Source organism: Podarcis vaucheri, assembly GCF_965113315.1.
Source record: "Podarcis vaucheri genome assembly, chromosome: Z".
Taxonomy (NCBI): Eukaryota; Metazoa; Chordata; class Lepidosauria; order Squamata; family Lacertidae; genus Podarcis; species Podarcis vaucheri.
In genome coordinates this window covers 48,259,858-48,401,761 of record NC_138758.1, presented here as the reverse complement: position 1 = coordinate 48,401,761, position 141,904 = coordinate 48,259,858, and the positions used below count along the sequence as shown (strand labels likewise).

Here is a 141,904-nt window from a genome sequence, read left to right as displayed (position 1 = left end):
TCTCTTGCTACCTTTAAGCTTAGATTTGGAAGATATTTTCCTAACCTCTCTTTGTTCTTTGGACAAGAAATATAATGCACAGGGCCTGAAACTGTTGGAATTTGTAAAGGAATATATCCTTCATGGGAGTCCTGTAGACATTGCTAAGGGTCCACATTCTTATTTGAACAAATGCAGTAGAAGTGCTATTAATTGCATTATAATCTCTCATTCATTATTCACTTTTGTGAACACTTTTTTAAAAAATAGATTTTATTGGAATTTAGAAAAAATATACAAAAATTATTATTAATTATATTTTTTGTCAAAAGTAAAAAGTTAACCTAGGTAAAAGCACAAACTGCAACAACAAAAAAGTAATAAAAGGAAAATAGAGAAATGAAGAGAAAGAGAGAAAGAAGAGATGATTGGAAAAAGAAGAAAGGAAAATCAGTAACTTCTGAATCCTCATCTATCGATGAGAGGGAGTGCGACCAGGCACCTGGCTCCTCGTTCCCATTATCTGATTCCTCATCTATCGCATTAGTGTCTGTACACTAATGCACAAAGCATGGGAAATAAACAAGATGAGCTTGAGCTCTTGGTACAGCAAACTAAATATGACATAATAGGCATCACTGAAACCTGGTGGGATAAGTCCCATAATTGGAATGTAATAATGGGGGGGATACAATCTATTTCAGAGAAACAGACCAGACAAGAAAGGAGGAGGAGTGGCGTTATATGTCAGGGATGTGTATACCTGTGAAGAGATCCAAGATTTAGAACCTCAAAGCCAAAGTGAGAGCATTTGGGTCAAAATTAAGCGAGAGAAGAATAACAGAGACCGCATTGTGGGAGTTTACTATAGATCCACAAGCCAAACGGAGGACATAGATAATGCCTTCCTGGAACAGATGGCCAAGCATGCAAAAGGGAGGGAGATAGTAGTAATGGGGGACTTCAATTACCCGGATATTTGTTGGATGTCAAACTCAGTCAAGAGCATAAGGTCAAACAGATTCCTCACTGGCCTTGCAGACAACTTCATTGTCCAGAAAGTGGGAGAAGCAACAAGAGGAACAGCCATTTTAGATCTGGTCCTAACCAATGTTGATGACCTGGTTAGTGGGGTAGAAGTGGAAGGATCATTAGGCGCGAGTGATCATGCTCTTCTGAAGTTTACTATACAGCGGAAAGGAGCAGCCAAGCATACTAGGACTCAATTTCTTGACTTTAAGAAAGCCGACTTCATAAAACTTAGGGAAGTGCTGGGTGAGATCCCATGGACAGTAATACTAAAAGGAAAGGGAGTTCATGATGGCTGGGAGTTTGTTAAGAGGGAGATAGTAAAAGCACAACTTCAGGCAATACCAATGAGACGGAAACATGGAAGGTGCCTAAAGAAGCCAGGGTGGCTATCTAAAGAACTTTTATTTATTTTTTTTAATGATATTTATTGAAACAAAAGAATTTTTTTTTAATTACACAAAAAAGACAAAATTACAAAAAAGAAAGAAAAACAAAAACATATGAAGAAAAATAAAAAATAAAACCATCCTTTTCAAATTCTCCATTTTCATTACCTTCTTCCCATGACCTCCTCCTCCTCCCATCTCTTGTATCTTGATTAATAGTTGTCACAGAAAATCCTTTCCATAATTCATAATATTCTGTCATTACGTTACCTTACTCTATTATCATCTTGTCTTATAAAAACAACCTTAAAGCTTAAAACTTAAATCTTATTCCTACTAACTTCTCATAACCATTACCTTTTTGCCTAGTTCTTTAAACATTTTTACAAGAGCCAAATAATTTCATTTCAACATTTTTCCAACGTTCATAAAACATTTCTGGTAATAATAATAAAATAAAAAAAAACGATAGAAAAAAAGCAATCCAATCTTCTTCCAGCGTCCCCTCCCCCCCGGTCCCGGGATTGTCAGTCTTTTTTGTCCCATTAGTCTGGCACATTAACCTGGTGCTCTTATATCTGAGGCCTTCAAATCACTTCCATGTCCCTTTCGCAGCTCTTCTTCATATTTTACTTTCACTCGTGGGAGCTCCAGCTTAGTAGTGTTTTTGACCCTTTTCAACAAATCAGCCCCTTTCTCATAGTCCAGACTAAGCTCCATGTAATGTTTTAAAACGTATTTCAAATTCCCTCCAAAATTGGAAGTCCCAACAGCTCCAAACCTCTGACAGCCCATTACCAGACTCGGAAAGTCCCAACATCCCTGCATAGGGGGGTCAACCCAACCCCCCATTTCCAGATCAATCCAAACTTTATCTTTCCAAGTCTGGTTTTTTCCAAGTTCATTTATCAAATCCAAAAGCTCACTTTCCTGCTGGGCCGAGAGTCCCTCCGTCTCTGGCGTCCCAGATTCAGCAAGGTCCTCTTCTTTCTGTTGTTCTGTCGTGGCACACTCCTGTTTTAGTTCCTGAGTGGGCTCCATATAATTTTCCACTACCTGATCAAAGGCTCTGGCAGCATTAGTCATAAAGTCCATCTTCTGACTTAACTGATCCAATAGGGCACTTATATTACAGAAAGCACCCAACAGTGCTTCTGAAGGCATTGTCCTGCAAGGTCACAAAACTCTTTCCCACAGTTGTAATCAATAACAGCTGCAAGTTCCCAGGATTTAGTTACAATTACACCATTCCCCTCTAGGGGAAAAAACTTCTGATTGTTCTTTTCCTTGAAAACAATAGCAACAGAGTTTTTAAAAGATATTTTGTCCATATTTGTTCTTTTAAAAGACGAAAAGAAACAATGGAGTCACAATATTTCCCTCCTTTTAAGTATCTGTCAAAGCATTTATTTCTGGTCAATGAGCTTCGGTCATCCAATCTGACACCCTGTTCCAGGGTCAGGACGGTGGAAAATTACTTTACTTTAGCTTTATTTCTGCAGGATTAAACGGCTCAATAAAAGTCCCCCTTCTTCTCCTGCTTCCAAAGGGGGGTTCTGCGATTTTGAATGATAAAAGTCAATCCTTTAAAAGTGATTTTTAAGGCTCTAGTTTGCGTTGTCTTTGCTTTGTTATAACTACAAGAGAACGGAAGGGTGACTTCCTGTTTAGTCCTTTCCGTTTCAGTACCAAATTAGGGTAAATTTTAAAGTCCAAATTCCTTTTATTTTGCCAATTCTTGTTTAAAATCCGAATATTTAGCGTTCCAGTACTCACGGTTGGTTATTTTAAATATTTTAAAGTGCTGGGTGAGATCCCATGGACAGTAATACTACAAGGAAAGGGAGTTTATGATGGCTGGGAGTTTGTTAAGAGGGAGATAGTAAAAGCACAACGTCAGGCAATACCAATGAGACGGAAACATGGAAGGTGCCTAAAGAAGCCAGGGTGGCTATCTAAAGAACTTTTAACTGAGTTAAGATTAAAAAAGGATGTGTACAAAAAATGGAAAAGGGGGGAAACCACCAAAGAGGAATTCAAACAAATAGCCAGCACGTGTAGACACAAAGTCAGAAAAGCTAAAGCACAGAATGAACTCAGGCTTGCTAGAGAGGTTAAAAGCAACAAAAAAGGCTTCTATGGGTATGTTCGTAGCAAAAGGAAGAACAAAGAAACAGTGGGGTCACTCAGAGGAGAAGATGGTGAAATGCAAACAGGGGACACAGAAAGGGCTGAACTCCTCAATGCCTTCTATGCCTTAGTCTTCTCCGATAAAGAAAACAATGCCCGACCTGAAGAATTTGGAGCAAATGATTCAGCAGAGGAAACACAGCCCAGAATAACTAAGGAGATAGTACAGGAATACTTGGCTAGTTTAGATGTATTCAAGTCTCCAGGGCCAGATGAACTGCATCCAAGAGTATTAAAAGAACTGGCAGATGTGATCTCAGAACCACTGGCAGTCATCTTTGAGAATTCCTGGAGAACAGGCGAAGTCCCGGCAGACTGGAGGAGGGCAAATGTTGTCCCTATTTTCAAAAAGGGGAAAAGAGAGGACCCAAATAATTACAGCTCAGTCAGTCTGACATCAATACCAGGGAAGATTCTGGAGCAGATCATTAAGCAAACAGTCTGTGAGCACCTAGAAAGGAATGCTGTGATCACCAATAGTCAGCATGGATTTCTGAAAAATAAGTCATGTCAGACTAACCTGATCTCGTTTTTTGACAGAATTACAAGCCTGGTAGATGAAGGGAACGCAGTGGATGTAGCCTACCTTGATTTCAGCAAGGCATTTGACAAGGTGCCCCATGATATTCTTGTAAAGAAGCTGGTAAAATGCGGTCTTGACTATGCTACCACTCAGTGGATTTGTAACTGGCTGACTGACCGAACCCAAAGGGTGCTCCTCAATGGTTCCTCTTCATCCTGGAGAAGAGTGACTAGTGGGGTGCCACAGGGTTCTGTCTTGGCCCGGTCTTATTCAACATCTTTATCAACGACTTAGATGATGGACTCAAGGGCATCCTGACCAAATTTGCAGATGACACCAAACTGGGAGGGGTGGCTAACACCCCAGAGGACAGGATCACACTTCAAAACGACCTTGACATATTAGAGAACTGGGCAAAAACAAACAAGATGAATTTTAACAAGGAGAAATGTAAAGTATTGCACTTGGGCAAAAAAAATGAGAGGCACAAATACAAGATGGGTGACACCTGGCTTGAGAGCAGTACATGTGAAAAGGATCTAGGAGTCTTGGTTGACCACAAACTTGACATGAGCCAACAGTGTGACGCGGCAACTAAAAAAGCCAATGCAATTCTGGGCTGCATCAATAGGAGTATAGCATCTAGATCAAGGGAAGTAATAGTGCCACTGTATTCTGCTCTGGTCAGACCTCACCTGGAGTACTGTGTCCAGTTCTGGGCACCACAATTCAAGAAGGACACTGACAAACTGGAACGTGTCCAGAGGAGGGCAACCAAAATGGTCAAAGGCCTGGAAACGATGCCTTATGAGGAACGGCTAAGGGAGCTGGGCATGTTTAGCCCGGAGAAGAGGAGGTTAAGAGGTGATATGATAGCCATGTTCAAATTCATAAAAGGATGTCACATAGAGGAGGGAGAAAGGCTGTTTTCTGCTGCTCCAGAGAAGCGGACACGGAGCAATGGATCCAAACTACAAGAAAGAAGATTCCACCTAAACATTAGGAAGAACTTCCTGACAGTAAGAGCTGTTCGACAGTGGAATTTGCTGCCAAGGAATGTGGTGGAGTCTCCTACTTTGGAGGTCTTTAAGCAGAGGCTTGACAACCATATGTCAGGAGTGCTCTGAAGGTGTTTCCTGCTTGGCAGGGGGTTGGACTCGATGGCCCTTGTGGTCTATTCCAACTCTATGATTCTATGATTCTATGACTATTTGTAAACATTATTCAATTCACCACTCCAGTATTACACCTAACAAAACCATTTTCTATAACCCAATATTATCTTCAGTCTTCAAACCCACCATTACTTCATTTTCTTTTTCATGCAAGAAGTCTATAAGAAGTTTCCAACCTTTAGTAAACAGCAACTGTGTCTTTGATTAAACATGTCAATTTTGCCATCTCAGCTATGTTGTTGTTGTTTAGTCGTTTAGTCGTGTCTGACTCTTCGTGACCCCATGGACCAGAGCACGCCAGGCCCTCCTGTCTTCCACTGCCTCCTGCAGTTTGGTCAGACTCATGTTTGTGGCTTTGAGAACACTCTCCAACCATCTTGTCCTCTGTCGTCCCCTTCTCCTTGTGCCCTCCATCTTTCCCAGCATCAGGGTCTTTTCCAGGGAGTCTTCTCTTCTCATGAGGTCGTCTCTGCTATATCCAACAATTATTAACAACCATTCTTCCATTGTTGGTAAAGATGAATCTTTCCATCTTTGTGTGTATAAAGTCTCACTGCCATAGTCATGTATTGGAATAAAATTCCGTGGTCACTTTTGTGAACACTTTTGAAGGGTTACAGTGACCAGAAAGTGACCACATTCCAATATCAATGACCCTGTGTGCTCTAATAAAATGCATACATACAACCAAATCTGTGAGCGTAAAAAGACTGAAATGGTCTCACAGTGAATCCATCAAATGTAGATTGGAATAGAAGAGTCTGCTCAAAAACAATTAAGCTGAAAATACAAAAACTAAGTGGCAGGAATTGGAACTAGCAGTAATGGAGCAGAAAGAAAACAAATTCTGGGAACTGGTGTTCTGGGATTTCAATGAAATGAGATCATCACATCTAGTTCTATAGAACTAGATAAATTAATAGGAAGGATTTGAAACCTGCAGGATCAGAGATTCTTAGAACACTGGAGTAAATATATGAATTATCTGAAAGACAAACAAAAAATATATGAATTATCTGAAAGACAAACAAAAAAAGAGAAAAAAGAAAAATGATACATACAACGTATTACCACTTAATTAATTAAAATTAAGTACCATCCATCTTCATAAACATTTGACTTCCTCGAATTTCTTCCATCCGAATTTCTTAGTAATTATATGTAGCAGTTTCCAATATCAGAGTTTCAAAAGACCATATCACAGTCCTGATCATATTGCATAGCTTTCCTTATCGTACATTTTCTTATTTATAAATTTAATTCCATTTTAATCCTAGGCCTAATTGTTTCTTTCAGGTGGTTACATATCTTTAATATTACAATATTTATTCAAATAGTCTTCAAATTTATTCCAGTCTTCTTGGTGTTCCTCTTCTTTCTGGTCGCATTCTCCCGGTGAGGTCAGCCAGCTCCATAAACTCCCATCATCTTCATCTGCCATTCTTCTACCGTTGGTAGTTCTTGTGCTTTCCATTTTTTGGCTAATAAAATCCATGCAGCAGTTGTGGCATACAAAAATACTTTTACATCTTTTGGGGGCAGTTCAGAACCTATTATTCCAAGGAGAAAGGCTTCTGGTTTCTTCATAAATGTATATTTCATCATTTTTTTAAAATTCATTATAAATTTTTCCCCAGAAGCCTTTTACCTTGGAGCTGTTGTTGTTGTTTAGTCGTTTAGTCGTGTCCGACTCTTCGTGACCCCATGGACCAGAGCACGCCAGGCACTTCTGTCCTCCACTGCCTCCCGCAGTTTGATCAAACTCATGCTAGTAGCTTCAAGAACACCATCCAACCATCTCATTCTCTGTCGTCCCCTTCTCCTTGTGCCCTCCATCTTTCCCAACATCAGGGTCTTTTCCAGGGAGTCCTCTCTTCTCATGAGGTGGCCAAAGTATTGGAGCCTCAGCTTCAGGATCTGTCCTTCCAGTGAGCACTCAGGGCTGATTTCCTTCAGAATGGAGAGGTTTGATCTTCTTGCAGTCCATGGGACTCTCAAGAGTCTCCTCCAGCACCATAATTCAAAAGCATCAATTCTTCGGCGATCAGCCTTCTTTATGGTCCAGCTCTCACTTCCATACATCACTACTGGGAAAACCATGGCTTTTACTATACGGACCTTTGTTGGCAAGGTGATGTCTCTGCTTTTTAAGATGTTGTCTAGGTTTGCCATCGCCTTTCTCCCAAGGAGCAGGCGTCTTTTAATTTCGTGACTGCTGTCACCATCTGCAGTGATCATGGAGCCCAAGAAAGTAAAATCTCTCACTGCCTCCATTTCTTCCCCATCTATTTGCCAGGAGGTGATGGGCCCAGTGGCCATGATCTTCGTTTTTTTGATGTTGAGCTTCAGACCATATTTTGCGCTCTCCTCTTTCACCCTCATTAAAAGGTTCTTTAATTCCTCTTCACTTTCTGCCATCAAGGTTGTGTCATCTGCATATCTGAGGTTGTTGATATTTCTTCCGGCAATCTTAATTCCGGCTTGGGATTCATCCAGCCCAGCCTTTCGCATGATGAATTCTGCATATAAGTTAAATAAGCAGGGAGACAATATACAGCCTTGCCGTACTCCTTTCCCAATTTTGAACCAATCAGTTGTTCCATATCCAGTTCTAACTGTAGCTTCTTGTCCCACATAGAGATTTCGCAGGAGACAGATGAGGTGATCAGGCACTCCCATTTCTTTAAGAACTTGCCATAGTTTGCTGTGGTCAACACAGTCAAAGGCTTTTGCATAGTCAATGAAGCAGAAGTAGATGTCTTTCTGGAACTCTCTAGCTTTCTCCATAATCCAGCGCATGTTTGCAATTTGGTCTCTGGTTCCTCTGCCTCTTCTAAATCCAGCTTGCACTTCTGGGAGTTCTCGGTCCACATACTGCTTGAGCCTTCCTTGTAGAATTTTAAGCATAACCTTGCTAGCATGTGAAATGAGTGAAATTGTGCGGTAGTTGGAGCATTCTTTGGCACTGCCTTTCTTTGGGATTGGAATGTAGACTGATCTTCTCCAATCCTCTGGCCACTGCTGAGTTTTCCAAACTTGCTGGCATATTGAGTGTAGCACCTTAACAGCATCATCTTTTAAAATTTTAAACAGTTCAGCTGGAATACCATCACTTCCACTGGCCTTGTTATTTGCAGTGCTTTCTAAGGCCCATTTGACTTCACTCTCCAGGATGTCTGGCTCAAGGTCAGCAACCACACTACCTGGGGTGTACGAGACATCCATATCTTTCTGGTATAATTCCTCTGTGTATTCTTGCCACCTCTTCTTGATGTCTTCTGCTTCAGTTAGATCTTTACCACTTTTGTCCTTTATTATGGTAATCTTTGTACGAAATGTTCCTTTCATATTTCCGATTTTCTTGAACAGATCTCTGGTTCTTCCCATTCTGTTGCTTTCCTCTATTTCTTTGCATTGCTCGTTTAAGAAGGCCTTCTTGTCTCTCCTTGCTGTTCTTTGGAAATCTGCATTCAATTTCCTGTATCTTTCACTATCTCCCTCGCATTTTGCTTGCCTTCTCTCCTCCGCTATTTGTAAGGCCTCGTTGGACAGCCACTTTGCTTTCTTGCATTTCTTTTTCATTGGGATGGTTTTAGTTGCTGCCTCCTGTATAATGTTGCGAGCCTCCATCCATAGTTCTTCAGGCACTCTGTCCAGCAAATCTAAATCCTTAAACCTGTTCCTCACTTCCACTGTGTATTCATAAGGGATTTGGTTTAGATTGTATCTTACCTGTCCAGTGGTTTTTCCTACTTTCTTCAGTTTAAGCTTGAATTTTGCTATAAGGAGCTGATGATCTGAGCCACAGTCAGCTCCAGGTCTTGTTTTTGCTGACTGTATAGAGCTTCTCCATCTTTGGCTGCAGAGAATATAATCAATCTGATTTCGATGTTGCCCATCTGGGGATGTCCATGTGTAGAGTCGTCTCTTGTGTTGTTGGAAAAGCGTGTTTGTGATGACCAGCTTGTTCTCTTGGCAGAACTCTATTAGCCTTTGCCCTGCTTCGTTTTGATCTCCAAGGCCAAACTTGCCAGTTGTTCCTTTTATCTCTTGATTCCCTACTTTAGCATTCCAATCCCCTATAATGAGCAGAACATCCTTCTTTGGTGTCACTTCGATAAGGTTTTGTAAGTCTTCATAGAACTGGTCAATTTCAGTTTCTTCAGCACCAGTAGTTGGTGCATAAACTTGGATTACTGTGATGTTAAAAGGTCTGCCTTGGATTCGTATCGAGATCATTCTATCATTTTTGAGACTGCATCCCAGTACAGCTTTCGCCACTCTTTTGTTGACTATGAGGGCCACTCCATTTCTCTTACGGGTTTCTTGCCCACAGTAGTAGATATGGTAGTCATCCGAACTGAATTCGCCCATTCCCGTCCATTTTAGCTCACTGATGCCCAGGATGTCAATATTTATTCTTGCCATCTCATTTTTGACCACATCCAACTTACCCAGGTTCATGGTTCTTACATTCCAGGTTCCTATGCAATATTTTTCTTTACAGCATTGGACTTTCCTTTCGCTTCCATGCATATCCACAACTGAGCGTCCTTTCGGCTTTGGCCCAGCCGCTTCATCAGCTCTGGATCTACTTGTACTTGTCCTCCGCTCTTCCCCAGTAGCATGTTGGACACCTTCCGACCTGAGGGGCTCATCTTCCAGTGTCATAACTTTTATATGCCTGTTGTCTTTGTCCATGGAGTTTTCTTGGCAGGGATACTGGAGTGGCTTGCCGATTCCTACTCCAGGTGGATCACGTTTGGTCAAAACTCTCCACTATGACCTGTTCATCTTGTGTGCCCTGCTCGGCGTAGTTCATAGCTTCTCTGAGTTCTTCAAGCCCCTTCGCCACGGCAAGGCAGTGATCCATGAAGGGGACCTTGGAGCTAGTCCACCACATGTGATAGAAAGTACCTTCCTTTTCTTTACATTTCCGGCATAAATTATCACAATTGTGGTAGATCTTTGCCAGTTTAACAGGGGTTAAGTACCATCTATACATCATTTTCATAATATTTTCCTTTAACATTGTACATGCAGTAAACTTAACCCCTTTCTTCCAAAGTCTCTCCCAGTCCTCCATCATTATATTATGTCCCACATCTTGTGCCCAATCAATCTTAACCGATTTTACTTGCTCATCTTTTGTATGCTATAACAAACTATACATTTTAGACAGATTTTTAACATTAGTATCTAACAACTCCGTTTCCAGTTTGGTTTTTTCAATTGCAAAACCTTTTTTCTTATATATCTTAAATAAATAACCTGAGACAGGTTTTGAGGATGGCGAATCCGAGGAAGGCGGCTGGACCTGATGGCATCACTGGAAAGGTGTTGAAGGGCTGTGCGGATCAGCTGGCGAGGGTCTTTACTAAGATCTTCAATAAGTCCTTACACCAGTCTATTGTCCCACCCTGCCTGAAGTCGTCAACTATTGTCCCTCTGCCTAAAAAATCCACAATCAGTAGTTTGAATGACTATAGACCAGTTGCACTGACTCCAATCATCATGAAGTGTTTTGAGAAACTGGTGCGCCGTCACATTATCTCCTGTCTTCCATCAACTTTTGACAACTACCAGTTTGCATACAGAGCAAATAGATCCACAGAAGACGCCATCAATACCACTCTCCATGCTGCTCTGTCCCATCTGGAGCAGCCGGGGAGTTATGTGAGGCTGCTGTTTGTGGATTTTAGCTCTGCTTTTAACACTATCCTCCCCCATAGACTGGTGTCCAAGCTAGAGGCGATTGGACTCTCCAACTCCACCTGTCTCTGGGTTTTGGATTTTTTGTCAGAACGTTCCCAGAGGGTTAGAGTAGGGTCACACATGTCCACAGCCCTTAGCCTTAACACCGGCTCACCACAGGGTTGTGTGTTGAGTCCCCTGCTCTACACTATCTATACGTATGACTGTACAGCCATCTATTCCAGCAACAAAATCATCAAGTTTGCTGATGACACTACGGTGGTAGGGCTCATTTCAGGAGGGGATGAGTCCGCCTATCGGGACGAGGTGGAGCGGCTCTGTGTTTGGTGTGGAGAGAACAATCTGGCTCTTAATACGGCTAAGACCAAGGAATTGGTGGTGGATTACAGGGAAAAAAAGGCGGACATTCAGCCCTTGTATATCAACGGGGAACGGGTGGAGAGGGTGGCGAAATTCAGGTTTTTGGGAGTAGCTATCGATCAGGGCATGACTTGGAGCGCACATACCACTGCTCTGGTGAAGAAGGCCCAGCAGAGAATTTATTTCCTCAGACTTTTAAAGAAGAACAATCTGAGTGAGAGACTGCTGGTGTCCTTCTACCGGGGCTCCATAGAGAGCATTCTTACATACTGTATTTGTGCTTGGTTCTCCAGTTGTACAGCTAGGGAGAGGAAGGTGCTCCAGAAGGTCATAACCACAGCCCAAAGGATTATTGGTCATCCTCTCCCATCTTTGGAAGAACTGTACGGTTCCCGTTGTCTTAGGAAAGCAAATAACATCCTGCAGGATTCATCTCACCCGGGACACTGTCTGTTTGCACTACTGCCTTCTGGCAGAAGATATAGAAACATCACGTCAAAGACAAATAGACTGAAAAACAGTTTCTATCCAAGAGCTGTGGCCCTTTTGAATGCTGTAACTCGTTAGTGTGACCTGGGAGTTTGATGGGTGTGGTGTGGGTGTGGCTGGAATGTGGTTTGTTTGGTTGTTGTTGTTGTCTTGCTTTTGTTGTTTTAAGGGATGGCATCCAATTTCGTTGCACTTTGTGCAATGTTGCACTTGTGTAATGACAATAAAGAATCTATCTATCTATCTAATTCATTAATTTGGTAATATTGGAGCCAATTTACTTTATCTTTGATTTGTTCAAATGATTTTAACATAAATCCCTCCCCATCTTCAACCAATAAATCTGAGTATCTCAACCACTTATTTTCCATATTAAGCTTTTTTTGTGCCTGCGCTTCAGTTGGTGAAATCCATTTGGGTGTTTTTCTTATCAAAAGATCCTGATATCTAGACCAAACATTAAAAAGTGCTTTCCTAATTAAACCTGAAACTGTTCTTAACCTGAAGCACCACTTAAGCTAATGGGGACTCCTGCTGCCACCGCGCTGCTGGAGCACGATTTCTGTTCTCATCCTGAAGCAAAGTCCTTACCTGAAGCACTATTTCTGGGTTAGCGGAGTCTGTAACCTGAAGCGTATGTAACCTGAAGTGTATGTAACCCGAGGTACCACTGTATTAGTTAAGGACAATTAATTGTAATAGGAAATTAAGAAATGCAGAATAAGTGATAAAGAACAGAAAATCATTAGAGGTGTTGACAGAAGTAAAAAATACTGTATAAGATGTGAAGATATGTTGTATGACTGTTGGAACTGATATGTTAAAAAATCAATAAAAATGTATATAAAAAAAGAAAAGAAAATCATCACAGGAAACCTCAGTTCCTGCCTCTGATTCGGTTAAATATTTATCCAATATATTTGGTGCTCAGTTTGGGCAACTGCTTGTATCAACAACAGTATATTGATCAACCTACCTGAATGGCAACCAGTCTCCTGTAATGAGTTTATGGCACTTATTTACTATAAGATAAGGCTTCCTCTGGGGACGCGGGTGGCGCTGTTGGTTAAACCACAGAGCCTAGGACTTGCCGATCAGAAGGTTGGAGGTTCGAATCCCCACGACGGGGTGAGCTCCTGTTGCTCGGTCCCTGCTCCTGCCAACCTAGAAGTTCGAAAGCATGTCAAAGTGCAAGTAGATAAATAGGTACCACTCTGGCGGGAAGGTAAACGGCGTTTCCATGTGCTGCTCTGGTTCGCCAGAAGCGGCTTAGTCATGCTGGCCACATGACCCGGAAGCTGTACGCCGGCTCCCTTGGCCAATAAAGCGAGATGGGCGCCGCAACCCCAGAGTCAGCCACAACTGGACCTAATGGTCAGGGGTCCCTTTACCTTTACGGCTTCCTCTGTAAGGAATACATATAATGGTGGATGCCTACCATGGCTGGCTTATATACAACACTGGCAAAAACTATTGGTTGCTTAGCTTGTTAGACATGTCTTCAAAACTATATGCCTGGTATTTCCTTCAAAAGTTATCAGACTGGTGGCAAAATAATGTTATTCATGAAAACAAGCGAGGTTCAGAAAAGGACACAGTAACATTGATCAAATTTGATCAAATTCTGAACTATAGTATAGGGAAATAGACTAAAAACATTAAGAATAACCTTTATGTAGCCTTTTTTTATCTTTCTGTGTTTGCCTCTATTAAGCAAAACAGACTGTTTTGACTGGCAATTGCAGACATTTGCCAATATTGACTGCAGATTTCTGCTATTGATCTAATAACTATACAGCAATACTGAAATGAGGGTCAGCGTATGTTTAAATGTTGGTATGGCTTAGGCCTTTCAAAGGTTGCATTCTGGCTCCCACTCTTTTTAACCTTTATATATTAATGACTTGGTGCCATATTTAGGCAATGCAAGCTCCCCCTCTCCAGTAATTAGGAACAGAGAGATCTCAATCTTGATGCATGCAGATGATGTGTTGCTCTTCTCTCTTTCGCGATTGGACCTCAAAAATCTCTTGGAGGTGTTCAGCACATACGGTAAACAGGAAAGCCTATCTATAAATTACTCTAGGACCAAGATTATGACTTTTGGCAGGCACAGTCCTAAGTATAAATGGTGCTTAGATCAGCAAGCTGCAAAACAAACTCATTCATTTAGATATCTGTGTGTGCTCTTTAGTGAAACCCTCTCTTGGAAAGGTTGTATGGAGGCAGTGAAAGTTACCGTATTTTTCGCTCTATAACACGCACCCGACCATAACACGCACGTAGTTTTTAGAGGAGGAAAATCCGTAGGCATACCACCCGTAGGCATTCCCTCCATAACACGCACAGACATTTCCCCTTACTTTTTAGGAGGAAAAAAGTGAGTGTTATGGTGCAAAAAATATGGTAAAACACAGAGAACAGGAGCATTGATGAAGTTCTATTACAACAAGGGAGGGCAGCTGATTGAAGCTGTCCAAAAGAAATTTGATAGCAAAGTGCTTACTCCAGGTGGCCAACAATTAAGGCAAGAACTGATAGCAGTCATAGTATATTAGAAGAACTGCTGTTATGCCAATTGAGTGTTTTCCTGTGCTGTGCTATAGGGAATTGGGTGAGAACCAGTGCTGAAAAGCAACTTGTCAAGATATTTTAGACTATGATTATTTTCCAGAACTGAACTCTACATTTACCTTGAATACATGTCAGCTAAGGGATTGGATCTTCTGGATTCTATCCTGCAACTTATTAGAAATACTGAATTTCCCCCTTAGTATCCACTCCCAAGAACAGAGCGTTTTTTGGCTAGTTATCTGATCAAGCCCACCAGCTTCCTTAAGAAATGCCTTTACAGAGCTGCATTTCAAAGGGATGACCACCATGGACTTGGACAGCTACTGCAACAAGGTCCCACAAGGTGGTGTTCGTGGTCAACCTCAGGTGGAAGACATTACTCGTTATCTGTTAGCCTGCTCCTCAAATAGAGATCCAAGAGATCACTTTCTGAAAACATTATTCACAAAAGCAAGCAGGTGAAACCCAGCATAAACTGCTTGGTTTCCTTTGAATGACAATAGCTTTCTAATACAGAGTGCAGCACTGGCTGGAAAAAAACAGACAAAAAAAATCAGGGAAAGAGTTAGATAAAATCACTATGAATTACTGTCGTGCTTCACAGGTTTAGTTTTAAATCACCCTCTCTCTTACATCATGGATGTTGGCTTATTTGATTGGTGTATATATGGTCTGTATTGTTTATTAGTACTGTTGCTGCAGGTTTGTCATGACCTTTGGCTAGAACAATAAACTTATATTCAATTGAATTGGTTAGAAAAATTAAGAGATGGGCCCCCAAATGCATGTGTGAGTTAGTCCCCTGTATGAAAATGCTGGAGACTGCTGGAATTGACTGTCTCGTTTCAGAGATGAAGAAATCAGCTCAAGAATCAGCCACTGGGTGAACTTTCCCAGTGGCACAGGTTGCAGCCCCAGTGTGATCCTTCATACAGTATGCTCATTCAGAAGCCAGCCCCATGGTGCTCAGTGGGGCTTAGTCTCAGTGGGGCTTGTGAATGCATTTAAGATTGCAGACTAAGATGGATTAATTTTTAAAACTGGTAACAGAGAAAAGGGAACAAGACAAAGATGTAGCAGTATTTATTTCCATACAAATCATTACAAAACTTCCACCCTTGCTGGTTTGATGTGCAGTTCTTTACTTGGCAGTCAGCACATGCGAGTCAAGATGCTTCTACAAACATTTAACCGGACCTGGCACAATAAATTTTGACCAAACTTAGCCAAAGGAAGAATGACTGAAAGAGTGCTGGCCAGTGTCAGATATCTCAGCCTGCAGAGGTCCAAAGTGGAACTTCAAATCCAAACAAATGCCATCTTCAATGTGCAATGCATTTTAAAGGTCTATGTCCTTTATCACGTCCTGCCTATGGGCTTCCCACAGGCACCCGTTAGATCACTGTGCAAAACAGATGCTTGACCCATCTTGGACTCATCCAGCAGGGCTCTTCTTCAGTCTTTCTACAGGAAGTCTTGTGGAGCCAATTGGCCATAAACTAATAGTGCTGTTCAAGCTTGAGGAAGAAAGACTTGGCCAAATGATTGTCCTGATTGTCCATGCTGATCGTGCTTCTTGTCTGCAAATGTAGTCAAAGCAGCAGGACTCTAAAATTATCCTTGTCTATGATTGTCAGTGAGAAGCCATTAGACACAACAGTCACTTATTTGATCCTAGGGGAAGCTGTGTTTGCATTTTGCAGTTATTTCTTTGCTGCAGGCTTTTGCATTCATTGTATGCAACTCTTCACCAAGCCACGAGATATCTCCTAATGCAAAGCTTTGTGTGAATAGAAAGCCTGAATACTACTTTATCAACCCAAACAGGTGACCAATAGAAAAAAAAGAGAGAAGCACATCTGACTACCCAGGCAGTCTAAAAGAACCACAAGACAAAGAGTAGCTACTCTTTAGGGGAACTTGGGCCCCTAATTCTATGATGGTTCTGTAAGGCTAGGAAACAGTTGTGTATACAACACAGAAGAGGCAGCAGCTTTTTGATAAACCATGGTGATTTGTACGTGCCTTAGATTTTAGAAATACGTGAATACATGGGACAATGGGATTAGCTACCAATCTTCTTGTTCTGTAACACTAAGCAGTGGGGAACCACCAGCCAATGGGCCTAACATAACACACCAGGCCTTCCCATTAAGCCACGCTCACCTGCCCTACAGCAGGCAGGGCCAGCCCACCTGTGAGGCAAAGTGAGATAACCACCTCAGGCGGCAGGATCCACAGGGGCAGATCTGGCCTCCCAGGAATGCATTGTCCGCTGCCACTGTGATGGCTGCAGCACACTCCTTGGCACTCTGCCTCTTTCGCAGCCTCCTTCTCCCTCAAATGCCACCTGCACAACAGCCTCTTGGCAAATAGGTGCTGCTGGTCTCCTCACCCTGAGGAAGGAAATGGTAGGAGTTGCCCTCTGGGGTCTCCTCCCACCAAGTGATTCAAAGTGCCCTCACCCCCCACTCCCCCAGTAATGGCTTTTGATTCCCACTTCAGCTTTCAGGAAAGGAATTTGATTCCTCCCCACTTGTTCCAGATGTAGATCTTCACTCACCCAAAATGGGTAGAACACCCATTTTGTGGTTCGCCTCAGGTGCCAAAATGTCTTGGGCTGGCCCTGACAGCAGGTGTTATACATGAAATCAAGAGGGGAATATGTAAATAGGTGGCTCTGCCAAAAGGGAGGGGGTTCAACAAAGGGACAGGCAAATCTGGTTTCTCACATTTCCCCATTTTTTTATATTCTCATTCCTCAGTTCAGCTCTGCACATTTCCACATCAGATTGCAATTCTGCCCCCCCCCCAATCCTCACAGAAAAATCACCTGCATTTTAGCATGACTTCCTTGCAATATACAAGTTTTTGTACACAGCTTCCCCTAACACAAACATGGTTTGTAAGCAATTTCCCCTAACAGAATGCATTTTTGTATGTTATACTTACTAAGATGCACTGGCGGAGGGGAGCGCACTGCCCCGGCACCACGATTCTGGTGGGGTGCCATTGCAGCTGCCCCCCCCCGTGCTGGGTGCCACACCCCTGCAGGTGGCACGCCACGCCCCCAGGATGCGTGCCACCCCCTGCAGGCAGTGTGCCACACCCCCCAGGACGTGCACCAGCCACGCCCCTGCCTGCTCTCCGCCACTGTTGCCGGAGAATGAAGCTCCACCACTGCTAATATGTGCATTTCATTATAGAGTTTTCCCCAATATGCACATTTTACAAACATGATTTACTTTGAGAACTGCATTTCAAATTTCAGGGAAGCATGACTCAAAGGATGGGTGGCCTAAGAATGGAAGACCATCATTTCGATCTTATCTATCCTTCCAGAATTTGAGATCCAAGGACCTATGCATCAATGTGGCATACAAACACACAAATCAGTGTCGTTTAATTACCCTGTGCGACCTCTCTTGATAGCTACTGCCACTTCCCAGCATTTGTAAATTGGCTTCGAAATGGGCAAAAGACAAAAACAAAGACCAGTGATAGCTTGCCTTCCTTCTCAATACCCTTCAGCTATCAAGTAGCTTATAGTACTGGTACAATCTACAGCTGGGTAAAGATAGATGCTAAATCACACGAGAGCATTATTGCTTAAGGCAGGTTACAGGGTATGATAGTACCCTAAACAGAAACCGGTGAACAAGCCTATCTAGGATTTGCATTCTGCAGTACAGTCGTACCTCGGAAGTCGAATGTGTTGCGACTCGAACGTTTTGGCTCCCAAACGCCAGAAACCTGGAAGTGAGTGTTTCGGTTTGCAAACGTTCTTTGGGTTCCGTGGGTTCCATTGGCTGCAGGAGCTTCCTGCAATCAATCGGAAGTTGCACCTTGGTTCACTAATGTTAAACATCTCTCCAAAATGTATAATTTGTTGTTAGAATGGCATACAAAGGACAAACAAGTTAAATATGTGGTGATTGATTGGGCAAGAGATGTTGGGCACAATATAATGTTGGAAGATTGGGAAAGGCTGTGGAAGAAAGGGGTTAAGTTTACTGCGTGTACTGTATTAAAAGAAAATATTATGAAAATGTTGTATAGATAGTATTTAATCCCGGTGAAATTAGCAAAGATGTATCATACAAATGATAATTTATGCTGGAAATGTAAAGAAAAAGAAGGTACTTTCTATCATATGTGGTGGACGTGTCCTAAAGTGAAAGACTTCTGGGAAAAGATATATAATGAGTTGAAAAAAATGTGTGGAAAAAATACATTTATTAAAAAACCAGAAACCTTTCTACTTGGAATAATAGGACTGGAATTGCCCAAAAAAGATGTTAGACTGTTTTTGTATGCCACTACAGCAGCAAGACTTTTATTAGCCAAAAATTGGAAATCTCAAGAGATTCCAACAATAGAAGAATGGCAGATGAAGATGGTGGACTTTTTGGAGCTGGCTGACCTGACTGGAAGACTCCGCGACCAGAAAGAAGAGGAGACACAAGAGGATTGGAAGAACTTTAAAGAATATTTGGCTAAATATTGGAATATAAGATAAAGAGAAATGTATTGGAAGTAATAATTAGGCTTAGGGGTAGAATATGAATATGTTATTAATACAGTAAATATTAAGGATTAAAATATCAATAAAGGAGTAGAAGTTAGTAAATGAAAGAAGTTTATATTATTAGAAATATGAATTTGGAGAACTGCTAAATAGGTGATATAATGAAATTCAGTTAGAGGGGATTTGAGGAAGTTAGTTATCAATGCAATGAAATTAGGATTTGGAAGTTAAAATTCATTTTTGTGTGTTTTGTGTATTTTTGTGGTACTGTAAAATTTTTCATTTTTTCTTTTTCTTTTTTTAATGTGACAAGTGTGGAAATCAATTTTAAAAAATTGGGGGGGGGGGAGGAAGTTGCGCCTTGGTTTCCGAACATTTTGGAAGTTGAACAGACTTCCGGAATGGATTCCGTTTGACTTCCGAGGTACGAATCCATCTTCCTTTGCTCTCTCTGATCTGCTGTGTCATGTGGAAGAGCAGTATGTTGGAGGACAAGGGTTCCATCCTGAGCTTCTCTATTTAGTTCTGAAACCCTGGAGAGCCATTGCCACTGTGTGTGGACAATACTGAGCTGGACAGAGCAATCGTTGTTTTCCTATGGGTAAGATGACTTTGCTACCCTTCCTCAATTTGTAAAAATATGAGATTGCAACGTTGCCCTCGCTGGGTGCACATGCTGCACGGACACCATGCATGTACAAACAAAAAGATATTGCTGTGTGATAAGGAGGTCATCAAGGTTATTGTTGGCTTTCTGATCAAAAGGTGGCAGCAGAGAAAAGCTGCCCCAGTCCAAACTCTGAGGAAACAACCTCTCTGCATGCCAAATACAAAAGAGACCAGCTGAGTGGGAAAAGTTGCTGCCACAGGACCTGCTTCTACACATGGGTGACTCAGAAGCATCAAATTGTTGCTGTACAGCTTTAAACTAGAATTGGAATCACAACTGTGCTCCTAGGCTTCTGAAACCTAAACCACATCTTGTAGTCAATTGGGCAGTTCCCTTTCCCCCCAGTTCCAATTGTTGTGGAGATTTAAATTGGGAGCATTATGGGGTAGTGAAAGGATTAAATACCTTCAGTCCTCACTGCACCTTAGATCATAACCTTTCTTACCCCAGAGAAATGGGAGGAGAAAAATTGTTATAAAGGCATTGATATTTGAAAAGGGAAAAGTTAAGATGATAGAGTTGATTCCTTGAGAGGAGAGGCATACCATTCAGAAGGGAATGGCTTGTGCAAATTGTATCCAGGTCATAACCAGCCAGGAATGCTACTGAGTACAGTGGTACCTCGGGTTAAGTACTTAATTCATTCCAGAGGTCCGTACTTAACCTGAAACTGTTCTTAACCTGAAGCACCACTTTAGCTAATGGGGCCTCCTGCTGCCGCCGCGCCACCGGAGCCCGATTTTTGTTCTCATCCTGAAGCAAAGTTCTTAACCTGAAGCACTATTTCTGGGTTAGCGGAGTCTGTAACCTGAAGCGTATGTAACCTGAAGCATATGTAACCCGAGGTACCACTGTAGTTGTGCAATGAAATATCTATACCTGGTGCAACTGCACAGCTGTTTCACTTTGATGTGCTTTCGAACTGCTAGGTTGGCAGAAGCAGAGACCGAGCAACAGGAGCTCACCCCGTCGCGGGGATTCGAACTGCCAACCTTCGGATCAGCAAGTCCTAGGTTCTGTGGTTTAACCCACAGTGCCACCCGCGTCCCATATGTGGAGGGATACTATTTTAAAAACTACAGTTGTGCACAATGGCTGGGCTACCACATGAGGGTTGTACCACCAGATGAAAAAATGAGTGTGGGGAGGAGTGTACGGTTTCTGGGATGGGGTAGTTGCAGAGTAAGGATGCGAATGGGAAGGGATGAGGTCAGTGGAGGCTGGTCCATCAGGGTGAAAGGGTAACTGCCCCATCAACCTCATGCCTGTCCTCAGCCAGACCCCATCTCCTTTCCTTCTTATCTACAGCTACCCAGAGGGTGGCTGCTCCATTCAGCTTCTTTCTCTCTAGGCTCTGTGTTGCCCTTGCAGAACTAGAATGAGTTGTCTCTGCCTGTAATTAGCTCTGGTTCTCCCTTCTGTTGGGCTCCCTGACTTTTGCCCACCTGGGTGCCAGGCACCACTGGACTGAGCTGAGCCTACCTTTGCTCTCTCCATTTTACTTTCCTCCCTCTCAAAGGGCTGGGCTCAGGGGTGCCAACTTGAATAAAACAGGGGGCGGGGCCAGGTAAGCTCTGCCCTGCATAATTGACCACAAGATGTAGTGCACACAGACCATTTGAATGGCAATGCCAGCACCATCAAATAGGGAAGGCCAAAGAGACCTCGGCCCCTAGGAGTTGGCTCCCATGGCTGGGCTCATTTTGGCCAGCTGATGCAAGCTTAATAAAATCTAAACAAAACACAAACATGCTTCTTAAGTAAACAGCGGACCAATGACACATGGCTTGCCTCCCTTGAATAAAAACAAAATCTTCGATCTGTTCTACCCCATGCCACTCTTCTTTCCATCCCCTCTTGGGGATAGGAAGGTGCTAGCAGGTTTGTGGGAGTGGGGGAAAGAGGAGCCATAGCAGGTACTTGTGGGTTTGCTAGGGTTGATTTTGGTTTCTCTCAATTTCTCATTATTTCCAGTCTCCAGTTCTCCACATTTCAACATTTGCCTTGCAATTATTTTTTTTTGGTAAAAGTGAAAAGTCCCTATTAAAAAGTTAGCAGCATTTTAGTTCCCCTCCCAACCACCGCGACCACTTCTCCCTCCCACAAGGGAGTGCTGTCCTTGACCCTCTCAAAAAGGTTGCCCATCCCTGTTTCAAAGGGCTAGGTAAAATTCATGGTCTGCCTATAGCTCTTAACCGTGACAGCTGAAAACCGAACCTCCATGCACAAAGGAAGTCTACCTCTGTATCCCCGCTCCAAGCAGGAGGCAAAACAGAGCGGAGGGCTTCCACCTTCACACCCTTCCTTGTAGGCTTCTCGGAAGTACCTGGTTGGCAGATACAAGGTGCTGAGATCTCATCCTGATTCGACAGGGGTCGTTTTATGTGCTGATACAAGCCCTCCGGTGGGCTTCCCTGGCAGCAGCAGGCGGTGAGCTGTCATTAAGGGGGGAGGGGGGGCAGTCATCCAATGCATAATGCCCAAGGGCATTGTGGGAAATTTAAAACAGCAGCTGAGCGGCCTGGCAGCCTGGGACACGGAGGGCCTGGGGCTAGGAGCAACGTTGACCCTTGAGCTATCTTCACACCAAGGGCATCCCTTTCCCTCCTCCTGTTGTGGAGAGGGCCGTGTGCCCCAGAAGCTCCTCCCCACTGCCCCGCAAGTCCATGGGTTTGGCACTTGTGTGGTTTCTCCTCCGCCCCACCCCACGGGGGGCTTCAGTCCCAGTTCGGGTGGGAGAAGGTGATGTTGTAGAGACTCGCCCACTTGGCAAAGACCCGCTTCTCAGTGATGAACCGGTGGTGGTGTCCCTTCCGACTTTGCTCGTTGTGGATGTAGGTGGCACATTCATCCGGACCCTTCGGCTCATAGTAGTGGTAGGGCAACTTGTGGGGCGGAGGCTTCCTGCTGTTGGGAAGAGAACCGGAGATGGGGGGGTGGGTTGGGGTTTGGTGAGCAGGGAGCGGTGCAGAGAAGCAGAGGCAGAGATTGGGGCAGCCCCGGGGCAACCCCCACCCCTTCGAAACTGACAAGGAGCATGCAGAGTGCAGGAACTTACATGCAGTAGTTGGGAGGGACCATCCCATAGACGTGGATCTTGTCACACAGCTCAACGCCAATCACCATGGTGAACCAGCCGGTGCTCAGCCATGACCGTGACGTCACTCTGCAAAAGCGGGGAGACACAAAAGGAGGGGGGTTTTCAAAGGAAAGGAAATCCAAACACAACCTTTGAGTGATTGATATAGATTAGATGCCGACCTGCAACAAAATGTTGCAGTGTGGAATTCTCCACGTTGAGGATTCCAATCACTCTATTCCATTTCACATCAATTTTTCATTCTGCACACCCCATACTCCACAGTCAGCCAGCATTCTTTTATCACTCAGCACACACTCAACCCTAATTTGGCTGGGTTTTTTTGTTTTTTGTGGGAGGTGCCGCTGCGCCGCCAGAGCACGATTTCTGTTCTTATCCTGAGCAAAGTTCTTAACCTGAAGCACTATTTCTGGGTTAGCGGAGTGTGTAACCTGAAGCGTATGTAACCTGAAGTGTATGTAACCTGAGGTACCACTGTACTTGCACTTTGACATGCTTTTGAACTGCTAGGTTGGCAGGAGCAGGGACCGAGCAACGGGAGCTCACCCCGTCACGGGGATTCAAACCACCAACCTTCTGATTGGCAAGTCCTAGGCTCTGTGGTTTAACCCACAGCGCCACCTGCGTCCCACCGCCATACTTTAATTCATATCCCAATTAATCAATATCCTAGCATTTCTTCATTTCTAGGATTTAGCCCCCCCCCACCTATTAACACCATTTTTCTTCTACTTCTGTAAATCTTGGGATTCCCCAGAGAACCTGCAGACACCTCCCTCTTGTAAGTTAAAAGGAAAAGATACAATCAACCTATCTTTCCTCCCTCCCCATAGCAGGGCTTGCCTGGAATAGGAGCTGCAGAAACTATGCTGGAGGGACAATTGCAGATGAATTTACCTGTCCTTCCCTGTCTCCTTTTTGAACAAGTCATCAAACTGTTTCATGCGCCTGGGGGAAGCTACGAAGGCCGTCATGTTGGGGAATGACATGCTGACGCGCTGGATGACCTTCAGCAAGCTCTTCTGCATCCTGACCGGTGGCCCCCAAAAGATTAAGATGGTGTCCGGAGTCTTGTTGACAAACTCCTGTGGTCTCTTCAGGACCCGGAAGATACTTGAATGGGCCACCACCCTGAAGGTCGTCTTATTACCAACATCGGCTTCGTAGGCCGTCGTGGGAGCATCGTTCATGCGAATTGTGCACTCCGACTGGTCGATTGATGCCCCCAGCTTGCTCCCCAGCAGGTGACTGGAACTGGTGATGATCACACATTGGCTGCAGTGATGATCCAAAGTCTGGGGGTGGAGGAATAAGAGTATTATTATTATTAAATTTTATTTATACCCCGCCCTCCCCAGCCAAGACCAAGCTCAGGGCGGCTAACCCCGGTATAAAAACAATGGATTGAAATACAACTTAAAAGCAAGATTAAAATACAACATTAAAATGCTGCCTCATTACAGTAGGAACTCAAATAAAAAACTTTTTTGGGGATGAAAACGTCAAATCTTCACCAAGGCCAACCATCCAGACTGGTCCTATGTGGGCCAGAAAAAAGCCAAGGAAGTCCCCAAATAGGAGTTCCATCACAGAAGGAGAAAGGAAAAAGGAAGAGGGGATCAAGTTGATTCCAAGCCAAAGGCCAGGCAGAACAACTCTGTCTTAAAGGCCCTATGGGAAGAAATCAGATCCTGCAGAGCCCTGGTCTCATGAGGCAGAGCGTTCCACCAGGCCGGAGCCAGTGTTGAAAAGGCCCTGGCTCTGGTTGAGGCTAATCTGACTTCCTTAGGGCCCGGGACCTCTAGGGTATTGCTGTTTATGGATCTTAAGGTCCTCCGTGGGGCATATCAGGAGAGGCAGTCCCGTAAGTACAAGGGTCCTAGGCCGTGAAGGGCTTTAAAGGTCAAAACCAGCAACTTAAATCTGACTCTGTACTCCACCGGGAGCCAGTGCAGCTGGAAAAGCACTGGGTGAATATGCTCCCATGGCAGAGACCCCGTGAGGAGCCTCGCTGCTGCATTCTGCACCCGCTGGAGTTTCTGGCACAGCTTCAAGGGCAGCCCCGTGTAGAGCGAATTACAGTAGTCAAGCCTGGAGGTGCCCGTCGCATGGATCACTGTGGCCAGGTCGGGGCGGGAAGGTTATGGAGAAAGTGGATAGAGAAAGGTTTTCCTCCCTCTCTCATAACACCAGAACTCAAGGACCTCCAATGAAGTTGAATGTTGGAAGATTCAGGACAGATAAAAGGAAGTCTTTCTTCACGCAGCGCATAGTTAAACTATGGAACTCCCTCCCACCAGAAGCACTGATGGCCAACAAATTAGATGGCTATCAAAGAGGATTAAATAAATCCATTGAGGAGAAGGCTTTCAATGGTGACAGGTCATGATGGCGATGCTCTACTTCCACAGTTCAAGGCAGCAGTGCTTTTGAATCCCAGTGGCTGCAAACCACATGAAGGGAGAGAGAGGTCACCTGTGCTCGGATCCTGCTTGCTGCTTTCCCACAGGCATCTATCTATTCAGCTACTGTGAGAACAGGATGCTACACTTACGCTATTACGTCTATGTACGGAAGTGAGAGCTGGACCATAAAGAAGGCTGATTGCCGAAGAATGGATGCTTTTGAACTATGGTCCTGGAGCAGACTCTTGAGAGTCCCATGGACTGCAAGAAGATCAAACCTATCCATTCTTAAGGAAATCAGCCCTGAGTGCTCACTGGAAGGACAGATCCTGAAGCTGAGGCTCCAATAATTTGGCCACCTCATGAGAAGAGAAGACTCCCTGGAAAAGACCCTGATGTTGGGAAAGATGGAGGGCACAGGGAGAAGGGGATGACGGAGGACGAGATGGTGGGACAGTGTTCTCGAAGCTGCAAACATGAGTTTGACCAAACTGCGGGAGGCAGTGGGGGACAGGAGTGCCTGGCGTGCTCTGGTCCAGGGGTCACGAAGTGTCGGACACGACTAAATGACTAAACAACAACCATAACAGCAACCAACTCTGTTGCTTGATTTGTATGTCAGGTGGTACAGTCCTTCGTGCATTGTATAGATGCCATCTGGCACCAAAGATTGTGGGTGCACAATGAAGGGCTTCAACTTTACCCATCGACTTTGTGGGGGGCTCACAAATATATTGTTGGGGATGCCAAAGCACCCACGGCCCCCTGAAGTTGGCTCCAGTAATGCATTGTGTGGCACTTCGCACTGCTAGCAAAGGGGGGTCATGTTTTCAGTGCTCCTCTATGTTTAAAACAACAACAAATTCATTGAACACAGAAAACTAGCATGTCAGGGAAAAGGACCTTTCTCCTTGATACGCTAGGGTTTTCTTATGTGCAGGCCGGCTGTTTTGTATTTTTAGACAGAGTGTTCAAAAACATGCAGTTCTATCATCCAAAGCAAAACTGTTCAGAATTCAGCAGTCATCTATGGACCATGAGACCATGATGCAATCAAGTGTGGAATACTGTATACAAGTTCTGATAAAAAAAAGGTAAAGGACCGCCATGACTAAACCGCACAAGGGAAAATTCTGATATCCTGACCTCAAAAAGGATATTGCAGAACCGTAAGAGAACTATTATGAAAAAAGGGATCGTTGGGGGCAGGATGTGTGTGTTAGCCTTGGGAAATGGTGAGCAAAATGGGTTCTCATATTAGAAATATATGCAATTATGCATGGCATGGAACACACTGATAGAATCTTTTCTTCCTCTCTCTATCGGCAACCTCCAGGATCAAACAAGTTCTGAGAACCGTATACACATAACAACTGAGGATCATACTCCATTGTAGGAAATGGCCCTAGTCCATGAAAGCTTATGCAATAATACAATTTGTCAAGTATCCCAAGGTGCCACAAGCCTTCTTCTTTTTTCAGTTCTACGGTGGCAGGTTTTGAACCATTCTGCATAGCATTCGTGTTCTCCACAGTTTTTTTGACTTTTTGTGTTGTCATTTTTTATTTTCTTACATTTCTTCATTTAATGTCTTCATTTAAAAACATTGCTTCATTTAAAAACATCTTCTCAAAGACTGCTAACAACATCTAAAGCCAATAAAATAATACAATGTTGGTTTTATCAAAGATGAAAATGGCAGATAAAACGTCTAAAACAGCTAACCTCTAAAACTCTATTTAAAAGAAAAAATCATCGAGAACAAATCAGCAGAAGCTGAGAATCAATTTCCCATACAGCTGCTTCAGAATCACTCCTCTGCCATTCTGCGGCTGCTTGTTACCAACAGCTGCCAAGATAATTCTTAAAGGCAAGATTTCTGAAATATACTCAGAGTCGAGAGTGGATTTCATGCTCTTTATTCAGCTCATAGTGGTGAGGAGGAATGAAAGTTTCCCCAAAGTATCTGCTTTATATACATTATTTACACAATGGGCTGCACGTGATTGGCTAATTCCGGAATTCGCCTGTAGTAGGCCAATCAGGTTGCAGATTCACTTCCATCTGGAGCTGGATTGGGTGGCTCCTATAGACCAATCATACTGCTGCATTGTTCTAGGACCAATCTGACTGCTGCATTTTGGATCCTATTCAACTCAGTACATAACAATTTTCTTACCCATCATTCCACCCTTCTGGTTTATAGGACCAGGGTACAGTGGCTGGCGACGTGCCAGAAATTATTTCTCAAGATCCCTCCCCGTCCACTCCCCTTTCCAGGACCACCAATGATTAATCTACTGCCACAAAGCCCACTGGGAGACCTTGGGCCAGTAACTCAGCCTAACTGACCTCACACGGTTGCTTTGGGGATAAAAAGGGGCTGGGGGAGTGTCTATAGCATGCCTTGAGGTGTTTTGGAGAATGTAATTTTTTGTGATGTAAACAGAGGTAGGGAACCTTTTTCAGTCTGAGGGCTACACTCCCTTCTGCCCTTCTGGGCAGCCACTCAACGGACACATGTCAGTGGTGGGCAGGACCAGAGGCAAAAGTGGGAGGGGCGATGAATGTAAATTTTATCTTAGTTGCTTACACAGTCCTTTTTCTCCCAAGAGTTCAAGGATACTTTCTAGTTAGGCAGGAAACGCCTGAGTGTGCAGCAGAGCCAGTGAGGGCGTAAGATCTGGGAAGATCTGAGATTCCCTCTCTATGACCTGCAAAACAATGGCAGCTGATTGTTCACGCGCTTCCCATACCTTGTTTCCAGAGACTGGCAGGTACCCGTTCTTCACCCCCCATTTTTTGAGGCTGGAAGGCAACGGGGGCTTCACTTTCACCGCAGTGTAGTGGAAGACTTCGCTCCTGCCATTGTAGATGATCAGCAGCATGACCAGGCCAAACAGAACCACAAAGACAACTGCGCGCTGGCCCTGCAGACACAAAGAGCGGACGAGGGGGCAAATGGTCAGAAGAGCCAGGTTGCTCTCCAGGGCATCTGTTCACACGGGGCACCTTTCTAGCTTGGCAGTAGCCTGCGTAAAAAAGGATTTGGGGACAGTAGTTGTTTGCAAGCAGAGCAGGAGCCAAGAGTCTGACGTGGCAGCAAAATTTACAGGTTCCAAGTCATGGGAAGCGGGAGATCTGCTTGATCCTGGGTGCAGAGGGTCCAGGATACATCCACTCAGGGGCGGCCTGTCCCACTTCACCACCTGAGGTAAAACAAGAAAGTGCTTCTTCCCCACAAGGCTGCCCCCTGAAGCCTTGTGGATTGGGGTTGAGCAGCAGCGGCGGCGGCAGCAAGGGTAGCTGGTTCAATCTACCTCATGGGTGGGCCATGCCTGAATTCACTGTTAATGCACAATTATTGCGTCTGTGAAGAGCCCTGCTGGATCAGGCCAAAGGGCCCATCTACTCCACCATCCTGCTCTTACAGTGGCCAGTCAGCAGCCCTACAGGACCTGAGCATAAGTGCATCCTCCCATCTGTGATCCCCATCAATTAGTATTCAGTGGAGGGAGAATGTAGCCATCACAGCTAGTGACCAGTGATAGCCTTATCCTCCATAAAATGATCACAGAATTCACCCACCCACCCACCCACCCACCCACCCCCAAAAGACAAGCTGCACACCAGTCTGGAGGGGGCCAGACATTTCCCCCTTCCCTCTCCCATCCTACTAGAGCAACTTTCATCAACCGGTTTTGGACCACAGCTCTCAGCAAGCACAAATTTATGCAAAGCTTGCTTTTGGAAAACAAACAAACTTAAGTGCTTCGTGATTGCCTTTTGTGAGTAAATTATTTAGTGTTGTGATCCTGGGGAAATCTGAATAAGGAACTAATGGAACTGCTGGGCAGGGAGAGAGGGGGGGTGAACAGTGGGTGTGGGGGTGAACAGCCGCAAGAGAATAAACAGATTGAACTGTGCAGCAAACCCAGAGAACCAGAAGTGCTTTATGTGGCTCTTAACATTTAACGTTCATTTACCCTTGCAATGAGAAGCAGCAGCTTTTGCATAGCTGTCTATGCAGCATGCCCATAGGAAGGCACTATGAATTCCTGGCTTGGTGCAGGAAGCATGCCACTCCCAAAGCAATTCCCAAAGTTTGTGCAGAAGCTAAATGTGCCCATCCAGGCCTCTCTATATGGTCCTTGAACCTCTCCCTAGGCCACACACTTTCCCAAGCCATGGCCATCACTGGCCCTGCTACATAGCCCAGGTGCTTTTGCCTGTATGGAATGTGTTCCCTTAACACTAATAAAGCTTTTGCTTATCTGGAGGGAGGGAGACGAGGGGCATGTGAATGTGTATATCATGGGTAGGCAAACCGGATCTGGCCCAATCGCCTTCTAAATCCAGCCCACGGACGGTCCGGGAATCAAGTGTGTTTTTACATGAGTAGAATGTGTGCTTTTATTTAAAATACATCTCTGGGTTATTTGTGGGGCATAGGAATTCATTAATTCCCCCCCCTCCAAAATATAGTCCGGGCCCCCCCACAAGGTATGAGGGGCAGTGGACCAGCCCGCTGCTGAAAACGTTTGCTGACCCCTGGTGTATATGAAAGCCTACAAGAGAAAGGTGTTCTTTATGTTCTTTCCTTTCCTCATTTTTGCCTCTGGTACAGTCCTGGAAACCAAGCCTCATGAACGGTTGAGGGAGCTGGGTATGTTTAACTTGGAAAAGAGGAGACTGAGAGGAAATGATGATGCCCATCTTCCCATATCTCAAGGGCTGTTGCATGGAGGATGGAGCAAGCTTGTTTTCTCCTGCTCTGGAGGGTAGGACTCAAACCAGTGGATTCCAGTTACAAGGAGATTCCAACTGAACATCAGGAAGAACTTTCTGGTGATAAGAGCTGTTTGACAGTGGAACAAACTCCCACAAGAGGTGGTGGACTCTCCTTCCTTGGAGGTTTTGAAGCAGAGGTTTGATGGCCACCTGTCATGTATGATCTGCGTGAGATTCCATCATTGCAGGGGGTTGGACTAATTGGACCAGCTCTACAGTTCTATGATTCTAATTGGCACTTGGAAACTCTTTTTGCAGAAGGGAATGAGGCCGTACAGGCTGAAAAAGATTCCCTGCAGCTGCTGCAGTACAGCAATGCAACATTCATATTCATAGATCAATAGTACAGTGGTGCCCCGCAAGACGAAATTAATTCGTTCCGCAATTTTTGTCGTCTACCGAATTTTTCGTCTTGCGAAGCACGAAATCCCATAGGAATGCATTGAAAATCAATTAATGTGTTCCTATGGTCAAAAAAAGTCCAAACAAAGCCAAATTTGGTACAACAACAGTTTATTAACTGCTCTTTAAAGTCACACATACTGTAAAGAGCAGTTCAAAAATTTAAGGGAAAATAAATTAACTTTATAAACAAAACATGTCTTTGTTTTTAGTCAAAGAAAAAAAGTCGCGAGACGTTTTCGTCTTGCGAAGCAAGCCCATAGGGGAAATTCGTCTTGCGAGGCAAATCGTGAACGGAAAAAACTTTCGTCTAGCGAGTTTTTTGTATTGCGAGGCATTCGTCTTGTGGGACACCACTGTATGAGGAAGAAACAGATTTCTCCCGAGACTGCAGGAGGCAGGAGTGGGGTAGGGGGCTCACCTTGTCGTTTTTCATGTCGCCGTCCTGGCCTTAGGTTGGAGCCTCGATCAGCGTAACTTGGGTGCCTGCAATAAAGTCAAAAGGACAGGGTGACATTTGTGGTTTCTGGATGAAAAAGAAGGGGCTTTTACTAGCATACAAGGTGTTCCACCACCCAGGGGTAGGGGTCACTTCAATGCGAAGGAGAGTGGGACATGGTCTATTTTGCGCCTGGGCTAAGCACTGGAAAATTGCAATGTACTAATAAGGAAGCTGGGATGCGGGTGGCGCTGTGGTCTAAACCTGCCTATAACATTAGCCAGGATTCCGCGCAGGTGGGGTTGGTGGAGGGTCTTTCCCCCAGGTACATCAAATTGTGGGACCTCATCCTCAGGAGCCAAATGTGGCCTTCCATGGGTCTCCACCTGGCCCTTGGAACTCTCCCAAGCCCATACTCCTCCTCAGTTGGGTCTCTTGTGCCCATACTTCATCTCTCACCAGCCCTGTTTTGCACTGTGCCTGGGTGTTTTTGGCAGGCTGAAATGTAGAAGTTTAAAGAATATTTGAAAAATAAATAAATTAATATTTAAATCTTAGAATAGCTTCGGAAGTGGATACAGGCTGTAGGGTTAGAAGTAGAAGATAGTGTATTTTAAAATAGTATTATTTGTAAGTGATAAAATGTGAAGATTATTATGGTAAAAGTAAGTGTGATAGAGGGACGTGGGTGGCGCTGTGGGTTAAACCACAGAGCCTAGGACTTGCCGATCAGAAGGTCAGCGGTTCGAATCCCTGCCACGGGGTGAGCGCCCGTTGCTTGGTCCCTGCTCCTGCCAACCTAGCAGTTCGAAAGCATGTCAAAGTGGAAGTAGATAAATAGGTACCACTCTGGCGGGAAGGTAAACGGCGTTTCTGTGCGCTGCTCTGGTTCTCCAGAAGCGGATTAGTCATGTTGGGCACATGACCCGGAAGCTGTACGCCGGCTCCCTTGGCCAATAAAGCGAGATGAGCGCCAGAACCTCAGAGTCGTCCACGACTGGACCTAATGGTCAGGGGTCCCTTTACCTTTTAAGTGTGATAAAAAAGGGTTAAAAATTATGATATATAAAACTGCTAAAGATGAGGTAAAATGAAAATCATATGGGGGGACTTCGAACAATGTTTAGAAAAAATAAGGATAAGACAAGAATTTGTTTGTATTGTTTCTATTTCTGTTTGTATTGTTTATTTGTGTTATAAAATGAACAAAAAAATGGGGGGGGGAATGAAATGTGTCTCTTGCAAACCTGGAGGAGGGCCGAGAGAGGTATGCAAGTGTGTGCAGAAGCTAACTAGCTGCACCAAGGTAGATCGGTTGTGTTTCAATTCATTTTAATTATTATTATTATTATTTTGGAAAGTACTTAAGATCACCCCACCCCCCTAGATAAACTTTCTCTCTTTCTTGCTTCCCAAGAACAATGTGGCAGCTGGCATCTCTTCTTAAGTGTCACGTGTCCTGGATATTTAAATGCTTTTTTTAAAGCCCTAGTTTTCTCTTGCACTGCACTCAGAGTGATCAGGGAAATGCTCTAATAAATTGACAAGGGAGGGAGGAGCGGGGAGGGGGAGGGGAGGGGGGAGAGGCAGGAAACCAGTTGGGTCTATAAACAACACGCAGGAAAAGCAGCAGTGAATGGAAAATCTAGGCCTGACCTTAACGCACTGGACTGGGTTAGGATTGCTACGCATGATTAACTTGGGTAAACTGATTTCCTCGTGGGTTAGATGTCAGAGAATCAGGCACGTCCGGAATGGAACATAGGAAACTGCCTTTATACTGAATATTATGAATTTTCAACTAAGGGAAGGGCCACAGCTCAGTGATAAGAGCACCTGTTTGGCATGCAGAAGGTTAGGGCTGGGAGAAAAATCCTGCCTGAAACTCTGGAAGGTCACTGCCAGGTCACGTTGCTGAGCAGGGATGACTGACAAATGCTAGTCTAGGTTCAAGCAAAAACTTATCACAGCCGTGGTTTTAAGGTTTTTGGGCATGGTACCAAACCCTCTTCATTTCACTACCATGTAGATCACAACAGATCACTTGGACTATTTCTATTTATTTGTTAATTCTAAGTACTTTTACCTTTTTAGTCCTAAAGGTAAAGGGACCCCTGACTGTTAGGTCCAGTCGTGGCCGACTCTGGGGTTGCGGCGCTCATCTCGCTTTACTGGCCGAGGGAGCTGGCGTACAGCTTCCAGGTCATGTGACCAGCATGACTAAGCCGCTTCTGGCGAACCAGAGCAGCACACGGAAACGCCGTTTACCTTCCCGCCCAAGCGGTACCTATTTATCTACTTGCACTTTGACGTGCTTTCGAACTGCTAGGTTGGCAGGAGCAGGGGCAGAGCAACGGGAGCTCACCCTGTTGCGGGGATTCGAACTGCCAACCTTCTAATCAGCAAGTCCTAGGCTCTGTGGTTTAACCCACAGCGCCACCCGCATCCCTAAGGGGCCCCAAAACAGATAACTTTTTTTTTTTTAAGGCTGTAACATTAAAGAGAGATGGCTAAAACTCTCCCTATAGAAGAACATACAGCCTTATCCCCTAATACCTTGGCACTGCTGCTCACTCCGCCCAAGCACCAGCTATCTCCCTCTGCCTAATGGTAGGGCCGTCCTTTGGGGAAGGATTATGGCTCAGAGAATTTGCCTTACATGCAAAAGGTCCCAAGCACAGTCTCTAGTGTTTCCAGGTAGGGCTGTGGGAAAACCCTTCCTGAAACCCCTGTTTCGCCGTTTTTGAAACATATATGAACCAAAACACAGCCATCCTTCAAAATTCAACATACAAACCCTCCCACTAAAATGCATTATATTAGAGGAAATTTGCTTTGCAAAAATTTGCATGTTCTATAAAACTGCATGCATGCGTGCATGCATACATACATGCATGCATGCATGTGTGTATTAGGAGGAATTCTCCTTTGCATCAAGAAAAATCTGCAAATGTGGATAACTGATGTTAAGACCAGAAAAATGAGAATCTGAAGAATTTGAGTTTTGCCCACCCCAGTCTGTAGAAGGATTTTTTTTCTCCTTTAGGAGCATGCCATTTTAAGCACAATAAAAGGCTTGTTTTCAGTGTTCTTTAGCAATCTGGTTAGAAGAATTTTAACAATGTGTGGGTGTTAAAATGAAATCCCAGCATCCTGTGCTTGGGATGGAACATTCTGGGCTGCACAGCAGTGCTTTAACGCCAACATTTTACATAGAGACTGTCATCCATTGCTCTCTTAAGTGGGAATAAACCCCAGTGATCTCGGTTGGGCTCTGTAAAACATGCATGTAATTGATTCTTAGAGCAGAGCTTCCAGGTGGAGCAGAGCTCCCTTCTCTCAAATGTCCTACTGGGGAGTTTCTCCACCTACCCATCCCGCTGCCAACATCCAGAAAGAGGCTTGAATGAGCAAGGATGATTAGGTTTATGCCTGGGCTGCTTTGAAAATAAAATAAAACCTTAAGTATCCATACTTGCCCTTTGTGAGTTAATTATTTAGTGTATGGATCCTAGGGAAATCTGACTCAGGAACCCATGGAATGGGGGGGGGGAGTAGGAGTAGGAGAAGTACGTTATTAAGTTGGGTGGGAGTGCAACTGAAAAGCCACAAGAGCCCAGGATGTGTGTCAAACCAGAGAACGCTTTGAACATGTGCTTAAGCATCCCGCAATGAGCAGCGGCAACTTTTGCCTAGCTAGGTAGCACTCCCATGGGGGGGCACAGCAGCCAAAACAGTATCCATGAAGAGGGCGGTGGGGGGCGGTGGCGGGTGTCAGCAGACTTGCATATACTGCTTAATAATTTGGAAAATCAATAAAAATAATATATACACTGCTTAATCATTAGAATTTCTAAGCTGTGTACATAAAAATAAACAATACAGAGAATAATACAAAGGGGAGGGCTTATTGGTTTGCCTTGTTTTTATTATGTATTTTGTGTTTTTATTATGTATTTTCATGTTGTGAACAAATTAAATAAATGAATTTTTAAACCCTAGAAAATAAAACAGTTAAAAGCTCATTATAAAACTGAACATAAACACGAAACTATCTTAAAATGTTTGATGGAATAAGAAAGCCATGCACCAGAAGGTCAGTAAAAGTGGGTGGGTTGGTGGGTGCCTGTGTAATCTCAATTGGGAGGGAGTTTCACAGGTTTGCTTTCACAGCACTGAATGCATGTGTTTCAGTGCTTACGAGCTGTGCATCTGAACCAGAGAGTCTTCCAAAAGTCTCAGTGATCAGGCAGGGATATAAGAGGTAGCCCTGAGACTTACTAAAGTAAAGTAAAGTAAAATGGAGGGAGGCTTTAGGCCAAGGGAGCCGGCATTTGTCCACAGACAGCTTTCTGGGTCATGTTGCCAGCATGACTAATCTGCTTCTGGCACTACAAACCCCGTGATGGAAACTAGAGCACACGGAAACAGCATTTACCTTCCCGCCGCAGTGGTGCCTATTCATCTACTTGTACTGGCGTGCTTCCAAACTGCTAGGTTGGCAGGAGCTGGGACAGGAGCTCACCCCGTCCCAGGTATTTAAACAGCAAACCTTCTGATTGGCAAGCCCAAAAGGCTGTGGTTTAAACTACAGCACTCAGTGGTTTAGACCACAGTGGGGAGGGGGATTACATTTTGTGGTTGGCCTCAGGTGCCAGAATGTCTTGGACAGGCCCTGATCATAGGCAACCAAACAGATTATTGATTACCGGAAGAGGCCAGAGACCATCTTGGCTGGGAGCCCCGAAAAACCTGCTCCCCATCCCCCACTTGCTGGCCTTTCCCACCTGTGAGGGTGGGACCCTGACTGACTCCAGCTGCAAAAGCTGAGGCTGATAAACAGACATTTAGAATGGAGAGTATTGTTTGGGGGGGGGTTATTGCTGCTGTTGATATTAATTTTTTCTATCTCTGTTTTAAGATCTAATTATTTATGTGGAAATCAATCAGTTTGGTTGTGTATTTTTGATGTGTTTTATTTCTTGTTTGTGACTACTTTTGGTTTTGTTTGGAATTCTGTAATTTGTTATGTCATAAGCTTCCTTGAGCATGGTTTGAACTCTGAAAAGGTGGTATGCATATAAATTGATGTCTGTAGTATGTATGTGCAAGGCCAATGACAGCCAGAGCCAACTCATTCTTTATCTCCATGTTCCTTCTCCCTGCTGAGTTCTAGAAGGGGCAGCACTGAGACTAAGGAGGAGGAAGATGGCAGGCAGGGCGACCCCCTGGACTGGATTTAGGTAAGAAGGCAGGGGGGCAGGGTCTGGCTGGTGGCAGGCTGAGGTTGGTGGGGGTGTAGATTTACTCTACATCTTTGCCCCACTCCCAGTATTGATTATGCCATTGTCTATTTTAGCAGACATTAAATATATTGCGTGCCGCCTTCAGAACTTCAGCTGGGTACAAATGTTTTAAAACAAGCAGATACAGTGGTCCCTCGCAAGACGAAAAGAATCCGTTCTGTGATTCTCTTCGTCTAGCGGTGTTTTCGTCTTGCGAAGCAAGCCCATTGACGGATTAGCGGATTAGCGCTATTAGCGCTGTTAGCGGCTGTTAGCAGCTTATCATCTTATCGGATCAGCTGATAAGCGGCTTAGCGGCTTGGGGAAAGGGGGGGGAGGAAAAAAACCCCGCAGGAACTCGCAAGACTTTTTCGTCTTGCGAAGCAAGCCCATAGGAAATTCGTTTTGCGAAGCACCTCAAAAATGGAAAACTCTTTCGTCTAGCGGGTTTTCCGTCTTGCGAGGCATTCGTCTTGCGGGGCACCACTGTAAATAAGTGCTGTTTTGGCATTTGGGCCTGTGCCTGATTTAAGCTCTAACAGACCATATTAAAAATCCAGGTCAGTGTCTCCCTCCTTACCAAGGCAAGATGTCTCACATGAACAAAGTAGGGAGCATGGTTGGGGGGGTCTTCTCCTTCGTGGGGAGCCATGAGGTGCTGCCAGCCCCAGTTGCCAGACCATTCTTCCATGATGCAGCCCGTGCACTTGATCCTTTTATTCCAGCATCACAACAAGACGACAGGCACACAGGCCAGCAGCCCTGCTCTCAGAGGCCTGCAAAAGCAAAGGGTGTTTAAAAATAAAATAAAATAAAGCAGATGGGCTGGCTTTTCAAACATGTTTGCTGGTGAGGAATCAAATCGAAAGCAGCCTCAGACCCGCATGGGCCAATCTGCTGGTTGGAGTCAACGGCTTTCTCTCTAGCTAAACTTGAACAAAGCACATGATGCCAGGTGGCGGAAGGCCAAATTTGGAATCATTCCCTGCCCCAAGGCAACAGTTTTTTTCCAAACAGCTGTTTTCATTAGGGCAGGCACCACCAACCTTGGTTGGCAAAGGTTGCATTAGGGATAAAATAAAATAAAGCTGAGTTATGTCAGATCCCACGGCACAAACGCACAAAATGCAAAAGTGGCTCAAAGTGAGGATCCATTGCTGGCTCAGCACATCTTGACCAACCACATTGGAGGGCCGTCTTCACACCATGCATTTAATGCGCAGTTTCCCCCCACTCCCCATTAATCCTTGGGACTGTGGTTTGCTGCTGTGAGAGCTACAATTCCCAGCACCCTTAACAAACCACAGTTTTCATAATTATTTGGGGAGTGGGGGAATGTGCTTTACATGTATGGCGTATATGTAGTTAATGCAACATCTGCCAACCAGAGAGAGATTTTGGATTGTGCAATACAATCACAATCTGACATCTTGTTCCCTGTATATTTTATAACCTGCACTGCCTTGCAAAATTTTGTGTGAAAGTGCAGTGCACAATGATGCAAATAAGTAAAAAATATATTCTTAGGAGTGGCCGGGGGGGGGGGTGTGCAAGGAAGTTAATCAAAGAAAGCTGAGCAGTTATGCTTCACTGACCCAAGTAAATCCTTCCATCCCATACTGGAGAGTGTACAGACAAGAAACTTTACAAGTAAGACATCCCCCCCACCCGCTAAAAAGACACTCCACTCTGCCTTCTGTGCTCCTTTACTTGTATGTCAGGAAGGGCCGTAGCTTAGCGGAAGAGCGTCTGCCTGGCATGTAGATGGTCCCATATTCAATCTCAAGGGTCTCCAGGCAGGGCTCAGTGAGACCCCCGTCCAAATTCCTGGAGAGCCACTACTAGCTGTACTGTAAACAATGCTGAGTGCACTGACTCAGTTTTTGCAGCTTCCTCTTTTCATTTACCCCCTTCCTTCTGCATTGCTATACTCCATATATATATATATATATATATATATATATATATATATATATATATATGGAGTCTTCTTAGCTAGAAATATCACCACTCTGTTATATGAATGCACTTCTCTCATACAGACACACACACACATATATGAGAGAAGTGCAATTCATATTATATATATGTATATGTGTGTGTGTGTGTGTGTGTGTGTGTATACACATGCACACAGTATATGTATATGTGTGTGTGTGTGTATATGAATGATACACACAACCACCCTGCCCCCCAAAACCCACCATCCTTCTCTTTAAACCTACCCTCCTACCCTTATCCTTTGGAGATTTGTCAAATAAATCGTTAGCATGCACATGCATAAAAAGCTTAGCCAAGTGTAACGGACACCTGGGTCCATTTGGAGGAGCCCCAAGACCTTTACCCAAACAAATATTTAACAATGCGTTTCCATGGGAGGCCTGTTTGTTGTCAAACTCAGCAGCCTGCTGTCAGGCAACCAAACCTACGAAGCAGATCTAGGGGCAACCAGAGAGAAACCAGCGTTATATCTTAAGGTTTCTAGACATTGGCAGTTTCTCCACCTCCCCGGCCCCCTCCCCCCGCCTCTACCCCACAAAACAAAACAAAAACCCCCAAAAGCCATGCATGCCACCTTCTTGATGTTCCGGTGCGCCCTCGATCCAATTCTAGATTTCACCAGGAAAGGATCTCTCCTCTGGGCTGGTACCAGCTTCACTTGCACACATCCCACCACCAGAAGCTACTGCTAAACCTCTGGGATCCAGACGAAAAGATGACTCTCTTGGATTTTGCAAGCCTCTGGGTCCTAGCACGTCTCGCTTTCTCCCGTCTGCATTCATGCTCCGAGCAGCAAATCAGGGGCACCCTCCCCCCCCCTCCTCTCCTCTCCTGATCCGATTTCAGCTCGCTCTCTGGCTCTGCCTCTCGCTGTGCGCGCGCGCAGTTAGTGAGGTGTTTGGGAAGAGAGATCTGACACCAAGAAGGGGCCCGAGGAGCAAATCCAAGCTATCTATTTTTATTTTTGGGGGGTGAGATTTACACTATTGCCTTGCGATCAAATAGTTCCCCAAAGTGATCATATAAGTAACAGGTTGCAATGATACAAAAAAGGTAAAACTCTCTGTATCTCTCTTTCCACCAGCAATCATTAGTCCTGATGGATAGGGCCAGAGGGATACCCACAAACTGGTTTTGTTTTGGGCAGGTGTATTCTGCACTCACAAATTTAAAAGACGCCTGCTTCTTGGGAGGAAAACAGTGACAAACCTAGACAGCATCTTAAAAAGCAGAGACATCACCTTGCTGAAAAAGGTCTGTATAGTTAAAGCTATGGTTTTCCCAGTAGTGATGTATATGGAAGTGAGAGCTGGACCATAAAGAAGGCTGATCACCAAAGAATGGATGCTTTTGAATTGTGGTGCTGGAGGAGACTCTTGAGAGTCCCATGGACTGCAAGAAGATCAAACTTCTCCATTCTTAAGGAAATCAGCCCTGAGTGCTCACTGGAAGGACAGATCCTGAAGCTGAGGCTCCAAGACTTTGGCCACCTCATGAGAAGAGAAGACTCCCTGGAAAAGACCCTGATGTTGGGAAAGATGGAGGGCACAAGGAGAAGGGGGCAGCACAGAGGACGAGATGGTGGGACAGTGTTCTCGAAGCTACAAACATGAGTCTGACCAAACTGCGGGAGGCAGTGGAAGACAAGAGTGCCTGGCATGCTCTGGTCCACAGGGTCATGAAGAGTCGGACACGACTAAACCAGTGTTTCCCAACCGGTGTTCCGCGGCACACTACTGTGCCGTGAGACATTGGCTGGTGTGCCGTGGGAGGGAGGCGGGCGAGTCGGGCGGTGAGAGGCGGCGGTGGCGAGGATCCGCGTCGAGCTGTGGGCGGCTCCGCGGTGGTGGTGCCGAGCGGCGGGGCAGCGCGTGCAAAAGGGAGGATCGCGAGACAGTGGAGGAGGAGGAGGCCGGCATGTCTGGGCAGCAGCAGCAACAACAGCAGCAGCAACTCCCGGTGACGGCTCCTCAAGCCCCGCCGCTGCCCCCTCCTCCGCCCGCTATCGCCGCCACCACCACAACAGCCGCCGCCGCCTCAGTTGCCGCCGTCCCTCAGTCCCTCGCTCTGCTGCCTCCTCCCACCCCCAAAGCTTGGAGGTTCCCCGGCAAGGGGGAGGGAAAAAACTTTCACTTTCGTGCGTCCCTCCCGGCGTGACGCTGCGCGCTGACGTCACGGGGCGGGGCTTTAATGGTGGTGTGCCGCGATATTTTTTTCATTAAACAGGTGTGCCGTTGCCCAAAAAAGTTTGGGAAACACTGGACTAAACAACTAAACAACAACATTCTACAGTAACTCAGACCATTGGTCCATCTATACAGCAGGCAGGAGCACTCCGGGGCTTCAGTGAAGCGTCTCTCCCAGCCCTACCTGGGAGATGCTGGGGGGTGGGGTAGAACTGGAACCTTCTGCATGCAAAACAGGTGCTCTACTACTGAAATATGGCCCTTCCCTCAGTTGCTGCCATAATTGTGCATTGGAGTGGATTTATACCAGGCCGTCTGCGTCCCATTCTGCTTTATTAGCAGAGCAGGCAGAATATAAATACAGGTAGGTAGCTTACCAAAGTCTAAATGCTATTTACTTGCATTGTTTCTTAATGAGCTACTGGGAAGAAATATGTCTGTACAGTTGCTGTTATTTCACCACAAGTAAAAGAGACAAGAGACTTGCTTTTTAAAATGATGCCCAAAATTTCTAGGGGAGGGGGGTCCTTGAGTATCGCTGACGGGGGCTGGGTAGAGGCTTCAGGCCACTCTGAAGCTATATCTCTGAAAGGGAAGATAGTAGATTCCAGTTCACATTTTAAGTGTTTAAAGAGCATCCCCGCACAGGTGAAACAGGGAGAGTGATGCAAACGCAATAAGGCACCAAAAGCACATTAACGCTATGGAACAAATGCAACGAGGGCCTGTTGTTTTTTTAAATTGATTTCCTCCTTGGTGCATGGTAGAATATTTATTTATGTATTCACAGCCTGCCTTCTTGCAGAGTTTCAAGACAGTTAACAATCAGATACAAAAAGAAGTGTAACAATAAAAACAGGAGCAGAATCAATGACACAAACCGGAAGTCAATTTTTTAAAAAATTAAAAATGCGGAGGGGGGCAAATATACTAAAAGACAGATCAGATTAGAGCCAGAGTGGTGTAGTAGTTGGAGTGTCAGGTTAGGACCTGGGAGACCCGAGTTCAAATCCTGACTCAGCCATGAATCTCACTGGGTGACCTCAGACCGATGACTGTCTCTCAGCCTGGTCTACCATTGCTATAAGGGAGAAAAGGGAGAAGGGTAGACCATCATGTACACCATCTCAAGCTCTCTGGAGGAAAGGTAGGATTCTGAATGGGATAACAATTAAAATTAAACTTAAAAGTCCAAAAGATTAGGGCAGGCTTTGCAAGACATAATTAAGAGGCAATAACAAAAGGCCCCAGCTGCACAAGTTTATGCTGGGAATTATTTAGCTGCTGCCACCGAAGGCCTTGTCCCCAGAAGGCAGGTTTGCTGAGGAAATCTTAGGCAAATTCCTGGAGGGCAAGGCTGTCCGTGACCACTAGCCATGATGGCTATGCTCTGCCTGTAGCTGGAGGCTGTCTGCTTTCAAGTATCACACGTGGGGAGAGTTCCTGTTGCACTTGGGTTCTGCTTTTTGAATTGTTTGTTTGTGTTTCTTAAATAAAGTTATGTAAATACAATTTGCAGCCAAAACCAATTATGCAGCAAACACCCTATGCTTCTCACACTGGAAAAAAAATGAAATAAAAACGAGGAAAGGCAAGAATAGAAAATGGAATGGAGGGAGGGGGAGGCGGAAGGGACAATGTAACAAAAACTCTACAGTACCACGAATAAATCAAAAGTGAAGAATATTGTTGTTTACGTTGTTGTTCCAGAAATGCAAAAACAAGGCCGGCTTCTCAATAAATTTATTTTCATTCTAATTATGCATTGCATTCCTCTCACATGCAAGTTTTATAACAGAGGACGCCACATTTTCCTTCACCCAGTCCCATTTTTGTGCAGTGTGCAACACACACAGGTCCAAGACACACGGTTCAGGGATTATTCTTTGCAAAAAGGAATGCAAGGTTGGACAAGCAGACTACTGTCTGAGGACTTCCTTTGCAAGTGTTTACGGAAAAAGAACCAGATTAAAAAAAAAATGAAGGTTCCAAGTTTAATTATCTAAAAATATTTACACAGCAAGGTGTTACGTCCCCAAAAGCTCTTGCCATCGGAAAACGCTTCCTGTTTAGCTGAAGTCTCCTTTGAAGCCACTAGTTCAGATCCTACCATCTAGTGCAGCAGCAAGTCTCCGCTGAATTGTGATTCTTCTAACTGTAAACTATTTCCCAATTGGTCTTCTAAGTTCCACTTGGGTCTTCTCTACCACTGGCTTCTCTGCCCCATATTGTCTTTTCTAAATTGGAACTGAGAGGGAACTGTTTTCATAGTCACATCAAGGGCCGGCCCACCCATAAGGCAAAGTGAGGCAACTGCCTTGGGCAGCAGAATCCACAGGGAAGCAGATTCTGATATAGATTTTCACTCACCCCTTCTTCCCTGGTGGGGTGGGAGACACCATTTTGTGGTTCACCTCGGTGCCAAAATGCCTTGGACTGGCCCTGGTTGCATCTCTCAGCAAAAAAGAAAAGTTCTTTCCTATAGAAACCATAATGGCAATTGGCTTATGAAAACAGCATTCTTCTCTGCCAAGATCCTGGTTTGAATTACCTTAATACAGTGGTACCTCAGGTTAAGAACTTAATTCGTTCTGGAGGTCCGTTCTTAACCTGAAACTGTTCTTAACCTGAGGTACCACTTCAGCTAATGGGGCCTCCCGCTGCCATTGCACAATTTCTGTTCTCATCCTGAAGCAAAGCTCTTAACCCGAGGTACTATTTCTGGGTTAGCAGAGTCTGTAACCTGAAGCGCCTGTAACCCGAGGTACCACTGTATTGTTCTCTCATTCATTCACGTGAACTTTTATAAAGCAGCAAAGAGTGCAGATTGCTGACACTTCATATATTGCCAGCTTGCTCATCTGCTAGATGAAATGTGCTTCTTTGCCCTCCTGTAAGCAAAATCCATTCTCTCTCTCTCTCTCTCTCTCTCTCTGTGTGTGTGTGTCACACACACACACACACACGCAACTGTTCAGTTCCGGTTGCTCTGCAGTCACTAAGGCTTGAGTTATTTCTCATCAAAGCTGATACATCCTGCCCTGCAAAGCTCGCAACTCAATATTTCAGTCCAGCTGGGTTAAAACACAGCTTACTTAACTTTCAAAGGGATAGAATAAAGAGGTCTGATACACTTTTAAATATATATATATATATATATATATATATATATATATATATATATATATATATATGCTTTCGTAGATTTTCACGGGTACAGGAATGCAGGTTTTGGTGTCTTCGGGTGTCTTCCCGTGTAAGAGTCGGGGTGTCTGGGCGACGTTTCGACGAGGTCTCACTCGTCATCTTCAGGCTGGTGCTTTCGGCTTCTTGTTACTGGAACAGAGCAGAATCTGGTGTTTGAGTTCCTATAAATACTGTTGAGGGGTGTGGTGTATAGCCTCCAACGTTCTAGGCAGAGAGGAAGTTCCTAGATTAGTGTGCCTTTTCTTCTTTTGTTCCTTAATTACTTGAGGGATATCTTGAGTGATTTCATGAGTGATATTCTGAATACCACTGGGTGGGTCATTAAGTGTAGATTAGTTGCTAAAGCTTTCGTGTCTTGACCTCTTGAGCTTGTGAAGAGTTTTTCTGAGAAGATGGCTGTGCTGCATTTAGTTGTGCTCTGGCTTGGCTTCGTGTATAGGGGCGAGCTGTGATTTTGTGCCTTGTGCCAGCCAGATCTGTGTAGGGATTGCAGGGGGGTGCAGCATCCGGAGGTGCCACTATAGTTTGGCTACTGGATGGAGTCTGTAATATGTCTGTGGAGAGGGTCTGGGTTTGGGTCTGGTGTGGTTGATTGGTGACGGCGTTCTGTGTGCCTCTGGTTCTGGTGTCGGTTTTTGTGGGGAGGGCTAATTTCCAGATGTCTGGCAGGCGGGACGTGTCGTCACGCTTGTTCATGTTGTGAGGGTGTTTCTCTATCTCGATGGCTTCCATGATTATTCTCTTGTGGTGATGTTCCATGTTAAAGAGCAATTTGGAATCTGCAAAATTAATTTCGTGTCCTGTTTCTTTCATGTGTTGGAAAAGAGAGAAAGTTTTTTCTTCTTTTTTGACGGCATTCTTGTGTTCTGCGATACGTGCATTTATTCGTCTGTTTGTTTGTCCAATGTACGTGGCTGGGCAGACTTTGCAGGGTATTTCATAGACCCCTTGGTTTTCCAGCTGGATTTTGTCTTTTGGGTTTCTGAGGATATTGGCTATTTTTTGGTTGGTGCAGAAGGCTGTTTTGATATTGTGTTTATGGAGGATTTTGCTAATTTTGTCTGTAGTGGCCTTGATATAAGGAAGGAGGGCCATGCCATTGTTTTCTTCTGTGTCTTGGTTTTTGGGGGGTGTTTCTTTTTGGATTAGCTTCGTAACCTTGTTTTTCTGGTATCCATTGGCGATTAACACATTTGAGAGATTCTGTAACTCAGTTGTCAAGTGGTCTTTGTCAGCCAGGCGTTTGGTTCTGGAGATGAGAGTCTTGGCTACGGAGTTTATTTGTGCAGGGTGGTGGTGTGATTGTGCATGTAAGTAGCGGTTGGTGTGTGTTTTTTTCCGGTAGATAGTGTGTCCTAGGGAGCCATCAGGTTTTTTGTAGATTAGGACGTCAAGAAAGGGGAGTTGGTTGTTGTCTTCTATTTCCATAGTGAATTGTATTTTGGGGTGTAGGCTGTTGAGATGTGTGAGGAAGCTATCTAGTTTTTCTTTCCCGTGTGGCCAAATTACAAAGGTGTCGTCAACATATCTGAGCCAGAGTTTGGGTTTGTGTTCTGACTTGTCTAAAGCATTGGTTTCAAAGTGTTCCATGTACAAATTTGCGATGACCGGTGAGAGGGGTGATCCCATAGGTGCTCCTTCTATCTGTTTGTATCTTTGTCCATTGTGGATGAAGTACGTGTTGGTTAGGCAGTGGTTGGTCAGGTCCAGGATGTATTTGGGGGGATTGTATTTGTTTTGAATGGCTGTCAAGGCTTCGTTAATGGGCACTTGAGTGAAGAGAGATACAACATCGAAGCTCACAAGTAGGTCATCGGGATGTAGGTATTGCTTCTTTATTGTTTCTATGAACTGGAAGGAGTTAGTAACGTGTGAAGCGATGGATTCTGCATAGGGCTGAAGTTGCTTAGCGAGAAATTTAGCGAGATTTTGTAGAGGTGAGCCTATGGAGCTGGCTATTGGTCTGAGTGGTGTTCCTTCTTTGTGTATCTTGGGGAGACCGTAGAGTTTGGGGCATCTGGATGATTTTTCTCTGGGGATGATTCTTAGCTGGATTTCTTCACTGATAGGAGAGGCTTTTATTTTGGATTTGGTGGTTTTTTCCAGATAGGTGGTGGGATCTGTTTTTATAGGTTGGTAGGTAGGGTCTTGGAGTAGATTTGATAGTTTTGCTTGGTAGTCCGATGTGTTCATCACAACAGTGGCGTTGCCTTTGTCTGCTGGGAGAATGATTATGTTGTTGTCTTTCCTCAGGTTGGTGAGTGCTTTCTGTTCTTCTTTGTGTAAATTGCTTCTGGGTGGTTTGCTGGAGCAGAGGATGTTGGTGACTTCAAGTCTGATTTTATTGGCTTCATCTGGGTCGATTTTGGTCAGGCTAGCTTCGACTCCACATATGATGTTTTCCGTGGGGATGCGTCTCGGGGCGACTGCAAAGTTGAAACCTTTGGAGAGTACTTTGGTTTCAGTTGGGGTGAGGATCCTGTCTGATATGTTATGATATGTTTGTTTCATGGGTTGTTGTGGAGGGTGGCTGGGCCTCTCTTTTCCAACACATGAAAGAAACAGGACACGAAATTAATTTTGCAGATTCCAAATTGCTCTTTAACATGGAACATCACCACAAGAGAATAATCATGGAAGCCATCGAGATAGAGAAACACCCTCACAACATGAACAAGCGTGACGACACGTCCCGCCTGCCAGACATCTGGAAATTAGCCCTCCCCACAAAAACCGACACCAGAACCAGAGGCACACAGAACGCCGTCACCAATCAACCACACCAGACCCAAACCCAGACCCTCTCCACAGACATATTACAGACTCCATCCAGTAGCCAAACTATAGTGGCACCTCCGGATGCTGCACCCCCCTGCAATCCCTACACAGATCTGGCTGGCACAAGGCACAAAATCACAGCTCGCCCCTATACACGAAGCCAAGCCAGAGCACAACTAAATGCAGCACAGCCATCTTCTCAGAAAAACTCTTCACAAGCTCAAGAGGTCAAGACACGAAAGCTTTAGCAACTAATCTACACTTAATGACCCACCCAGTGGTATTCAGAATATCACTCATGAAATCACTCAAGATATCCCTCAAGTAATTAAGGAACAAAAGAAGAAAAGGCACACTAATCTAGGAACTTCCTCTCTGCCTAGAACGTTGGAGGCTATACACCACACCCCTCAACAGTATTTATAGGAACTCAAACACCAGATTCTGCTCTGTTCCAGTAACAAGAAGCCGAAAGCACCAGCCTGAAGATGACGAGTGAGACCTCGTCGAAACGTCGCCCAGACACCCCGACTCTTACACGGGAAGACACCCGAAGACACCAAAACCTGCATTCCTATACCCGTGAAAATCTACGAAAGCATATATATATATATATATATATATATATATATATATATATATATGTATATGTATATGTAAATACTGTATACATGAAGCATAAACGTATCTGATAACATTAAGGTACTCGGTAGCCAACTACACAAGTGCTTCTGTTTATTAGGGTTGCCAACTTACTAAAATCATGCTTAAAGGCACAAGATGCATTTTAATCATGGCCAGGACTTGCATCACAAAGCAGCAAACCTGGTCCTTAAGAGGTGTGCATGACCCCTTCTAGAATGCTTCCCTGGCCTGAAACTGTGTTTATTTGAAACTCCTTGAAAGCAGCTTTGGGTGATATTTGTAAAAGCAGGATATAGTATATAGTCGGGACATGCACTAGACATAAGGGCAAATCCTCAACAGTAGTTGCTGGTGGCCGGGTGCGTCAGACGGTTGTTCCCCATGGTTACCATGCTCTCGAAGTACAGTCGTCATAGCAACTCTGTCTCACAGATTTAGGTTTCTCAACATTTCTGGAGGAGGCTCTTTGCGTGGGGGCAAGGAGAGCCCCCTCCATTTTGAACGCTGCTCAGCCAACATTTAATGCACCTTTGCTTTTAATGCAAACAAGCGTTTGGTTTTTATATGTGGGTGTGGTGGTCCTAGCTTTAATTTTCTTTGTGTGGGGTGGGTGGGTATTTTAAACCCTTTAGTCATCTGGATGATTTGAGGGGGTGCTTATCAAATTTGCAGATGACACCAAACTGGTAGGCATAGCTAATGCCACAGAATACAGAATCAGAATTCAAAATGACCTTATCAGATTGGAGAACTGGGCGCAAGCTAACGAAATGGATTTCAGTAGGGACAAATGTAAGGTTCTGCACTTAGGCAGGAAGAAACAGATACACCAATATAGGATGGGGGACACCTGGCTTACCAGTAGTACATGTGAAAAGGACCTGGGGTTTTGGTGGAACACAAGCTTAACATGAGTCAACAGTATGATGCAGGGTCATCTGGTCCAACCTCTACAATATAGGAATTTCAGCTAAAGCATCCATGACAGATGACCATCCAACCTCTGCTTCCAAACCTTAAAGGAAGGAGAATCTACAACCCCCTGAGGGAGACTGTTCCACTGTTGAACAGCTCTTACTGTCAGAAAGTTATTCCTGATGTTTAGTCAGAATCTCCTTTCTTGTAACTTGAAGCCCTTGGATCAAGGCCTACCCTCCAAAGCAGGAGAATACAAGCTTGCTCCATTTTCAATGTGACAACCCTTGGGATATTTGAAGATGGCTATCATATCTCCTCTCAGTCTCCTCTCTTCCAGGCTAAACTTACCCATCTCCTTAAAGCGCTCCTCATAAGGCTTGGTTTCCAGACCCTTGATTATCTTGGTTGCCCTCCTCTGCACACGTTCCAGTTTGTCAATATCCTTCTTAAATTGTGGTGCCCAGAATTGGACACAGTATTCCAGGCGTGGTCTGATCAAGGCAGCATAGAGTGGGACTATTACTTCCCTTGATCTGGATGCTAGACTTCTGTTGATGCAGCCTAGAATAGCATTAAGGTTTTGTTTTTTTTTTTGCTGTTGCATCACAGTGTGGATTTGTGGTCTGCTCAGACCTCTAGATCTTTTTTGCACCATCCTGCATTTTTCAATGGATTTTCCTATCACTTTCCAAACTGCAAAAAGCCCTGAGGCTTTTTAAAAGTTTATTTGTTGCACTAGGGCAGCAGAGCTCCTAAATATTCACTTTGTGTGTGCAAACCTCAATAAGGAATATGGGGAGCTGTCTCATACTGAGTCAGACCACTAGTTCATCTAGCTCAGTTCTGTACACTGATTGGCAGGAGCTCTCCAGGGTTTCAGGCAGGGAATATTCCAGCACCACCAGGAGATGCTTGGGATTGAATCTGGGACCTTCTGAATGCAAAGCAGATGACGCGGGTGGCGCTGTGGGTAAAACCTCAGTGCCTAGGACTTGCCGATCGTATGGTCAGCGGTTCGAATCCCCGCGGCGGGGTGAGCTCCCGTCTTTCGGTCCCAGCTCCTGCCCACCTAGCAGTTCAAAAGCACCCCTAAGTGCAAGTATATAAATAGGTACCGCTTTATAGCGGGAAGGTAAATGGCGTTTCCGTGTGCTGCGCTGGTGCTGGCTCACCAGTTGCAGCTTCGTCACACTGGCCACGTGACCCGGAAGTGTCTTCGGACGGCGCCGGCTCACGGCTTCTAGAGCGAGATGTGCGCACAACCCTAGAGTCGGACACGACTGGCCCGTACGGGCAGGGGTACCTTTACCTTTACCTATGGGCCTCTCCCTAAATTCCAGTATGCATTTGGATCCCTCCCACAAAATACTGGCTGTCTGGAGGCACCCTGGCTCAGGTCAATTGAGGAGCCTAGTCCCCAATAAATCCAAACTTTCAGTGAGTTATTTGTTTTCCCCCTCTCCTCTCGGAACAAAGAGGGCATTGTTCATGTCATACCGTCATGGGGATGGGGGGAGTGCTGAGTGCAGCAGACACCATGGAGACTCCACATTCCTTTTGTCAGAACTACATGTGGGATTTTGGCTCAAGGGGCATCCATAGATTTGTTCATGCTTTGGCAACTTAAACCAGGGATATGAACTTGGCAAGGAAAATGGACAATGTGACAAGAACACCAGGACACCAATAATGGTTCATCTAGTTTATTGTTGCCGCAGAAGATAATTTTAAAAGTACTTTTCAAAACAGAACAGAGAGAAGATAACTATGCATGGGGGGGGGGGCAGAAGAGAGATGAGCTTTGATAGTTTCTGCTTTGCAGCTTTTCTCTGCCACTGCCCTCGGAGGATGAGCCTGCAAAGCAGGAACAGAGAGCCTGTGGTTCTCAGGATCTTGGGATCACGCAACAGTGCCATTTAACGTGAATAGCAAGCTTCCTGTGCCTCCATTTATTTCCCGTTATCTATATGACATCCTCTAAATCACTGCCTTTCTGCACTTCCTCAATCTATCCAAGATAGTGGCCATCAAATCTTGTGGGAGTGAATTCCATAGTTCAACTCTGTGCTGTGTGAAAAAGTACTTTCTTTGTCTGTAGCTTCAGTGGATTTCCATGAGTTCCAGCATCGTGAGGGGAGAAATACTTTTAGTCACTTGCTTCACTCCATGTGTAATTTTATGTGCCTCTATCATGTTCCCTGCCTCCTCAGTTTATTGACCTTCCTTTCTGAAATAAAAAGCCCCAGTCATGGCAACCTTTCCTCAAAGGGGAGTGGCTCCAGCCCCTCAATTGTTTTAGTTCCACTTTTCTGGAAGTTTCCCCATTCTACAATATCGTTTTCAGGTGTGGTGATCAGAACTGATCACCATATTCTGAGTGTTAGTGCCATAAAGACATTGTGATAGTGGCTGTCTTATTTTCTAGTCTTCTCAGAAAGAGCTGCTATATTTTCATGGGTGGGGGCGTGGAGAGGAATAGGATTGAAATAATTTGCAGTTCAGGACTTTTGTTTCTGACACCAACATTATTTTTATCCTTAATGTACTGCTTGGCAGCAGTGAGATGCTTGGCTGTGAGAAATGCATTTAACAAAATAAACAATAATCTTACCAAATGTTAAAAGGCTGATCTATTCCCCATTCCAGTTCCTCATTTACCATAGCATGATGGGTGTGCTGAATTTTTCAACTTTCAAATTCCCAAAAATGAGGGATGCTAAAAATTTGTTACATGACTTGGCAATTCAAAAGATATTTTGGTTAAATTAATATAATTTAGTTTTGCTTCGTAAATAAAATGTGTGTAAAATTGCATAGGAATAATTAAAAATGATTGCCAAGTACTTTAACTGCATGTTAAATATTAATATTATAATGTATTTATTCATATTACTGTTGTTTAGCATTACCTGACATTTTCAGAAGATAAAATTAAAATTATTTGGTTTTCTGAAAACAGTTTATGTGCTTCGTCAAACGTAAACTTACCCAGCCAAATGTTGTCAAATCACAAAATAGCAGATTTGAAGTCCTCACACCCAAAAAATATCTTTAAGAAGACCTCACCAGAGAGAATGACACGCCCTACTATAACAACCTATTTATTATTATTATTATGATTATTATTATTATTATTATTATTTTATATCCCATCCTTCCTCCCGAAGGAGCCCAGGGCTATAGCTTGGTTGAGGCCCTCTTTGGGGCTCCAATTGTCATTATCATCATTGCACATGGCACTTTTACAAAGCCAGAGAGCCTTGTAACTTAAATGGTTATGCAGAAACTCATAGGGATTTGGCTGGACATCAGGAAACGAGAGGGTTGGGATTTACAGCTGCTCAGAAAGCGGACAGAAATTGAACAGTAAGCACCCTAGGTAAGTGGTGTGACCCTGCAACCTTGGCTGTCACTCCTCTTTCTCCTCATCTCAGTGTTGCCTTTTTAGAAATCAGCAGGGGGTGCGGGGGGCAAAGCTAGAATGAATTGCCTCTGCCTGCCGTTGGATCTGGCCCCATCTGCTGTTGGTTTCCCTGTCCTACCACTCCCAACGGGAAAGAGCTCCCACTGAGGAGGGCTTCCTCCAAGCTGTGTTCCAGATAAAAAAACTCAGCACTGGTCCACAGTTCCCTCCTCCTTCTTCCATGCCCAATGGCTGAACACCACTACCAGCAAACCGTTTCAATCCACCAGTTCCCTGATCTCCACCCGTAACTGTGCCGCTGATCTCTTGGTTGTTGCTAAAAAATGGTCAGATCAGCGGCGTAGCGTGGGTTGTCAGCACCCGGGGCAAGGCAAGTAATTTGCGCCCCCTAACCCCTAACCTGCCGCCGCTGCCAGCTTCTTCTTGCTGCTGCCTGGTCTGGTCTGGTGTGGTTCTCTCCCGCGCTCTGCGCTGCGCTGGGCGGCCGCTGCACTGTCCCTCCCCCAGATAGTCCCTCGCTCTCTCTCCGCACCACACGCCTGGCACCCCCTCCCCTCCACAGTGGGCAGCGACCCAGCGGCTCGGATCAGATTCGCACAGCCAGCACTGCAGTGAGAGAGAGTGAGTGAGCAAGGTAGGGGCAGAGAGCTGCAAGTGCAAGCACGCCCCCCCCCAGATGTTGCGCCCGGTGCGGCTGGCCCCCCCCTGCACCCCCCACGCTACGCCACTGGGTCAGATTCATTGAAAGCCTGAATCTTAAAGAATGCCCTCCTCCCCACACTGTAAGAAGAGGAGGAGGAGTTTGGATTTGATATCCCGCTTTATCACTACCCTAAGGAGTCTCAAAGCGGCTAACAATATTCTTTCCATTCCTCCCCCATAACAAACACTCTGTGAGGTGAGTGGGGCTGAGAGACTTCAGAGAAGTGTGAGGTCACCCAGCAGCTGCATGTAGAGGAGCGGAGACGCGAACCCGGTACCCCAGATTACGAGTCCACCGCTCTTAACCAGTACACCACACTGGCTCACACTGGTAAGCCTTTCTCCCAGGGAAAAGGACCGCTTGGAGGGCAGGGTGTGTATTTTTTATTGGGACTGCAGTAGGTGGGGGTCAGGAGAAGGGTTGACTCCCTTTCTCACAATTCCAGCTGCAGCTGCTATTTCTTCAGGAACAGGAATGGGCAACTTTTTCCTCTCCCTGTTGGGGGCCCCGTCTGCCAGTGAGTGGGGGGCAGCATATATGGTGTGGCACCCCACTCTCTGCTTCCACACTAAGGCTTTCTCTCTCTGACTGCCACCCACTTCCCCCCTCCTCGTCACCTGCGTAAAATAAAGCTTAGGGCCACATGAATTTAGTCTGGGGGCCATCTGCGGTTGACAAGGTACACATCCCACCCCTGTTTTCCAACAGCCAAGATGAGTGAAGCACAGCAGTGTATTTCTCAAGTAGCTGCCTCTCATGCTCAGACAGGCCATGCACGGTCAGCCCTTTCCATGCTCAGGTTTCTAACATGTTTGATAATCTCTCGGAAACAGCTGAAGGGAAACAGAAGCACGGAAGGCGGTGGAGATAAGAGGAAGCAGCTGAAGGGGTGGGGAAGGAGGGCGACATGGTGGAGAGGCCCACAGAGCCACGTGACCCACACACACAGCAAACAGCCACATGGCAGCCAAGGCTGTTTTTGCTACTGAGCCCTGCAGTGAGCCTTCTTTGTCCCGGCTGAGAGTCTCAGGCAGAAAGGGGTCGTTTATTTCATTTCATTTTTTTATTTCATTTTATTGCTAAACCACGTGATGTTCAGCAATCTCTCAGCAGTGCACAAAACATAGGAACAGTTATCGTGGAAACAGATTACTGTCGTCCGCCTCATCTACTTCCGAAGATCCCATTAACTCAGCGGGTGGAGAGCTTTTTATCAGGCAAACTACCTGGGATCTGAGGCATTAGAAAACGTTGCTGCCTAATCCAGGTGTACTTCTCATCACACAATGTGTCAAGCACAGAAAACATAATTTGGCGAAGTAGGCCGCAACAATCCCAACACTAGTGAGGATTGCTTAAATATATATATACACTACAATATTAGAAATGTTTCCATCCCTCCACTTAAAAAAAATAGTAATTCCAAAGTGTTTCCCACCTACCAACGAGAAGGACTTTCCACTCAGTGTTCAGGAAAAGGAGAACAACTCCTTGCCTCTTGACCAGAAGTTTAGAAATACACGGCCAAGGGAAATGGAAGAGGCCCCGTACTGGCTGCTCTGCATCCTGATGCCTCATTGCCCTTTGAAAACCACGCGTGCAGGAGCCAGCACTTTGTGCAGAACCAAACAGTGACAAATATGGCTTCCGTCACAAATGTCTGAAGATTGAATTCATAGAAAATACCAAAACAACAATAGCACCATGGGTGGCCTGCCGCTGGCCTCAGCTACCCATCTGGCCACGAAGGGTGAGTGAAGACAATGTTCCTTTTCTTTGCCCAGCGAGAAAAGACGGCCTTCTCTGTGATGAAACGATGCCCACCATGGGGGGCTCTTTCATGGGTCAGGTACATCTTGCATTCATCTAGTTTGCCCTTTTCAAAGTAGTGGTAAGGCACAGTGGGCTGGCTTCCGTCTCTGCCAATCAAAGGACGACAAAAACACAGAAAATGAAAACCAGGTTGCTGCATGCTTAAAGCGCCCTGGACCACACCGTCTGGCAGGTTAAGAGCTGGGCTCCTCCCACTGTAAACCCATGAATCCTCCCATCTGCATTACTGCTGCTCTTGAAGGAAAAGGCTGCAGCTATTACAGAATGTGGCAGCTGCTGGGTTGCCCCTGGTCCTGAAAGGGGGTTGCCAGAGAGCTACTGGTCTAAACTCAAAGCTTGGGACTCAAGTACTTAAAAGAGCGCCTTCCCCCACACCAAGCATCTTGGACCCTGTGACTGGCAACTCTACAATTCCATGCATCTATGATTCTTTGGGGACCTTCTATCTCTGCAATTCTGTGATTCTGCAAGCCCTGCAGGTACCCCTTCCCCTGCAAGGCAGGAATCTCACACATGGCAGATGGCCATTCAACCAATGCTAATAAACCTTCAAGGAAGGAGAGTCCACACCCTCTGGAGCAGAGAAATAGCGTGTTGGGGGTGGGCAGAGGGGTTGTGGCCCCAGGTGCACATTTTTGAGGAGGTGCAATCAGGCACCCCATGACAGGCATAGAGCCCTGGCAACTGAGGCGCAGCGGAAGTTGGACTGGTCTAGTGGGCAGGTGGATGGAGACAGTGGGTGAGGAGCCTATTGGAGGTGGGCTCCATTCATCCTCTCTGCATGCACACCCCTGGTGTGTGCCCCCACCTCAGCTGCTTAATCCACCAGAGGGGCTCAACACTTGCCCTGTCCTGGATGCCGGCATCCTATGCTAAGCCACTGCTCCGGAGGGAGTCTGTTCCCCTTCTGAACAGCTGTCCCCCAGTCCCCCCAAAGCCCCGGGTTCAAGCCCTAGCATCTCCAGATAGGGGTGGGAATGTCCCCCATCTGAACAACTCACTGCCAGTCAGTGTCAACAATGCTGAGTTGACAGCCACCAGCCAAGAAGACGGTGCTTTACCTCAACTGTGAGAGGCAGCATGCCTCTGAATACCAGTTTGCTGGGAACTGCAAGAAGGGAGAACTGCCATTGCAATCAGTTCTTGCTTGTGGGGCTTCCCAAAAGCAACTGTGAGAACAGGGTGCATCTTTTTTTATTGCTGCTGAGCTGTTGGGCGAATCAGGTGTTTTGCAGGGTAGTGCGGTAGTGAAAGATGCGTCTTTTGCTGCTGCTGCGCTACCCCACAGACCACCTGATTAATCTGGCAGCATTTATTTTATTTTATTGCTGTGGGGCTGCCTGGTCTGCTGGAGGGGTAGGGGAAAAAATGGCACCTAGACATATTGTTTTGGCACCCACGACTTAGGTCCCAGGAACCACTTGGCCCCTAACATTCCTATTCCAGTTTCTAACACTGCTGGTAGGCTTGGGACAGAGGTGAAAGCTGTTTCCTGGTCCTTTTTCTTTTTATTCTGTTTTGTTATTAGTATGAAAAGTGGGGAATTCGTGGAAGGGAATTTGGGTCGACTTTAGAAAAAGGATTTAAGATTTAAGAATGAGCACTGATGTATAAATTTTGATGTTGTAAAACTGGTTTTTTAAATTGAATTAAATATAAAAAGGTTAAAAATTGGGGATAAGAACTTGTTGAATTAACAATTTGAATTGGAATATAAGAAGGGGAGGTGTGGGGAAGTCAGGGAAATATGTTATAGAAAAATAAGGACTGTAAACTGTATATGTTTTTCTCTTTTTCTTTTTTGTTTTTGGTTTTTTAATGTATTAAAATGGAAAATTCTTAATAAATATCTATTTAAAATAATAAAAAAGTTGTTTCCTGGTTCTTCTGGATCTCTCTGTGTCTTTTGATACCACTGACCATGGTATCCTTCTGGACCATCTAGGCAGGCTGGGAGCTGAGGGCACTGTCATAATAATAATAATAATAATAATAATAATAATAAATTTTATTTATATCCCGCCCTCCCCAGCCGAAGGGAGGGAATCAGGCTGTGCCCTGGCCAAAGGCCTGGTGGAACAGCTCTGTCTTGCAGGCCCTGCAGAAAGATGTCAAGTCCCACAGGGCCCTAGTCTCTTGTGACAGAGTGTTCCACCAGATTGGAGCCACAGCCGAAAAAGCCCTGGCTCTAGTTGAGGCCAGCCTAACCTCTCTGTGGCCTGGGACCTTCAAGATGTTTTTATTTGAAGACCGTAAGTTTCTCTGTGGGACATACCAGGAGAGGCGGTCCCGTAGGTACGAGGGTCCTAGGCCGTATAGGGCTTTAAAGGTTAAAACCAGCACCTTAAACCTGATCCTGTACTCCACTGGGAGCCAGTGCAGCTGGTATAGCACCGGGTGAATGTGATCTCGCAGTGAAGACCCCGTAAGGAGTCTCGCTGCAGCATTCTGCACCCGCTGGAGTTTCTGGGTCAGTCTCAAGGGCAGCCCCACGTAGAGCGAGTTACAATAATCCAGTCTGGAGGTGACCGTCGCGTGGATCACAGTGGCTAGGTCAGGGCGAGAGAGGTAAGGAGCCAACTGCTTAGCTTGGCGGAGATGGAAAAAGGCCGCCTTTGTTATAGCTGCAATCTGCGCCTCCATGGAAAGGGATGTCGAAGATTACACCCAAACTCTTAACGGACGGTGCTGGCACTAATTGCGCCCCCGCAAGAGATGGGAGTTGCCCCCCCCCCAATCCCATATCATCCCGTCCCAGCCACAGGACCTCTGTCTTCAAAGGATTTAGCTTCAACCGGCTCCCACGTAACCATCCAGCCTTTCATGCAGAAAGTGTCCAGAAAGTGGTTTGGGGATGAGTGTTCAGACCCTTTGGCGCTCACTTCTGTGATGCCTCAGGGTTCCATCTTCTCCCCCATGCATTTTAACATCTATATGAAACTGCCAGGAGAGATCATCAGGGGGTTCACCAATATGCAGATGATACTCAGCTCTACCTCTTATTTAAATTGGAACCAGTGCAGGGGTGAACGTCCTGTGTGGGTGTCTGTAGGCTGTTGTGGGGTGGATGGCAGTCAAAAGATTGAGACTGAATCCTGACAAGACAGAAGTATTGTTTCTGGGGGATGGGGGGGGATGGCAGGTGTGGGGGATTTGCTGGTCCTGAATAGGGTGACTGCTCCTAAAGGACCAGGTGTGCAGCCTAGGAATCAATATGGTCTCCCCATGGAGACAAAAGGTAAATTCTATGTCCAGGGCAGCTGTCTACCACCTCCCGCTTGCAGACTGTCTTGCCAGAGTGGTGCATGCTCTGGTTATCTCCAGCTTGGACTACTGAAATGCACTACCTTTGAAGGTGAATCAGAAACTACTGTAATCCAGAATGCGGCAGCTAGACTGGTGACTGGGAACAGTGTCCAGGACCATGAAACAAGGATCCTAAATGATCTTCACTGGCTCCCACTAAATTTCTGAGCAAAATTCAAAGTGTTGGTGCTGACCTTTAAAGCCCTAAATGGCCTTGGCCCTGTATACCTGAAGGAGTGTCTCTAGGCCAGACACTGAGGTCCACCTCCAAAGGCCTTCTGGTGGTTCCCTCACTACAAGAAGTGAAGTTACAGGGAACTAAGTAGAGGGGCTTCTCAGGGGTGGTTCCCACCCTGTGGAATGCACCCACCATCAGATGCCAAGGAGCTAGAAGACACCTGAAAGCAGCTCTGTATAGGGAAAATTTTAATGCTTAATGTTTTGTTGTTTTTGTATATGCTGGAAGCTGCCCAGAGTGGCTATGGCAACCCAGTCAGATGGGCGGGGTACAATTATTATGTTTATTATTACTCTTAAATAATGTGTGTGTATCTCTGCTTACATACTGTTTCATACCCCACCTCCCTGTGCCATACCTGCAATAGTTCTCGCTGACCATGCCAAAGACAAAGATCTGCTCACACAACTCCATCGCCAAAACCATTGTGAACCAGCCTGTGCTCAGGAAGGAGCCAGATTTCATCCTGTGGATTTGGGAGAGACAAGGCAAACACTAACATAGAGACAGGCAAATCTGTCAATTGCAGCTTCTCTCTGTTTCTCAATTTTCCGACTTTTAAAAAAAGTCACCATGAGAATTCATAGGGCTTTCAGTGTTGATTTCTCCAAACGTGCATATTTCTGTGTGCAATTCCGCCTGAAATGCACATTTTTTGCAAAGCATTCCCCCCCCCACCCAAAATGCGGCACATTTTGTATAGCATTTGTTCTGTGCGGAATCGTAAAGGGCTGGAGGATGACTCCTAGGCCACCAAAGCTCAAACCTCAGCTTGCTGTGCGGAAACCTAGAACTTACTGCATGCAGGGCAGATTAGACCAATTCATGGAGGACATGGCCACCAACAGCTACTAGCCACAATGGCTAGGCTCTGTCCACACTGTCAGAGGCAGTGTGCCCTGAACACCAATTGTTGGAATTACAAGCAGGGAGAGCTGGTGTTGTGTTTATGTCCTGCTTGTGGCCTTCCCATTGGGACATTGGGTTGACCAGTGACTCAGGATGCTGGGCTAGTGACTGTAGCTAGCCAGCAGTAAACTACACCGAGCACATTGGAGTTAACTCTTTATTAGCAAAACCAGGATCTGTCAGGCCTCATGAGCACAGCTACTCATATCCAGCAGGTCTTGCCCCCATGGAAATCAGTTGCCAAGACTGAAGGTCCCTGCCTCCCCACAGCTGCCTAAGTCCCTTCCTCTCTGCGGATTTTCCTAAGCAATTTGAGGCTGCACCTGTGAGAAGCCCACTTCTCCTCTGCCCTCTTCATGCCTCTCCTGGTTCTGGGAGACCAGGGTGGAGGAGGGCTTGTCACAACTGGAGATACCCATGCCTCTTCACCGGCCAGACTCATCTCTGCCTCTTGGCCTCTCTCCTCTCCTGCTTCAGCTTCTGCCTCTGATTCTGCACTGCTCTCTGCTGCACACTCTCCCTTCTCACTAAAGCCTGTTACCTCTTCTGCTTCTGACACCTCCTCCAGTCTTTCTCGGACCACTCATTGTCTTCCCACCACCAGTCCCTGGGCAAAGAATCTGAGCCTTCTTTTCGTGGTGGTTCCCCAGCTAGTTCCTCCCACCATTCCTCTGAGTCCAACCAGTCCATGACAGCTGGACATGCCCCCTTGGCTGGATCCAACGGGCTCTTCTTATATCCTTGGCAGATGTGCTTCACCATTATGGTCCCTGCCTGGTGATAACCCACTCTAGACACCTCTCACCTGTTCTTCCCTGTCTCCAGCAGGAAGAGCTCATCACAGTGCACCATCATCTGGTCAGTCAGCGTGTAGAGGTGCAGGCTCGGGTACATCTCCTTCACCTTTAGGAGGGTGCGGTAGACCAAGCCCACCTTCTCCCGGCTCATCAGCCTGGTGGGGCCCCAGATAACATAGATTGTGTCCCGGGACTGCTTGAAGAAATAGCTCTGGTTCCGCAAGAGCAAGGGGATGCTGGTATGAGAAACGACCCGGATGGTGCTCCTGCCGCCCACATCCTCCTCGTAGCCCTGGGTGGGGGCCTGGTTCATGCGCAGGACACACTCCTTCTCGTCAATCTCCTTCCCAGAACGCGAACCCAGCATCTGCCCAGAACTCGATACCACAGCACACTGGCGACATGGCACTCGGGCCAATGGCTAAAGGTAGAAGAGAATTGAGCCTGGAGGGAGCTTACAGAAGACCAGAGGCAGTGGCTAAGGCTACCCTTGCTGCACTGCTTCCTTTCCCCCATTAAATATAGGAACCAAACCAAAAGAGAAGACAGACGTTTTAAACAAAATTGGGTTTTGCCTCTACAAAGAGCACCCTCTTTTGGAAATTCAACATGCATCTGAAAACTGGACCAAGGAAAGGGAGGGGATTCCCCCATCCAGAGTGAGGGTAACACTTCCTGATCTCACTCTGAACTGGCTTCGTGACACTGACACACAGCCAGATCTAACTGGCTGTCTGGTAATGTGGTGTCATCATGTTCAGTGGGTAATATCCAATTGACTGGTGGCGCATTATGAGGCCAGCTGAAAAGAAAAGGCAGGAGAAAAAGGAGTCCTGCCAATTAGGCAACTAATAGCCCACAGGAAATGTGAACTGTGAGGAGTAGTAAACAGAGCAATTTTGTATGCTATTGAAGCATGATTTTCTTTTTGGTGAAAATTAAATTAATGCATCTTACTCTGGCATTTGACATCTGAGAGAGAGATATTTCAGGTCTCACGTCTCAGCCTATCCATGCCCTTTGGTTTTTATTCATTCAAGGTTTATACCGACATCCCAGGGAGAACTACGAAAACCCTTCGGGCAAGCAAGGGATTGTTTTGTTTTGTTTTTAAATTTCTATACTGCTTTATATTTTTAATAAAAATCTCAAAGTGGTTTACAGCATATTAAATCAATAAAACAATAGCCGGGCGATGTTCCTCCGGCCTCATGAGGAGCCTCTTCAGTGGGGCTGGTGAGTCTGGGCCCAGCCCCCTAGGCCAGGTGGAAAGGGCCTTGCAGAGAGCGGTCTCCATGCCCCACAGCTGGGCGATGTTCCTCCGGCCTCATGAGGAGCCTCTTCAGTGGGGCTGGTGAGTGTAGGCCATGCCCCCTAGGCCAGGTGGAAAGGGCCTTGCAGGGAGCGGCCTCCATGCCCCACAGCTGGGCGATGTTCCTCCGGCCTCATGAGGAGCCACTTCAGTGGGGCTGGTGAGTGTGGGCCTCAACCCCTAGGCCAGATGGAAAGGGCCTTGCAGGGAGCGGCCTCCATGCCCCACAGCCAGGCAATGTTCCTTCAGCCTCTTGAGGAGCCTCTTCAGTGGGGCTGGTGAGTGTGGGCCCTGCCCCTATGGCCAGGTAGAAGGGGCCTTGCAGGGAGCGGCCTCCATGCCCCACAGCCGGGTGATGTTCCTCCGGTCTCAAGAGGAGCCTCTTCAGTGGGGTTGGTGAGTGTGGGACCTGCCCCCTAGGCCAGGTGGAAAGGGCCTTGCAGGGAGCGGCCTCCATGCCCCACAGCTGGGCGATGTTCCTCCGGCCTCATGAGGAGCCACTTCAGTGGGGCTAGTGAGTCTGGGCCTCACCCCCTAGGCCAGATGGAAAGGGCCTTGCAGGGAGCGGCCTCCATGCCCCACAGCCAGGCGATGTTCCTCCGGTCTCATGAGGAGCCTCTTCAGTGGGGCTGGTGAGTGTGGGCCCTGCCCCCTAGGCCAGGTGGAAAGGGCCTTGCAGGGAGCGGCCTCCATGCCCCACAGCCGGGTGATGTTCCTCCGGTCTCAAGAGGAGCCTCTTCAGTGGGGTTGGTGAGTGTGGGCTCTGCCCCCTAGGACAGGTGGAAAGGGCCTTGCAGGGAGCGGCCTTCACGCCTCACAGCCGGGCGATGTTCCTCCGGCCTCATGAGGAGCCACTTCAGTGGGGCTGGTGAGTGTGGGCCTCAACCCCTAGGCCAGATGGAAAGGGCCTTGCAGGGAGCGGCCTCCATGCCCCACAGCCGGGCGATGTTCCTCCGGCCTCATGAGGAGCCTCTTCAGTGGGGCTGGTGAGTGTGGGCCCTGCCCCCTAGGCCAGGTGGAAAGGGTCTTGCAGGGAGCGGCCTCCATGCCCCACAGCCGGGCGATGTTCCTCCGGCCTCATGAGGAGCCTCTTCAGAGGGGCTGGTGAGAGTGGGCCCTGCCCCCTAGGCCAGGTGGAAAGGGCCTTGCAGGGAGCGGCCTCCATGCCCCACAGCCGGGCGATGTTCCTTCAGCCTCATGAGGAGCCTCTTCAGTGGGGCTGGTGAGTGTAGGCCATGCCCCCTAGGCCAGGTGGAAAGGGCCTTGCAGGGAGCGGCCTCCATGCCCCACAGCCGGGCGATGTTCCTTCAGCCTCATGAGGAGCCTCTTCAGTGGGGCTGGTGAGTCTGGGCCCTGCCCCTATGGCCAGGTAGAAGGGGCCTTGCAGGGAGCGGCCTTCACGCCCCACAGCCGGGTGATCTTCCTCCGGTCTCAACAGGAGCCTCTTCAGTGGGGCTGGTGAGTGTGGGCCCAGCCCCCTAGGCCAGGTGGAAGGGACCTTGCAGGGAGCGGCCTTCAGGCCTCACAGCCCACACTCACCAGCCCCACTGAAGAGGCTCCTCATGAGACCGGAGGAACATCGCCTGGCTGTGGGGCATGGAGGCCGCTCCCTGCAAGGCCCTGTCCTCTTGCCATAGGGGGCAGGGCCCACACTCACCAGCCCCACTGAAGAGGCCCCTCATGAGGCTGAAGGAACATCGCCCGGCTGTGGGGCATGGAGGCCGCTCCCTGCAAGACCCTTTCCACCTGGCCTAGGGGGCATGGCCTACACTCACCAGCCCCACTGAAGAGGCTCCTCATGAGGCTGAAGGAACATCGCCCGGCTGTGAGGCATGGAGGCTGCTCCCTGCAAGGCCCTTTCCACCTGGCCTAGGGGGCAGGGCCCACACTCACCAGCCCCACTGAAGAGGCTCCTCATGAGGCTGAAGGAACATCGCCCGGCTGTGGGGCATGGAGGCCGCTCTCTGCAAGCCCCTTCCACCTGTCCTAGGGGGCAGAGCCCACACTCACCAGCCCCACTGAAGAGGCTCCTCATGAGGCCGGAGGAACATCGCCCGGCTGTGGGGCATGGAGGCCGCTCCCTGCAAGGCCCTTTCCACCTGGCCTAGGTATTTGTATTATTTCTTCTATTTCTGATGTTCAGAATTAAATGTCATTGCTTATGCAGCTAAAACAGCACTATCCAGGCTCAAAGAGGAAGTGTCAGCAAACTTTTGGGGGTGGAGAGAGCCATAACTACAAAGAACTGTCACAAAAGGATTCAAGGTGGCGTGAAACCTACCAAACAGGTCTGGCCCCCGAAAAGGACTTACTGCTGGCTGTGGGGCAAGTAGGAATGGAGTGTCTGAAAGAAGGGAATGGCTGGCTGGAACCCTGAACAGGAGTGCTTCATAATGTAGATCCAAATGACCTTTACAGAAGTTTTTTGCATCCCTTTCTAAACCCTGAACATACTTGTCTGGGTCTCCACACAAGTGGAGGCAGAACAGTCTGTACTACTCCAGGTTTGTGGGGAGGAGGAAGTCACATTTCTGAATGCTCCCCACCCCATATGTTTTGCTTTTTTTAAAAAAAACACCCTGCAAGTAGAAAACAAGCACATAAGGGAGGAGGTAAAACCCTCCCCCTGCTTTTTGCTTATGGGGAGGGTTTCTTTTCTCTCTTCTTCATGGAGGATGAAAAGGACACCCCACAATGCAACCTGAATTGGTGCCTCTCAACTGACCAATGCCATGGTTTGACAATGGTCGCTTTCATAACTGGGAGGCTTGACTCACCTTCCCATCAGGGACGCTGATGTAACCCTCAAACTGGGCAGCTCCAGGACCAGCTGGCAGGACTCCTCCTTGCTCTTCCGGGTGATGGCAGCCAAGCCAACACAACGACAGACAGAAGTAAGGGCAAATCAAGATGTACAGGATGGAGCAGGCGCACAGGATGACCAGAGCTAAAAACAGCCGAGACTGAAGAAAAAGAGAGAGGAGAGTCTGAGCTTCCTCTTGGCAGGCAGAAAGGCAGATGCACATCATAGTCCGAGGGCCACATTCTCTTCTGGGCAACTTTCCAAGGGCCACAGGCCAGTAGCAGGTGAGCCCACAGGTAAAAGCGGGTGCAGCAACAACAACAACAATAATTTCATTATTTGTACTCTGTCCATCTGACTGGGTTGCCCCAGCCACTCTGGGCAAATGTTAAATTTTATGTTTGTACCATAGGCTAGTTTCTACACACTCCCCTCTCTAGTCTCTTTCCGCAAAAGCAGGAGACGCCACCAGAGTTGAAGGACATAAACACTCAAGCACAGTGCAAACAGCTTGGGGAGACGGGGCCTGGCTGAGGAGTGTGGCCCAGGGACAGTCCCAAGGGCCAGAGAGAGGGGGGCATTTAGCCCCCAGGTGCAAGGGTCCCCATCATTGCATTAGGCAGGGAGCGGTCTTTCAACTGAACCTCCTAACAGGGACTGAACCTGGGACTCTGCACATGCAAAGGTCGCACTCTGCTGCACAGCTGGGGTCCTGCTCTGTAGAAACCCTGGCACTCTAAGGACCCTGGGAAAGCAGCGCCACATAAATTGTCCTACAGGATGCTAAAAGACATTTGCCCAAGTGCATCTTGTAGAAATGACAGCAAACAGCTTGATGGCAAACAACTTTGCTGCAGGCAACCCCGAAGAAGTCAATTTGAACAAAGTCCACCTCACACCACTTTTCAGAAGAGGAGCAAGTTTGAGGTCTGGCAACTCGCCAAGAAGAAGGGCATTCCAAGGGCAGATCAAGTGAGGAAACAAATATACCAGAGTTGCCCCACATATCTGCCTATCAGGTTACTGGCAAGCCTGCAAGGGGACTGGAGAATTTCACTTCCACTTTTAGAATCAGAGAATCATAGAACTGGAGTGTTGGAAGGGATCCCGAGGGGCACCTAGTCCAACGCCTGCAATGGAGGGATCTTTTGCCCAAGTAGGCTAACCAAAGTTCCCTGCTGTGTCCAGACTCGGAGGGATGGGGGGAACTCTTCATTTTAAACCAATGATGGGGAACCTGTGGCCCTCCAGGTGTTGCCGGACTACAACTCCCATAAGCCCTAGCAAGCACAGTCAATTGACAGGGATGATGGAAGTCAGAGGTGGTTTTAGGGTAGTGCTGCAACAATGTTGTAAAATGGAGCACAAGGGCGGGGGCGAGTCCGAATTTTACTGTCACACAGGGCACTTCTGAAATTTGAAAGCCCCAAGTCTGCCACTGTGGAAGTCGTAGTTTCCCAGAAAAAAACACGGTTCTCCATTTCCAGAGATATGGAGGATTTATATTTCTTTCTAGAGAACCTTTCAGAGGCAAGCATGCCAGTGATTTTTGGGTGGGGGGCAGAGGCAAAAAGTGAGCAGAGCAATGAATGCAAATGTTTACTTTTGTATGGTAGTTGAGATTCTCTACATTCCCCTCTACTGTCCATGCGGAAAAGTATAAGAGGCAGTGTTTGCGGACACCTCGTATCCAAGCAAAAGCAAAAGGAGGGTATGAAGTTGGGGCAGTGAGGTGTGTGGCTTGGGGAGAATCCAGGAGGCCAGGTAGAGAGGTTTGGAAGGCCCTATCATGCCTTGATTCCACACACCTGGCTTAAACGATGGTTAGTTCAAACAAGCCAGGATCAAACTGTGGCTTAAGAACCACTAAGCAACATTCTGAGTTTTGACTTAATGCGGAGATGGGCTCAGTATAAAAGCAGTTGACTAGCTCACTGGGTAGAGCCTGAGACTCTTAATCTCAGGGCCACGGGTTCGAGTTGCACCTTGGGCAAAAGAGTCCTGCGTTGCAGAGGGTTGGAGTAGATGACCCTTGTGGTTCCTCCCAGCTCTGAAATTCTATGGGTCTATGAGATATTAATTGGTCAACCTCTTTATCTTGTCCAGGGCAATTTACAGCCAAATATTTCCAAATGATTTACTTGCAGTCACACTAAAGAACGAGGGGCAAGCGCCACAGGCTAAGGTTTGCGCACACCATGCTACAGCACAGTAATAGTCTCTGGACTCCAATTCCCATTAGCCCCAGCATGTCCCAATGGTCAATGAACCTGGGAGCTGGGGTCTAACACCACCTTCCAAAGGGCCACAGGTTAGCCACCCATGGTTTAGGCTGTATCTGAACAGGGCATTCAACTCAGCCTTACATCGGCTGCTCTGCACCAAACCTCTGTCCCACTCAGACTTCACAGGTCTGCCGATAGTTCCACCTGCCCTTTTTTCCATGAGCTAAGTGGATGGCGATCACTGTGCTCTTAAGAGGCTTGTTTTAGATGCCATAATTGGCTTAGGCCTGCATGGCGCGAGATCTAACTGCAAAGAAGCTTAAAAGAAACAGAGCTTTGGTTTAACTGGTTGCAGGTTAAATTCCTCCCCACACATGGAACAGAATTAGGTATGTGCCCACAACAGGTTTTGGGGAGCAAGGAGGTTGAGCTTAAGGCTACGCTGGGTCTAAAAGAAACCATTATGGATGGGGCAGGTGCTGTAGCTCAGCAACAGAGGATCAGATTTGCATGCAGAAGTTCTCAGGTTCAATTGCTGGCATTTCCCAGTATGCCTCAAGCAATCCTCAAGCAAAGGATTCCTATGTTCCTCAAGGCCAAATGTTGCTGGACTAAAGTCCCCATCTTCAGGGGGAACAGCCATAGCTTCAGTGTCAGAGAATTAGCTTGGCATGCAGATGCCCCAAGTTCAGCCCTTTGCTGAGAACCACAAGGACTAGAATCTTACTTTATCTTTAGGTGAAGAACAACAGCTCAGTAGCAGAGTGTATATTTTGCAAGCAGATGGTCCCCAGTCCAATCCCTGGCATCTCACAGAAAGTGCTGGGAAACAACTCCTGTCTGAAATCCTGGAGAGCCCTTGCCTGCCAGCCTGTAGACAAACAATCTGACTTGACTTAAGGCAGGTTCCTCTGTTACTAAAGCAGCTGCATCTGCTGGGCAAAAGGAACCCAAGAGGCAGCGTTCTGAAAGCAAGCAACCCCCAGGGAAGGTGTGCTATGCCAGTCAAATGAGCAGAAGGCAAGGAGGCACGTGAGGAATGTTAAATGGAAGGAATATTCCCATGGTGAAAGGAGCGTATGAGTGCAAGCTCAGATCCCATACACACCTTCTCCCCAATTGCATACTTACAAACAACTGCATCCTTTTAAGGTCTTATCAGCCATGTATCTGCTTTGGGCCTTGAGGACAATGCCCTGAAAAAAATAAAACCGATTGTTTGAGAGACTGCTTCTTAGGACATCTCCACCACATGAAGACATTTGAAAAAGAAAGAGGAAAAGTGGAAGGAGTGCTGCAGACCATTTTTCATACTTGGATATTATCCTTTGTGCTGGGCATGGTCAGTTCAATGGAAGTGAAGTCCAATACACTTTATGGCACTGTTTTTGTCTGTATGTGTGTTCAGTGGGTGTGGTGGGAAGACTGTTTCATCAAACCCGTGAGCTTATGGCCCTCCATATTTTGTTGGACCACAATTCCTCATCATCCCTGACCATTGGCCAGGCAGCCTAGTACCCCATCCCTCCTGTGCAGGTAGAAAATGCTGCAAGACCTTCCAGGTGGGAAGGGGGAGAACAAATATCCAGGAGGACCTATGAAACTAGATTCAGGAGAAGGGGAAATGCCGCTGAGATTTGTAGGGTGGAAGGGATCCAAATACAGTCATACCTTGGGATAAATACGCTTCAGATTGAGCGCTTTTGGGTTGTGCTCTGCGGCAACCCGGAAGTAACGGAGCGCGTTAACTCCGGGTTTTGCCGCTCGCACATGCGCAGACGGTCAAAATGAGATGACACACATGTGTGGAAGCAGTGAAATGCGACCTGCGCGGACGTGCTGTCGCGTTTTACGTTCTGTTCAGGATGCGAATGGAACGGATCCCATTCGCATCCCAGGGTACCACTGTAATATGTGCAGACAGAGTCAACTAATTCTACTTTTGTCCCCATCCACCTCCCTGCTGAGACTAAGGAGGGAGGCAGTGTGGCCACCCATCCCCAAAATAGCAATATAGTTTGTGTCTCTGCTTTGCCCCAATTTAAAACTAAGCCAGAACTTTCAGAACTTGTCATGTTGGTGACACCCTTTTTAGACATGCCTCATTTCATGAGACTGTAATTTAGTTTTACTACCAAACTGGAGGTTAAACTAACCCCAGGAGGAGCACAGGCTTTACTTGCAGAAGATTCTAGAGGTGTAGTATATGTGCATATGTATGTCCCTTCCAGCACTTTTATGATTCTATGATTCTATTATCTCAGCTACATTGCTCTTAGAACAGTTCACTTGTCCTGGGATGCAAGAAGGAAAAGCACTCACAGTGGAAATGGTATTACTTTCTATTTTGTTCTCTTCCTGCCACTTGATCACAACACCTGCCTTTTTAACACCTCTCTTCGGCATCACTGATACCGTTTTATTTCAGGCTCTGTGAAGTTTTGGCAATTTGGCCAGTTTCAGCTTCTGTAGTGTTGTTGGATCAGTCACAGGAGTTTTTCCTTGTCTGTGGTGGACTTTACAACTAGATTCTTGCTGCTTTGTGATGGGTTGGACTTTTTGATTTCATTATTTTACTGAGTGCTTCAGGTCTGCTCTTCTTACCATACATGTTGGACTTGAGAATACTGTATTTCTATCAGGCAACTCAAAAACTGAGTTAAATAAACAAGTAAAATTTTATAATAATGAGAATAACTGACAACAATACCGTAATTAAAATAAAAAATTAAAATACTGCGGGTCCCTTCCAACTGTTAAGTCACACTCCACAGAAGACTCACTGAAATTAAATGGCATGACTAGCTTAGATCCATTAGGACTATTTTGAATAGGGTTTAGTTGGATACATCACCATCACACACACACACGACCATTTTTGGACAAACCACATGCCCAAATATGTAATCTTAGCCGGATACCGCGGGGGCACAGTTGATCAAAGAGGAGGAGGGCGTTCTGCACATGCTCAACAGCACATTCATCATACCTGCTCTGTACCTGAACTCAAGGAGGGGCGGGAGCGATGGGTGGTCTTCCTTCCACACGTAAAAGCAAGACTTGGGCTGGGAGCCCTTTTGCTGCTCCGGCTTCCCCGGCTCCAATTCAGACCGCTGACTTCATGAAGCTGGACGAGAGCGGAGGCGCAAGAGGAATTGGGGCCCCCGCTGCTATTTCGGTGACTCGGTCTGGGAGGAGGAGACGTGCACGACTCCCACAGCGCTGCAGGGGGCCGGGAGGAGAGGCGCGCATGGCCCCCCGAGGGCGGCCGCTTGGCGAGGAGGTATCCTTCCCAAGGCGCGCTCTGCAACTAGACTTTGATGTGCCAAAAGGCGCGGCGGGAGGCGGAGGCGGCGACTGGGACTTCCCAGCCTAGCTGTTTGCTCGCGGGTTCCGAGGAATGGGCCTCGCCCGGCGTTTCGCAGCCTCAGCCGAGGTCTGCGCGCAACGCGGCCGCACGCTCTCCAAAAGCGCAACGCTGCGCGCAACCGCTCGGCCAGCTGGTGCTCTGCTTCCTTCCTTAGCTGATTGCGACTCCGCCCTTTCCCCTCCCAGCGCCGGAGGGTTCGCCGGAGGGTTTCCCTTTCGCAGCGCGCGGGAAACAATTCCAGGCCGGTTACCTTGTGCCGAAAAGCACCGCCTCTCCTTCCAGCTCAGGCCCGGGCCGCCGGCTCCCCGAATAATGGATAGGTTCTCTAGGCCAGGGTTTCATGAAAAGAGGGTTCTTCCTATTCCTAGCCAGTGGCGTAGCGTGGGGGGTGCAGGGGGGCCGGCCGCACCGGGCGCAACATCTGGGGGTTAGGGTTAGGGGGCGCAAATCCACGGGTTAGGGGGCGCAAATCCACGGGCTAGGGGGCGCAAATTACTTGCTTTGCCCCGGGTGCTGACAACCCACGCTACGCCACTGTTCCTAGCTAAAGATGTTCCACCTCGGTCCTTTGGGGTGGGGGGAACAAAATGAAAGAAAAAATGGAAGGGGAAAAGCTTGTGCTTCTGCGCCCCTTCATAGGGGCTGCGATCCAAAACGCAGCTTACAATTGGGAATCTGCCCTCGGAAATCCCTGCCCCCGAGGAAGCGCATTGCAGAGCCCTGACCCAAGAGCAAGGGCAACCTTCGGCAAGCCTCGTCTGTGCGGGTCGTTTGGCGCTGTTGCCCTTCTAGCTCAGATGCATTGGTGTCTGATCCATTAGAGCCAGTGGCTTCCTGCCAGTCCTCCTACTTAGAACCACCACTGGGGTGGTCCTGGCTTTCAGCTTCCCCTGCCTTAGCCTCAGTGTTGCTAGGAGGGTGGGCACAAAACTTGAATTACACAGACCCTGCTTGTCCTTGGCTCTGGCGCCAGCCACTGTTGGTTCCCCCTGTCTTCTGCTCTACCAGCCCCAACAGGCAGCAGCCACCAAGGCCTACAAAGCCCAAAGTGGGCAGGTGTTCCTACGGTTGGAGCTACTACTCAAACTATTGACCAGGACTGCTGTGAACATTTTTTGGTCTTGATTCAGAAGATTAAGAAGGCAAAAGGAATTGAAATCATTAATTTCTTTTATCTGGGTTTGGGAATTAATCCAATACAAAAATGTTTCCCTGTACCCGGCACATCAACACCTCTTCATATTGTGTTAAATAATATTTCCAATTTCGGAATTGAAAAGTCTTTGATTTTTATTTTTATTTTAAAAAATAAAAGCAAGAAAGACAATTTTCTACCTAGAAAAATTCCTTCCAGTAGCACCTTAAAGACCAACTAAGTTAGTTCTTGGTATGAGCTTTCGTGTGCATGCACACTTCTTCAGATACGAAGTGTGGGTATCTGAATAAGGTATCTGTAATTTTCTACCTGTGATCCCTTGGGAGATGTTTGTTGATGGTGCCACTTTCAATTACAACTGGGTAGAAATTATGGGAGGAACAAGAACATCTTATTATAGGGAAAGGGAAGAGCATAGACACACACACACCCCAAGAAAAACTGGCTATGGGAGGCTCAAGAGAATCTCCAGAAAAGCACACAGTGGAGGAGAATTTCCCGTCTCCCACTAAGTGAAGAATTCGAACTCAGGCTGCAGAGTCTACCAAAATCTTTAATGCTCAGATCAGTGTGATACATGGGCAAAATGCAATTCAAAGGCACAGCAGGTGCTACACATAGCAAAGCAAGCAAAGACATTGATCCAGGAACGACATATACCCCAACTTAAGAGCTAACTCTTCTTAAGCCCCCTTCCCAATAAAATATTTGAAGGGGTTGGGACCCCCCCAAAAAAAGTTGATGAGTATTGCCATTCAAATAGGGGGGGGGCATGTCATGTGACTGATTATGGAGGGTGGTGCTTACTGCCCCCCCCAATATTTTATTCAAGTTTGCACCCCAGCAACCCTTTTATTAGGGATTGGGGTAGGCACTAATTTCTCATGCGCAATGACCCCATGTTGAAAAAACAAACCATTTACATCCACTGTATTAATGGGCAGAGGGACTTTTTTATGTGCCCTTATGACCAACAGGTGGTGGAAGGAGCGAGCCAGATTCTAGTGAGTGAGACTATCCCTGGCTATAGTACTGGTTTTAGCCCTCTCACTGGTCAGAGCTGAAGGAGCTAATGGGCAGAGGGAATAGGAGAGGGAGGCTGGGGGAACAGGTTTAAAATGGAAACAAAAACCAGTTTCGGTTAGATTTTTTTTTAAAACTATTGTTAATTTTTTTTTTTAAGTAAGCAAAGGAATTGTAAGGCACAGAAAAATTATTATTTACCACTTTAAAAAGAGATACAAGGGAAAACGAATACAAATGAAAGAATGTGAGGGGCGAAATCAAGTTTATTTACCTTTCAGCCAACAAGTCATTGGCCCAATAACCCCCCCCCCCAAGGGAGCCAGCATTTTTAAAAGGGTATAGGATATAGATCAGGTCAGGCAAAGGCCTTGTTAAAAAGGGACATTTTTGCCTGGTGCCTAAAGTATATAGTGAAGGCGCCAGGCAAACCTCACTGGGGAGAGCATTCCACAGGTGGGGAGCCACTACAGAGAAGGCCCCTTCTCATGTTGCCACCCTCTAGACACAGGCCTTTTCATGTGCCATTACCACACAATAAGGTACATCTTTTGGTGGGACAGGCATCCTTGCTTTGTTCCAGCTTTTTTTTTTTACAGACCTCACAGAGCTACCTGTGCCTGAAGCAGATCTGCTCAACTGACAAGTAAGAGGCAGCGTCAGAGCTCTTGATATATCAAGTGAACATCTGCAGCATAGGATTGAGAGATATCTGCGTCTTGACTGCACTGCTTTAGGTAACCTGCTGTTTTTGCTCCTCTGTGTCTGGAGGGGAGGGCTGCTGAAGACCCTAGTCTCTTCCAGGTGCATCCCAGTGACACAAGAAATTGAATTTTGCAAACCTTCAGGAAACTTAACGGCAAGTGAACTTCACACTCCACAATTCAGTGATCTTTTTCAGTACAATCCTTTTGTGCTGGCTTCTGCATTTCCGTTTGCTTGATCTCTTCACAGTTCTGTCCAAGAGCCCACCATACTCAGGGGAAGCCAGCTCCTCCTGCAGAAGTCAGGTTGGTAAGAACATTTCTCTGGAATTGGCGGGAATAGGCTGGGGACAAGCTAATGAGTCCAGATTGCTTTTCACAGACCAGCAGAAGGAACTTCCAGGCCCATGAATTCACACTTCAGAGGGACAAACAAAAAGGTGAGTTTTAAGACTGGAACCAGCCTCTCTCTCTGTTCTGCCCTGCAAATTAATGGCAGTCAAAATGGCACTCTGTGACTTAAACACATCTAGGTGAATATCCCTAGCTTGGCAAGGGATAAAACTTTGATTGTGTTCTGTCTGCAACTTCATAACTCTTAAGGGTTTTCTTTTTCCCGAGAGAACATTCAATATTCAGAGTGTTCGCTCAGGTTTTGCTTTTCACCTTGTTGCATTGCCAAAAAAAAAAAAGGAAAAAAAAGCAAAAGGCGCTGGTGGTTGGCACTCCTGGTTTCCAGGACGGGGTTCAAGTACCTGCGGTGCCCTTGCTTACTTCCAATGCAACCTATCTCTCTATCTCTTTATCCATCTCTCCCCCCCAAAAAAAAAACTAAATCAAGCAAGGTACTCCCCTGATATATCACTGGTGTGTGTCTAAGACAAGGTGGATTACATGGGTGCTTCTCATCCTAGCACTCCCAGCCACAGGGAACAAAATACTTACCTTTTATATGTATATAAAGACTGTCTCTTAATTTGCATTGTTTGTTTAGGAAGTAACCTAAATATACAAACAAATGGATCCTATTTAGATTATGCAGAATGTGGAAAAAGCCGGGCGGGATGAAAGAGAAATGGCATCACGTTCACTCATCAGCAGAAGAAGAGCAGCAAATATAAGATCATAGAATCATAGAGTTGGAAGAGACCACAAGGGCCATCGAGTCCAACCCCCTGCCAAGCAGGAAACACCATCAGAGCACTCCTGACATGGTTGTCAAGCCTCTGCTTAAAGACCTCCAAAGGAGGAGACTCCACCACACTCCTTGGCAGCAAATTCCACTGTCCAACAGCTCTTACTGTCAGGAAGTTCATCCTAATGTTTAGGTGGAATCTTCTTTCTTGTAGTTTGGATCCATTGCTCCGTGTCCGCTTCTCTGGAGCAGCAGAAAACAACCTTTTGTCGAGTGCCAGCTCGACATCTGAAGAAATCAGTCTCACACCAAGATAGGTTGAAGAAATATGGCTGCTCTGGCTCCTCTGGCTGCTCTGGCCGCCTTAGAGCTACTGCAGCACAGCCTTTATTGTGTGAAGTCAGAAAGATACAAAATACAAGCAAAGCAATTCGTTCTCAGCCAGCAGATAAGGACCATCGCACTAGACCATGCGAGCGATCAGGCTATGCTAGTTGACCAATCATTTGGGACAGCACGAGCTATTCACGCGCTGTTCATGCTCCTAGCAATATCTTGTGCTGCAAAATCACTCTGCAATAATAAGAACTCTGCTCATGCTCTTATGTACAAGCAATCATTTTCCCACATGCCCTCTTTTCTTGTTTATATTATTAGAGGGACCATTAGTCAGAATCGCATTCCCATTACCTAAGCATTTATATTTTGCAACATAAATTCCCCTTGTAACCCTTGTGATGGGCCTTGGTCGAAACCACCATGCAGTACATTGGGAAATAAAAAAAAAACAAGCATTGAATATAACAACACACCATAATAAAACCAACAATACATGCAATTACAATCAATAATATTTTTCTTAACCATAATCCATTAAGTAACCAAAAAAATAACCAGTCCCATGGATCAAAACCTTCAGGTGGATTCAAAGGATTATGGGTTATCATTTGTTCCATATAATCAATAATAGCGGAGATATTGGTTGATTGATCAGTTATATACATGCAACAATGAAAACGAATTAAGGCATAAATTCCACCTTTAGAGGCAAAGATTACATTTAAAGCATAAAAAATTTATAAAACAACTTCTCTTATTTCTGACATTTTTTTGTTTTTGTTTTTTTGTTAATTATTTTTAAAACAAAGATGGTAGAATTAAAAAAACTTCAGTCTAATTTGCAACAGAATAACCATAAATCAGATTGAAGCAAATATGTAGATTTACTGCTTTTTCTCATCCAGTCGAACCAAACATAAAAATCTCTACACGCAGCCTGTTGTTCATAAGTCATGTAGGTTGTGACATTATTAACTAAAACTTTCGGCCTATCACTCATAGTGGTAACATTAAGAAAACAAGAAGATCCATTAACATACTCATATGTCCAATTAAAATAGGGATAATAACCTAAAATTTTTTTGCTATTATGATTAAAACGAAAACAATAAGACACTATTTCTGCAAGCAACAAAACACAGGTGATAAACTTATACGATTGTCCTTCATATTATTGCTAATCTTATATGAAGCATTTACTGGAATGCTAGAATACCACCACCAAAAAAAAAAAAGGTTCAAAGCTTTTTAAAGCTTTTCAAAATCATTTTTCTCAGCAGCTAAAAGGCACTAGCGAAGCATATTCTGCTTGCTGTAACTAAAAAGATTGCAACAAGGTCGAGAACAGAGCCCATTGTCTTCGCAAGCCTTGCTAAAGAACCATATTGCAACTTGCTTTCTGTCCGGGAACCATGCCAAAGCACAAAAATGAAACAACTGGAACACACTGAAAAACCCTCACCCCCTCCCTTGCCAAGAGTCCACAATAGTTCCAAGACAGCCCTCTGTACATGCTCAGGGGAACACATCATAAGGCAGGACTCCTGAGGGAGGAGAAAAAAAAATATCTGGGGGGTAAAATCCAAGTGATGCCAATAAGGATGAGAATGGTAAATTAGTCCAATGGCTGTTTCCGAGCAATCTGTGTGATATTTCGTGGCTTGATTATTGGCATGTAAAACCACAATCCAGAAGAAGTCACACAACCATTTCTGCAGATACAGGAGCCCATTTGCTGTAAATAAGTCTGATGTATTGCTCCTTGTACTGCTGAGTCAAAAGTCCAAGCCCAATGAAGCGTGATGACACAGATGGGATGGTTGCTATTAGGAGGCAAAACCCAAGCGATGCCAGTCCAGCGAGGGCATCCTTCAAAGCCAGGCTCACTTCCCAAACAAGAGGCAGCAAAACTGTAATGATGTTTGGTGGTTGAAGTGGCTTCCCAGGGAAAAAGGGGGGCCAATGCAGTAGGGGTGAAGATGGCCTTTCAGCGTGCCAGGAAACACTGGAACAGCTGTGGAAGAGCCTCTTCCATTGCAGAGGTGACTGTGATCTTGTCTGCTGGATCCTTATGTCCTTTAAGGGCAGAAAATAGTGGAGACAGAGTGGAAGTGGGCAGGTCCAAATAACTCTTTATCCAATTCAGCTGTCCAAGAATTTGTTGTAAATCCACCAATCTAAGATAACTAGGAAACTGTAGTTGAGGCGTAACTGGAATGGCTGCAGATGCTGTCAGCTTGTGTCCCAGGTACGTAATGGGTAAAGTCCGCTGGATTTTTTTCCTAGCCACTGTCAATCCAACAGGTTGTAGCCTTTGCAGAATTTTGGGACACGGAGGAGGACCAGGCCGTGGCTAGCAGGCCGTGGCTAGCAGTGCCCACTGACTGGCAGGCTTTAAGCATATCAGCAATGGCTATATTTGATGTTGCCATTAGAAGGCGCAGTGCTTGCTTATAGTCCTCATTTGAATTATCAAACACAAGCTGGCGTACAATCAGTTCTTGTGCTGCCAGGTCCTGAACTTGCCGCTTGAAGGTATTGTACAAGCGATCAACAAATTGTCCGTAGGGCTTTGCAGGGCCCTGTCTGATGCTGTCCCACCGGCCATTGCGCTCATTCCTGTCATCAGGGACAGAGGCCAGAGCCTCTTGAGCGGCAGTGGTGGTGGCTGCCCAATACATAGGATCAAGGACCAACTGTTGGGCAATGGTAAGAAATTTGCCTCCTCCCGTCAGCCCATCGAGAACATTGGTTTGGGTCAGCATGACGGGGGCTGGGGGTGCAGGAGCAATCTCAGGAAAGAGATTTGGAGTATCAGAATCAAAAGGCAGCAACGGAGCAGCAGTACAAAGAGTCTCTTCTTGGAGAGGAGTGGAAATGGGTGTGGAATGCGAAGAATGCAGGGGAGGGAGGACAGGAGCCTTTGGAGGAGAAAAAATGTCTGCCGATGTAGGCTTAGGAGGCTGAGAAGACACCGCTTCTGAAGGCAACATGAGGACTGGGAGGGGGGGCAAAGGAGCCGATGCCGCAGCCAAAAGAAGATTGGCTGGGGTCAAACTTTGCTGTTGAGACTGAAGGTCAGCATCTGAGACAAGAAGGCTGTTGCTGGCCAAAAGAGATTTAAGGTCTTCAGAAAACTTTTTCTGTGGTGCTGATAGAGACGTCCCCATGATTGCAAGAGTTGCAAAAAGAGCAGGGAGCACTTACCAGGGATCCTTAGAAGGATGAACGACGCGTCTGCAGCCCTTGCCGGGCGAGATAAGTGCTGATAAGTCCTTAACGTAGTCCAGAATCACATACACGGGGTACCAAGGGAGCACTCACCGGGATCCATAGCGGATGAAAGACGCATGGTGAGCGCTGAACGATGAGAAACAACGCGAAGTCCGAAGGTAGTCACACGGGGCACCAAATGTCGAGTGCCAGCTCAACATCTGAAGAAATCAGTCTCACACCAAGATAGGTTGAAGAAATATGGCTGCTCTGGCTCCTCTGGCTGCTCTGGCCGCCTTAGAGCTACTGCAGCACAGCCTTTATTGTGTGAAGTCAGAAAGATACAAAATACAAGCAAAGCAATTTGTTCTCAGCCAGCAGATAAGGACCATCGCACTAGACCATGCGAGCGATCAGGCTATGCTAGTTGACCAATCATTTGGGACAGCACGAGCTATTCACGCGCTGTTCATGCTCCTAGCAATATCTTGTGCTGCAAAATCACTCTGCAATAATAAGAACTCTGCTCATGCTCTTATGTACAAGCAATCATTTTCCCACAACCTTTCTCCCTCCTCTATGTGACATCCTTTTATATATTTGAACATGGCTATCATATCACCCCTTAACCTCCTCTTCTCCAGGCTAAACATGCCCAGCTCCCTTAGCCGTTCCTCATAAGGCATCGTTTCCAGGCCTTTGACCATTTTGGTTGCCCTCCTCTGGACACGTTCCAGTTTGTCAGTGTCCTTCTTGAACTGTGGTGCCCAGAACTGGACACAGTACTCCAGGTGAGGTCTGACCAGAGCAGAATACAGTGGCACTATTACTTCCCTTGATCTAGATGCTATACTCCTATTGATGCAGCCCAGAATTGCATTGGCTTTTTTAGCTGCCGCGTCACACTGTTTCCTCATGTCAAGTTTGTGGTCAACCAAGACTCCTAGATCCTTTTCACATGTACTGCTCTCAAGCCAGGTGTCACCCATCTTGTATTTGTGCCTCTCATTTTTTTTTGCCCAAGTGCAATACTTTACATTTCTCCCTGTTAAAATTCATCTTGTTTGTTTTGGCCCAGTTCTCTAATCTGTCAAGGTCGTTTTGAAGTGTGATCCTGTCCTCTGGGGTGTTAGCCACCCCTCCCAGTTTGGTGTCATCTGCAAATTTGATCAGGATGCCCTTGAGTCCATCATCCAAGTCGTTGATAAAGATGTTGAATAAGACCGGGCCCAAGACAGAACCCTGTGGCACCCCACTAGTCACTCTTCTCCAGGATGAAGAGGAACCATTGATGAGCACCCTTTGGGTTCGGTCAGTCAGCCAGTTACAAATCCACTGAGTGGTAGCATAGTCAAGACCGCATTTTACCAGCTTCTTTACAAGAATATCATGGGGCACCTTGTCAAATGCCTTGCTGAAATCAAGGTAGGCTACATCCACTGCGTTCCCTTGATCTACTCGGCTTGTAATTCTGTCAAAAAACGAGATCAGGTTAGTCTGACATGACTTATTTTTCAGAAATCCATGCTGACTATTGGTGATCACAGCATTCCTTTCTAGGTGCTCACAGACTGTTTGCTTAACGATCTGCTCCAGAATCTTCCCTGGTATTGATGTCAGACTGACTGGGCGGTAATTATTTGGGTCCTCTCTTTTCTCAGGAGTCCTATTTTACAGAAGACAGTTGTCAATTTTCAGGGCTATCAGAGGCTTAAGATGTGGACAGGTGACCGTCCTCTGTATGAAGGTGTCCTCTATTTGAATGGCTGTGCATTTCAGGTCTGGTAGATACAGAAGAAAGAGCAGGGGCGCTGAAGTTGCCTATCAACAGATATCACCTTGGCAGCAGACTAAGCACAAACACACAGGCCACAGTCTTCCCCACTACAGTGAGATGTATAATATTCCCTTGTAGAATGATAGGGCAAACTAACACTTCAACCATACTCAAGTATATATATATCCAGCTAAGTCATATACGGAATCACTGAAATTAATGGGTCTAGTGACTATGACTTAGTAGGATATAAACTACTTTTTAAATGTGCATCTACACACAGCGTATACAAATTGGTGCCCATTCCTTTGGCCAAGTGTCAAAGGCCACTCTAAACAAAGATGTGTCCAATTTCTGCAATTGAGAGTATCTAGGTATGCAATATTGCATGTTCAGTCAGGCCCTTTTGTTTTCTCCTGATCGTGAGGAATGCGGTTTGACCCTAAGTAAGTTTACTTCAAAGGAAGTCTGGGTGCTTCCAAAGACTTACTCCCTAGTAAGTGCACGTTGGGGTAGGGTTATAGCTCCGTTTCAGAGTGCATGCTCTGTATGCAGGAGGTTGGGTCCCAGGCATTTCCACATAAGGCTGCTAGGAAACATCCTTACAGAGCCACTGCAAGTCAGCGATACCCAGGCATTAGAAGAACTATTCAACCAGATCTTCAGGAGGTCCAGAATTGCATTTTGCAACATTTTCCACATTAGTTTGCGGAAATTTCTTTCTTACCTCGGGGCGGTATGTTGCTGAAAGGGAATGGCTCACCTTCCCCTGCAGTGAGATTTTCAAATTCCAGTTATCTGAAACATGCACATTTTTGCTAGTTATCTGAGGAAACATTTTATAGTAAACTGGAAGAGGAAGTGTGAGTTACTGGTGCCCCCCACATCCCCCAATATGTACATATATTATATATATTGGGGAATGGAGCACCAATGACTCACACTTCTTCTTCCAATATTTATTTTAGTGCGTGTAATTCCCCTCTTTGAGAAAGTTCCAATATTACTGAATTAGAATGAAGTGCATGTGACACAAAATGTGACACTCATTTGATACCAATATTCTGGGCCTGGTTACATGACACAGAAGCAGTGGCGTAGCGTGGGGGTGCAGGGGGGCCGGCTGCACCGGGCGCAACATCGGGGGGGGCACGCTCGCACTCGCAGCTCTCTGCCCCTACCTGGCTCGCTCACTCTAGGGGGCGCAAATTACTTACCTTGCCCCGGGTGCTGACAACCCACGCTACGCCACTGCACAGAAGTGCTCTGGCCTGGCCAGAGACCAACTTGGAAATTTATACATGATTCTACAAACCATCGTGTTCACCATAAATCTACAGCAGTACTCTTAAACCTCTCTGTTGTTTTACAGCTTTCTCAGAAAATCAAGCATGTGTGAAAGGTCACAGCCACGCCATACACGCGAAGCACATTTAAAGCACACGGTCACACACCCAGAATCGTAGGAACTACAGTTTACCCCTCAGTTTCTGCGGACAGCTTGTAAAGACTTTTCCTTTCCCTGACCCATAAAATTGGACCTAGTCCTTTGTGCCTGAATCGCTTCCATTTTTATCTGCTCTTACATATTTTTATGCTGTTGTTTTATGGAATGCCAAGTGATATTGTTTTGGTAAAATATGCAGGGATATCTGATATGTAAAATGAACCATGGAAAGAGAAGTCAAAGATATCTTAAGGATGTAAAAGTGAGTGCTTTAAACGGTAAAACAGAAAAGTCAATAAAAATTATATTACCCCCCCCCCAATGGTTTTAAAAGAAACGACACGAGAAGACTCGGGTCTAGTGAGCTGCATCCCCTAGGATCCTCGTTTATTAAACCCAAGACAGTACAAAGTTATTCAAAGGAGCGGTTGTTTTCTTTTGCACCTTTCCCTTTCCAATTTCCCGCCCCGGGAGGGAACCGGGCAACGCCGCCTCCGAAGGACGTCTCTCCGCCGACGCTCCCCGGCCAAGGCTGCATCCTCGCCAGGGGCGCCGACTTATAAAAAATATTGGGGGGGCCCATACAGGGGTCCTGCCGCTGGTTCGCTCAGGTAGCCGGGAGAACGCAGTTCGAGGTGGCGGTGTTGGGGAGAGACCCTCGCTCAGGGCGCCACGAGACTTGGCGGCCGGCGGCCTATCTGGGGGGTTTTGGAGCGTATTTCGGCGGAGCGATTGGGGAGGAGGGGGCTTGTTGTCGGATTCTTCAGCTGGGCCGGAGATCCGCTACTGGGGGGTCCCTGGGCCGAGTTGTGAGCACGACCTGCGGAAGGGAGATCCAGCCGATTGCGCGACGGGGACGGCCGGGGCTCTCCGGCTAGGGCGCGCGGCTGGCTGGCTGGCGAGGGAGCAGGTGGGGAGGAGGCGGAGGTCCTCACTCTCTTAGGAAACGCGCCCGCGCGCCCGATTGCCACGAAGTCCGAAGGGTGCGTGTGTGGAATTAAAAAGCAAAAACGAGATACGGGCAGGGCAGACAAAGAGTTTTCCGCAAGAGGATGGAGGGCAGGTTGAAGAGAAAATCACTCAGGATGAGACAGTCAAATCAGCCATGATAAAATGGGCTCAGGATATTGGGTATAACATCATGTTTGAGGACTGGGAAAGGTTATGGACCACCGGAATGAAATTCACGGCATGTAATGCCTTGAAGGAAAATATTATGAAAATGATTTATAGGTGGTACATGACCCCAGTCAAGCTTGCAAAAATATATCACCTGTCTGATAATAAATGTTGGAAATGTAAGGAGGCTGAAGGGACATTCTTTCACCTCCGGTGGACTTGTCCAAAAGTGAAGGCCTTCTGGGAAATGATCTATAATGAGTTAAAAAATGTATTTAAGTATACCTTTCCCAAGAAACCAGAGGCCTTCCTCTTGGGCATTGTTGGCCAGAAAGGGTTAAAGAAGGATAGAACTTTCTTTATGTATGCAACTACAGCAGCAAGAATACTTATCGCAAGATATTGGAAGACACAAGATTTGCCCACACTGGAAGAGTGGCAGACGCAATTGATGGACTACATGGAACTGGCTGAAATGACTGGCAGAATCCGAGATTTGGGAGAAGAAACAATGGAAGAGGACTGGAAAAAAATTAAGGACTATTTACAAAAACAATATAAGTTGTATGAATGTTAAAAATTTACACGATTCGGAAACTATAGCTTCAGCAATTAGATTTGGGAAACAGGAAATTATATTTTAAGTAAGAAAAGGTCAAAATCTAAGGTAATACTATGTTTAATTTAAGATATAAGTAACTGATGAAAAGTATGTTAAATTTAGAGGTATAGTATTTGAAAAGTACAAAATAAGGTACGAAACAAGGTAATAATTTGCTGATATCTTTATTATAAAGAATGCAGGATAAGGGAGATGCGAGGAAGTCCAGTTAGTTATATAAAAAATGTGTTGAATGGTTGGTTTTCTTTTCTTCTTTTTCTTTTTTTCTTTTTCTTGTTCTTTTACTTTTTTCTTCAGTGTATGTTTCTAACTTTGTATTTGAAAACTTAATAAAATATTTATAAAAAAAGAAGAAGAGAAAATCCTTTCGCTTTTCTGGGGCGCAGGGAAGTCTCAGAGCCGGAGGTTGGGGAAGGGACCCCCTTTGCTCTGCCCTCTTCTCCCGTCTTAGATTCGCATGGGGGTCCCCGCCCGAGCTTGCCTGGCCACCGGGCCACACAAGGGCCGCGCTCTACGCGGCGCACCTTGCTAGCCGTGCAGCTGTCCTCCGCGGCTGCGGAGCGGCCCTGCGCCAGTGCCCAGCCCCTCTGGGCGCCCACTGCGCTGCCAATGACAAGTGGGCGACGTCGCGGGCGGGGAAGGCGTCGCTTTCTTTCCCGATCCTTCATCCTCCGAGTCTTCCAGCCCTTTTTTGGGTTGGAAGCTGTCTCGTTCGCCCTTCTCCTTTCTTCACCCTGCGCGCAATTTTCCTCCCTCGTCTCCCTCCCCATTTCTCTCTCCTTCCTTCCTGACTGACTGACGGGCTCCGGCTCGGGCTCCGGCTTGGGCAGCCACAGCGTCGGCGGTGTTGGCGATCGGCGGCGCGGGGGGATGGCCCTCCCGGGGGAGCCGGCGCTGCTCAATGGGGTTGCCAAGGAGACAGGCCGCCCGCCCCCCGCCCCCGGCCCGGCGCCCCCCGCCGCGCCGGTGCCCGTTATCGAGCTGGTGCGCGCCGGGCGCCCTATAAAAGCCGCGGACGCGCCAAGCGTCGACAGGCAGAGCCAGCGCGGCGGCGGCGCTCTGCTGGAGGGGCGCCCGAGATTATTGGGGGGGCTCTGCCCCCCCAATAAAATTTTTGAGGGGGCTCGGGCCCCCTCAAGCCCCATGGAGTCGGCGCCTATGATCCTCGCCACCGTCCCGGGGAGTCTCTCGGAGGGCAGGACAGCCGAGTCAGGCGTCCAGAGGGCGAGGGGGGGAGCAGGGGCGTCCCTTGCTGTGGGAGTGGGGGACTTTCCCCGCCACGCTTGGAGGGCGGCTCGAGCTGCACCTGTTGGAGTCCCGCCTGCTGCGCGGACCAGGAACGAGGCGGGTGGAGAGACACAACCCTGGGGCTGCCCTTTCGCATGGAAGGGGCGAGGTTTCTGCAGCAGCGCCTCTTCCTTTTGGAAGATGAAGCAGCGTGGCTGGATTAGAACCTCAGGGCGCAAGGATAGCTAGTTGTTCCAGCCTCTCCCTGCGTGCAGCAAAAATGGCAGAGGTCTGTCATCCGGAGGTGGCTGAGCAACCCATCTTTACTTGGTTACCCCTGCGGGGAGGAGATTCAGTCTGCAGCAAAACTTCTGTCCTCCTGCCCAGTGAGCAGGAAATAAACGCCTCAATGGATTCTAGTGATGCACCGGCACACTTGCAAGTCCTCACACCCACAAAGTCTCCGAGTCCCACCTCCTTGCTTCCCCTTGAGTCATGGCGTGATTGCTTTTCATATCGCTTGAAAAGTGCACGGAGCTTAAAGAGGAAATTGGGAGAGTGATCCTCGCTCCCGTTAGGTTTAGGATTAAGGCTGCATGCGCACTCTCACTCCCGTTGACTTTGAATGCAGTGCACAGAGTACGGTAAATGTGCAGATAGGTTGCTTTTCTCAATCTGGATCTAAGCTTGGGGGGGGGTTGGGGGGAGGGGATGTCATCAAAGTACAGCATTTCCCAAGACGGTATACAAGATAGATATGGATTGTGGCTAATGTGGTTGGAATGCACTGGGTGCAGAATAAGTAGGAGTGTGTACACCCAGTCTAACGGCTGTCATTTTTACCTAGATCCTTTGGGATAGCAAGATTTGTGATGGGGGGGGGCAGAGGAGTGACTATAAGAAGCAGCACCCACGACCCACACAGATAACCACTATTGTGCCCACAGGCCTGGAAAGGTTTGAACCTCTAGAAAAGATTGTTCTGTTTGTGGAATAGATAAAGGGACCCCTGGCCATTAGCTCCAGTCGTGGCCGACTCTGGGGTTGCGGCGCTCATCTCGCTTTATTGGCCGAGGGAGCCGGCGTACAGCTTCCGGGTCATGTGGCCAGCATGACTAAGCCGCTTCTGGCGAACCAGAGCAGCGCACAGAAATGCCGTTTACCTTCCCACCAGAGCAGTACCTATTTATCTACTTGCACTTTGACGTGCTTTTGAGCTGCTAGGTTGGCAGGAGCTGGGACCGAGCAACGGGAGCTCACCCCGTTGTGGGGATTTGAACCGCTGACCTTCTGATTCGCAAGTCCTAGGCTCTGTGGTTTAACCCACAGCGCCACCCACGTCCCTTTTGTTTGTGGAATACACCAGTTCTAATTCAGCAGTGTCAAAAATGTAGAAGATGGGGGGGGGAAGCTCCAACTATCACCCAGATAAGGACACTTTTAATTGATCAGCTAATTACCGTATTTTTCGCTCTATAGGACGCACTTTTCCCCCTTCAAAAATGAAGGGGAAGTGTGTGTGCGTCCTATGGAGCGAAGACGCCATAGCCCCGCGACCCTCTCCCGGCTGGAGAGGTGACGCACGGCTATGACAGGAACCTCTACAGCCCCGTGTCACCTCTCCAGCCGAGAGAGCGCGCCTGGGGCTAAATCAGCCCCCCATGACCCTCTCCCGGCTGGAGAGGTGACGCACGGCTATGGCAGGAGCCTCTATAGCCGCGCGTCACCTCTCCAGCCCAGCGCGTGCGGGGCTAAAGAAGCCATAGCCCCGCGACCCTCTCCCGGCTGGAGAGGTGACGTGCGGCTATGGCAGGAGCCTCTCCGCTGCGCCTTTCCGCTGCTCCCTGACCTGCTCTTTGGGGCTGGTGGGGGGCTTCCCCCCACCAGCCCCAAAGAGCAGGTCGAAAGGAACCTGAAGCCTGGAGAGCGAGAGGGGTCAGTGCACACCAACCCCTCTCGCTCGCCAGGCTTCCAAGGTAGCCGCCTGAACGCACCTTAAATGGCACCTTGTTTTAGAGCGGGAAAACAAGAGGGGGAAAGTTCTCCCCCTCTCTGTGCAGCGTCTCTTGCCGCTTCACTGAAGGGGCGCTGGGCAGAGAGGGGGAGATTTTTTTTTTCTTGTTCTCCCCCCTCTAAAACAAAGTGCGTCCTATTGTCCGGTGCGTCCTATGGTGCAAAAAATACGGTAGTTACAGTGGTACCTCAGGTTACATACGCTTCAGGTTACATACGCTTCAGGTTACAGACTCCGCTAACCCAGAAATAGTGCTTCGAGTTAAGAACTTTGCTTCAGGATGAGAACAGAAATCGTGCTCTGGCGGCGCGGCGGCAGCAGGAGGCCCCATTAGCTAAAGTGGTGCTTCAGGTTAAGTACGGACCTCCGGAATGAATTAAGTACTTAACCCTAGGTACTGCTAGGTTGGCAGGAGCAGGGACCGAGCAACGGGAGCTCACCCCATCGCGGGGATTCGAACCACAGACCTTCTGATCAGCAAGTCCTAGGCTCTGTGGTTTAACCCACAGCGCCACTCGCGTCTCCTTAAGACTTTTAGGCTGGGTTTATTTCCTGAACTTTTAGGCAGTTTGTTTGTTTAAAGAAGGTCCAAATTTGTTTACTAGACTTAGATCAGGGGTCAGCAAACTTTTTTCAGCAGGGGGCCGATCCTCTATCCCTCAGACCTTTGTGGGGGGGCGTACTATATTTTGAAAGGAAAAAAATGAACGAATTCCTATGCCCCACAAATAACCCAGAGATGCGTTTTAAATAAAATGACACATTCTACTCATGTAAAAACACACTGATTCCTGGACTGTCTGTGGGCCGGCTTTAGAAGGCGATGGGCTGGATCCGGCCCCCGGGCCTTAGTTTGCCTACCCATGAGTTAGATCTACAGCAGGGATGGGAAATCTGTAGCCCTTGCAATGTAGTTATGATTCCTGTTCCCATCATCTCTAGCCTTTGGCCCCACTGGCTGGGGCTGGGAGCTAGAGTCAAACATTACCTGGAGGGCCACAGATGTTCCCAAGTCTTGTTTCAAACAAATGCACTGCTTGTTCTCCTGTCCCTGTTCTCCCTTTCCCCATCCCTGATTCTTTCCCAGCTGAAAAACTTGCTATCCCATCAGCCCCAGCCAGAATGGCCAGTGAGCCAAGGATGAAGAGAATTGAAGTCCATCATCATCTGGAGGGTCACAGATTTCTCACCTCTGAAAACAGAACCTTCTGAGAACTGTCGCTGACAACTCTTTTTCTCTTTTCTCTTTTACTCCTTAATACAGTGGTTTCTTAAACTTTTTCCTTTGGGCCATACTTTCAGAATAAAAATTTGCTTGCGCAAAGTTTTTATTGATAATACATTGGAAATACAACCAGGATTGTGCTCAGTATTACTTGGAGTTCTTGCTCTCATTTTGAAAAGATAGCCATCCATATTCTGTGAATATATATATATATATATATATATATATATATATATATATATATGGTATATATATTCTTTGTTATCAAAATACACTGAAATGTTTAAATGTTTCTTTGATTGAACCTTCCTTCTATACTTGCCATCCTCACACTTTGAGGACCACTGCCTTAACAGTTCCAAAATTATGGAATAGTTGGGAGCTCCATAACTGCATGCATTAACTGTCTGCAAATATAGGAGAGCATATATTTATTGAATATATGGGAAATAATTGTGTACAGCTGAAAACGCTGGCAGAGTTAAGATAAATCCAACAGTGTAAATAAGGTTTGATGGCTGCAATAATGAAATACTGATTGGTATAGTTTTTGTAGAATATGCAGGGATTTATGATATGTAAAATGAACCATGGAAAGACAAGAAGGGAGGTCATTGCTATCTTAAGGATGTAAAAGGAGTTTTTTTAAATTGTAAAACAAAATTTAATAAAAATTATGTGTGTATACACAGAGAGTGAGAAAACAAATATAGGAGGGCATTAGTGCCCACCCATTTCAGTGCCATGCCTTTTGTACTGCCGGAGGACAATATGCAAATGAACCGTTGTCTCTGTGTGGAGCTGGAGCAATAGAGCCTGTTGACCATGACCTTTTGCATTCCAGTTTGTATTATGAGTTTGGGGTGTTAACATGGGTTTCCAGATCCCTCTAATCCCTGGATCCAGCAAGTGTTAAAATATAAGCCACGCGGGCATTCTGATGAAAGTTAAAGCCAGAATTTAGAGTTGAAAGTGATGAGATGTCACAAAGAAGAAAAGCGGCAAGCTGGAAAGCCAGAGAGGCAGAGCAATGGCTGGTATCTGTATGGGTCCAGTTATGAGAGAAGAAAGACCCTTTTGGGGTGTTAATGCCATGAACCCTTCCATCATAGCCTTAGCCTGTATATATAAATAAACCATATATCCTAAAGACAGCACTGTCTCCACTGTGCCTCGTTTCCAAAAAGAAACGAGCCCTGGGTGAGCACCAAGAACCCCTGGAATTTCGCACTGCTCACAGATTGGGGTGTTGTGAGTGGGGGAGAGGTTGGTTCTTCCCTTATTAAGAACTCTCCTGGGAATTCTGCTAAGATTTGGTATTGTTTTTTTATGAGATGCTTTATTCTGTATTACTGAAAGTGTTTCCCAAAAAATATTCCCAATTTTAATGAATATCAGTGCAACTTTCTTGTCAGCTTCTTGAAGGGAAAACAAAGTATGCGTATAGCTATTTGTTTTTTAATCGTTTGCCATCAGTGGGTTGCTGTCGCTGCATGTCTGATGTCTCTTCTCCCCTCACCTTTAACTCCACCTGGCCTCCTTAATACCTCTGTATAACTATGCTCAATAACAAGCTGGGATGCAGAAACACACACAAACACTTTTGTAGATTCCTGTATTGTCACCACCCTGATATCCAGGATGCAGCAATGATGTTTACAATGTCCAGGATTCAGATCTAAATCCCAGGAGTTGCAGTGTCTCAGCTTTTCAAGACACACGTCTCCCCACCCTCACAAAAATACACACCACTCCTGCAGAAAAACCTGTTCCCTTCTGGCCCTGTGACATAACCCAGCTACCAGGATACAGGGGAATTTTAGCTTCCTGCAGATGTTGTTCCCATCCCTGGACACCAAAAAGTTTCCACAACGACCTCCAACTCCCTGGAGCAGTCACTTCAAAGCTTGTTCTTGTGTACTTGTTGTTTTCTGTGCAAGGCATGTAGGGGACAAGACTCTGGGGGCAGTCTGGGGATGTTTCCCTCAGCCCTCCTGCAACTGCCCCCCTCCCTGCGTTCATGCGGTATGGTCTTGCACCCATTTGCAAAGCCTCCTAGCATAATAGACGGGGCCAACTGTGGAGAAACTTTTATCCCGGAACCGAAGGGTCTTCCAGAAATGCTCCATCTTCTTGCGGAAGTTGTAGACTGTGAACAGGTCAACGATACCTATGTAATAGCGATAGTCAGGACCATCGATCACGTGCAAAGCATTCCGCGTGTTGGGAAGGAGCCGCCTGTTCTGGGCCAGGTGGAAGAGTGACTCCGCCAGATGGTTGAAGGTTTGGGGATGCCCACCCTCCTCTGTTCCAACAGGACACTGGGCGGTCGGGTCGAAGCTGATCCCATGGAGCACGTAAGGAGCCAAGACTTCCTGCATGAAGGTCTCGCTTCCCCTAGAAGAGTCTGCCTCCTTGTCTGCGTTTGCTTTCTTCTTCAGGTACAGCGCCAGCATGTTCTGGATGGTGTACCTGCTTTCGGGAGAGAGCTTGTAGAACTGGTCCACACTAGAAGAATAGCCATGAGACGTGTGAGACTCCTGCAAGGCGTTCCCAAAGTTCTGGTTCTGGTGATCACTGTTAGTGTCAATCGACCTGTCAGGGGAACATAAGCGCATTTGAAGAGCCTTGCTGGGTCAGGCCAAGACCCATTCAGTCCAACATCCTGTTTGTATAGTGGTTCCTTTCAGATGCCCTTTTTTGTTGATTCATGAAAGTTATATGCAATACTGTATTCAGTACTGTTTGTGCCTGCAAAGCTTTCAAGGCAGACATACTCCTACATTTCCAACCAGTCCCCCCTAACTTCAGCTGAAACCAGGTAACTTTTTAATACCACAAGTGTTATTTAGTGGTGGACCATGGTGTCTCAAATTTCAGGGGAGCCCTGTACGATGCCAAAATTCAGTGCCCCCACGCCTCTTGACGTCCATTTAGCATCATAGTTGTGGTGTCCCCTGTGGGGCCCGCAAGGCTTCGTGCCAGTGTGACCAAACCAGTTGCACTCCCCTAATTCCATCTAAATGTTATGGGGAGGCGGAGTTGTCCCACTTAAGTTGCACTTAGGAGCTCAAGAGAGCCCCTCTGGCCAACAATAATATAGTAGCACAGGGGAAGCATCACAGAACAACTTAGAAAGCAAAATGACATGTGGATGGTCCACCACAATTGAAATATTATTGCATCAGTGACCTGCAAAAATGTCTGCAACAAGTCACTGACTGCAGTAATAGTGCCCTGCTATGCCTTTCACACATGGAGCAACTGGGAAGAGCTTTTGGGGGCCATCCATAAATAAGATAGTATAGAATAAAGGTAAAGGTAAAGGTACCCCTGCCCGAACGGGCCAGTCTTGACAGACTCTGGGGTTTGTGCGCCCATCTCACATCTATTGGCCGGGGGCCAGCGCTGTCCGAAGACACTTCCGGGTCACGTGGCCAGCGTGACAAAGCTGCTCTGGCGAGCCAGAGCCGCACACGGAACGCCGTTTACCTTCCCGCTGGTAAGCGGTACCTATTTATCTACTTGCCCCCGGGGGTGCTTTCGAACTGCTAGGTGGGCAGGCGCTGGGACCGAGCAGCGGGAGCGCACCCCGCCGCGGGGATTCGAACCGCCGACCTTTCGATCGGCAAGCCCTAGGCGCTGAGGCTTTAGCCCACAGCGCCACCCGCGTCCCCGTATAGTATAGAATAAATACCGGTAATTCATATTTATTATAGTATACTGCATATGTTCTCCTCCACACATACAGGAGGACATGCAAACTTGCATGCAGGGGTATACAAGTTTGCAAATTAAAAGAAAATGTTTTATTTTTTAAAAAATCTCAAGTTCTTGCAGGTAGCCAGAACAGGGGGCCTTGTAAGTGTGTACCATGGCAAAGCAGGCATTGAAAAAAATTCTTCCCCTCTTTGACCGTGTATTGGTTGAAAGGTGTGCAGCTGAGGCTGTAACAAAGAAGGCATTGTGATTCTACATGCCACTGTTATGGCAATTGGAACAGGCTCTAAAGGCAAGGAGGGAGATACTCATCCAGTTAGTTTAAAAGTTGGTGAGAAGTTTCTGCTACTGGAGAACGATGGAAAAACAGTTCGACTGGATGACAAGGACTGTTTCATATTTAGAGATATTCTTGGAAAATATGTGGATTGAACAGTTCATCTTGATGCACTATCATTAAATTTTCATTATTATTATTATTATTATTATTATTATTATTATTATTATTATTCTGAAAAAGTGTTCAAATGGTTTTGTTCCACCACATAAATAATTTCTTTATTTTTCCAATAAATACAAACTCTCCCAAATTACCAAGCATCATTCTGACTTCAACATAAAAAGAAAGTGTGTGTGTGTGTGTGTGTGTGTGAGAGAGAGAGAGAGAGAGAGAGAGAGAGAGAGAGAGAGAAGGTGGTGTGAGAAGCACCTGGGAGCTTTCAGGGCTTGTAGAAGGTTGAGTTGGCTAGTAGAGGGTAGGGAGAAAGTAAGGGCCCTGCCAGACTGGCTTCCCCTATGACAGATACCCCCCAACCAACGATAACAACCCCACCGTAGGGCCTCACATGCTTCTGGCAATGATGTTGGCAAGTGCGTGGCTCAGGAGCCTCTCGTCCTCATGAAGGGGCTGCAAGCCCACCAGAAGGCTGTAGTCTATCACGCCCAAATCCTTCAGGAATTGTGTGTCCAGCTCAAGCTGAGTCATCATCCAGGCACGCTGTGGACCTGCATGGATGAGAGATGGGCATATTCGGCCGGTCATGGGTGAAGAGGTTGCAAGATCCCCTGTACTGAGCAGAAAAGCAAACTCTTTGGCCTCCGAGATCTCTCCCAACTCTGAGCAGCCCTCATTAGAGGAATTTTGTCCTGCTTTTGCTGAGCTACAACACAAGAGCACACCCGCAGGTGGCAATAATGTGGTAACCCTGGCGAAGCATTGCAAAGCAACTGATAAAGCAGAATGATGTTTGTGTGGACAGTTCATTAGAAAGCTGCACTATTATTGCATCTATAGCATACTGCAGAATACGGCCCCCCTCCACAGAAAAACATCAGTCTGGGAGGACAGTAGCTTTCATATCGGAGATTGTGGTTGCCATTTATTTAAGATTATTTACTTATTTCACAAAATTTATACGCTACCAGATTGTAAGGAACATCAAAGCTGTTTACAGAAAGATAAATCCAAAAAAATCAGGAAAAACTTACAATACATTAAACACTGAAGAAGTGAATACCAGAATAGATTAAAACTCCCTCCAGCACATCTAAGCATCTTGTCACAATATGAATTATTTTAGCAAGCATCAGAAAGAGTTCAATGAAGGCACATGATTGATATCAACAGGCAGGGAGTTCCAAAGTGCAGGTGTTGCCACACTGGAGCTCTTACAGGTGTGGAATGGGTACCATGTGGCATCTGTAGTAGTACCAGCTCTGTCCACTGAAGCAACCAAGTGGCCACATGTAGGTAAACTGGTCCCAAGGGGTTAAGGGTTTTGTATACTAATAGCAGCCCCTTGAACCTGGCCTGGTCACAGATCAGCAACCAGTGCAGATCTCTGAGAAGAGATGTTATATATGCTGACAAGGCCTCACTCCTATAAGCAATCGTGCTGCAGCATTCTAAAATAACTAATTGCTCTGTGGCAACAGGCTGCAATGACAACTCTTTGGGGATGCACGGGTGCGCTACAGAATCCCGGATATTTGCACTTTCCGCCTAAGACACCCGTTGTTTTACACACACAGCTCTTCTGTAGAATGCCTGAACAATGTGGGAGAGAACAGATTTTCAGTACTTTGGCTGGGTTTTATTTTTTGCAGAAAGTGTAGATTCCCCAGAGAGTCCTTGGATCACTTGCACTGAAATGTTGCCTGCACACATGCACATATACCCCTGACCCCGCCTTTAAGGCAGAAACGGATCCCAACAAAATAGTCACCGTTGGGAGCAGAATTCTGGAAAGGGTGGTCCAACGCAACAGTGTACAAAGGACTTGAATTGGTTAATACACAAAGATGAGTGCACAATATTGTGGTTAGGTGCCTAAGAATGTAAGGAGCAGCAAATTTGCTGTTATCTGAGCAAAACATCTGGTTCAACATCTTGTGAAAAAATAAACATTAAGCAGTTAATTTATTTATAAATAAATAAAGTGTGAAATAACACACACCCCTGGACTGCCACCCCTGCTTTAGCACAAAGTGTGACTTTTGTACGGATGGGGGCCAGGAAGGTGAGCATCTCCTTCAGGTCCTGAACAGGTGGGGTGGGAGGTGGCGAGACCTACCAAGGCAGATGGTCTTATCAGCAAAGTTTCGATCCTTAAAAACCACAATGATTTCGCTGCCCTTCGGGGCCGGATCTGTCCAGCGGCCCACGTCACATCCTTTAATATCATACCTGCGAGGGGAAAGGAGGACTGGTAAGTGCCAGAGAGGTGGTCTTCATTCCCTCACCTGTCGTCCAAGAAGGCCTGGGGCATCCCAGCAACAATATCCCCGTGACGTAGGTCAGAAACAAGAGATGGTGACACCCAAGACCACCCCAGTGAGCTTCCTGGCTTAGCAGGGATTTGAACCCGGGCCTGCTGGATCAACACTCCCAACTTGCTTTCAGGGCTCTATTGTTCTTTCAGCAACCCACCTCCCTTTAGAGTAGCGGCCAGAGAACAATTTTTCTAGTGAGAACAGTGGCTTCCGATCTGCAGTCCGAGCAATGCTCAGAGGTTTATGAAGGAGACTCAATAAGATTTGGTGACAATGGACAAACTTTTGCCCACTGCTATACCCCCTTTCATTCCCTGGCAACACACAACTTGGGGGGGGGGTGCACACCAGACATGTCCTGGGGTGTGTGCAGTTGGGCCCAGGTCTTGCTGAGGCCAGGTACCTGCATCTAAGCTGTGGCAATTCACACTTGCTAGAAACAAAAAAATTTAATCCCTGTGCACAGAAACCTAGCATGTCAGGCAGAGGGATGGTAAGCCTTGCTTCAAAGAACCCAGTCAGGAGATAGGGAATAAGGTCTTCCTCCACAGCACAACCCTCCAGAAGTAATCCCCCCCACCCCACCCCCGTTCAATGGGCCTTACTCCAAAGGGCATAAGGAAGTCTAGCCCCAGGAGTGGAGGAAGGCCTTTATCAACAACTCAGATCCACCCCCACCCCCCAGCTAAAAATAGTGCCATTCCTCTCAAACCATGCAAGGAACTCACCGCTCGACAATCCTATCATGAGGGTAGAAGATACTCTGCATGATGATGAAGTATCTCTAGAGGCACAACCAGAAAACAGCAGCAAGTCAGTCCAGGGCTAAGACCATTCAGGCATGCAGCACTCATGGCAGTGTGCAGTCCCTCCCATAGGATGTTTAATGCTAAGGATGCTTAATGCTAAGACAGAAAGATGGGTGGAAGGCAAGGGCCTTCCTCAATGGGTGGCGAAGGGAAGGACCTCTAAGACTTTACCCTGGCTTTTGACACTTAAGATGTATATTTTTAGGACCCACTTTACTTCTGTAATTTCAACTTCTTGTAATCTATTTTTAATATTCTTTGGGTAATAAATGAATTATAGACCACCCCAACTATGATGCCAGTCTTTTTTGTGCCCCACAAAGCTTTCAAAATTTGCCCACTTCCCACCCCTCATTTTCAGGGTTTGCTGCTGTAATGCTGTGATGAAAACAAGGCCCCTAAAAATGTGTTCAGTTAAAAAAATTTATTTATTTATTTATTTATTTATTTATTTATTTATTTATTGTACAGCACTTGAAAATCTCTGGATGACATTAAAAAAAAAACTCCAAAAAGCAAGACAGGCCCTGCAAAAAGTGAGGTGGGGACAAGAAAACAAGCAAATGTAGGTGCCCGTTCTTCCCCAAGTTAGATAATAAACATAATGGCTTGTAGCCAAATAAGTTAAGAGTAGAACTATTGGAATTAATGGGCCTACGTAAGCCAGACTTGGCAGTTTTAATGGGTCTACTCTTAGCAGGGCTAGCACTGGGTACATGAAATATACTCAGAGTCGCAAAGTGATTTCATGCTCTTTATTCAGCTCATAGTGGTGAGGAGGAATGAATAGTGTCCCCTCAGAGTATCTGCTTTATATACATTATTTACACAATGGGCTGCACATGATTGGTTAATTCTGGAATTCTACTGTAAGCCAATCAGGTTGTGGATTCACTTCTATCTGGAGCATGATTGGGTGCTTCCTGCCAACCAATAAGACTGCTGCATTGTTCTTGGACCAATCAGACTGCTGCATTCTGAATCCTATTGTTCTAGGACCAATCAGACTGCTGCAATTTGGATCCTATTGTTCTAGGACCAATCAGACTGCTGCAGTTTGGATCCTAGTCAACTCAGTACATAACACCCCTCCCCTCTAAGTTCCAGTCCTGCCCGGGAGTTCACATTCATAGTCCTCAAGGTATGCCGGCGGCCTACGTGTGCGTTGCAGCCTGTGGTGTTCCCTGGTCTGGGGTTCAGGTTCTGGCTGGTGTTCCAAGGATGCTGGCTGTGATGGGCCTGTTTGGTCTGGCGCAACCGGCTCGCTCAGTCGTGGTTCTGGTTCCGGTGTCCTTTCGGCCTCGCGGGTCCTCTCTGTATTTACTGATTCTGCCTCTCCTGCTGGCCCCTCCTGCTCTATGGGCCTCACTGCCCCTCTGTTCCCTTGGGACTCCTCTGACCTTTCCTCCTCCTGGTTTTCTCCTGGGAATCGTCGCCGTATCTGGTCGCAGTGGCGGCGCCAGCATTGCCCCCCATCTGTTAGCACCTCGTACGACACGGGGCCCGTGACCCTGGTGACTGTGGCGGGTACCCATGCTGGGCCTGCCCCAAAATTCTTTGCGTACACTGGGTCCTGGGCCTCGAAGGTCCGGGGGTTCCTGCCTTCCCCCACCACTACCTCATCCTGAGCTCTATCGGGGTGAAGGCGGTCCAATCTGATTGCAAGGCGCCGACCCATTAGTAGTTCAGCAGGGCTCCGGCCAGTCGTTGAGCTGGGGGTGCTGTGCTGTGCTAGGAGGAATGTGGCAAGGCGGTACTCCCAATCCCCTTGCGTCATGCGGCGAAGGGTGTCCTTGGTGGTCCGCACCATGCGTTCTGCTTGGCCATTGGTGGCAGGGTGGAATGGTGCCGAACGGATGTGGCGGATGGCGTTCTGCGCTGTGAAGGTTTGGAATTCTCCTGACGTAAATGCAGTCCCGTTGTCTGAGACGAGAGTGTCCGGGAGCCCGTGGGTTGCAAACAGCCTGCGTAGTACCCGGATGGCTGCGGACGTGGAAGTGGACGGTACCAGTGCCACTTCCAGCCATTTGGTGTAGGAGTCCACCACTATGAAGAATGTTTTCCCCTGAAAGGGGCCAGCGAAGTCCACATGCAGGCGTGACCATGGTGCTCGGGCGGACTCCCAGGACTGGACTGGGGCCCTTGGGGGATCTGGGCAGGATTCTTGGCAGGCCTGGCAGTGTTTGACCCAGGCCTCTATCTCTCCGTCGATCCCTGGCCACCACACATAACTCCTGGCAAGGGCCTTCATTCTTACTACCCCTGGGTGTGTCTCGTGTAGGGCTGTGAGGACCCTTTTGCGGAGGGGCTGGGGAACAACGACCCTGCTTCCCCATAACAGGCACCCCTTGTGGGCCGACAGTTCATGTTTGCGGGTTGTGTAGCCAGCGAATTCTGGCCCAGGGCTGCTGCTGGGCCATCCCCTCCACACCCAGTCCAGGACCCGGGATATGACCCTATCTTTCTTGGAATGGTGTGCAACTTCTTGTGCCTGAATGGGGCGGTCGGGAAGCAGCTCCAGGCTCATAACCTCTTGTGCAGGTGCTGGGTCGGGGCCTGTTTCCGGTAGTGGTAGCCTGCTGAGGGCGTCCGCATGGCCCATTGCCTTCCCCGGGCGGTGAATCAGTGCATACTGGTAGCTGGCAAGGAAAATTGACCACCTGAGGACACGAGGAGACAGCACTTGGGGGGTCTGCTTTTCGGGGGCAAACAAGCCAAGCAACGGCTTGTGGTCAGTCACCACGGTGAAGGGCCGCCCGTACAAGAAATCATGGAATTTTTTTACTCCCTTCACGATTGCCAGACCCTCTTTGTCTATTTGTGAGTAGTTCCGCTCGGTTACGTTGAGTGTCTGGGAAAAGTATGCCACCGGTACCTCTCTTCCATCCGGGAGTTGGTGCCCCAGGACAGCGCCAATGCCATAGGGTGAGGCGTCGCATGCTAGCACCACCGGCAGCCTCTCGTCGAAGTGCGCCAAGACCGAGTTTGAGACAAGCAAGTCCTTGACTGCCTGGAATGCGGCCTCCTGGCGCTGGCCCCACACCCAAGGGGCCCGCTTGTCCAGGAGTCTGTGTAGGGGCTCTGCTACCGCCGCCTTGTGGGGAAGGAAGGAATGGTAAAAGTTCAATAGTCCCAAGAAGGCCTGAAGTTCAGTCTTGCTCTTGGGTGCTGGGGCATCACAGATGGCCCGTACCTTGTCCCCAGTCGGGTGGACCCCTTCTGCATCCACCATAAATCCCAGAAAGTCCACCTGAGGCACTCCTAGTAGACATTTTTCCCGCTTCACCTTGAGACCCGCCGTCTGGAAACGGTGCAGAACGGTGCGGAGGTGGTCCTCAAACTCCTCTGGTGTGGGCCCGGCAATCAACACATCATCGAAGAAGGGGGTGACACCAGGAATCCCTTTAAGGAGCGAGTCCATTAGATTCTGGAATATGCCTGGTGCCACACTGACACCGAATTGCAGCCGCTTTACCCTGAACGCTCCTCTGTGCGTCACAATTGTCTGTGCCTCTGCTGTGGCCTCATCTACTGGCAGCTGTTGATATGCTTGGGCCAAGTCCAGCTTGCCAAAAATTTTCGACCCAGCCAGGGTGGCAAGGACATGGCTGACCACTGGCACTGGGTATGCATGGGCTGTGAGGGCCTTGTTTATGGTACATTTGTAGTCTGCGCAGATGCGGACCGAACCATTAGGCTTGACGGGTGTGACGATTGGAGTTTCCCAGGGGGCATTAGGCACCGGCTCCAGCACTCCTTGCTCCACGAGGCGGTCCAATTCCTCGTCTATACGGGGTTTCAGGGCGAACGGGACCCGGCGGGCCTTGAGCCTAACCGGTCGTACTGCGGGGTCAAGTTGTAGAGCAATGGGGGGGCCGTATACTGTCCCAATTTCCCATCAAAAACCCCTGGAAATTCCTTGCAGATGGCGTCCACGTCCACTTGTAAGGTAGTGTGGTTCACCCCGGTGATGGCTAGCCCCAGTGGTCCAAACCATGCCAATCCCAGTAAGCTAATGTAGGGGCCCTTGACCACAAGCAAGTCCAGTTGCCGCGTCCGCCCTCGGTATTGCACCCTGAAGGTCCCCACCCCCATTGTGGGGACCTTACGTTTCTGGAAGTCCCGTAGGGTGAATGGGGCCGGCCTGAGTTTGGGACCCCCAGTAGGACACAGTTTCCTTAAGGTCTTTGCCGAGATTATGGATAGAGTTGAACCCGTGTCAAGCTCCATGCGGCATGGGGCCCCCTCTATCTGTACCTCTACATAAATTTTCTCTACGTTGGGGTGGGGCAACTGGTATACCTGGCAGTCCGTGAGCTCCGTCGAGTTGCCTTGGTGCGTTGGGCCCCGGGACCTGGGGCTCTTGGGTTGGTCATCTGATGCCTGGCGTCGGGTGGGCCGAGCCCGACACACCCGGGCGATGTGTCCCGATTTTCTGCACTGCCTGCACTCTGCGTTGCGGAAACGGCAGCTCCTCCTCTCGTGACTCTCCCCGCAGCTTGCGCAGTTTCCTCCTTCTCGTCGAGGCAGCTGTGGTGTGTGCGCTGCTTGAGTGCGCTGCTGTACTCGGTGCACCTCCTCCCTGTCGGATCCTGAGTCGTCGGTGAGGTCTTCGTGGTGGACCCTCGGTTGGGATGGCAGGCTCGGCCGTGCCTCTTGCGTCGACCTCTCGGCAGCTTCCGTTGCCAGGGCCTCCTCCAGAGCGACCTGGAACGTTAGGTCCTTCTTAGCGTAGAGGAGTCGTTGCAGCTTCTCATCCTTCAGGCCACCGACGAGGCGGTCACGAAGCATGTTCTCCAGCTCTGAGAAGTTGCAGAACCGGGCGGCTTGGCGGAGAGAGGTCACAAACCCAGTTATGGTTTCCCCAGGGGCTTGTCGCTTTGCGTAGAAGGCATTTCGACGAGCCACCACTGAGGGCTGCGGTGAAAAGTGCCCCTTCAGCTGTTCCATTATTGTTTTGTATGGAACAGTAGCGACGTCTTCAGGCGCAAGGAGAGCCCGGGCGATTTCAAACGTCTCCTCTCCGCAGACGCTGAAGAGTATCGCCCTCTTCTTGGCGTCTTCTTCGTCGGTGACCCCTTTGGCTTCTAGGAGGAAGGTGAAACGGGAGGCGTACGCTTCCCAGTCTCCAGATGCTGGGTTGAATGGCGAGAAGTTGCAGTTGGCTGCCATTCTGAGTTCCTTGTGTCCCGGAGCTGAAGCCTGGATACACGGTGCGAGGCAGCGGTGCGGCAGGTGGCGGTGCTGCGGTGCTGTGTGTGGCAGTCAGCTCAGCGGGATCCCACCTTCGTCGCCAGTGAAATATACTCAGAGTCGCAAAGTGATTTCATGCTCTTTATTCAGCTCATAGTGGTGAGGAGGAATGAATAGTGTCCCCTCAGAGTATCTGCTTTATATACATTATTTACACAATGGGCTGCACATGATTGGTTAATTCTGGAATTCTACTGTAAGCCAATCAGGTTGTGGATTCACTTCTATCTGGAGCATGATTGGGTGCTTCCTGCCAACCAATAAGACTGCTGCATTGTTCTTGGACCAATCAGACTGCTGCATTCTGAATCCTATTGTTCTAGGACCAATCAGACTGCTGCAATTTGGATCCTATTGTTCTAGGACCAATCAGTCTGCTGCAGTTTGGATCCTAGTCAACTCAGTACATAACAGTACAACAGCTCAGGTTTTTCAAAATAAAAATGAGGGTGCTAGGAGAGGAGGGGTGGTTACATAACTGCCCCCTCCAGGCCTTATTTATAGATGTTTCTGTTGTGGCAATTATCTAACATTCCCTCTAACAGCAAACTCAAGTGTTTGAGTGCCAACAGGATTGTCTCCAAACGGTAAAATCGGCAATGATAAAATGGGCACAAGACATAGGCTATAACATTATGTTCACTGACTGGGAGAAGTTGTGGACCACCGGGATTAAATTTACGGCATGTAATGCCCTAAGAGAGAATATTATGAAAATGATGTATAGGTGGTACATGACCCCAGTCAAGCTTGCAAAGATATATCATTTGCCCGATAATAAATGTTGGAAGTGTAAAGAAACTGAAGGTACATTCTTTCACCTTTGGTGGACGTGCCCAAGGATTAAGGCTTTCTGGGAAATGATATATAATGAACTGAAAAGGGTATTTAAATATACCTTCCCGAAGAAACCAGAGGCCTTCCTCCTGGGCATAGTCGACCAATCGGTGTTAAAGAAGGATAGAACTTTCTTTATGAACGCTACAGCAGCAGCAAGAATTCTTATTGCAAAACATTGGAAGACACAAGATCTACCCACCGTGGAAGACTGGCAGATGCAACTAATTGACTACATGGAGATGGCGGAGATGACTGGCAGAATCCGAGACCAGGGAGAAGAGTCAGTGGAAGAAGATTGGGGGAAATTTAAAATCTATCTGCAGAAATACTGTAAAATTTCTGAATGTTGATGACATTGAAATGAATTGTGGGGGTTCTAGCAACAAGATAAAATCTAAGATTAAACCAACAACAGGTAAATTAATGGGCTATGAATTTGCTGAACTAACTTTGAAAAGGGATACAAGAACGGGGGACGCGAGGAAGTCAGGAGAATATGTGAATTTAAGATCTAAAATTAAGAAAGAAGGAATTTTTGTGTTTTTCTTATATGTGCTTTTTCTTTTTATTATTAGTTTTTAATGTACGTATTTTTGTATTTTGTATTTTTGTGCTTAATGTGTGTATTGTTGTATTTTGTAGTATGTATTTGTGTTTTTATCTTCTTCTTGTCCTTGTCTTTGTATTTTTTCTATATTTTGTAAAATTCAATAAAAATTAAAAAACAAAACAAAACAGGGATATTGAGGAACAAGAGGGAGGTATTTTTAGGTGTGCAGAAGCTGCAACACAGACCCTCCAAGTGTCCCTGATTTAGAGAAGCCATCCCAGTTTCTGATGTGATCCCAGAATGTCCTGCTTCTCCGTCCCTATTTTCATTGCAGAAATGTTGGAGGGTATGGATTTATCAGACCCCTGAGCCTTCTGAATGGAATTCTGTATAGGGAAGCTTTTTAAAAAAAAAATGTTTAATGTTTTATTATGTTAGAAGCTGCCCAATGCTGGGGCAACCCAATAAGATGTGTGGGGTATAATAGTAAAAATATCATCATGGAATGGGGTGTCCCTATTTTCACCAGAGAAATGTGGGAGTGTATGGTAACAGGGTTAGCTGAAATCAAGAGGTCAGCCATTTCTTCCCAACCCCCACAAAATGCCCAGGGGGTGATGAGTGAACTGCCCTGTTTGAGGCCCCTAACTAGCTTATTTCAAGGCTGGAGCCCCAGCAGAAATATTACAGTAAGGGAGCTTTGAAGCCCTGCAAAATCTCCTTGCAGGTACTGTATATTAACTGAAGGAGGTGGTGCCAGGTGACCCCACCTAGGCCCGAAGACACCCCCCCCAACGAGGCCTCAAACTGTCCAAAATTCCTTTTCTCTCTTCTAAAAATCCACAGCTAAAGTTTTCCTCTGTTTTCTCACAAGATGCTGTGGCAAAGGCAAAATGTTATTCTTTTATCAGTACGAGAAGGCTTCAAAAAGCTAATGAATAGGCTCTGCCATTGCCAAGAATACTCAGGCCTGAGAACTGACTCTTATCTCATTCAGTTGTAACACATCTTGAACACGCTGAACCGCAAGGCTCATCGACCCACTCCCTAGGCTTCTACCCCGCTTTCCTGGGAAGAGTCCAAAAGAATCCCAAAGACAGGAGCTTTCTGTTCATGCTCAGGAAACCCACTCAACATGGGGCAGGACTCATGAGGAGGAGGAGAAAGGGGAAGGAACTGGAGGGGAATATATGCTCTGTGCAAATGACTGTGAACCCGTGCTTGTTTGTGAGTTATCACACTTGCTCCTTCTACCAGCCCGGATGGTAGAAATAAAGCTTTTTCTCTGAAACTATTCCTTGAGTGTCTGTTGACTCCCATTTCCCTTTCCCGGGCACAAAGCTCTTCTCAACCGAGGCTAAAAAGGCTACATTCAATAGCTCACATAAAACCTTACCTTCTTTTCCCGAGGGACGATAATACTGTGGACACCTGTTGGAAGGAAGGGAGAAACACACATCACAGCCAAAGGATTTGGCCTGATCATAAGAAACGTATTACTGCTGTTGACTTTTAAGGCTTGTTTTCATTCATATTCTACAAGCATGTCTGTGAGATTAGAAAACAAAGAAGAGACTGGTATAGAAAGTGTCTAAAACTCAAAAGAAAGAATCTCTTTATGAGTCTAAAAATGCCATGTCTGTAAGATAACAGCAGGAGTGGAATGCGTATACCTATATTTAGTAACAGTCAAACGGCTAGTGTAGATTGAACAATGTATTAGGGATGTGTTGAACTCTGATAGGTAGAATGTAAGCCAAGCCTCATAGGGAGGGGCGGCAGATGTAGGGATAATAAAAACACTGTGTCTATGCTTGACAAGCGCTCTTCGTATCTACGGGTACGGAGGGTCCGCCTTTGCAAACGCGAACAATAAAAGGGTTATCCTTATATATTGAAGTCCTCAGTCTATTTGCATCCACGAATAACTTCTAACAATTCTTGGCGCCCAACGTGGGGCCTTTGACGCGCTGCCTGAGTGGAACTCGGACCCCGGGTAGGCGCCCCTCCGTTATTGCGGAGTGACTCGGACCGAGTCCCGCCCGGGACGGCGCACAAGGGCTAGAGACAGGACTCAATATATGGGAGGAAGGTATTGAGCTCTTTTTGGCGGTCGGGGACCGCGAGAACCCAGCGGGGACGCCCGCCTGTTCACTAGTCGTGAGAAGCGGCGCTGGACTGTATTGGGTGAGTAGATGAGAAAGAGAAATAAAAAGGGACGGGAAGGGGGTGAGAGATTCGTCTCCTGACCTGTTCACTAGTCGCGAGAAGCGGCGCTGGACTGTATTGGGTGAGTAGACGAGGGAGAGGTATTAAAAGGGAAAGGGGGCGAGAGAATCGTCTCTTGAGTGAAAGAGAGGCTCCAAACGGACGCGTGAGTGTGGATCAGGGTTCTACCCTGACGGGAGGATTAGCTTGCGGTTCCGTCTCTCCCGCGAGGGAAGCGGCCAGGCGATTCCGTGCGATTGTGAGAGAACGTGAATTTGGAGACATTGTGGATAATGGGCAAAAATCAAAGTAAGAGACGTAAGGAGTCCAATGGAAATAATCCCATAGATCCCAATAGCCCGTTGGGCCAGGTGTTGTTACAGTGGGATGAGGACTACCTAAGGCAATATATTGTTGGCCTGTCAAAGGTCACTATGATTAATTTCTGCAGGGTGGTTTGGCCAAAATACCCCATAGGGCCAGACGGGATGTAAAATTGGAATCCGGAAGGGGGAAAGGAGAAATATTGGATGACCCAATTAAAGAAATATTTTATAGAAAATAAGAGGAACAAGGAGAAACCGTACCTAGAGGTATGGTTTCATGCCCAATTTTTTGGACCTGACCCCCCGGCCTTGAGACAACTCCCAGTAAAAATACAAAAAGAGGATTTAGATGATGAGATTGCTGTGGGGGTGGGAGAAAGAGTGGGCTGGAATGCTGCATTCTGCATGCGGCAATCACAGGTAGTGCTCATTTCCTAAGATTCAATAGACACCAGCACTCCTAACATCGTTAGACAGTGAGGAAGAGAGGGTGAGAAATGATATACATTTTGAACCTCATAGAATTAGTAAGGAACCTGTATTTCCATCATGGAGAGTGAGGAAGGGATATAGCAGCAAGTGTGCAGCTTTAAGAAGCATTTGAGGTTCCTTCATACAGGGTCATAATGTGGTATGTTCATGGGTGCATGCAAGCGCATTTGTGTGCTTGCATGTATCAAATGAGATGCAAAATAAAGGGAAAAAAAAGTTTTCCGTTGTCCAGTAAATATCAAAGCACTTGCTTATAGTTACATAAGTCTAATTTATTCCACAATATTTAGCCTGCATAGTTCAGCTAGCGGGTTTCACAATTATGTAGGTTTAAAAAAAAATAAACAAATTAAAAAGCATTTTCTTTCCCCTTTTCAAAATTTGCAAAGAAGAATTAGAATTTTAATCTAATTAGACTACATAAAAATGTATTCCATAAAATAAAAAGGCTTTAAATTTTATTTTATTCACAGAATGTTTTTTTTAAAGAAATAATTAAGTAGATGAAAAAATATTAATGGGGAATGTTCACAAAGAGTGCTCTGAAATTTAAGAAGTGCTTGTTCTTGAATGTTGCTGTGAGAGTATGTACTAATTATTTTGGAAGGCAAAGGAAGATTGAAAATGAGGTAACTGAGCTAATATAAATGTAAATCAAATTGGGAACCCTCTATTGTCTTCCCTAAATTTGTATTTGGCATTTTAGTTGTATGTGTATTATCCAAGGTTGCCAGAAATTAAAGCCCCCGAGTGAAGTTGAATAGCTACAAGATTTTCACTGAAGGGTAAATTCCATCAGATATTTTCCTCTTCAAGCAGATGCATTTGGTGGAATTTTTCCTTCAGCAAAGCTCAACACATAGATAAGTCCTCTTAGGGACTAACTGCATCGTCCTTAGCATTTCCCTTTATTTATTCATGTGAGCAGCTCCAAGGATATGGCTAAACAGTACATATCGACTCAAAAATAAGTGCCTGGCTGCAGGATTGCATCTTTAAAATACAGTTTTGTGGGTTCTCACATGAGGGAAATCTGGAATGGGAAGTAGCCCAGGTCAGAGGGAAAGAAGTTGGTCAGTGTAGTACAGCTTGCAATGGCTAGTGTTCAGATCCCTCCCTAGCTTGTCACGGGCAAATACTAACCTACTTCACAACATCCTTGTGGGGTTAAGGCTGCAGTCCTATGCATACTTATATGGGAGTAAATCCTACTGAATTCAATGGGGCATATATTGGAAATTAGACCCTGAAAGAGTGAAAGGGATTTTAGAATTACAGCCCCCAAGAAATAAGACAGACGTGAGGAGGATGTTGGGATTATTGGGATACTGCAGGCTGTAGATAGACCAGTACACAAAGTTGGTTCAATTCCTGAATCAGAAACTCGTTGAAGAGGGAAGAGTAACATGGGAACAGAAAGATGCGCTGAAGTGGGAAGAAATAAAAAGGGTATTGGCCGGAGCTCCAGTTTTGGCACTACCTAACCTACAACAACCATTTCATTTGTATGTAACAATCAGTTCCCAGACTGCTGTGGGGGTGTTGGCCCAAAAGAGAGGGGGGCGTTATCAGCCCATTGCCTACCTTAGCAAGACTCTGGAACCAGTGGTAAAGGCATGGCCCACGTGTATCCAGGCGGTGGCCGCTGCGGCGGAATTAGTGGTGGAAAGTAGTTCATAGTCCCCACCAAATATCTACTATAATGACTGGGGCGGCCTCCACCTGGATGACCGATGGTCGCTTAATAAAATATGAAACTATTTTGAGAACGAGCCCCAGCATTACTCTGGGAACTGATCGCAATCTAAACCCGGTTGAATTTTTAATTGGGAAAAGGAAAGAGTGGGAACCGGACGAACATGACTGTGTAGACACTATAGAGTTGATGTCAAAGGTCCGGGAGGATTTGATGGAGACGCCGTTGGCAACGGGGGAAAAGTGGTATACGGATGGTTCAAGTTATGTGGAGGAGGGAAAAAGGAAATCAGGATACGTTGTTGTCAAGGGTTCAGGAGCAGAGGCACAGGAAAGAGGGAGAGCAGAGAGCGAGGGGGAGGAATCAGAAGGAAATATGAGCGAGGACGGCGGCCCGAGATCCCCGAGTCTTTCCAGTGATTCGGAAGACTCGCAGAAAGGAGCGCCCGTGGCCAGAGCAAGGGGGGCAGGGGGACCCAGGGGGACACCCCGGGAAGGAAGAAACCCAAGGGGGGGGGCAGAGGGACCCAGAGAAGAAGGGAAAGACGGAAGAGGTGGAGTAAGGCGAGGGTATTAAGTTGGTGTATAGGAGGTGGAGACTCAGACGGAGCTTCGCCGGTCTAGCTTCTAAGACGTAGAGCTGCACGCTGCGGCTGGAAAATGGAAACTGTAACGCAATAAAGATTTTTATACAATATTGGCGGCTAGCGTGGTCCTCTGTGAGCTGGGACCTGGGAGCAGCTCTGACAGCTGTAGTCAAGGAAGATGGGGAGGTTCTCGAGAGTGGGGCTTTGCCGGCAGCCTGGCCGGCCCAGAAATGTGAGATCATGGCCCTGACGCGGGCCCTTGAGTTGGGAAAAGGGTTGGAGATAACCGTATGGACAGACTCCCGATACGCATGGGGAGTAGTACATACCTTTGGTAGGACCTGGAGGGACCGAGGGTATATTAAGGCAGATGGAAAACAAATAGAACATATGGCGTTGTTAGAAAGGCTACTGAACGCCCTCACGGGACCAGGAAAGGTTGCGGTGGTACATGTTTCAGCCCATACTAAGGGAACAAGTCCTGAAGAGGTGGGGAATAGGTGGGCTGATCTCAGGGCAAAAGAAGCCGCTAGAGGTATTCCTAATGATGTGATGGTCCAACAATATACCCTGAAGGTACCTGTTTTGACGAAAGCTGATACAGAAAATCTGGTTTTTACCCCCCAAGAAACTGAATATATGACTAAGGAGGGATGGGAGAAGATAGATAATGAATGGAAAATAGTATTACCAAAAACCCTAATGATGGGAGTTTTAGAAAAGGTACATGAAAGCGGGCATTTTGGGACCGAGGCTATGGTCAATATGGTAAAATCCTTATATTGGAGTAAGGACATGTGGCCTATGGCACATTCCATAGCTTGAAAGTGTTTAATATGTCAAAAGGTAAACAAGACTAGAGCCAAAAAGACCGAGAAAGGAGGGAGACCGTTAGCAGTATGGCCCTTTCAGAGGGTACAGGTAGATTTCACGGAACTGCCTGAAAGGGGAGGACAAAAATACCTGCTGGTGTTCAAAGATCATCTCACGGGGTGAGTGGAGGCTTTTCCAGGTAGGAGAGCAACAGCACAAGTGGTCACCAAGGCTATTTTAGAACATATATTCCCCCGGTTTAGCATAATTGAAGCCATAGACTCAGATAGAGGCACACACTTTACCCAAAAGATATTACAGGATGTAATGGCAACCCTGGGAATTAAATGGGACCTCCACACCCCTTGGCACTCTGAAAGCAGTGGAAAGGTGGAGAGGGCATACAGAAATCAAAAAGCACTTAACCAAATTGTATTTGGAAAATGGGCTACCCTGGACAAAGAACCTTCCCCTGGCATTGCTAAGAATGCGTATAGCCCCCAGAAAAGATTTGGGGGTGTCTCCTTTTGAAGTAATGATGGGAAGGCCATATTTGGCCCAGCTAGGCCAACCCTTAGTGGAATTTAAGGACTTGTTTTTAAGGAAATATTTGCAGTCACTCTCCCAGTCTTTGTTGTCTCTCCATAGGCGTGGAATATTAGCTCAGCGTCCTCCACTGCTGGAGCACCAGCATCCATTCCAACCTGGTGACCGGGTCCTGATAAAAGCGTGGAAAGCGGAGAAACTTCACCCTGCTTGGGAAGGTCCGTTTCAGGTGCTGCTCACCACAGAGTCGGCAGTACGGACCAGAGAGCACGGGTGGACTCACTATCACAGAGTCAAGAAAGCTCCGCAGGACTGGACAATATCCGCTATCCAGTCAATCCGCTGAAGGTGACGCTTACAAATCAGGGAACCAGGAACCAAAGCAGACTCGGACGTTGACACAATTTCCTTAATGTGCCTGTTTTGTACTTGCAAGTGCTTTTATGAGTGTTGTTGCTGTGTTCGCTGTGAGTGTTGTGTGTTGTGTGTACATTGCACAGAATTATGTGATATAATCTTCATAAAGGATGTAATTATCCAATATTGTATAGTTATTTTAGAAAGAGAGGTCCTTTGCAATCTGAATAGGACCCCCACGGTAGTACAAGCCCTAGAACAATTGAGAGGGAAATCAGAATGAGAGGGACTATAGTAAGAGTTAGTTTGTTGGCCATAGGAATAATTGCAAGCGTAGCAAAAGATCAAAATTGTAACCAGTGTATTCAAATCACCAAAACTGGAAATAGGGTTACCCGAACCTTAATGTATTATAATGTTGCTCCGGAGTGCGTAGAAAAATTAGACCCTTGCGTTCATAACCAAACCCAGTATTTCAGATGCAGAATTAGAGACAACAAAACGGAGTGCTATGAGCCCTTGGCAGTGGGGCCCATTACATCTAGTATGGATAGGAGGGAGGAACAGCAGGGGGGAAAGCAGTCATGTTTACCCTGGCACAACAGAGATAGGGATACATAGCGTATAACACCACGAGGGGTATAGAGAAGGTCTATGTTTGTTTTGATGCATGCATTGCTATTGCAAAGGGACAGGGGCCCGGATGGAATTTGCTATGTGAGTTTTGAGACAAAGTATCGAAAAGAGGGGGGATTGTGAGATTAGAAAACAAAGAAGAGACTGGTATAGAAAGTGTCTAAAACTCAAAAGAAAGAATCTCTTTATGAGTCTAAAAATGCCATGTCTGTAAGATAACAGCAGGAGTGGAATGCGTATACCTATATTTAGTAACAGTCAAACGGCTAGTGTAGATTGAACAATGTATTAGGGATGTGTTGAACTCTGATAGGTAGAATGTAAGCCAAGCCTCATAGGGAGGGGCGGCAGATGTAGGGATAATAAAAACACTGTGTCTATGCTTGACAAGCGCTCTTCGTATCTACGGGTACGGAGGGTCCGCCTTTGCAAACGCGAACAATAAAAGGGTTATCCTTATATATTGAAGTCCTCAGTCTATTTGCATCCACGAATAACTTCTAACAATGTCTTACCCAGGAATTTGACGAGGATGGAGTGAGGGTATCTCTCCATGTGCTCAAGATACTTGGCTAGGTTCGTGAGAAGGAATTGGATTTCTTGCTTACTCTGAGTCTTCAGGAAAAAGCGCTTATCATTGCTGTTTAAGACGGGGAGGGAAGCAGGAATTCACTTATTTGTTTAAATTTACATATCACTTTCTCATGCAAGTATGCCCAAATCAGCTTTCAACAGAACAAAACTGCAAATCAATACATCATTACAACAAAGCTCAAATATGAAATAACTGCATGGGAGGGGATTGGACTAGATGACCGTTGGGTTCAATGAGTTCAAAAGAAACCCACCCCCCCAACAATCCAACAAATAACTCAGGTTGTTTATACGAACACCATAACATTTCAAAGTCTTCATATAGCAAACTGTCAACCATTAAAATAGAACAATTAATGCAAAATGTAATTAACATTCCAATGTGATTGCATGTCAGTGATATTATAACCAGCAGTAACTGCCTGGCAAGAACTGTATCAACTGGTAGAAAAATTAACAAAGTCCATAAAATTTTGTTCTTTTGCTTTTCTTTATTTGCAATATATTTCATTCATAAACAGTGATTCATAGATAGCATATGTAGAGAGGCTAAAAATTTAAAATGCGTGCAATTTTTAGTAGAGTTAGCGCACAGCTTGGAAGCTGGCTGTATACTGAATACATGTTGCTGAACGTGATCTAGTGGTAAAACAATCACACTGAGTGTGGAAAACTTAGTTTATTATAAGAAATACATATTGGATAGTAAACAGTTCCTACTCCAACTAACAAGCTGATCTCAGCAGGAGAGAGAAAGGAAGATGCAGTGGCGTAGCGTGGGTTGTCAGCACCCGGGGCAAGGCAAGTAATTTGCGCCCCCTAACCCGTGGATTTGCGCCCCCTAACCCTAACCCCTAGATGTTGCGCCCGGTGCGGCCGGCCCCCCCTGCACCCCCCACGCTACGCCACTGGGAAGATGTATTCTCTCTGCTTCAGAAGGGACAGGGTAGGGTCAACAACCCTAAGAGCAGCAATCTAGTAATACACTGGTACCTCGGGTTAAGAACTTAATTCATTCTGGAGGTCCATTCTTAACCTGAAACCGTTCTTAACCGGAAGCACCACTTTAGCTAATGGGGCCTCCTGCTGCCACCGCACTACAGCAGCACAATTTCTGTTCTCATCCTGAAGCAAAGTTCTTAACCCGAGGTACTATTTCTGGGTTAGCAGAGTCTGTAACCTGAAACATCTGTAACCTGAAGCGTCTGTAACCCGAGGTACCACTGTACTGTACAGTCATACCTTGGTTCTCGAACTTAGTCCATTCCGGGAGTCTGTTCGATTCCTGAAACCCTTCGAAAACCAAAGCGCGGCTTCTGATTGGCTGCAGTAGCTTCCTGCACTCAAGCAGGAACCATGTTGGACATTCAGCTCCCCCCCCCCAAAAAAAAAGTTTGCAAACCGGAACACTTACTTCCGGGTTTGCAGCTTTCAGGAGCCGATTTGTTCGACAACTAAGCCGTTTGAGAACCAAGGTACCACTGTATAGGAAAGGCCAACACATGTTAGTTTAAACATGGGTAGGCAAATTACAGCCCGGGGGCCAGATCCGGCCCAATCGCCTTCTAAATCCTGCCTGCGGGTGGTTCGGGAATCACTGTGTTTTTACATGAGTAGAATAGAATGTGTCCTTTTATTTAAAATGCACCTCCAGGTTATTTGTGGGGCATAGTAATTCGTTCATTCCCCCCCAAAAAAATCTAGACCGGCCCCCTGCTGAAAAAGTTTGCTGACCCCTGGTTTAGAAAGACAGTCTGGGAAGTGTGGAGGTACTGCTGCCTATTTGCTTTCTCCTTACGCAAATCCCATCCAGTATGAATGCAAATTGAGTTTCATAAGAGGCAGATCTGGGAAGCGCAACTGGTTTGGTTGCACAGGGTGGGGGGTCTGGGGCACCACAAGGGATGCTGCAACTATGACTTAGAATGGAGCACAAGAGGTGGACATTTGGCAGCGAACAGGATGCCGCTGAAGCGTGAGACCCATAGATCTGCCACTGGCTGCATTCTAGCAGCTCCAACATAAAATGCATAGGAATTCATAAATGTATACAGTGGGACCTTGGGTTACAAGTGCTTCGGGTTACAGACACTTCGAGTTACAGACTCCGCTAACCCAGACGTAGATAATTTTGCCCCAGGATGAGAATGGAAGTTGCACGCTGGTGGCGTGGCGGCACGGGAGCCCCCCCATGAGCTAAAGTGGTACCTCAGGTTTAGAACAATTTCGGGTTAAGAATGGACCTCTGGAACGAATTAAGTTCGCAACCCGAGGTACCACTGTACTATAAAGTGCATAAAGAACTTATAGAGGCTAAATTTTAAAGTATGGTACATTTCATAGCAGCTTCATCATAGAAAGTGCCCAGAGAAACACCTTCATCAGTGAGAGATGGCTGCTTAAGGCAGCCTTGGCCCAGTTTGGACACCTGCCTTCACACATGCACACACCCCTGTGTTGCAAAATATGAGTCAGCAATACCAAAAGCAGCACGATGGCCAGAAACAATTACAACATGAAAAACTTTATGGAGTAAGTCTAAACATCAAAACCAACAAACTGAAGTCTCTGAAAGTCCTTAAATGAATCATGGTGCCAGACTTTACCCGGCGGAGAGCAAGCTGTGAAGCCTTGTATAATCAGCAAATGTCCAATTCTGATGTCCAACTCTGAACTCTGCTGAACAGTGTTTCCAGATAACAACTACTGTTTGGTTGAATTCTTCATCAGCCAATTAGTTCAACACTTGTAAGTAGAAAGATATGTAATTTCTTCATTAACCAATCTTTTTTTGAATAGATATAATATACATGAGAATGAAAAATACAGTGGTGCCTCGCAAGATGAAAAGAATCCGTTCTGTGATTCTCTTCGTCTAGCGGTTTTTTTCGTCTTACGAAGCAAGCCCATTGAAGGATTAGCGGATTAGCGCTATTAGCGGCTTTTAGCAGCTTATCTGCTGATCGGATCAGCTGATAAGCGGCTTAGCGCTATTAGCGCTACTAGCGGCTTTTAGCGGCTTATCTGCTGATCGGATCAGCTAAGCGGCTTAGCGCTATTAGCGGCTTTTAGCGGCTTTTAGCGGCTTATCTGCTGATCGGATCAGCTGATAAGCGGCTTAGCGGCTTAGAAGAAGGGGGGAGGGGAAAAAACAGCAGGAACTCGCAAGACATTGTTGTCTTGCGAAGCAAGCCCATAGGAAATTTGTTTTGCGAAGCACCTCCAAAACGGAAAACTCTTTCGTCTAGCGAGTTTTCAGTTTTGCGAGGCATTCGTCTTGCGGGGCACCACTGTACTCTGGAACAGTGTTCATGCGATTATGATTCATTGAAGGACTTTCAGAGACTTCAGTTTATTAGTTTTGATGTTTTGAATTATTCCGTAAAGTTTTTCACATTGTAATTGTTTCTAGCCATCGTGTTGCTTTTGATATTGCTGATTCACACACACACACACACACACACACACACACACTGATGGGTTCAAGCCCCACACTGAGCAAAAGACTCCTGCATTCTTGGGGGGTTGGACTAGATGACACTCGTGACCCCTTCCTACTTGACACTTCTATGATTCTATGCCCCAGCCAACCCACTGCCTTGCATGAGTGGCAGGGGCCACCAGAGCAGATGGAGGATGAGAAGAGGACATAGAGCAGGGGAAAAGAGCTGTGAGGGGAGGAGAGCTGTTTGTACTATTGATTTTCGGGTGTGGGTGCTGGTGCTGTGGGTTAAACCACAGAGCCTAGGGCTTGTCGATCAGAAGGTTGGCAGTTCGAATCCCCTCGATGGGGTAAGCTCCTGTTGCTTGGTCCCTGCTCCTGCCAACCTAGCAGTTCAAAAGTATGTCAAAGTGCAAGTAGATAAATAGGTACCGCTCCAGCGGGAAGGTAAACGGCATTTCTGTGCGCTGCTCTGGTTCCCTAGAAGCGGCTTAGTCATGCTGGCCACATGACCCGGAAGCTGTACGCCGGCTCCCTTGGCCAGTAAAGCGAGATGAGCGCAGCCACCCCAGAGTCGTCCACGACTGGACCTAATAGTCAGGGGTCCCTTTACCTTTACTATTGATTTACACTATTGAATCCAGTCAGAATAATGCTAGGCTGGATGGACCGCGAGTCTGACACAGCACAAAGCAGGTTCATATGAATATATTCACATTATTCCCTGTATTTCCAATGTGCAGGCTGTGTGCGCTGATGCTTATGTATCTAGAACAGAACCACCCATCCACAAGCAGACTTGGGAGAATCCCAGAGTTTGCCAATGTACCAAAAAAAAAAACCCCACCAAACCTTTGGAGGGAATCGTAAATGAGGGTGAGGGCAGTGAAGAGACCGACTCAGAGTAGTCCAGTGAGAACTGAGCATGCTCAGAGTGCATGGAAGGCTCATGGATTGTTGTGGGGAGGGGCAACCAAAAGACAGGTAAGCAGGGCAGGGGAGATATGCTGAACAGCAGCAGGACACGCTGCAGCTCTTTATTGCAGCTCTCACATGTGTCTTTTCTTGCTGTGGACAAGGTAGTTCTCTGACCTGAGGAAGAAGTCAGCCGTGCTTTTAGAGTTGCTGATGAACTGCAAGTATGAGCTGTCACAAGTCAGTGACCGTTGGTAATCGACATCCACCATGCCAAGAAATTTTCGGAACCGGGTAAAAGCAGGAGCAGCGTATGTCCTCATCTCAAAGCCCTGCCGGGAAGCAGAACTGACGTCAGTGCAGAGAAAGAGAAAGCGGCCAGAATGCTCAGCGGGCCAAAATTCTGCCCTTCTGGTGGAGAGCCTTACAGCTGAGCAGAGCCCCTGATAGGGAGGGAATGATTCAATTCAGTTCCCATTTCAAGGCAAATATATCTGCTTCGCACTTTTCAAAGCAATATGTGGGAACTGAAACACAGCAAGCCTTCAAAATGTGGACTCATCCAAATCACCCATTGCTAAGTTCTCCAGCCAAGTAATGTGTGAAAAAATGCACACTAAAAGTGTGCTTGAAATGCACATATTTGTGATAATAGACACAACATACGTTATATTAGGAGGAAATTGCTTAGCATAAAATGTGTTTATTAGGGGAAATTACATATATTGACATGTGCTCACTTCAGTCTACTTCAGTTTCTGGAATTGGCAGTGTTACATGTGCCACATAATACTCATTCAGCATTTGTAAGAAATCTATCTTTTAGTCTAGAGGCACCCACACTTTGGAACTCCCTGCCTAATGCTGACACGTGTTTCAATTTGTGTTTACCAAATTGTTAAGTTGTGGGCGAACATAGCAGACGACACAGCAATTTCTCCAGAGCAGCTCTTTATTTGTAAGCTGGACAGAACTGAACAGCAAACAGCTCAGCCAGCCTGCTTTTATAGGCAGCCGGCTGTCAACACTGTAGCAACAACAACCCAGGGTTTCCCGCCTAAAATAACTGGTGTGGACCTGAGTGAAAACTATCTACAGTATCCCCCTGCTGGCCCAGGGTGAGAACTTCAGTACATAACACAAATTGTGCTTATTGCTGATTTTTAACGTTATAAATAGCTTTCTAAAATTGTCTTTACTGCTAATTTCATTCCTGAATTTCATTCTTTTTGTATACTGCTCTGAGGTGTTTTTTTTTTTTTAATTTGTATTCCTCCCTATACCTGTAGATCTTAGGGCAGTTTCACAACAAGCGTTATGAAATAGTAAATAAATTAATAAGGACACATGTGTGCTCAGATGCTGATGAATTTTCATGTGAAGAACTGAACCTAGTGCTGGAAAAAGGAGAAGTGGAGAGAATCTGGAATGTTGTGCAGATCTGCCCAGCCCAAACCCAACTTGTGCTTGGGGAGTTTCCTTTGGGGACCCCCCCCTTCAAAGGATGCCTACCTCGTGCATCTGCCTGAGGACTGCCTTAAACTGATCCTCCCTCAGGACGTCCTGGAGAGAGAAAGAGTGTCAGAACACCCACCCTTCCCCCTTCTTGTCCTCAGAACTCCCAGCAAATTCCTGAGGATTTCCCAGCAAATTCCTCATGTGCTTGTCACCAATAAAATACATCTCTTTACAGGTAATAAAAACTTGAGTCTCTCAGTCATTTCTCAAATGCTGAGGCTGCTGAACTGGGTTGTTGTTTAGGGGGTATTGCATGCGGGGTTGTTGCTGTTAATTTTATGTGTCTCTATTTTAGATCAGTGGCTCTCAGAAGATGTGGTGCACCACAATGGCGTAGCTGGAGTGGGTGGCAAGGTTGGTGGAAAGATTCAAGGCCAAGTGTGTGCTCAGAGGAAACTCCCATCATCCCTGGCCATTGGCCATGCTTCCTGGGGTGATGCGGGTTGAAGTCCAAAAACATCTGGAGGGCCACAGCTTCTCCATGCCCAGTAACAGGGAACCTTTCTTCAGTCCAAGGGCCTCGTTGCTTTCTGAGCAACCTCTTCAAAGGGCCAGTGAGTAGATGGGTGGGGCTGGGGCAAAACTGGGCAAAGCAAAAATGTCAATACTACCTCTGGACCGCGCAATGTTTGCTCATCATTCTTTGTGCGAAGAAGACATCTTACATGCAGTAGGCTAGTTTCTACATCCACACTCACACACCCTTCCCCACCCTCTATCTAGGCAAGAAAGAGCCATGATCAAGGATGCATCCCAGCGAGGCAGGAACACTCCATGAATGTGCAAAGCAAAGGCAGCTAGGAGTGTGACTTGGGGAAGAGGGGTGTGGCCTCAGGATAGTCGTGAAAGCCAGATAGATAAGCCTGGGGGAGACATTTAGGCCTCAGGCCTCAGAGGTTTCCCACACATGTTACCTATGGATTCACATAGCACCATCTATGCATACCAAGAATGAGGAACCTGCCACTCTTCAACTCTTCTCTCACCAGAGTGGTTCATGCTCTGGTTATCTCCCACTTGGACTACTGCAATGCGCTCTACGTGGGGCTACCTTTGAAGGTGACCCGGAAACTACAACTAATCCAGAATGCGGCAGCTAGACTGGTGACTGGGGGCAGCCACTGAGACCACATTACACTGGTCCTGAAAGACTTACATTGGCTCCCAGTACATTTCCAGGCACAATTCAAAGTGTTGGTGCTGACCTTTAAAGTCCTAAATGGCCCTGGCCCTGTATACCTGAAGGAGCATCTCCATCCCCATCATTCAGCCCAAACACTGAGGTCCAGCGCTGAGGGCCTTATGGTGGTTCCCTCACTACGAGAAGTGAGGCTACAGGGAACCAGACAGAGGGCCTTCTCGGTAGTAGTTCCTGCCCTGTGGAACACCCTCCCATCATATGTCAAGGAAATAAACAACTACCTGACCTTTAGAAAACATCTGAAGGCAGCCCTGTTTAGGGAAGCTTTTAATGTTTGATGTTTTATTGTATTTTTAATGGAAGCCACCTAGAGTGGCTGGGGAAACCCATCCAGATGGGTGGGGTATAAATATTAGTAGTAGTAGTTGTAACTCCCGCCATCCTTGTAACTGTAACTCAATTGGCCAGGCCAATGGCCCTTGGGAATCCAACAACACCTGAGGGGACACAGCTTCTTCATCCCTGATGTGGGCCTCTCCTTCCTCATAGCATGGGTTGCCAGCACCTGGGTCAGGACAAGTGTTGTCCCCGCCCCTCCCCCCCCGGACTGGGCAGCTGGAGTGGAGGTGTGCACCTGAGAGGAGAGGTTTTCTCCCTCCTTGGTGGGTGGCGCCGCCGCCCTCCCCCTCCATCCCTCTCAGCCAGGCCGAGCAGCACGTGAGTGGCGGTAGGAGAGCTGAGGGCCACTGTCCTCACATATTCTGCTGTTGCCCACCAACCATGGCCTCCCACCACCAGCAAGCCAGGACCACTGAATGGAGATGCCACCGCTCCGCACACAACGACCCCAACTCAGCTTCTGCCGTAGCCTCCTCCTCGCCCTCGGTGGAAGCAGAGGACCCCTCTGTGGCCTGGGTCTCGACCACTGCTTCCGCTCGTGCCTTGCGCTCCCCTGGCCCTGCCATCTCCATCCTCGACACTTTGCAGGCTGGGCGAGCGAGCCCTCACCTCTCAGCCAGCCCAGGAGCCATGTGTGTGGGGCCATCTGAGGAGGAGGAGGAAGCACTGCCCCAGCCTGGGCATGGCCTCCTTCCCTGAGTCTCCAGAAGGCAGCAGTAGCTCAGCAGAGAGCCTGTCATGGGAGCACCTAGTTCAGGAGTAGGCAACCTAAGGCCCGTGGGCCGGATGTGGCCCAATCGCCATCGTAATCTGGCCCACGGACGGTCCGTGAATCAGCGTGTTTTTACACGAGTAGAATGTGTCCTTTTTTAAAAAATGCATTTCTGGGTTATTTGTGGGACATAGGAATTCGGTCATATATTTTTTTCAAAATATAGTCCGGCACCCCACATGGTCTGAGGGACAGTGGACTGGCCCACAGCTGAAAAAGGTTGCTGACCTCTGATTAGTTGAATCCCTCTCAGGATTCTGCACCTGGTTCCCCCCCCACACACACACTCCTGCCTCCTCTTAATCTTCTACACCTGGCTCCAGATGGTCAACCTTGGGGTTCAAGGGGGAAGTGGGAGGAAAAGTTGATCCCCCAAACACAAAGTTAGCCCATCCCTGTCCCTAGAAGGCTCCTGTTTCACAGTTGCCAAGGAGGCAACAAAGGCGGGAATAGAACCTGCCCCCTACATCCTGCTGCCCAAACTCACTGTGGTTACTGGGTTATGGATAGCATGACTGACAGACGCCCTGAGCCCCTTCTTTATCATACTGGTGAACTGATAGAGCGGGTGATCCTCGTTGATTTCAAAGAAGCCCAAAAGGTTCCACTGCTGGCGGATTCTCCAGAGGATCCGGTACAGGAATGGGTTAAACCTCCGACTTCTACCTTTAGGTAGGATCTCGCAGTGCTAAAAGGGAAGAAAGGAAGTGGAAGTCAGTTCCAAAACCAAAGCGTTCCAAAACCAAGGCGTGGTTTCCCAGAAAGTAATGCAAAATGGATTAATCCTGAAGGGTCACCAGCTTTTTAGTGTGAATTTCTACCAGTATATGTATTTTTGTAAGCAATTTTGTGTTTCGCATAGTTTCAGAAAGTGCACGGTTTAAATGCAAACTGAATCAGATTTCTCTCCCGCTGCTGATATTCACTGGGTGATGTCTGACAGAGTGTGGTGCAGCTGAATGCTGCTCAGTGCTTGGAGAAAAGGGCTGGAGTTTCGTTTCTATCAAATGGCCTAGGTCCAGAATCTGTTACAGCTGCTGTAGCAGGTGATAGTAGTGATGTATACATTGCCAGGTATCCTACAGGTGAAGAGGTGCAAAAAAAAAAAAGTGTATGTGAAAGGATATCATTAGGATAATCTGCTCGCTGTATGTGTCAAGAATGTTTGTGCAGGAAAATAATGCAGCCTTGGACCAGTTCTGTAGAAGGTAGACGCTGAATTATTCCTGCTGAATCAGGCAACCAGCTCTGATTAGGCAGGCATGCTTTTCCTCTGAGAATGTGAATTTATATGCATGTGTACAGAAGTATACCTAGACTCCCTTGCACCATTGGCAAGGCAATTTAACAGTGCCCCCCCAGTCCCTTACACCCTGGGCAATCACTGGCTCTTTCTGTACAATTTTTGCATCCCCTGGGTCTGCACTGTTGGTGGGGGGCAACCTAGCCAACCCCTAGTTATGCCCCTGCACGTGTAAAACTAAGGTGGGGTTTTGCCTTTCTATAAGCATGTGTCACTTATGGGCCGGTGGAATCTGCTTTTGTGAGTTCCTCAGTGGCCGCTCTTGTTCTGAACAAACTAAAGCTGTCTTAAACATCATAAATTGAAGAAAATCCACTATAGCTTTCTCAAATCTATGGATCTCCAAACATTATTTTTCTGGGGCTTGAAAGGTATATAAGGTAAGAATAAATTCCTTGGCAATATCTGATTCACCACATCACGACTGAATTCATGGTTTGCCACTTATCTGATTTTTTGGTAAGACTGTTGGCCAGTAATTTCTGCTGCAAATGTTGTTGAATGGATTCCAAATGATAGTCCCAAGATGTAACATCCTTTGCTAATGTTAATGTACCAATGAATTTATTCATTTAACAATATATATATACCACTTGAATGCAGTAAAACCTCTACGCAGTTTTAAAAATATTAAATTTATCAATTAAAAAATTTAAAACAATGGAACTCATATATATATATATATATATATATATATATATATATATATATATGCAGGTTTTGGTGTCTTCGGGTGTCTTCCCGTGTAAGAGTTGGGGTGTCTGGGCGACGTTTCGACGAGGTCTCACTCGTCATCTTCAGGCTGGTGCTTTCGGCTTCTTGTTACTGGAACAGAGCAGGGTCTTAGTGTTTGAGTTCCTATAAATACTGTTGAGGGGGTGTGGTGTATAGCCTCCAACGTTCTGGGCAGAGAGGAAGTTCCTAGATTAGTGTGCCTTTTCTTCTTTTGTTCCTTAATTACTTGAGGGATATCTTGAGTGATTTCATGAGTGATATTCTGAATACCACTTAGGTGGGTCATTAAGTGTGGATTAGTTGCTAAAGCTTTCGTGTCTTGACCTCTTGAGCTTGTGAAGAGTTTTTCGAAGATGGCTGTGCTGCATTTAGTTGTGCTCTGGCTTGGCTTCGTGTATAGGGGCGAGCTGTGGTTTTGTGCCCTGTGCCAGCCAGATCTGTGTAGGGATTGCAGGGGGGTGCAGCATCCGGAGGTGCCACTATAGTTTGGCTACTGGATGGAGTTTGTAATTTATCTGTGGAGAGGGTCTGGGTTTGGGTCTGGTGTGGTTGATTGGTGACGGCGTTCTGTGTGCCTCTGGTTCTGGTGTCGGTTTTTGTGGGGAGGGCTAATTTCCAGATGTCTGGCAGGCGGGACGTGTCGTCACGCTTGTTCATGTTGTGAGGGTGTTTCTCTATCTCGATGGCTTCCATGATTATTCTCTTGTGGTGATGTTCCATGTTAAAGAGCAATTTGGAATCTGCAAAATTAATTTCGTGTCCTGTTTTTTTCATGTGTTGGAAAAGAGAGGAAGTTTTTTCTTCTTTTTTGACGGCATTCTTGTGTTCTGCGATACGTGCATTTATTCGTCTGTTTGTTTGTCCAATGTACGTGGCTGGGCAGACTTTGCAGGGTATTTCATAGAGCCCTTGGTTTTCCAACTGGATTTTGTCTTTGGGGTTTCTGAGGATATTGGCTATTTTTTGGTTGGTGCAGAAGGCTGTTTTGATATTGTGTTTATGGAGGATTTTGCTAATTTTATCTGTAGTGCCCTTGATATAAGGAAGGAGGGCCATGCCATTGTTTTCTTCTGTGTCTTGGTTTTTGGGGGGTGTTTCTTTTTGGATTAGCTTGGTAACCCTGTTTTGCTGGTATCCATTGGCGATTAACACATTAGAGAGATTTTGTAACTCAGTTGTCAAGTGGTCTTTGTCAGCCAGGCGTTTGGTTCTGGAGATGAGAGTCTTGGCTACGGAGTTTATTTGTGCAGGGTGGTGGTGTGATTGTGCATGTAAGTAGCGGTTGGTGTGTGTTTTTTTCCGGTAGATAGTGTGTCCTAGGGAGCCATCAGGTTTTTTGTAGATTAGGACGTCAAGGAAGGGGAGTTGGTTGTTGTCTTCTATTTCCATAGTGAATTGTATTTTGGGGTGTAGGCTGTTGAGATGTGTGAGGAAGCTATCTAGTTTTTCTTTCCCGTGTGGCCAAATTACAAAGGTGTCGTCTATGAAATACCCTGCAAAGTCTGCCCAGCCACGTACATTGGACAAACAAACAGACGAATAAATGCACGTATCGCAGAACACAAGAATGCCGTCAAAAAAGAAGAAAAAACTTCCTCTCTTTTCCAACACATGAAAAAAACAGGACACGAAATTAATTTTGCAGATTCCAAATTGCTCTTTAACATGGAACATCACCACAAGAGAATAATCATGGAAGCCATCGAGATAGAGAAACACCCTCACAACATGAACAAGCGTGACGACACGTCCCGCCTGCCAGACATCTGGAAATTAGCCCTCCCCACAAAAACCGACACCAGAACCAGAGGCACACAGAACGCCGTCACCAATCAACCACACCAGACCCAAACCCAGACCCTCTCCACAGATAAATTACAAACTCCATCCAGTAGCCAAACTATAGTGGCACCTCCGGATGCTGCACCCCCCTGCAATCCCTACACAGATCTGGCTGGCACAGGGCACAAAACCACAGCTCGCCCCTATACACGAAGCCAAGCCAGAGCACAACTAAATGCAGCACAGCCATCTTCGAAAAACTCTTCACAAGCTCAAGAGGTCAAGACACGAAAGCTTTAGCAACTAATCCACACTTAATGACCCACCTAAGTGGTATTCAGAATATCACTCATGAAATCACTCAAGATATCCCTCAAGTAATTAAGGAACAAAAGAAGAAAAGGCACACTAATCTAGGAACTTCCTCTCTGCCCAGAACGTTGGAGGCTATACACCACACCCCCTCAACAGTATTTATAGGAACTCAAACACTAAGACCCTGCTCTGTTCCAGTAACAAGAAGCCGAAAGCACCAGCCTGAAGATGACGAGTGAGACCTCGTCGAAACGTCGCCCAGACACCCCAACTCTTACACGGGAAGACACCCGAAGACACCAAAACCTGCATTCCTGTACCCGTGAAAATCTACGAAAGCATATATATATATATATATATATATATATATATATATATATATATATGGTAAAAGAGATTAAGCATGTCAACGTGTCTGGATCAGCTTGCCTAAACAAAAAATTTTTAAGCAGGTGCTGAAAAGTATACAGTGGTACCTCGGGTTACATATGCTTCAGGTTACAAACTCCGCTAACTCAGAAATATTACCTCGGGTTAAGAACTTTGCTTCAGGATGAGAACAGAAATCGTGTTCTGGCGGTGCGGCGGCATCAGGAGGCCCCATTAGCTAAAGTGGTGCTTCAGGTTAAGAACAATTTCAGGTTAAGAACGGACCTCCGGAACGAATTAAGTACTTAATCCGAGGTACCACTGTATAGTGAAAGAACCTGTCAAGTGTCAACAGGCAGGGAGTTCCAAAGTGTAGCTGCCACCACATTACAAGGTCTGTTACTCACAAGTGCAGAGTGAGTCTTCTGGGGCACCTGTCAGTGCCAGTTCTGTAGATCAATGCAGAATTCTATTATTTGTCCTGATTTTATCCCAGATTCAGTCCTCAAAAGGACTAACTGAATCATAGAATCATAGAATCATAGAGTTGGAATAGACCACAAGGGCCATCGAGTCCAACCCCCTGCCAGGAAAACACCAGCGGAGCACTCCTGACATATGGTTGTCAAGCCTCTGCTTAAAGACCTCCAAAGCAGGAGACTCCACCACACTCCTTGGCAGCAAATTCCACTGTCAAACAGCTCTTACTGTCAGGAAGTTCTTCCGAATGTTTAGGTGGAATCTTCTTTCTTGTAGTTTGGATCCATTGCTCCGTGTCCGCTTCTCTGGAGCAGCAGAAAACAGCCTTTCTCCCTCCTCTATGTGACATCCTTTTATGAATTTGAACATGGCTATCATATCACCTCTTAACCTCCTCTTCTCCGGGCTAAACATGCCCAGCTCCCTTAGCCGTTCCTCATAAGGCATTGTTTCCAGGCCTTTGACCATTTTGGTTGCCCTCCTCTGGACACGTTCCAGTTTGTCAGTGTCCTTCTTGAACTGTGGTGCCCAGAACTGGACACAGTACTCCAGGTGAGGTCTGACCAGAGCAGAATACAGTGGCACTATTACTTCCCTTGATCTAGATGCTATACTCCTATTGATACAGCCCAGAATTGCATTGGCTTTTTTAGCTGCCATGTCACACTGTTGGCTCATGTCAAGTTTGTGGTCAACCAAGACTCCTAGATCCTTTTCACATGTACTGCTCTCAAGCCAGGTGTCCCCCATCTTGTATTTGTGCCTCTCATTTTTTTTGCCCAAGTGCAATACTTTACATTTCTCCCTGTTAAAATTCATCTTGTTTGTTTTGGCCCAGTTCTCTAATCTGTCAAGGTCGTTTTGAAGTGTGATCCTGTCCTCTGGGGTGTTAGCCACCCCTCCCAGTTTGGTGCCATCAGTGCAAATGTACGGAGGCAACAGTGGCCTAGAACAGTGTTTCCCAACCTTTTTTGGGCAAAGGCACACTTGTTTCATGAAAAAAATCTCGAGGCACACCACCATTACAGCCCCGTGACGTCAGCGCGCAGCGTCACGCCGAGAGGGACATGAATTGCTAGCAAATTACATAATCACCTCCTTGAGGGCTGGCTCATCTTCTCCGAAGGCAGAACCCCATTAATTAACAGCACAGACTCACACTATAGCCAAGACGAGGGGGGAAAACCTCAGTCATGCACAGTCATGCACATGTGGGGGCTAAATGAGGATGAAGACCGGGCAGAGAGCAGGGTTCAAATCACCCCACCTGGCCAGGACAATCCCTGGGTGCTCCCTTGGGCCACTCACCTGACCCACCTTGCAGGGCTGTTGTTGCGAGGATAACACGGGGAGAACCATGCGCGCCCCTGGGAGCTCCTTGGAGGAGAAAGCAATGCTTTGCAATGCACGAAATATATGAGAGGCGACCAGGTTTTGCAGGTGAGGGGCCCCCGCCAGCCTCCGCTTCCAACACCCGGTGCAACGACGCCGAAGTTTCCCCCCGGGCTCGGCTCGGGGAGCAGCGCTGCTCCCCCCTGGCTCCCCTTCGCCCTCCCGGCTCTCTCTGCCGCCCACTGGGGACCCCCCTCACCTGCCAAGTCCGGAGCGCCGGTGGAAGTTGCATGCATGCATGCAGGGCGCCGCGTTGCCATTGCATTGCACTGCACTCCATGCAACACCTGCACGCATGCATTGCCTTGCACGCCCGCCAAGGGGTCTCCCCGCGGTCCGATGCGTCCCCTCCGGCGCGGATGCAGCATTGCAAAAATAACCCCCCCGACGCAGCCCTACCTGGGGGGCAGCCTCCGCCTCCGCCGCTCCGCCTCCGCGGGGATCCCCGGGCTCCATCCTGCCGCCCGATCTCCGCGGGGGCGCAGGCAGGCTGCGCGGGGTCTGCGCAGAAGAGCCCCTGCCCGCCCGGCCGCCGCCGCTGCGCTCATTCCATGGCCGGGAGAAGAGCGCTTCAAACAAAACGCCCGGCCCGCCAGGCCACGCTGGGAAACGTAGTTTGCGCACCCTGCGCGGGTGCGGAGCCCAAGGGCGAGGGGATTACGGATCCCGGCAGCCCCCGCGCCGGGGACGCAGGGGGAGAGGCCGGGTGCAGGGATGGAGGGACGGGTGGGCGAGCGAGTGAGTGAGTGGCAGCCGCCAAGCCTTGGCCGAGAGCCAGGAAGGGCCTCCCCGGAGGAGGAGGAGGAGGAGGAGGGAGGCGCAGAGCGGGAGGGAGGGAGGGAACCCCAGGGGTCATCTAGTGACGGCGCCCCAATGGAAAATTTGACTTTTTAAAAAAAAATCTATCATATTTTTAAATTTTTCCCGCGGCACACCAGGGAACATCTCGCGGCACACTAGTGTGCCGCGGAACAGTGGTTGGGAAACACTGGCCTAGAAAATTGTGGATACTCTTTATAAGTGGATAGCATACCATATGTCTTGAAATGCATTATTGCTCATGAAATATATGCCATTTTCATTTAAAAACAAAAACCTCTCAGTTGCTAAGCTGTGAACAGGGTGAATGGTTAAACCCCATTAAAAAGGGAAATATTCTGCCAATTGTTGTAAATGGATTTATCTCACAGAAAAGTGGCTCTTATAGGAAATGCCTGGATTGGCTCCAGTGTTAGTTCAGCTCAGGCACATTAAAAATAGTGGCCATGACTAACTTAGCTCCACAGTATTTTATTTCAGTGGGTCCTACCTTGAAAAGGGAGTAACACTGCGCACATCCCTTAGTTTTAGCTTCTGTGTATCTTGATATTAGCATAAAATACATTTGTTTGTTTGAAACCGGGACATACCTGGAGGGTACCAGAGTGGGAAGAGCACCACACCCCATAGTCACCTTCAACTGGACTTAACTGTCCAGGGGTCCTTTCTCTTTACCTGTGCCATCAAATAAATACCATATGCACATGGCATTGCCGTGAGGTCTCATTCCAAGGAAGGGGACAGAAAGATTTAGGGAACATACTGTCACTTATCTGGGAGTAAAGCCCCATTGCAATCAGTGGGACTTTCTTCTGAGTAAACAGGCAGAATTGTCTGGGAACCCTTTAAAAGGGCCTGGCAGTGCGTTCCACTGAGATGTACGAAACATGGATTAAGAGAGTGTTAGGGGACCCTGAGGGCTGCATTTGCTTCTGGGCAATATTACGAGGGCCACATGACAGTGGTGGGTGGGGGCAAAGGCACAAAAATGGGCGGGGCACTGAATGTAAATATTCCTTTTGTAGAGTAGGCTTGTTTCTACACCCACACCCCTCTATCCTCCATTCAGGCAATTGAGAGGCATGTTCAAAGTTCAAGGACACATTCCAGCCAGGCAAAAACACCTGGGGTGCACTGTAGGCCCAGTGATGGGTGTGGGGGTGAGGGAGAGTTCTAAGGGCCAGGCAGAGAGGTGTGGAGGGTGACACTTGACCACTGGGTCCGAGGCTCTGTATTAAAGGATTGATTTGTGGATTCTGAACTATCACCAGGAAGTGAGCCCACCAATGATGTGGACTGACTCCCACAAGCCTTTCGTTTTGTTCAAAACAAGGGAATGTGAATACGAGTCCATTATTGGGGTGTTTTATGGTGTGGGGCAGCCAAGCCTTCCAAATGCTCCCAATAAGTGTCAACTTTGTGACCTGGAGCAAGGGGTATGAAGAAGGATCACAGACATGGTTTTTGTGAGCAAGTGGGGGGAAGTTTCCTACATACCTGACTTTTGGAACTCATGATAAACGGACGGGTCGTACCGTCACTTCTGAGAGAAACAAGCTGGTGACGACCAGGTGGATTCTAATCTCCCTAGAAACCACGGAACCCACTTGGAGGTTCCTTTCCAAGATGGCAGTTCAGTCTTGTGGCCTTTCAGAGGACCACATGGGAGTTCCATTGCATGAAGAGAAGAAATTGGATCAGGTTCTTGGGCTAAATGACAGAGGAGGCTGGTCCATACGGGTGAGTGTGGCACTGCCTCCACCAACCGCACTTTGCCCTCAGCCAGTCGTCTGTCCATCATGGGCACCAACATATCCTCCAACATTCCACAGATTAAAATAGGGACATTTCTCACACACACCCCGATCGCTCCCTCCCCCATATTTCATCCCACCAACACTGAGCATTTCCTATCAGAAGAAGGGCAAGTGCCACCACCACTACTCCTATGGGACACAGAACACTTGCCCTCCAAAGTCTTGAAGAAGAGGAAGAAGAAGAAGAGGAGGAGGAGGAGGAATTTGGATTTGATACCCCGCTTTATCACTACCCGAAGGAGTCTCAAAGCAGCTAACATTCTCCTTTCCCTTCCTCCCCCACAACAAACACTCTGTGAGGTGAGTGAGGCTGAGAGACTTCAAAGAAGTGTGACTGGCCCAAGGTCACCCAGCAGCCGCATGAGAAGCGGGGAAGCGAACCTGGTTCACCAGATTACGAGACTACCGCTCTTAATCACTACACCCCACTGGAGAAAACCCCTTAATAGAGATTTTATTTTTTGGTAGATTTACAAAAAAGACCCCCCCCCAATAAATAGATTTTACAAAGGGGCAAGATCAGATCCACAAAGCATTTTTTTTAACATCAAAACTCCTCGCACTCTTCTCCCCCTTTCTCCCCACCTAGGGCGGTCCTGCCCTCTGCCTGCCCCTCAGAGCTGGTGTGTCACACAGGGCAGGGCCTTAGCGGCAGTAGCCCCTTCTCCTCCTCACCTGCTCTCTAGCAGTCGCTGTGAGCTGCCCACAGGAGAGGAGGAGGGAGAATGGCTGCAGCAGCAGCCATGGAGTGGTAACGTGATGCTGCTTTGCAGCCACCACTACCGCTGCTGCCACATAATAATAATAATAATAATAATAATAATAATAATAATAATAATAATAATAATTTATACTCCACCCTCCCCGGCCAGAGCCTGGCTCAGGGTGGCTAACATCAATAAAATCACAGTAAAAACATAATAGGGGGGAAAGAGGGGGGGGACAACCAATTTAAAATACAGGTTAAAATGCAATTTAAAATGCAGCCTCATTTTAAAGTAGCCAATAAATCAAGACCATAAGGGGAAGGAAACATAAGGGTCAGACTGAGTCCAAACCAAAGGCCAGGCAGAACAACTCTGTCTTGCAGGCCCTGCGGAAAGATGTCAAGTCCCGCAGGGCCCTGGTCTCTTGTGACAGAGCGTTCCACCAAGTCGGGGCCAGTGCTGGAAAGGCCCTGGCCCTAGTTGAAACCAATCTAACCTCCTTGAGGCTTGGGAACCTTAAGGACACGTGCCACCACCTCCTCTTCCCTGAGCTTGTTCGCAGCAGCACTGGCAGGGGAAATAGGGACATTCTGGCATCAAATCAGAAGTCAGAATGACCTTCGTAATTCTGGGACCATCCCTGGGAAATTGGGACACTTGGGAGGGTATGCACTGATGGTCTCCAGGCCTTCTAGTGGTACCAGGTTGGGAGCACCCCAGATTTCACACCTGATACCTAGGGGTGGCCCCAGGTAATATCAAGGGAGAGGCCACCGATTATGTCACAGCACTGGAGGCAGAGGTTAATTGGGGGAGGGGAGGGGAGGAGGGCAGGTCCCAATAATGTTCATGCTATTGTCTGCCACCAGCTCTTGCCCACTTGGAGATTCAAACCTACCTGCCATGTGAAGGGAGCCAGGAAAACTTGGATACCTCAGGTCATACCAGGAGGCCTGGCAAACTTGGGGCCTTCCGTGCTGCAGTTCCAATAGGTGCCAACCACTGCTGCCAATTTACTATGCTGCTTTAGCCTTTGCACCAGGGGTAGGCAACCTGTGTGTGTCTACACGTCTGACAATCATCCATGGAAGCCCTCCTCCATCTGGAATGTTCTTAAGAGTCCTGTATTTCAGTCAAATGCATACCAGGACTTTAGGATGGCACAATCAGAGTGAATTAAATCACTCTGTTGGCCTAGCACAATACATCCACTTTTAAAAAAGAACCCGACTTTTTGCAGCTAAAAAACTGATGGGAAAGGCATTGAAAAGTGTGGAACAAAGATGTGTAAACACCCTGCAATCAGTTAATAGAGGATGAATCCTCCATGTCATATAACTGCCCTGTAAACGAATAAAAATCAATGCTCAGTAAAGACCAGGTTTGGGGTCACATTCACACCATACAGTCAGACCATGTGACACCCCCCCCGGGAATTCTAGGAATTGCAGTTTGTTAAGGATGCAGCTCTGTGGTGGATGAACTGCGGTTCTTTGAGGGAAGCCATGTGCTTAATTAATATATGGTTTTAAATGTAAGATGTGGATGTGACCCCATAGCCCAACCACCACATAAGCTTCATGCAAGCAAATCAGGACGAAGGCTGAATAAACAGGGCTTCTGGAAGAACATCCAGACTGGAACATCATCTGTCTTATGCCAGATCATACTGTCTACAACCAGCCCAGTCTTCTCTCTTCTGCTTGGCAGTGCCTCTTCAGAGAAAGACCATCCCACTTCTTTTCATTGGAGACACCAGATTTTGACTCTCTTCCCCACTCCTCACTCACCACCAACCACAGTGCTTTTTTTGTTTGAGGAAGGCAGGGGTGGTGCGCCTAAGGTAAAATGGGAAGATGTTACCTGAGGTAAAACGTGAAGGGGCCAGCTGAGGCGAAACAGGAAGGTGCCGCTCCCCCCCCCCCCGTCAAAATATGGCTCTATAAAGCTGAAATAAATAATATGGTTCTAAAAAGCTGAAATAAATACAGAAAAGAGATGGAGCCTGCAAAACTGTACCCATGGGAAAAAACATGTTTTATTACCAGAGCTGCTGGGATTACAGGGCAAGAGCCTGGGGAGACAATTCTGAGGAGGAGAGTCTCCAATACATACATAGGCAGAGGAAATAATAGCAATAACCAAAACTAGAAGAAGAGGGGTCATTAACTGTTTATTCTGATAAGCTCAATACACTTTGGTCAGGAAACCTGTTTTTAGCTCAAAGAGCCATACAGAGGGTTGTCCAATGCTAGGACCCACTAAAAAGAATGGGGCTAAATTAGTAATGCCCAATCATTTCAATGGGTCTACGCTGAGTAGGACTGGATTGGATATTCTTTTGCACTGCTTTTTCGGGCACTGCTTCCAGCTTTTCCTCTCCTCTTTCTCTTTTTAACATTCAAAAGACAGGGTGGTTTCAAAAAAGGTTCTTCCTGTTTGCGAATCCCCATGCTGTGAGTTGAACCATCCACACACCTCAGTGTTTATACCTCCATTTAACAGATGTGCAGTCTGAGCCCCAGAGCAAATGCCAAGCCCAGCTCGTGGGTTAACTTTCCCCGCCTCTGGGTTAATAAAATTACAAAGCTGAATTAATACTCCAGGACAACAAAGGCAGGCTCTTGCGTGCTTCTTGAACTCCTTAAAAAACCAGGCCAGCCAGGCAGCCTCAGACAAGCTCTAAGTCGGGGTGAGGAATCTGTGGCCCTCCAACCATTGGAGGACTCCAACTCCCATCAGCCTCAGTCTGCACAGCCAATGCTTAGGGATGATGGAAGTTGGGAGTCAAACAGCAACACTGGCAGGGCCCTAATTGCACACATACAAACATCCCGCAGCTGTGAGCAAAGCTCTGCTCTCATGTGGGACCTGCTTACTCATCAGACAACTCTGGGTCAGTACAGCAGTAAGAGTGCCGGTTTCAGCTATATGACCCTGCTTCAAAAGTCAGGCTGTCCAAATGCTGCCGGTGAACATGGGAAAGTGTTCCTAGGACCTCTTTCGCAATTTTGACAAGCAAAGGGGCTCGCAGGATGCAGCAGAGCTGCCCGGGGCTTCTGGGAGTAGTAATACACAGCGACGGCAGGGCACTGTACTAGGGGAGGCCGAACTGAAGGAAAACATGGTCCAAAGAGCTGAAAGGGGAGTGAGATTGGTGGTGGCAGAGAGATGGAAATTGAAGGAGGTGGAGGAGGAAGGGGAAGAGGACAAAGTGTGTCAACAAAAAGAGGCTGCAGTGCAACCAGAGGTAGCCAATATGGCAGCTGCTGTTGGGACTCTAGCTCCCATCAGCCCCCAATGGTTCAGGGATGGCAGGAGATGTAGCCTAACAACATCTGGAAGGGCCACAGGTTCTCCATCTGTACTCCAAGACATCCCCTACAGCATTTGAGAGATGGAGGAAGACCTGTTTGGACAAGGCCTCCCTTCCGGAGAAGGGATGGGGAACCTGGTGCCCTTCACTTTGGGGTGGAGTCGCAACCACTGGATGGCCAATGGTTATGGGATGGTGGGGGTGAGTGTGACAACATCTGCAGAGCATATTGCTGGCTACCCCAGATTTAGGCTCTTTACTGGGGTAGCCAAGAGGACATTGGGGCACTGATCTAAGTATTCCAAAAGGCTGGAACAGAGCAGCATTGTTTGTGGTGCCTCTGACTTTGAGTCCCTTTGGTCCATACCCAGACTGGGACATAGTTGATGAGGGTAGCAGCCAAGTCCCTCTGCCCTTCCTAGCATCTGCTGCTGGTGTCTGCTAGTTATTGTGGGCTGGGCTGCCCCAGAGATGTGTTGCTGTTCAATAAAAATGATTCGGTGGAAAAAACCCACACACGTTGCTGCTGTCAAGAGTGCCTGCAGGATTTCCTGTGTCCTCCTTCCTTCTTGCCACCTTCATGCAGATTTCTTCGCAGTCTTCCGGTTCTTCCATGTGATGGTGGCTATGAACGTTCCTAGAGAAACACAAAGGGAGGGAAATCTGTTTTAAAGCAGTGCTGTGCTGCCCTGAGCAACGTCAGACTCTCGGCCATCAAGTTATTCAAGAAACAAAGCTGTTCTACGGCAATAGAACCATTGGTGCATTGGAAGAACTCTTCTCTATACAGTGGTGCCCCGCAAGACAAATGCCTCGCAAGACGGAAAACCCGCTAAACGAAAGGGTTTTCCGTTTTTTAGCTGCTTCGCAAGACGATTTTCCCTATGGGCTTGCTTTGCAAGATGAAAACGTCTTGCGAGTGTTCCGATTTTTTTCCGCTCCCCCCCCTTTTCTAAGCCGCTAAGCCGCTAATAGCCTTTTAGCCGCTAATCCGCTAAGCCTTTAATAGCTGCTAAGCCTTTAATAGCCGCTAAACCGCTAATAGCGCTAATCCGCTAATAGGGTTGCTTCGCAAGATGAAAAAACCGCTAGACGAAGAGACTCGTGGAACGGATTAATTTCGTCTTGCGAGGCACCACTGTATATCGAAGTGAGGAAGGAACCTCATTTCCTCGCCCCCTAGGCTTTACATTGCGCATTTCAGGTTATGTGAAAGGAAGAACAGGCAACACAAATAAGACTGTTTTTGCTGAGAAGCCAGTTCCATCAGGCACCTCCCTTGAGCGATTATCATCTTCCAGCAACCCTTCCATCAGGCTGCAGCAGAGGGAAAGAAGGTAAGTGGGGCTGCTCCATTGGCTCTGCAAAGAGACCAGCAATTTCTGACTCCTTTCCTTGAACAGTTTCCCATTCCAGTCGGTTGTGGGGAGATACTGCCCAAGCAGGATTACCTCCCCCTGCTTTCTTCAGGATTTGGGTACACCAAACAGTTTCTAGTAAGAACTTGCTGGCATGCCTGAACCAGGCAGGATTTAACTCTCCGGTCACCAGCTGATGTGCTATTCAATCCTGCTTTCTGCAGCCATGTCTCTACCTGCCCCACTCCTGATCTCACATGCGATGTCAGGTGTGGGGCAAGTGGGCATGGATTGGGGCTTGTGGGCCAAATGGGGAGGCTGGATGTTCCCCACCCCTGAACTACTACCTGTGTTTGTTTTAATCTCCTCATTCTTTCTGTGACATGCCTTTTAGATTGTTGGCTGGGGCTGATGGAAGCTGTAGTGCAACAAGATCTGGAGGCTTGGTGTGCGGGTCCCCCCTTATTATTTTTTTACAGCTTTTAAATTTTGTATCATTTGCTGGCCAGAGAATGTTAATTATTGGGCAGTACACCCATATTATGAATCAATACAGAGATTCCTTGCTAAGTTCTTACCACAAGTTTCCATCTGTAAAAAACACAACACAACATGAAGACATGAAGATTTGACTTACCTATAAAGAGCAGCAACACAAGCCCCGCAACCACAGGGATGATCACCGAATACTCTCGTGGCAAAAAATACTTGTGAATCAGGTGGTCAACTTCAATGAAGGGCTGAAGGAACAGGTGCATACGTCAGTGAGTGCAAATGGGGAAAGGTTTCTGCCTGTACCCTCAGCAGTAGATCAGATTCCAACACCCCCCCCCCACCTTTTTGCATAGAGAGTTTGTAGAGGTCTCAAAGGGACCACAAACGCAATGGTTAGGGAGCTTATGCTTTGCTTCTGGAATTTCTGGATTCAACCCCTGAAACCTCCACTAAATAGGATCACAGAGCAGGCGACGGGAAAGACTTTCCTACAGAAGTTCTGTAGCTAAGTGGCAGACCATCTGCTTGAAATGCAGAAGGCCACAAGTTCAATCGACAGCATCTCCTCATAGGGCTGGAAAAGTCCCCAATCTAAAATCTAGGGACCCACTGCTGGTCAGTGTTAACAACAATACCAAGCTAGATGGGCTATTTGTGTGACTTTGAACAAGGCGGCTTCTTATGTTCCTCTTTGGGAAGGTTTGTGGCTCAGTGTTGGAGCGTCTGCTTGGCATACAGAAGGTCCCAGGTTCAATCTCCAGCATCTCTTGGTAAGACAGGGGGAAATACCCGCCCAAAACCTTGGGAGAGCTGCTATCATGATTGTGCCACAATTGAATTTGCAAGAACTGGTGTTGTGCCATGGTTCAAGTGAGACTAGGGAGCGGGATTTAAACCCACACTCAGTCACAGTGCTTACAAAGTGGTGGTGGTTCAATCACTATTGTTCTGCCTAACCTCCCTCACAGGCTTGTTGCGAGGATAAGCTGGGGATGTGGAGAATATTACAGAGCACCTTGAGCTCCTTAGAGCAAAAGTGGAGAACTGTTTTCAGCACAAGGGCAACATTCCCATCTGAGCATCCTAAGAGGCACATGCTAATGGTGAGTGAGGCCAGAGGCAAAAGTGGGCCAACCAAGGAATGTAACATTTCACCCTTGTAAAGGTAAAGGGACCCCTGATGATTAGATCCAGTCGTGGCCGACTCTGGGGTTGCGGCGCTCATCTCGCTTTACTGGCCGAGGGAGCCGGCGTACAGCTTCCGGGTCATGTGGCCAGTATGACTAAGCCGCTTCTGGCGAACCAGAGCAGCACACGGAAACACCGTTTACCTTCCTGCCAGAGCGGTACCTATTTATCTACTTGCACTTGACGTGTTTTCGAACTGCTAGGTTGGCAGGAGCAGGGACCGAGCAACGGGAGCTCACCCCATCGCAAGGATTTGAACCACTGACCTTCTGATCAGCAAGTCCTAGGCTCTGTGGTTTAACCTACAGCGCCACCCTTGTACAGCAAGTTAATTTCTGTGCGCACACCTCTCTACCTTCCATTCAGGCAGGTGATGGGTGAGCTCTGGGGGACAGTTCTGAGGCCCAAATAGAAAGGCCTTAAGGGCCACATTCCACCCCCAGGACTCAGTTTTCCTACCCTTGCCTTGGAGGAAAGGCTGGGTATAAATGTACTAAAATAAGATTTTTTAAAAACAATAATAAATAACATACCAGAATGATAATCCAGACAGTATAGTAAGCAAAGAGAATGAGACTGAAGGCTACCAAGCCATACCCAACCAACTGGTCAGTAGCAGTGGCCTAAAACAAAGCCAGAGGTAGAAGAAAAATTAGGGTCATCTCAATGAAAGGCAGTCAAGATATAACATACACCAACATATATACCATTTACTCAACATAGAACTTCCAAGTGGTTTACAGAACACAATGTAAAACATTCGTTAACAAAATACTGATAAAAAGCAAACATTAAAGACAAGCTCACATAAAACGTTACAATAATATGAAGAACATCAGAAATTTAAATGTTATGCTATTTGTGCTAGGTTATTTTTAGCAGGGGGTTGAAACGGTTGATTTTTTAAAACTGATTTAAACTGTTCAAAATTATTGTTATACTGTTAGAATTGTATATTATTTTAACTACGTGCAAACAACCCAGAGGACTTTTTTTAAACCCTTGCTTCTTCTTTCTTTAAGTAAACGATTTTCAAAAAAGAGTAGATTGCATTAAAGAATAATATATTGAAACCCAATACTTGACGTTATGCTGCATAGATTGAAAACAGATCAAACCAATGCATCGTTCCACAGTTGTCCATGAGAATCGACCCATGTCGTATAACAAGGTCCAACACCCCCCACCCCACCCCCCAAGGGCAGTGCGGTGTTCTCTTCGCAGCGCCGCCAGCTTATTCATAAAACTTATGTGCCCTCTCATCGTGTGACCACCATGCTTCGGAGAGGTCCTGAGAAAGGTCCGTTCGAAAGCGCTGCTCTCTGGCTGAGCTACAGATGGTTCTACCAGCCTTTCTCAACCTGTGGGTCCCCAGATGTTGTCGGACTACAACTCCCATCACCCCTACCTAGCAAGGACAGAGCTCGGGGATGATGGGAGTTGTAGTCCAACAACATCTGGGGACCCACAGGTTGAGAACCACAAGAAAACAAATAAGGGAGGCGGGCCTCCCCAGCAACGCCCAGCCCCCCAATCTGAGTCCCAACGAAAGAGAGGCAGCAAAAAACGCCCTTTCCCCGCAGCGAGACCCTCAACCAGCGGGGAGGGAAAGGGACTCACCATAGTAAGCGCGGATAGTCCGGTCTCTCCCTTTCCAAGGCGGGTTGACGGGCTCACTTCCGGCCAGACTGTCCAACCAGAACTCAGGACGTAAGACAAGCGCCGGAAGAGAGCACACAACCATAGAGATAGGAAAATTAGGAAAGGCTATACTAGCGCGTGACTTTCGGGAACGTCGAAACCGCACCATAGACTTATTGAATAAACAGACGGAACCACGGACACCATATTTTTATTTTTCGAAAGAATATTTATTTCATTCTAAGTGGCAGGCTATTCACATTACCAGTGGAGGGAGCTGTGACTGGGGAGGAGGGGGCAACTGTCCCTCCCCCAAAAAGCAGGCTTTCTGTCCTATAAGTGAGCCTGGGCCTTAGGGAGTTTCCTTACACCCAGTCAGCTCCTCTCTTTCAAATCAGAACCAGTGCAGGCAGTGAAGTTCCTGTGTGAGTGTCTGAAGGAGGTTGGAGGATGGATGGAGGTTAACGGATTGAGGTTGAATCCTGAAAAGACAGGAGTACTGTTTTGGGGGGACAGGGGGTGGGTGGGTATGGAGGACTCCCTGGTTCTGAATGGGGTAACTGTGCCCCTGAAGGACCAGGTGCGCAGCCTGGGAGTCATTTTGGACTCACAGCTGTCCATGGAGGTGCAGGTCAATTCTGTGTCCAGGGCAGCTGTTTACCAGCTCCATCTGGTACGCAGGCTGAGACCCTACCTGCCCGTGCACTGTCTCACCAGAGTGGTGCATGCTCTGGTTATCTCCCGCTTGGACTACTGCAATGCGCTCTACATGGGGCTACCTTTGAAGGTGACCCAGAAACTACAACTAATCCAGAATGCAGCAGCTAGACTGGTGATTTGGAGTGGCTGCCGAGACCACATAACACCTACATTGGCTCCCAGTACATTTCCAGGCACAATTCAAAGTGTTGGTGCTGACTTTTAAAGCCCTCAATGGCCTTGGACCAGAATACCTGAAGGAGCATCTCCACCCACACCGTTCAGCCCAGACACTGAGGTCCAGCACCGAGGGCCTTCAGGCAGTTCTGACACTGTGAGAAGTGAGGTTACAGGGAACCAGGCAGAGGGCCTTCTTGGTAGTGGTGCCCGCCCTGTGGAACACCCTCCCATCAGATGTCAAGGAAATAAACAACTATGTGACTTTTAGAAGATATGAAGGCAACCCTGTGTAGGGAAGTTTATAATGTTTTGTTGGAAGCCACCCAAAGTGCCTGGGGAAACCCAGGCAGCTGCCCAGGGCTGCAGGCAGGGGAATTTCCCCAGCCCTCCCTGGAGATGCTGGGAGTAAACCTTCTGCATTTAAAGCAGATGCTTTATCACCACCAATGTCTCACTCACACCCAATACATGTAAAGCACTCCTAATGCTGCTTTTACAGATGGTCAAGGAGACTACCAGGAACTGTAAATTCTTCAGGTTGCTGGGAATTAAAACTCCACATGGTCAGCACCCTTAACAAACTAAAGTTCCCAGGATTCCAATGACTCCAGCCAGCCAGCACATTCATCCTCAAGGAATCATCCTCCCCATTGCCTTGCAGTTAAAGCCCTCCAGTTGCTCACCCATGCTCTAGGCCTCCAGATGGGCTCCTGGGTCACTCCTAGCGGTTGTAGCATCTTGCCAGGCAGGGCTCCTGCCTCGCACGGAGTCACTTTTCTCCTCAAGGAAGCTCCTCATGCACTCTGCTCGCAGGTGCTTCCCTTCAGCGAACTGCTAGCCCTGTTGCTGCTCCATTTTTGGTCAAGCCACTGGCTTTGCTGCTCCATCAGCAAGTTGAACTGCTCCAGGAGTACTTTTTGTTTTCTCCCTCCATTTTGACTTCAGCCATACTTTGTTCTCAGGACTTTTTCCATTAGGAAACACAGATCCCGCTCCTGACGCGACCATTAAAGTGGCATAACAGTGCTTTTAAGTGTATAGCGTGAATGTGACCTGAGTTATGACCCATCTCCTCTGGGAATGTAGCCAACCTGCTAACAACTATCCTGGACGGTATTGCAGATATATTCTGCGCACCACTTCTCTTCCTGATTTGAGCACTGGAACACATTTCTGAGTTTGTCCCCACCCTTTCCCTACCACTCCCTTCATCCACCTCTCTGCCTCAGCCAACTTGTAAATAGCATGCAATACAACTAGACTACACTGTAGGGTTGTCTCAGCCCAATGCCCAACGTAATATATCCAGGAAGACCTGCACGACACAGCTGTCATCAGCCACTGTCCCCTGGACTCAGGCTTCTCCAATATGCAATATGTAATTTTCATTATGGATGTTTATGTTATTTCTGTCCTCTGTAAACCTCAATAAGGAGCTGAATGGTTTTGTATATAAATTAAACAGAAATAATGAAATTTGCATGGGATGTATATTGATGAAAGGTGGGCAACTTTTTCAGTTGAGGGCCACATTTTCTCAGGGTTAACCTGTCTTATTTGGTGGGGTGGGGCCACCCCATTTTCTTCTCATTCAATCACTTTTTCTTCCATTTTTTCTACTTGCTACCTACATTAAATTAAGCCAAGGCCTTAATTGCACCTGAGGGCTGTAGGTTGCCTACCCCCGTTTTACTTGAGCAACACCTGAATCAGAGCAGAAAGCTCCTCTCTTTGCTGCCATTTGTTTGATGATGGAGAGGGCACGTGGGTGGCTCAATTGCCGGCTTTGTTAAATGGGATTTCCACACTGATTCCTAGCAGTGAAAGTAGAAAGTACTGTCTACTGTGCACCTTTCCCCCTATCTCTCCTGTTGGGGAACATCAGGGTCGAATGCAACCCTCCAGGCCTCCCCTCTTTGCTCCAAGGCCATATGCTCAGATTGAGGTGTGTATAACAGTAGCTTTTACATATACATAGTTAAGTTGCTCTGCCTACTTTGACATCTGGGCCATGGAAGGCTTCCTCATGATATACAGCCATTTTGCTTAAAGTAATTCCCCACTCTGGTGGCTCCCTGCTTGCAGAATGTTTTCCCCCAGGTGGCTTGCCTGGCACCAGCGCTATTTAGCATTAGGCACAAGGCAAAAACATTTTTCTCACCATGTCTTTGGTTATTATTTGCGGCCTCCTTGAGTAGGTGGAAGGTTTCACTCCTTTTCTTAAAAATAGGATTGTATTTTAGATTTTTGTTGTTCTTTTGTGCCAGTTTAAAATGTATTTGCTTCTATATTGTAAAGCTCTTTATATTGTTACCTTGGTAACAATATGCAACAAATTCAGTTTAATAAAAATTAATTGCATTGTCAGAATTCCCTCTTTTCAGAACCAAGTAACACAATATTCAATCCACCCAGACATATTTAAAAACTTTATAAGTGCTATAGGTTTGGAGTATTAGTCTTGATGATATCTGTGGTCCTTTCTAGGCCTATAGTTCTTCATCCAGTAAGGTTTAGAATCTATTAGCAGCAGTTGAACAGTCAGACCAGTTTCTTCTTCATAAGGTACTGGCCTTAGTTAGGTGCCACCATTTACACATCCAAAGACAAATGGGGGTGATCCTCCCCCACCCGCGGGAAGCAACATCACCTTCCAAGGTTTAAGTGCTATTGTCAGTTTGGTGTGTTTTGGCTGATGCTGGAAGATGAAGACAAAGGCTCATTTTGCTCTGTGCTGGCACAAAAGCTGTGGCTTGGGGCTTCCCCAGAAACCCAAGGGGGAAACCAGTATCTGTTGAAGTGTTAGTACAGCAGGCCCTTTCATCGTATGCTCAGGTTGTATATATGTGTAAACAAAACCGTGTATTACAAAGAAGCCAGACTCCATTGACCTTCATCTAAAGGAAACCAAACCCTGTGTAAGTGGGGGAACTTGTGGAGACTCTTACCACTCCAAGACAGGGATACACATCTTTCCTCTCCCTTTTAGAAAATAAGGTAGAAGCGGGAAAAGTGCACTAATAGAATTTGGGATCTCCAGTTTGACTTACTTTTTTTCTAGTATCAGGATATATCTTTACTATGTTGGGCTCTTTTGAGTATTACATATTAAGTGTGGATGGATGTCACAGAATCCTAGCCCCAAAAGACAAATGCAGAAACTTTGTAGAGGGACTTAGGCTTGTCTCCAGCTGTGGAAGAGTTGATGTGCACACTCTCAATAAGATGGGCATCTGCCATGAATGCTTTAGTTGAGATTCCTGCATTGCAGGGGTTGGGTTATATGACCCTCAGGATCCCTTTCAACTCTACAATGCTGTAACTCATTGTACATTAAGAATCCCACTTACAGTGGAATAGTATATATGCCTACTTTAGAAGCAAGTATGTCTATATTTAAATAGCTGTACTCTCGGGTAAGCAGCCCATTCTTTGGCTTAGGATTGCCATGGCGGGGGAGGTTCTTGTACTTTCTTAACAGCTGTATCTCCACAATCAGGACCAGTAGGACATAGTGGACTTCCCATGGTTAACAGGTAGGTTTGGGGAGCAGAATTAACTGTGCTCCATAATTTTGTTATGGTGCCCATGGTGGTGTTTTGCTGTTATGCCAAACCCCTATGGCAGCCATTTTGTGACTGGACCGAAAACACTCTCAAAATTCAGAATGTGCCCACTGTTCCAAAAACTATCATTAGCTAATATTTATATCTCATTGCTAATCAACTCCCACCTTGCTATTTTCTTTTTTATATACCTGCCCACTAATATGTCACTTCTTGCATTTCGATGAAATGGGCTTATGCCATAACAAATTTGTTTCATATTTTAAAGGTGCCACAAGAATTTCCTTGTTTTTGCTGCAGGAAGCTGAAACATGGCTACCTTCTAAAAATGTTCATGTGGCTTATGGAATTCAATACACTGCCTTCTCAAACTTGGTACCCTCCAGATTCTTTGTAGTGTCTGTGCTATCAGCCCCAAAACAGGTTGGTGAAGGTTGCAACTACCACAGAAAGGGAGGAGACACTGGTGTTTGTTTATAGACAGCCATGAGCCAAGGCAGAATGCCAGAAAGTGCAAATCACATGGTTTTCATGAGCTTCCTGGATGGGCATCCTGGAGACATCTGTCTGGTTACTGTAGGAAACAGGAAGCTGGATTAGATGGGCCTGTGGTCTGATCCAGTAGGGCTCTTGTATTCTCAGCAAGTCCAGAGTGCTGTATTTAGAGGTGTTTGCAGCCCATGAATGCCAAAAGGCTGAAGACAAAAAGGAAACCCACACAAAAAAAAAAAACCAGTCAAGACAGATCAGATGTGAAGTACCAAAAAGAAAAAGAATGAAGATCACCTTTATTACCCCCAAAACCGTAATGACATTTGACATTATAGTGATTTTCTCATTTATACTTGTGGCTTCTCTACATTAGGAAGCAAAAATCAGAGAACACAAACACAATTGGTTGAATCAGAGACGGCACAGCATTCCATTAGAAAACAAAAAACCATAATACACTAGTGGAGCAAGTTAGAAATGGTGTGGGCGGGGGGGGGGGGGAAGACACATTCATAAACCATTCTCCTCTAGCCCCACAAAATCTGAACAAGAATAATTGAAAGAACAGAGCAGTGGAACTAACATATCTTCTATACTTGCTTTTAATGATAATGGAATCTTTAGATTTTACTTAAATCTGTGTTTAGTTTAGAATAGACATAGGCAAACTCAGCCCTCCAGATGTTTTGGGACTACAACTCCCATCATCCCTAGCTAACAGGACCAGTGGTCAGGGATGATGGGAATAGTAGTCCCAAAACATCTGGAGGGCTGAGTTTGCCAATGCCTGGTTTAGAAAATGTTAAATCTATCTCTTCAAGCATTCTTTAAAAAAGTTTGCATAGTCCCATTTTCCCTTTCCAAAAATATCTACGCGCTCTCTTTCTCTCTATAGAATTATCTGAATATAAACTGAGCGCAGCTCTCTTCTGAGCCTCAATAACTTTTCCAAGAAAATAAACATGATCTCTCTCATTATTTTTTCTAACCCTCTCAAAAATATGGGCTTAAAAAACAAAACTAGCAAACATTTTCTCTTGAAGCAAAGTAAAAGAATCAGAGGCTCTACTCTTAAGTTCCAAGTTCCTTTTACTTCTCCAGGGGAAGGGGAATATATCTCCCCCCACTAGCCAAAGAGGGAAGGGGAAAGGTTAGGACAGACTGGGGTGGCTTCCTTCGCCACGCTGGTTGGGACTGATGGGAACTGCAGTCCACCAATACTGAGAGGGCCACGTTTCCCAGTCCTGACATAGGATGTCCAGGTGCAGTCAGCCCACAATGGGGACTCTGCAGGACAAGGCCCTTGGGATGTGGAGGGCTAAAGATCCTACAAACACTTGCTGCTAGGCGGAGAGTTTGTGGATCAGGCCCTATGAAGAGCAGCCCTGTCCACAGGGCAAAGAAACAATGGCACATATTTCCTTAGCTAGCTTGAGGAGGGGAGCAGGAAAAGTGGGTTCGTTTAGCAGCTCCTGAGATCAAGCTACAAGGGAGAGATCTGCTCTTCTCCTTGAGGTTCCCCCTCTCCAGGAGAGGTGCATTTAACATGGGCGCTTTAACGCGATGCGTACCAGGTATGGGGCCTTCCAGAGGTTCACATTATGGGCACAGTCCAGCTGCACAGAGTTTGTTTTTTGTTGTTAAGCGGAGGGGGGGGAATACACAAAATGAAATATAAACACAGCTCATGTTCAAGACCTTAAATCGCCACTCATTGGTGTCTTGGGCTTTCTTTACAAAGGAACAAACCATGCCTTTTAAAATAAGGAAATAAATCATCTCAACCAGTCAGGGACAGCCAAGTGAATTTAGTACATAACTACTTTTTTGCCCCTCCCCAAGTGCTGAGCAAACTGTGAAATTCAGTTACCTGATCCCTTTCACCACCATTGTAGCCTTCCGGGTCTCTACTGAGCCCATCTCCATCATCAGTGCAGCAGGAGATTAGCACGATTCACTAAGGCTCAGTGTATTACCCACAGGGAAAAGGTGCCTCATTCGCTACCCACCACAAATACCATTACACTGAACACCCTTTGCATTCTGCAGATCAGATTCACAGAGAGACGGGGAGATACCAAAACACAGAAAGTCTAAGTTGCAGGAGAGTTGAAGCCCGACCTGTTCTCATTTGGCACTGGACAGAGGACGACGAAGATACTGCTCCCTATCAGCTAACAGCTTTCTCTAACCAGGTACCTCCAGATAAGCTGGTCTACAACTGCCATCATCCCTGATGATTGGCCATACTAGCTAGTCCTGAAGGGAGTTGCGAGTTCAACACCATCCAGATGGTCTTAGGGTGGTATCCAACTATGTTCTACCCCGTGAAATTAATGGGCCCAAGCTGGTAATATTCATTAATTTGAGTGGGTCTGTTCTGAGTTGAACTAACATTTGATACAAGCATTTGCCCCTATAAAATCTTTTGCGTGACCCGAGGGGATGGGAATTTGATGGAGGTGTTATTGCCGAAACCTCTGTGTTTTAAAGCAGTATGACTATCAAAAGTGGTGAGGCTTCACTGGGTTCCTGCTTTGTCTCACACAAGCTAGAAATAATAATAATAACCACCCCCCAACACAAGATAGCAATGAAACAGTGATTCCCCTCAAAAAAAGCAAAAAGAAAAGCTGCAAAACACCAGCCTGCTGGGTTCATAAACAAAATTCAACAAAAATTCAAGGATAAAGAAACGAAAAAAAGTCTCCAAGTGGGATCAGTGGTCTGAGAAGTTCAATTAAGAAACAAAAAACAAATACAACCATTATCTTCCAGTCAACTAGGAACAAACACACCAATCATGCCAAGAAAGACAGTGCTTGTGATGCAACTAACATTTTAAGCAGCAGCAGAATGTCTGACCAAAAAAAGTCCCCAGCTCCCTCAACACAGATCCTATTCAACTAGTGAAGTGCACTTAGAGAAGAGCCATGGATGGAATTTTAGGATGGGGTGATAAAATCATAGACCCCACAGACTCCCTTGGTTCTTACTAATATTGAAACAAAACTGGTTTAGCCTTGAAAACAGTACCAAGTGGCTTGGCACAACAGAGCACACAATTTCATCATAGCAACACATTTTAAGTCAAAGCTTCAAGAACCTAACAAGCCATCAAAAGCACTGAAAGATGGCCCCTAAGAACAGCTGTTACTGGCTGGGG

At 46.8% G+C, this 141,904-nt stretch overlaps 4 protein-coding genes and 1 long non-coding RNA gene across 12 annotated transcripts; 1 reads left to right on the top strand and 4 right to left on the bottom strand.

Moving 5' to 3' along the window:
- Positions 1-21,500: 21,500 nt before the first annotated feature.
- ST6GALNAC6 (ST6 N-acetylgalactosaminide alpha-2,6-sialyltransferase 6) lies at positions 21,501-38,869 on the bottom strand. 5 transcript variants are annotated; one of them, XM_082209011.1, is made up of 7 exons: positions 38,619-38,869; positions 36,624-36,819; positions 30,741-30,805; positions 27,883-28,056; positions 23,619-24,016; positions 22,680-22,787; positions 21,501-22,525 (listed from the first exon to the last, which is right to left on the bottom strand). In XM_082209011.1, exons 3-7 carry the CDS (start codon positions 30,753-30,755, stop codon positions 22,339-22,341), a joined length of 882 nt encoding a protein of 293 aa, XP_082065137.1. In that variant the 5' UTR covers positions 30,756-30,805; positions 36,624-36,819; positions 38,619-38,869; the 3' UTR covers positions 21,501-22,338. The 5 variants fall into 5 exon arrangements, with proteins under 5 accessions (XP_082065137.1, XP_082065138.1, XP_082065135.1 ...); XM_082209012.1 differs by having other exon boundaries at positions 21,501-22,528; positions 27,883-28,158; positions 38,619-38,867; XM_082209009.1 differs by having other exon boundaries at positions 21,501-22,528; positions 38,619-38,867.
- Positions 38,870-52,949: 14,080 nt separating this feature from the next.
- ST6GALNAC4 (ST6 N-acetylgalactosaminide alpha-2,6-sialyltransferase 4) lies at positions 52,950-69,856 on the bottom strand. Of its 2 annotated transcripts, none has more exons than XM_082209008.1 (7): positions 69,229-69,856; positions 68,329-69,052; positions 66,460-66,524; positions 63,078-63,263; positions 58,997-59,409; positions 57,641-57,748; positions 52,950-53,824 (listed from the first exon to the last, which is right to left on the bottom strand). In XM_082209008.1, the coding sequence occupies exons 3-7, from the start codon at positions 66,469-66,471 to the stop codon at positions 53,635-53,637; spliced, it is 909 nt and encodes a 302-aa protein (XP_082065134.1). In that variant the 5' UTR covers positions 66,472-66,524; positions 68,329-69,052; positions 69,229-69,856; the 3' UTR covers positions 52,950-53,634. The 2 variants fall into 2 exon arrangements, with proteins under 2 accessions (XP_082065134.1, XP_082065133.1); XM_082209007.1 differs by having other exon boundaries at positions 68,318-69,052; positions 69,229-69,855.
- A 1,360-nt stretch (positions 69,857-71,216) lies between these two features.
- On the top strand, positions 71,217-79,605 carry LOC309524407. 2 transcript variants are annotated; one of them, XR_014215890.1, is made up of 3 exons: positions 71,217-71,887; positions 71,964-72,021; positions 79,418-79,605. It is a non-coding gene; the product is annotated as an uncharacterized lncRNA (long non-coding RNA). The 2 variants fall into 2 exon arrangements; XR_014215891.1 differs by having other exon boundaries at positions 71,217-71,891.
- A 7,692-nt stretch (positions 79,606-87,297) lies between these two features.
- On the bottom strand, positions 87,298-124,888 carry PIP5KL1 (phosphatidylinositol-4-phosphate 5-kinase like 1). The gene is made up of 10 exons (XM_082208948.1): positions 124,777-124,888; positions 116,572-116,772; positions 113,767-113,817; positions 112,432-112,586; positions 107,819-107,943; positions 101,040-101,074; positions 92,920-92,975; positions 91,993-92,105; positions 90,265-90,424; positions 87,298-88,294 (listed from the first exon to the last, which is right to left on the bottom strand). The coding sequence occupies exons 1-10, from the start codon at positions 124,792-124,794 to the stop codon at positions 87,718-87,720; spliced, it is 1,491 nt and encodes a 496-aa protein (XP_082065074.1). The 5' UTR covers positions 124,795-124,888; the 3' UTR covers positions 87,298-87,717.
- Positions 124,889-127,814: 2,926 nt separating this feature from the next.
- On the bottom strand, positions 127,815-133,888 carry DPM2 (dolichyl-phosphate mannosyltransferase subunit 2, regulatory). 2 transcript variants are annotated; one of them, XM_082209037.1, is made up of 4 exons: positions 133,781-133,888; positions 132,694-132,783; positions 131,115-131,217; positions 127,815-129,756 (listed from the first exon to the last, which is right to left on the bottom strand). In XM_082209037.1, exons 1-4 carry the CDS (start codon positions 133,781-133,783, stop codon positions 129,698-129,700), a joined length of 255 nt encoding a protein of 84 aa, XP_082065163.1. In that variant the 5' UTR covers positions 133,784-133,888; the 3' UTR covers positions 127,815-129,697. The 2 variants fall into 2 exon arrangements, with proteins under 2 accessions (XP_082065163.1, XP_082065164.1); XM_082209038.1 differs by lacking the exon at positions 133,781-133,888 and adding an exon at positions 133,435-133,538.
- Between the last annotated feature and the right edge of the window lie 8,016 nt (positions 133,889-141,904).

What these genes read in the sequence shown, in the direction of transcription:
- ST6GALNAC6 (XM_082209009.1), bottom strand. An exon ending in TGCCAGTCTCTGGAAACAAG is followed by an intron (nt 24,017 to 27,882) that starts GTATGGGAAGCG and finishes CTCCACCCCCAG; the next exon opens with ACTTTGGATCATCACTGCAG. An exon ending in AAGGAGACAGGGAAGGACAG is followed by an intron (nt 22,788 to 23,618) that starts GTAAATTCATCT and finishes CCGCTTTTGCAG; the next exon opens with AGTGACGTCACGGTCATGGC.
- ST6GALNAC4 (XM_082209008.1), bottom strand. An exon ending in TCAGCGTCCCTGATGGGAAG is followed by an intron (nt 59,410 to 63,077) that starts GTGAGTCAAGCC and finishes TTCTACCTTTAG; the next exon opens with CCATTGGCCCGAGTGCCATG. An exon ending in GTCAGCGAGAACTATTGCAG is followed by an intron (nt 53,825 to 57,640) that starts GTATGGCACAGG and finishes TTTGATTGGCAG; the next exon opens with AGACGGAAGCCAGCCCACTG.
- PIP5KL1 (XM_082208948.1), bottom strand. An exon ending in TCGTCCCTCGGGAAAAGAAG is followed by an intron (nt 92,976 to 101,039) that starts GTAAGGTTTTAT and finishes TTGTGCCTCTAG; the next exon opens with AGATACTTCATCATCATGCA. An exon ending in TGATAAGACCATCTGCCTTG is followed by an intron (nt 90,425 to 91,992) that starts GTAGGTCTCGCC and finishes TCATCCATGCAG; the next exon opens with GTCCACAGCGTGCCTGGATG.
- DPM2 (XM_082209037.1), bottom strand. An exon ending in CTGTCTGGATTATCATTCTG is followed by an intron (nt 131,218 to 132,693) that starts GTATGTTATTTA and finishes CTGTTCCTTCAG; the next exon opens with CCCTTCATTGAAGTTGACCA. An exon ending in TGTGTTGCTGCTCTTTATAG is followed by an intron (nt 129,757 to 131,114) that starts GTAAGTCAAATC and finishes GTGTTTCTCTAG; the next exon opens with GAACGTTCATAGCCACCATC.